The sequence below is a fragment of the Engystomops pustulosus genome, chromosome 4 (genome assembly GCF_040894005.1).
Source record: "Engystomops pustulosus chromosome 4, aEngPut4.maternal, whole genome shotgun sequence".
Taxonomy (NCBI): Eukaryota; Metazoa; Chordata; class Amphibia; order Anura; family Leptodactylidae; genus Engystomops; species Engystomops pustulosus.
In genome coordinates this window covers 165,466,347-165,579,510 of record NC_092414.1, presented here as the reverse complement: position 1 = coordinate 165,579,510, position 113,164 = coordinate 165,466,347, and the positions used below count along the sequence as shown (strand labels likewise).

The window sequence follows — 113,164 nt, the reverse complement described above, 5'->3', positions numbered from 1 at the left end:
TGCCATGTGACACAGGATAGATGGTAAAAGATCGAAATCTAATGTTATTCACCCTCCATTGGTCATAAAGTGCGGAGCGTCTTATAGCCCTACTAAAAGCAATCCCAGAGTTTATAGCCCTACCAAAAGCAATCCCAGAGCTTTGGGACCCTGTTGAGAAGGCATTACCTACTCTAGTCGGTCCATAGCTTCTTATAAAATTATATTAAAATCTCTGGCGAGAAGTGTTGGTGCAGGCAGTAGTCTGGTTAGTCTATTGAGGACTTTTGTGATAAAGCAGACCTGGGAATTATTAGGAGCATAGATGTTGCACAGGGGGAGAGGGCATATATTTTGCCCTGTATGATGATGTAATGGCCATTGTGGTCATCCCACTCAACCACAATAGGAAATGAGACCGAGAGTAAGATCACTACCCCTACTTTTTTACGTTCAGCTAAGGCCCTATAGGAGACTGGGTAAAGATGTCTGGCAAAATTAAAGTTGTTTGTAGCATCTTAATATGTTTCCTGCAGGAATACCACATCTTCCCTACTTTGTTTTAACTCATTGAGCATGAAGTACCTTTTCCAGGCTGAATTAAACCCCTTCACGTTCAGTGTCAAGAGCTGAAGGATGGTAGATTATCTTGTGATGTATGTGGATGTAAACCATATTACCTGTGTGGTCTGTAGAAGGACCTGAGAGGCAAGCGTCTAGCTAGGGAAGACTTTTCATCAAGCGGAATGACAAATCTTGTGTCCAGAGAGGAGGATAGCCAGGTCCCAGATTAATAAACACAAAAGGGAGGGAGAGGGGTGGGATGGGAAATGACACTAACCACCAATGAATAGGAAGAGAAAACACACAGCAAAGAGAAGAAATGGAAAAGGTTTAAAAACCATTTCAATATCCAGAAAAGGCATGAGAGCAAGGAGAGAAAAAGAGAAGACAACTGCCACCAATCTCCCTTTACCAGTGTAGGGTCAGATGGTAGGTTTTCTCCTTATGGAGAAATTACAAATTAAGGCCACCTTAATGGCAGGGGGAGACTTAAAGCCAGGGAGTACTGGGAAGTAGGGAATACTGTGAAGTATGTAAATACATTTCCAAGGTGTTAAATGGAAAACAATGCCTCCTTTTGCTACCTTTATACTTGGCGTTCATACTTTGTGTTAAGGGGCCTGCCTTTCAAGGTAGCAAAAGGAGGCATGGTTTTCCATTTAACACCTTGTAAAACATAATTCCATAGTTCCCAGAATTCCCTAGTGGAGCATCTATGGCTATAAGTCTCCACACACCTTTAAGGTTGCCTTAATTGGCAATCTCTCCATAAGGAGAACACCTACCACCTTATCCTAGTCAATAGCCTCTCACACAGCCTCTCTCTACTGATGTAGGTCATCCCAATGGACCCTGACACATAAAGTAATGTCTGTAACACATCACGTCCAAACTGCTCATAGAGATGGTAACTGAAGCATCCATAAGGGACACTGTGGGTTCCGATTGCTCACTGCGCTCCCGGATAGACTTCGCGTTCACCTCTAGAGGAATCAAGCCGTGCGGGTACTCTATGATCACCTGTTTCTTCTCTGACCACAGGGCCGTCCAGGTTCGGGGCGCTCTGGGCCATGGTTTTCCAACTGGCCCAGGCTCCTGGAAGCTGAACTGTGCCTTGCTGGAACATGAGGGAGTGCAGGAGGAACTTAGGAATTGCGTAGTTTCTTCCAGGACAAAGGCAGGCGGCAGGCGGCCAAAGTGAAAAGGGACTTCAGAGTGCTCCAGCCTCAGCTGAGATCACTGCAAGACCTCCATCACTGCGGCTGGGACGTCAGAGAGGAGCTGGAGGACACCAAGAAGCGTCTCAAAAGTCACTTTGAGGAGGAATCCAAGCGAATCATCTTTCGTGCCAAAATGGACAACCTGGAGAAGGGTGCGAAGTGCAACTCTTTCTTTTTCAGGAAAGTCCACGCCGGCCACACGCCCCTGACTGAACTGCGCGACGAAGCTGGAAACATGCAGCGGGGCAAAGAGGCCATGACGGGAGTCGTCGCCGACTTCTACTTCTAAGTTGTCAATCCTCTGCGTCATATGCTAAATATCATGTCTCACTGCTGAAATTTCAGATTTAAAAGCCTATTTGACTTCAGCAATTAAAGACTTAAAGTCCTCCTGATTGGGGAGATTTTAAAGGTAAACATGCCAATGGAGATCAAACGCCAGAGACCTTAAATCTGTCCTATACGCAATGCCCATTCTGGCTCAAGAAGGTAGGCTTGATCCCTATGTCATCTGGAGGATGCAGTAGGGGGAAAACGGGGGTTGGGGCCAGGTGGAGAGGTCTGTAAGCCCTGTAAGCTGGGCACAATCTGACAGGGGACTCATGTTCACTCATGGTTTGCGCCTGCTGGGTCATCTGCTCCAGTCCCGGTGTGGGAAGTAGCCTGCGATGAGAGCTGGTGGTCCGACGGGGAACCCTGTTGCCACTCATGTGGCTCCTGCATCTGAAGATGGTGGGCGGGTGTAGCGTGAATCATGGCACCAAGTGGGAGTAAGCGACACTCTGTCCAACAGTCAGAGACAAGGCAGTCTCAGCCCTGGGGCCTCCAAACATGTGAGTGTTGCGAAGAAAAAAACTACTAGAACGCCAAATGAGGTGAATTTCTTTATATCTCTAAAAATCATGTGATAGCACACTCACTAGGACGTACGTACACTAGCCGAAAAAATGTTGTAATATATAAGAAGATTTAAGAAAATGAAAATGAATTGATGTAAATACATGTATATATTTGAAAGAAGTAAAACTTGATGAAACAAAAAAATGGTTTCAAATGGTTGATTTATAGGGCACTATTCATAGATGAGTTTATTTGGTGGACCAGGAGATCCCCGAAGCCCTAGACCTAAGATTCACTAAAATACCTCTGTATCTTATTATCAAATACGTCTGTCCAGGCTTGATCCCTATGTCATCTGGAGGATGCAGTAGGGGGAAAACGGGGGTTGGGGCCAGGGGGTCCAGGTGGAGAGGTCTGTAAGCCCTGTAAGCTGGGCACAATCTGACAGGGGACTCATGTTCACTCATGGTTTGCGCCTGCTGGGTCATCTGCTCCAGTCCCGGTGTGGGAAGTAGCCTGCGATGAAAGCTGGTGGTCCGACGGGGAACCCTGTTGCCACTCATGCCACTGAAGATGGTGAGCGGGTGTAGCGTGAATCATGGCACCAAGTGGGAGTAAGCGACGCGGTTTTAACTGGAGGGTTCTACCTATCGACTGCTGCAGTGAGCAACATCACTGCTATCCTGGGGTATAATGATGGGTCTGCCTCTTGAAGGCTGTGCAGAGATTTGCAAGGAGAGAAAACGGGTGATTTTTTTTGAAGAAGTTGTCCAGCCACATGATATGTTTTACACAATGCTTGCAAACTTTGTTATAAAGTAAGAACATACTGAGAAATATTGTGCAACACCCTCGCCGATGCAAGGCGAAGGAGTGCTTGCGAATACGTCCCACAGCATGTCACTACATCACACAGGGGACATTGCAGTGGTAGATCCTGCCTGGCAAGGCAGGAGTTAAGTGTTTTGTCTGATGTAAGATGTGTCAGCCAATCACCTTTGTTATAATTTGTCTATGTAAGCTGAGATGTAATTGGAGGAGCAGCCACCACCTGACCAGGGGAGTTACAAGACCCTGTCAGGAAACTTCCAGAACTAGAGGAGTCTCTCCCAGGAGGGAGAAGAGAGCAGTCAGACTAGGAGTCTGCAGCAAGCAGACTGGAGTAACTCCAGTCTAAACTCTAGACAGCTAGCATACCAGACCAGAGCAGGAAGAGCCTAGCCCCTGCCTGAAGAGTGTAGCTAATAGCTAATAGTTAGTGAGGAAAGGGGTATCATCCTACCTTTAAGGGTGATACCTGAAGCAACCCAGGAGAAAGCTGAAGCATCCTACTAGGACACAGCTACCCCCCCAGCCTGCCATCTGCATCCAGGCTGGCGCTCTACCTCCTGTGGCTCCCTCCAACTTGCATCTCAGCACTCCACCATCTTGTTAAAGGCACGTTGCTGATGTTCCTGTCGGTTCCAATAAAGAACTGTAAGTGTTTCTGTTCAACCTCTGCCTCCGTCTGGTCCCTGCTACTCCGGCTGTCACCATCACGGGCACCCTGTCCACCACACAGACACTCATACTCTAGACACCAAAGGGTTGCCCCAGGGAGAACCGCTATAGCAGCCTCTCCCTCATCATTTCTTGCCAACACCACCCTGCTGGAGACCTGCCAGGCTGTAGGACAGCCCTCCAGTTCCCCATACCAAGCACCGTGACACAAGCGTGCTTAGGCCGCAACCGCCAGCCACTCAGGTACTGCGGGCCCAGGCTGTCTCCAGGCCCCAAGAAAAGGCTAGGCCCCGGTGGGGGATGTTGCAAGTGGCGTCACGAACAGGATTGATACTTCTGTGTCTTATTCCGGCATTAAGGACTATCCTTTATTGAAAAGACTGTGCTGCCTAACCCTGCTACCATTCGGGTATAGGCCCAAGTGATTGTGTGTCTGCATTGAATTGTATTACTGCTGCCACGTGCTGTCGAGCTCCGCTCCAGCACTCAAGAGGTTAACCCCTGCAAAGAACTTTGTCAGCTCTGCTACATCCGGCGCTGCTGCGTCTGAAGCATTTACCTCAGAGAACTGTGGCGCAGCAAGTAATTCCAGCCCGCCAAAACCTTCACTGGCGAGAAACCCAGATGACACACCAAGCTCCACCCACGCGTGAAGGGCGCGAACCCCGCCTCCTGTGGCGCAGGAAAAAAATAGAGCCCGCCACAGCTCTTGGCGGGAAGGTCTTGGACTCCTCCCTCTGGCACAAAGCGGACTTCCTGCCCCGCCTTGAAGAAACGCCAGAACTCGTGAGGATCTTGGACAGTGAGGTCAGCACCATGTGGGGTCCTCGGCCATTTCCTGCGGTGGAGCAACCAGAGTTCTTCGAGGTTCTGGAGACCATGGTTGTGATCTCTGCCCAACCGGTCCGGAGGCCCTTCGCTGGGCACCGGTTGCATCGTGGACTGACCCGAGCCTTCATCACCAGGATGTACTTCCAGACGGTGACGGAGCGGCAAGTACCACCCGGGCGGTTCCTAGTGCCTCTCCCGGCTACCATGCTGGTGCCGCGGGCCCACATGGAAGCGCCACGTGGGGAGGCCCCGACTCCTGTAGAGCCAGCGCCTGGGCCTACTGCTGCCGTGCGACCTGCACCGAGGCCCACTGCTCCTGCCGACCAGCCTGCCAGCCCTGCTGTGGTGGTTCCTGACCCTCCGGCTGCTCCTGCTCCAGTTCCGGCACCTGCCCGACCAGCTGTGAGACCAGAGCCTACACCGGAGCGACCTACCCCAGCACTGGCACCTCCGCAGCCTCGAGGCTGAGGTGAGGCCCTCCGCCGGCAACTCCGAGACGCTGTCTCGGAACAGCGACGCCGGGAGAAGGAGGCCCAGCGCTACATGGCCGGCCGGTCTACAGCGGGAGCCTGGGTGAAGCAAAACCGCACCACCGGCATGGTCCGGTACTTCGACCGGCAGCGTGGCTATGGCTTTGCCACTCAGGACTACACCGGACGGGAGGTATTTATTCCCCGCCAGTCAGTCAAAACGCCTGACTTGCCGGAGAGGCTCCACAATCTGAGACCGGGGGAGTGCATCGAATTTTCCCTGCAGGAGGGACCTCGAGGGCCGTGGGCAGCTGGCGTGATCCGGATCCCAGACTCCGATGAGGATCGCTACCCACCGTACGATGAGCTGTATGAGGACGACGAGTGGCCGGAGTCTCCCAACACATCTTCTTCCTCGGCTGCGAGTCCCCGGGCGGTGACCCATGTGAATGCGCCATCCACGGTGATCGTGAGTACAGGTCCCATTGCCATCCACGGGCCGGGCATGATCCAGGGCACCACCCCCACCGTCTCCCCTGCAGGGAGCGTTGCCAGATCCCGCAGTTCCTCCGTGGGAGAAGATATCCCGGTTGGTGAGCCGTATCCGGAGGCTCCAACCAGACCCTCATCTCCATCTGCCGGTTACCAGTGGGGTGACGACCCGGCCCCAGAAGAATCGGAGCTGGAGGGAGCCGCGGCGCTGCCGCAGGATCCCATTTATTTCTTTCTGGACCCCTCCGTGGTCCCTGGCTCTGTTGAGCCCCCGGCTGGAACAGCCGACACCCCGGGTGACAGTGCCCCTCCGCCTGAATGTCAGGAGGATGCTGCTGCCCTGCAGTTCCTGCAGCTGCCACAGGGTGTCCCCAGCCGGCTCCTACCACCGCTGAGGACACACAGGATTCCCTGCGGGAGCTGGATCCTGTCCCTGCTGAACCCAGCGATGCTTCTGACTAACCCCTGAAGGGCTGTAGCCCTCTCCAGGTACTGTGTCCATTGTAAATATTTATTTCTGTCCCTACCCTATAGAGCCAGAAACTGTCCTGAGACTCTTACCCTTATTTATCTCAGTCAAGAGATTTTCCACTGTCCTGTGCTATGATAGCACCCCTTCCTCTGCCACAGCAGAGATTCCTACAAAGGACTCTGTCCCTCTACACTAGAGGAGACCCTTTGCTCCTTTATTGCACTTTTCCCCACATCAAGGGCTGTACCCAGAAGATGGACTTTGCTATTAAAAGACCTTCTGTGAGACTTTTGCCAACTCCAAGGAATAGTTGCTACTTTATTGACTTCTTATATTGCACTTAATGCCTTCCGTTTTAGGTATGGACATTCTGCATGCACTTTTATGCCTTTTCCTTTTCAGGTAAAGAGACATTTGATCCTGCTACCCTGAGTAGCCTAAGTACCTATGTAATGTTTGTAACGTTTAAGATGTGTACCCATTGAGCTCCTGGCCAATGTGAGTTTACAATATGTTTGCACACTGTCTATATGCCAGTAGTTTGCATTAACCTTTGATAGGCTTTTCAGGTTGTAGTGTGGCTGTGTCGGACCGTCTCTATGTAAAACCCTGACCGCTACCTTATCCCTCAAACCGAGGTTTGCACGTGGGGGTAGTCCGTAAACTGCGGGTCCTTCGGGGACCGGGGGTGTTACAGAGATAGCACCTGGATGCCACTCATACAAGGGTAAGAATGTTAGTCGGCAGGTAATTGTACATTGTACAATGTCTTATTGTGTCACATATGCCAATGTAATGCATATATACACACACTATATATTTGTCGCTAGGGAAGAAGTGTTTATATAACAAATATACAGGCCCTGCTGCAAGGAGTGGATTACAGTACATGACACCACACCTTTCCTACTGTACAGTTCGGTTTAATGGCGTTAGCGACCAACTGTCATACTTAGCATTTACATATCTGTGTCTTAGTCCGACACCAACCCAGGTGCCTGTCTCCAGGACCATGGGCGGTTTGTCCCTACATATCCTATAGCCTACACTTCCCAGAAGTGCCCTTACCTACCTATGCGCCCCAACCATCCGTAGTCGAGCGGGGCGGCTCTTTCAATTGCCCCGGGGATATGCAACACCCTCGCCGATGCAAGGCGAAGGAGTGCTTGCGAATACGTCCCACAGCATGTCACTACATCACACAGGGGACATTGCAGTGGTAGATCCTGCCTGGCAAGACAGGAGTTAAGTGTTTTGTCTGATGTAAGATGTGTCAGCCAATCACCTTTGTTATAATTTGTCTATGTAAGCTGAGATGTAATTGGAGGAGCAGCCACCACCTGACCAGGGGAGTTACAAGACCCTGTCAGGAAACTTCCAGAACTAGAGGAGTCTCTCCCAGGAGGGAGAAGAGAGCAGTCAGACTAGGAGTCTGCAGCAAGCAGACTGGAGTAACTCCAGTCTAAACTCTAGACAGCTAGCATACCAGACCAGAGCAGGAAGAGCCTAGCCCCTGCCTGAAGAGTGTAGCTAATAGCTAAGAGTTAGTGAGGAAAGGGGTATCATCCTACCTTTAAGGGTGATACCTGAAGCAACCCAGGAGAAAGCTGAAGCATCCTACTAGGACACAGCTACCCCCCAGCCTGCCATCTGCATCCAGGCTGGCGCTCTACCTCCTGTGGCTCCCTCCAACTTGCATCTCAGCACTCCACCATCTTGTTAAAGGCACGTTGCTGATGTTCCTGTCGGTTCCAATAAAGAACTGTAAGTGTTTCTGTTCAACCTCTGCCTCCGTCTGGTCCCTGCTACTCCGGCTGTCACCATCACGGGCACCCTGTCCACCACACAGACACTCATACTCTAGACACCAAAGGGTTGCCCCAGGGAGAACCGCTATAGCAGCCTCTCCCTCATCATTTCTTGCCAACACCACCCTGCTGGAGACCTGCCAGGCTGTAGGACAGCCCTCCGGTTCCCCATACCAAGCACCGTGACACAAGCGTGCTTAGGCCGCAACCGCCAGCCACTCAGGTACTGCGGGCCCAGGCTGTCTCCAGGCCCCAAGAAAAGGCTAGGCCCCGGTGGGGGATGTTGCAATTGCATTGTGAAAAAGGAGTTAATAGATAAGAAAGAAGTCACAGGGATACATTTTACTTATATTGCTGACAGATGGTTTCATGTTAACCCTGAGAAGAACATGATGGGATGAAATGAAATTTAAGGAATTAGGTAATTTACTGCACTTTGCACATTGGAATATTTTATGTAACTATCTGGATTGATCTTTATCACTTTTTATTAGCAATATCCGTGCACTGGTTGCTCTCTTCTTGGCCCTTCAGTGCCTTCTTTGCACTCACCTTACACTTTTACCTAACTAAACTAAACTAAATAACTTCCTCACTATAAGATGGTTAATCTTGTGACATTTTATAGCTCAGTTGTTAAATAATTTCAGCTATATATATATATTACCTGCTTTACATGTTGTTTATTATACAAGTCTTATGTAAAAGTGATGATTAAAAGCATTTTGTAAAGGCTTATTAATATTGTAGATAACTTATCAAATAATGCATGAAGCTAAATGACTAGTGTGACATGCAAAGTAATTTAAAATAAATAGGCACATTATGGGACATTTAGCTTAAATTGAATAATGACTCTTTCTGTACCATGTTTTGCTCATTTAATTTCTTATCTAACCGCTGACTGAATTGAATGCACATTCATACAATGGAGGTTGTATAATCACTGTATAAGACATTCACAAGAAAATACTTACCGTACATCCCTTCAAATTTGAACCCTCCTTCCTCTCTCTCCTTCATAAATCACTGTAGGTTTTGTACTTGCATTAATTATTGTCTTACTTTAATGTATGTGAGCCCCTTATTCATTTTACAATACCATAGAATTAATCTTGCTCTATTTAAAGGCAGAAATGCTGTGAACCATGAAAACCCCTGACCCCATGACACCTTTAAAAATGTATATGGTGCACAGCATGTATAGTATGTAAAAAAATGCATTTTTTTCCTCATTTTTATTGACAATATTATAAAAGGAGCAGCAAGAGCAGGTGGAAAGCCTTGTGGGACAAGGGTTTGTTCATATGGTGGAAATTCCAAGAAGTAAGTGCTAATATCCTCAAGTTGTCTGTTGCAGATTTTGGCCCACATGTGTGATGGCCTGCCAAACAAACCTTTATACCTCAGGTATCCTTAAATATGTAGGTGAGGTATGGTGAACTAGATCCTATAATCTAAGTAGTTCTATGAGAAGTTGCCTTTAATGATATATTAATTCCATTTAATTATATATTTATTCATTGGCCATAATACTGGCCATAACTGGTAATGGAGCTGTAATGTTATCTGCTTGGGAAGGGAAGGTTTACTTAGTAACCAAAGATAAGTGTTGTTTTATGCTTTGTCAATCCTACTCTGCCCTAAGGTTACTGATTGGTGGATGGCTGGAAACTACCTCCAGAAGGGAATTAACTTATACAACTCTAGCTGGAAGTTCCAGAAAGTCTAGAAAAGTCTAAGACTCCAAAGAGAAGAGTCTGAGAGAGCTTTGCAGAGAGAGAGTTCTCAGAGGACCTAAGACCTGCAGACACCAGCCTGCTGCTGCTGTCTCCACACAGAGGGAATCTCCCTCCAACAGGTCTGCAGCCCTGCTCACCTATGCAGGGTCTTTCCTAACATTAATACTAAAGCAGCTTCTATAAAATGGTCTGTGAGTGTCCTCTACCAGACTGCATTCAACCAAGCAATTAGGTCAGCCCCAGTAAAAGGACATTGCACATGCCCTATATATAATCTTTTCACCTGCAAGATCTTTTTTGCCTATTATTATTGTCTTCCTTTTATAGTTGCATTGGCAGAGAACTTTCCACAAATTGACATATGTCATATATTATACATGATTATCTGCATTCAGGTGTTGTTCATATTGATCTATGGATGAGCGCTAATTTCAATAATGATATCTGTAATTCTGTATTTGTGCCTTGGATGTCGTATCCACATGTTATAATGTCTGTCCCTATTGGAAACCTAAATTGTATTTTGTAAAGTTGTTTGTTACCTTTTTAATCGTTTCCTCCCTTGTACGTGTTCCCCGGGACGATGCATTTACCTGAGCTGGAATCATGTGTTCTGGCCACAGTATACTCCCCTGTGGATCATGTGACCAGGAGGGCAATTTCGACGAGGAGCGTCGAAAGTAGTTGATACTTTGTAATATTTACTAGTTGCTCAAACATATTGCATAGTTTAAAATGTATCAATTCTAATAAGAAAATCATTTTACTTGCGAGATCTTTTTTGCCTCTTATTATTACTGTTGTCTGTAAATAGTAGATAAAGGGGCACATTTACTTACCCATCCATGCTCGTTTCCCGGGGTGCGTTCGCAAGCAAGAATGCACAGCTGCCGCGTTTCACTAAGATTGTGCGCCCGATTTACTGCATGTGTCACTTCCACGCTCAGGTCCGCTGGAGTTCACTATCTTCTTCCCGGTGTATGTAAGTGCAACATCCCCCACCGGGGCCTAGCCTTTTTCTTAGGGCCTGGAGACAGCCGTGGCCCGGAATACCGGAGTGGCTTGCAGTTGCAGCCTAGGCACGCTAGTGTCACGATGCTTGGTATGGGGACCGGAGGGCTGTCCTACAGCCTGGCAGGTCTCCAGCAGGTGGTGTTGGCAAGAAATGATGAGGGAGAGGCTGTGGTACTGGTTCTCCCTGGGGCAACCCTTTGGGGTCTGGAGTATGAGTCCCTGTGTGATGGATAGGGTGCCCGTTATGGTGACAGCAGTAGAAGCAGGGACCAGACGGAGGCAGACGTTGTACAAAAGTAACTCTCTTACTCTGCTTTGTCTGACTGACTCTTGTGTCTCCTCACTGACTGCCTGCTCTCTCTCACTGCACACTAGAACTTTCCTGACCAGGGTTTTATTACTCCCACTGGTCAGGTGGGCTTGCGACACAATTTTGAAGTTAGATTTCGCGGACCCTTAGTAAATAAGCCCCAATATCTTCCTTGTTTCATGTGAACGGGAGGAAAATTTAAAAGATGGAGAAGTTACTTCGAAACACGTTGATACTTTTTATCTGTTGTTACCTGCACATGCTTATAATCGCATAAAGTGTTTAAATCATTAGACCCCCTGGATTGTGTCACGAGTGCCGGACCTTTTTGTTATATTTTGCAATTTGTTATCCTATGGCTGGGATGTTCTATTTCCCGTGCACCATACCACCTATGGGAGTCCGAACACTGGATATAAGAGAGCTGGCTTTTTTCACCGACGGTGATTATATTTTTTTCATGTCTTTTTGTGGCTGGTGTTACTGCATTACCTGCTGGTGTATCTCTTCTTAATTTGTACTGTACTGTCTGGAGATGCTGGGCTCCATTTAAGGCTGGTTTTGTCATTCAGTATTTGCTTGTTTTGTTTGGCCAGCGTATCTCCCCATTACATTTATAAATATGCATTTACATCTCCCATAAAGTATATAGAATAACTGGCAGGAGATACATGGCTAGAAATGTTGACTACATGATTTAAAGTGGTAATAGTTGTCCTCAGTGGCGTTACAAGAAGCTGATGGGCCCCAGTGCAAAGTCTGTGCCGGGCCCCTGACTATAATGTATAGTTTACACTAATAGTCTTCTCATATGGGAAAGGGATACCATAAGGGCCCCCTAAACCTCTTGGGCCCTGGTGCGACCGCAACCTCTTCACCACCTCAAGTTACGCCCCTGGTTGTCCTATAGTTTACATATCAGCCATGTCTAAAGCGATAACACAGAGCAAATACATGTGGACAAATGGTGACATATATGACATATCATCAATGTCTGCAAAATGGAAGATATCTTGTAGCAGATATATGGTAACCATGTGCATTCCTTATGTAATAAACCTATATATATTGCCTGTATATTGACCGTGGGCACTGATTGTGGCTACATGAATCCCTTTATTAACAATGTTCCTAAATATGATTTATCAGCCACATCTGGAGTTTATGGCATATCTTGTATCAGATACACAAGGAAAACTACTTCTTGATTAAATATTTCTCTTCAATATTTCAGCCACTTGTGTTAAGTATTTGGGAGAAGATACTTGAGTAGACATGGTAACTACATTAAGACCTGTGGTAATATTCTGTTTATGTTTACCTCCTGAGGACAGCAACACGGTTGAAAGATGGAAAATTTTCATCATTTTAGTTTCTTTGCAGTGTCCCTCTGTACACAGAGAATTGTGGGGCCTGCAGGACGTCCTCCAAAGATAATTCGGCCCTGTCTACTCATTCTCCCTCTTCCTACAGTTCCAAGTAGCGAAGTAAGTATCAAAATATTACTGAAAGCAGCATCTTTTAAGTTGCTTGGAACTGGAGGAAAATTCTTTGAGTCCTGTCTGGTGTGCTGGGGTGATGGCCTGGGTGCCCACAGAAAGGCCTCTAAATGCGCCTCTGGCACCAGTGCCATAGGTTCGCCACCACTGCTGTAGTGTGTAACAAATCCATGAGTAACAATTCTCATATAAATTGTATATCAGCCATGTCAGTGGTGTATAGGATTACTGCAAACAGATGAATGAGGGGACTTGGATGCTACCAAAGGGGACTTTGGTAATTGTAATTCCTGTAGTAGAAATTATTTTATTTAAAATGCAATCTGAGAATACACTAGTAAATGATATCTATGGTAAATGTGACCACATTAGTTGTATTAAATTAATTAAAGAGTCACTGTACACATGTAAATTAGAGGAGCTCATTATATCTTATAATTATTTGGGGGGCACTGTATTTATGTAAAGTAATTTTGAATACTATAAAAATGTATGTATGGAGCTTTGTACTGTGCTGTATTGATATACTGAACTCCATTCTAGTGCATCAATGAAGCATGGAGGAAGAGGTGTGATGGTGTGGGGGTGCTTTGCTGGTGACACTGTTGGGGATTTATTCAAAATTGAAGGTATACTGAACCAGCATGGTTACCATAGCATCCTGCAGCGGCATACTATTCCATCTGGTTTGCGTTTAGTTGGACCACCGTTTATTTTTCAATAGGATAATGACCCCAAAAACACCTCAAGGCTGTGTAAGGGCTATTTGACCAAGAAGGAGAGTGGTGGGGTGCTACGCCAAATAACCTGGCCTCCACAATCACCAGACCAATCAAGATGGTTTGGAGTGAGCTGGACCGCAGAGTAAAGGCAAAAGGTCCAACAAGTGCTAAGCATCTCTGGGAACTCCTTCAAGACTGTTGGAAGACCATTTCTGGTGACTACCTCTTGAAGCTCATCAAGAGAATGTCAAGAGTGCAAAGCTTTAAGCAAAGCAAAAGGAGGCTACTTTGAAGAACCTAGAAAATAAGACATATTTTTATTTGTTTTACACTTTTTTGGTAAGTATATAATTCCACATTTGTTAATTCATAGTTTTGATGCCTTCAGTGTGAATCTACAATTTTTATAGTCTGGAAAATACAGAAAACTCTTTGAATGAGAAGGTATGTCCAAACTTTTTGCTATACTGTACATCTATTAAACGATCTGCACCAGTTGATATGTGAATTTATGCCTCCTGTCTTTTACCTCATCAGCGAGACATTCCTGCCCTTAAAATGGCCATAGATGGAGGGTCATGTGATCCAGACAATGCCCAATCTTCCTTCAGGACCTTATGATAGTATTTGTAAGAAAGGTCCTGAAAATAGATTGTTTATGGATGTTTAGCATCATACTGAGCTGCAGGATAGTGAGAAGCCAAGTGGTTCTTCACATTAATGGGGTATTGTCATCTAACCAAGTTTGGTTAAATCAATCCCTAACATAAAAAAAAACATTTTCTTCAATTTATATATTTATTTTAAAAAACCTAACTACATGCTCATAACTGTAAATAGGGATTACCTGCCCTCTAGCAATGGCCCCGTGTTGACATACCCCGTGTTGACATAACATAACGCAGCAGACAAGTGGTGGTGGCTGCCAAGGCGTCTGGAATGAGGCTCCCCTGCTTCCAAACATGCCAGGAAAATGTGAACCCGCATAGTTAGTGAAAGCAGTTCACATATGCCGGCCACCTCACTCGCTAGAACAGGATATCTTCCGGGCGTAGTCAGTAGCACGCCTGCACTGCTAAGTCCTCTTCATATAAAAGCAGCAGTGAAGCTACAGCAACCGTCCTGCTGTAGCAAGCGCGGTCGCTGGCATATGTGAACTGTGAACTGCGCATGCACTAGGTATGCGCATTAACATTTTCTGGTGGGTATGGAGGCTGGAAGTCTCTTTCCATGCCCCTGCGTGGCCACCGCTGCAGATGAGCGGCGTTGGCCGTATCTTATATCTACACAGGGTTGTTGCTAGGGGCCAAGAAAGCCCTATTTACAGTATATTATGGGCATGTAGGTAGGGTTTTTAAAAAACAATAAATTGAAGAAATAGTGGCGTGGGAATACCCCTTTAATATATTGTAAAATATATCCCTTCACAATTGCAGCGCTTGATGCAAATATTTATAGCCAGTAGTGGAACCCAAATGGAAGTTTAATGGTGTTTCTAGGGCAGGTTTTTAGCCAAAAACTAGGAGGTGGATACAAAGCGGCCACTGTATCAATTTTTAATAATATAATTCTGTCCTTTTTTAATTCACTGCAGGCTCCAAACCCTGCATCAAATTTGCCAAATTTGCGTGAATAATTAATAAAATAAATGTAAGAAAGCAAATTCTCAAGAGACAAATTTGACAATTGAGTTTTATTTTTATTTTCCGGAATGATAAACACAAGAAACAGCTGTTTTTTTCTCACATTGCTTTGTTTTAATTTAGGCCTAATGAAAAATCTAACTCTTATTTACACTGATTTTGTAAAGCATAAATACTGGCATGTTGGATTTTCTTATAGGAAAATATACATCTCTTAAGCCTGTAAAATCTTTGGTCTATGTCATCTGTAAGGCAGGGGCTACGTAGGTTGGAATGGTCACGCAGATGGGGAAACAGCTGTCAGCTAACCCACAGGGATGTGCTGAAGCAAAAAAGTGGATTTGATTTAAATAAATCCCATCCACATCATTCTACGTAAAAAGAAAACATAGTGCAAGTTGTTTTCTCTCTGTGGACTTCAAAATGTGAAAGTATTGCTGTGATATTCAACATAAAACCCAGGAAACCCTTCATAAAAGCAAACCCATTTTGGGCAGTTTTTTTCAGCAAAAATGACGTTGTTCCCAACTTTGTGGTATCAGAGTAAACATGATTAGGAATTTGGTACAGTGCAGTGTATGGTAATCATCTTTAAACCCTGAGCAGTAGAATGAAGTTCCCTTATGTCTACGTGGAAACATCTTTGAGTCATATAAACTATGTATAAGGGCACATGCTTTATCAAACATGGGTTTCTCAGTCACATCAAAAAAGGAAATTCATAGAGGAATCATGTCAGTATTTGTCATATTTGTGCAGTATTTCTTTCTATTTTCCAGTACGGAGATCCAAGAACTGCAAATTATTACTAAAGTAGGCACATATGGATTGTAAACTGTTCTTCACATGTAGCTGCAGTGCAGATTTTCATATGTCCTTTAGGGTTTCACTGCAGCTTGATACCATTCCTTTATAATAGGCTTGTTCTTATTTACCCATCTGACATTTGTTTCTGTTCTTTCTATGGCTTGGTCCAAAGCACGGGCTCCTGTGCCAAAACCGACTTCTTTATTGTCTTCTTTAAACTGCTTAAGCTAGTGAGAAAGAATGAGCCATGGATTAGCCTTTCTGAAAGAAACTCTTCAGATCTTTATTTTACATTTTAGTGTGATTTTAAGCTCAAATGACCTTACATGGATCCAATATATGTGAGTAGCTGCACAGACGCTGGGGCAGGTTTTCTAATCTTGCCTGAGACTTGGGTCACATGGCGTGTGGTACAGAATCAGAATGCATACCTCCCAACTTAATCAGTTAAAAGGACAGTCTTGGATTTCAGGTGCTGTCCTTGGCTGGCAGGCAGACCATGGAGCAGAATTGAGGAGTTGTGGGGAGCCTTGAAAAATGAAGTAGAGCTGGAGGGACATTATTAACTGCTGGTGAATATAATAAACTGAGGAAGGCAGCTGGGGGGGGGTGGTAAACTGAGGGGATCAGCTGGTGGCACAGGGGAAACTGGAAGGGACAGCTGCAAAACATCTAAAATCTGTAAAATCTGTCCCATTTCAGGTTAATCTTTCTGACACTTTCTGGAGAACAGATGAATTTTCTTGACTCTAGTGGGTGTAAAAGTGTAAATGTGCTAGATTTATTGTAGTGTCTAACAATATATAATCCATTTGCTGCATCAGGTCTAAAACTAAGCCATGCCCACTTGTAGGATAGCATGTAAAAGTGACTATAGTACATAATATATGTGGTGGGTTGCATGTATTTTTTTATTCATGTCCAAATTGTGTAGAATGAAACTTACTTGGTGCAGTTCAAATTCTGTTGAGAATCTTCTAGTGGTTCCAATGATGAGGTTACCAAAAGAGAATGAAGAATCTCCAAATCTACCAAAGAAAATACAGTTAATAAAGATCCTATCATTTCATTTCAATTTTCTATAACATTTCCTGTCTGAAAAAGTAGGCACTTACTGTAGACGAAGTTTCGGCCAATTGGCTCTGACAAAGTCCCAGGCAAGACTTTGGCCTGCTACATTGCTAGCAACATTGGTAATTGTGGAAACCGTATCTTGCCTTCTGATTTTTGTGGGATCCAAGGAAAACTCCAATAGTCTGTCAATTGAAAAAAAAAAACAGTTGCACAAATCAGATTGTTTCAATGAAGAGTACGTCTTCATTAGACTTGCGATAGATCTTTCTAATATTGTCAGTGGGTTTTTCTATTGCCCCCAGAAGGTGTAAAAATAAGAAATAACTTATACTCGGTCCTTATTTCCCATCCAGTACAGCTCCTATCGTTACCACCGGCCTCTGTTGGTTTACAGAAGCTCAGTGGTCAAGTCACATTGACTGTATACACCTGCTAAAGCCCATGGCTTTTACTAAAATTATTTAGCAGGGTTTTTTATATGCAACATGGTTCTAACAAAATAACATGGTCTTTAGAAGGTCACATTTTGTCTAAGCCGAGGCAGCAGCTCATATGAGGATATTAGAAAGGGTTCTTAGGTGTAGATGTTAAAAGATTGGGATTGTGAATGGCTACAGAGCAAAATATTTTTTTTACAACTTTCAAAATATTCAACTGGGCTTTTCAGTGCTGATTCTCATTAGTAAAGAGCATAAGAAGGCCTTAGTGTTATTCTCAATAACCGTTTATTAGAAGGACAGCTCTAGCAAAACAAAACAAATTTACAAAAAAATGATTTACCTATTAAGGATCCATGGTTCCTTACTACACGACAGCGCGACTCGCAGTTTCTCAGCCTCCTGCACATTCGTTCCTGAACTGCTCTTGTACTGTTCCCATGCAAAATTCCATTCTTCTTCTCCCCCTTGAGCTATGGCATTGCAATAGATGGTGGACCTCAAATTTGCATGAATGCTGTTCATATAGACACAGAAAATATAGGTAACCATAGTGAATGAATGAGTACAGATAAGAAGTTTTTGTAATTTATGTAGGAAAATTAATCAATATTGTACCTTCAATGTAACCGAACTATTATGAATTCTATACCCAAAGATTTCTTTTCAGACAAGTGAAAAAATACACCTTTATATTTCTGATGCTGCTGCTAATGTACCATTATCCTTTTACTTTTCAGAGAACTAGCCACATAGGAGGAAATTAAAAGAAGGTTGTGTAAGTGAGGTATTTTTTTAATACTCTGGGGGATATATCACTATTCTGCCTAGCTTGTTGGCTGTCCTTTTTATACGTACTCCACTGCAAGCCACTGCTGAGCAACCTCTGTTTTCCGGACTATGAGAAATCTCAGAAATCAAAGGTGCGTCTTATAGTCCGGTGCGCCTTAAATATGAACCGTACTTATATACAACAGCTGCCTTGAACTGTGCACAGGTCTGCCACCTGCTTGTCATTCATCCTTATAATCAGGTGAGCCCAGTGATGGCGAACCTTTTAGAGTCTGAGTGCCCAAACTTTAACCAACTACTTATTTATTGCAAAGTGCCAGCACAGCATTTTAAGCAGTAATTTATTTCTCCTTGTTCTTTGACAACTTTCAATCGTTCAGCCTCCTAATGACACCAACCCAATAGAAAGGAGGAGGGCAAATTCATTTATCATTGTAGGAAGATTCTGCAGGAAGATTCTTTGAGTCCTGTCTGGTGAACTTCATTCTGGGGTGATGGCCTGTGTGCCCACAGAGAGGGCTCCGAGTGCCGCCTCTGGCACCCGTGCCATAGGTTTGCCACCACTGGGTGCGCCTATATGAACCTAGACGTTTTATTGATGGTGTGCCTTATAAACCGGTGCGCATTATAGTCCAAAAAACATGCGGTATTAGACGCACTGTACTGTCATTTGTTTTTTTAAACAAGTTGCACCTGTACCTAAAAAGTTGCATGGGAAAGCCTTGCACCTGAAAGGTTGCACATCAGTGGAGTGCTTCTGAAATGGTGTTCCTGTGTCCATTTTTCCACCTGCCTCTATTCCTTATTTCAGCAGACTATGTAAATCAGCTTTTTTCTCTGATAAAGCCTGATAAAGTTTCTAACAACTCTTTATATACAGTCCCTGGATAGCCTAATCTCCTTAGAGAGCTGAATCATCAAGTGAAATATTTTCTAGTTGTCAAAATAGTTAATCATTATTCTCCTTTCCTTGTCACACCGTTGTGCGACAAGAACTGAGAAAGTTTTCAGATACACTGTTCGGGGAAATGAAGGAGAAGAAAGGAAATCTACCATCTCAAGCATGATATAAAAGGGAGAATTACTTATAGATCCGGGCACCGTGACTGTAGTAATCATCTTATGTTTATTATGTATGACATCCTTCCTTCTGAAATCAACGTTTACAATTATGTTAATGAATCTGAAAGGCTCCTCTTGGAGAGCGTTAGGCCTCTGTGCTCTGGCTTCGCAGGTTTCTAGACTTCACTCGCTGCTTCCTCAGCAATTTCCCCTCCCTCTGCCTGATGTTATTTTACTGCAGCAGAGGAAATGTCAGGACATTATAGGAGGGCATAGGTGTTCCTTGCACACTGTAACAGACTGAATCTGCAGCATGGAGGGGCTCTAGTAACACACACGCTCATTAGCATAATTATTGAAATTGAAGGAAGGAAGGAGGACATGGATAAGAAATATATAAATATTTATTCCACAAAGTAAATGCCTTTAAGGAATAAATCTTAAAATATTTATGGGTTGCAAAAAAGATTTTTTAAAAATTAAGTTGACAAAAAGTTGACAAAATTCATATCCTTCTCCAAATAGTATCATTGAAAATTCATTGTTAGAATAAGGTGATACCCAGAAGGTTTATTTTACAGATTTCTTTTGTTTTTATATTGGTTTGTCTTTTTGTTTCCAGTTTCCCAGTAAATGGGTTAAAAAAAAAGTTATGGGTATTGGAAAGTAGAGTGAAATGGAATGCAAAAAGTGGTGTCGAAAGGGTTAAAAGCTTCAGATATTTGTATTAAATATATAAAAAGTATTAAATAAATGCACAAAGCCTGATTATTGCACCATTGTTCTATTGGACATACATACCCATTGATCCCTGTTCTTTTCCAGTTGTTAAAGAGTCCGGTTGCCAGTTCTCGACATTCTTGGATTCCATAGGCACAAGCCATACTCACTGCATTTATCTGACTGTATCTGTAGACAATATCATGCAGTTAATAGAAAGAACTAATCTTTGCAAATCAAGTACTTTATGGATGATCTAATATGCAGTATGGATTGTGCAGTATGCTTAAAGATAGCCGGTCATGTCCAAAGAACTGCAACTGCCCGCATACGTTTTTCAGCCCCCTTTGTAGTGATTCCACTTCTGGTTTCCTTGTGGAGTTCCCTATTCTCCCACAATTGGAGTAGTCAGTATCCTGCACATGATGCTAATGCACTGTCCAGTGGATATACTCTACTGCTCAGTGTCTGTAGCACCTCACTCACAGTGATAACAGAACAGTGGAGATTGCATTAATACAAGATGCTTCTACTAAAGAGAGAACCAGTATGGAGTTTGTGAACATTAGGCAAATCTATGCAGTAAGTAACAGTTCTGACAGGATGATATAGGTTCACTTTAAACGAGGCAATATTAGACAAACAATCCTGCACTCAACACCATTTTTTATAACAATAAAAACTTGTATTCATGATTTATTTGAACATTTCATCAATCCATAAATTCAGGGAAATGTTTCAGCTCGTGTTAACCAATGCATTTCAAACACACTGTACAACCTTAGTCTTTCACCAATTCCACCAATTTCCACTTTTTACTCCACCAATTCCAGAGAAGTTGGAATTCTCTATCCTCCACTGTTGCTGTGAAATCATTGCCACCAGTTTCACCCCTTATATGCTAATTCCGGTTTTCTATGTCAGGTGACTGGACTGAAACTAAAAGCGGTGACTGCTCGGGAACAATGAGACAAGGAAAAACTAAAGCTGAATTGTAAGTTGGGGTTAATGAAGGTTATATAAATGGAATATGGGGAGAAGGCATCATGGCTTGTATGCTTTTATGTTTTCTGGTGCACAAGCCATAAAAGTCACACATCCTGGAACACAGCCATGCATTATAACTTTTTGCTTCTTTAACACCCTCATGCTAAGTGCCTGAGGAGGGGAGTCAAGTGGACCGGTTCAACGACATATAGTATACACTTAAGAGGAATGGCAGCAATAAACCAGCAATAGTGATATGATTTTCTATTTGGGTAAACACCCCTTTAAACTATGGTATATCATTGGAACTTACTGATGTGTTAAAGGCTCAGGTATTTCAGTCCAGTTCTTTGTCTCTCTTTTAAAATGTTCAAACAGTGGAGTAACTTGTTGCTTCATATAAGCCTGTTGGGGAAATTTTGCATTATTTATATAGGGCACACAGATTCTGCAGCGCTGCACAGAGCTTGCCAGATCGATCCCTGTACTCAATTGGGCTCACAATCTAATCAACCTACCAGTATGTTTTGGATATATGATATTATATCACCAGTACATGGTGAGTAAGGCCTACACCACATCACAGGCCACATGGATGCACTACTTGTTGATGATCAGTGCCAAGAGCAAGTAGAACATGTTCTAGTCAAAACTACTAGAACTCTTAGACAATAGTTATGAAGCTCCATGAAAAATGGAGACCCGACGGATAAATATCCACTGTTTAAAATGGAAAGTACGTCATTGGCACATTTGTGTGCAGGAAGCCTAAAAAACTAGAATAAACTAGAATCAAGCAAGTTGATAACCAAATGAAGTTTACATGATCCAGAGGAATTGTATAATGTTATTATAACTACAAGAGGATCCACATATTGCAATCCATCATAGCTGTTCCTTCTTTCCCTCAATATCTGCCAATCCTGAACCACATTTATATTCTTGAATTTATCATTTAATCATAAGTCAAATCAAGAGAAATATAAACTTCTGCCATTTTACCTTCATAGGTCCGTAGACTTCTGTGCGATCGAACATCTGAATGTGGTAACTGAGACTGCTGAGCGCTGCCTGCCAAGGCATGTACTCCACCTCTTTGGAAAGAAATGTAGTGGTGTCAAGTGCTCTTGTAGTGTTTATTATCTCAGCCCTAAAAGTCAAGAAATAACAGTATTAATAACCATATGTAGTGTTGAGAATTCTAGGTTTTAAAATATCAGAAATATTAGAAATTTCACAGCGGTAGTCTATATGCTGCAAAATAAATATGTTACATAAGGCTGTGTTAGTAATGGTATTATAGTTTAGTTATATTAGGTTTCTGATGAAATTAATAATATGAAGCTGTGGCAATAAATGTAATGGAAAACAGGACAACTTTTGTCAATTTAGATCTGCTAGGTCTATAAAACATTTTGACCCTGTGACAAAGATTAAGCTCTAAAATGCCAATGTCTGAATTTATCATTATTTAGGTATTTTTCTACAGTTTTATTGTAGTATTTTGTTTCTTGCAGTGCTTTTGATGAAAAATGGATGACATTCTGAGGCAAATTGTTGTATAAAAAACATATGTTAACCTCTGTTTTTCAATACTGATTTTGCCGACTTTTGTGTACAGGTAGCCTTAACTGTAAAGTTTTTTTTCCACAAATCAATAAAGATTGGGATGTAAAATTTTGTCTAGTATCTTTGTTACCAATATGCAGCAGTTTCTTTGCTATAGCCCTCAGATTACCTCAGTGCTGCAATATCTGATTCCTCTGCCTGTGCTCACAATACACAGGTTGTAGGTTAAACAGTCAAAACTGAAGAGTATCTCTACAAGATGCTAATCCATGACAGCAGTTTAAACAATAAATAAAACCCATATGGGAACAAAGATACAAAGCCAGATTGGAGACTGAGAGTACCATAACAATAAGCAGGACTGCACGCAGTTGACCCCGACATGTGTTTTGCTATCGCTTCATCAGTATTGACTGTTTAACCTACCCCTTTGCCCACAGGCTAATACTTAGGACTCATGCAATTTTTTATTCCATTGTGGTCTATCCATTATTGTTTTTTCTTTGTGTAAGTGTATTTTATATTTTGTTTCAATAAAGCATCTAATTTGTGTTAATTTAGCATTGTTCAAGCATTCGGTGTTTCTGTGCTGACAAAAGTGAAGTGTCGTTTGCGAACGAGCCGTCTCACTTAACTCCGCCCCTAACTGACTCACCATGCCCCCTTTTACCCGATACAATCAGTTAAAAGTGGAGTGGCGTGGGGTGATTGACTGGCTTGCGGCTCCCTATTATATATTTAATAGGGAGCCATTCAGGAGCCAGAAGAGGCTAATCAGCCAGACAGATTTTAGTCTCAATCCACTTCATCTCAGGTGAGAAAGATTTTTGTCAAACACTTTCAGAACAGAAGATGCCATAACTTTGGAAAGAGAGAGCAGCACAATATGGGACTCATTCTGTTTCTTTTTAAAGGGAGAATCACATATAATTTAGTAAAATCATTATAACTTTACAGTTACACTACATCTTAAGGGGGCTTAAGAATAGCTTATTTCTTTTAAGTCACGAAAATTCAAACAGTTCCACTTTTTTAGCATCACTGAGGAAATAAGTGGATTTGTGCCTACATTTTTAAAATTGTAATACATTTGTGTGCTACATCTGGATTCCCATGACAAATCCAGAATATGTTGTCTGAAGGGAAACTTGGAGTTGGTTGGCTCAGTCAAAAATAAAAGTTGGCAGAAGACAGTTACTGCAGTGACACAGCCCTCAGAATGGTTTTCTTGTAAAGTCTGTGAAATACAATTATGCTGAATGTAGATATTGTTTTTAGAGATGTGTAATAGTTTGAATGTGTATGCTCACCTGGCTAAATTAAATGCATCATCTATAATCTGAGCGCGGTTAATAACAGGAATGGCCTGCAAAGTAAAACAAAATGGTTAGGTGTTCAGTAAAATGAAGTAATAAGGATGTTTCTCTTAGACTATTTTGGTTCTGTGATTTAGAAGATTCCAGAATAAATTATGTCAAAAAAGAAACCATGACAAAAAAAGTCCAGCAAGTTCTACTCTTTCTTTTTATTTTCAAATGTTGAACACTGTAACTTAAACCACATATACCCCGTTATATAGCCTTACACAGTTTATTTTATATGTAGGCCTGCACAGCTTTTTTCTTAACACTGCAATCAGAATATAATATTATTTTTTAGGTTTCCTGGAAATGTACTTTTCGGGCCAATTTCAAATTGAGCTTGAAAACTGAATCAAATCCCTAAAAGTTATAAATAATCACAATGGCCGGACAAAACAAGTTATTCACTAGCCATTTACACAAACAGATGTTCTTTTGGACCATCCATCATCACGGTGGTATCAGATTACATAGAAGTTCTATGAAGGAAAGGCATAGGAGTGAGGAGGAGCTGAGTCACAACAGCTAAGCGTCCACTCAGCAATTCAGTAGGAACTGATGATCACACACAGAGCCTACAGTGGGGACAACTGCTAGAAAATGCTGAATAGTTTTATTCTGGAAACAGCTGATATGTAGATTACATAGAAGTTCTATGAAGGAAAGGCATAGGAGTGAGCAAGGGAAGAGTCACAACAGCTAAGCGTCCACTCAGCAATTCAGTAGGAACTGATGATCACACACAGAGCCTACAGCGGGGACATCTGCTGGAAAATGCTGAATAGTTTTATTCTGGAAACAGCTGATATGTAGATTACATAGAAGTTCTATGAAGGAAAGGCATAGGAGTGAGCAAGGGAAGAGTCACAACAGCTAAGCGTCCACTCAGCAATTCAGTAGGAACTGATGATCACACACAGAGCCTACAGCGGGGACATCTGCTGGAAAATGCTGAATAGTTTTATTCTAGGGCGGCACGGTGGCTGAGTGAGTAGCACATCTGCCTTGCAGCACTGTGGTCCTGGGTTCGAATCCCACCCAGGTCAACATCTGCAAAGAGTTTGTATGTTCTCTCCGTGTTTGCGTGGGTTTCCTCCGGGTACTCCGGTTTCCTCCCACACTTCAAAACATACTGTTAGGTTGTTTAGATTGTGAGCCCCATGGGGACAGGGACCAATTTGACATGCCTGTGCAGCGCTGCGTAATCTGTGTGCGCTATATAAATAAAGAATTATTATTATTATTATTCTGGAAACAGCTGATATGTAGATTACATAGAAGTTCTATGAAGGAAAGGCATAGGAGTGAGCAAGGGAAGAGTCACAACAGCTAAGCATCCACTCAGCAATTCAGGGAGAATTGACGATAACACACAGAGCCTACAGCGGGGACATCTGCTGGAAAATGCAGAACAGTTTTTTTCTGGAAACAGCTGATATGTAGATTACATAGAAGTTCTATGAAGGAAAGTTATAGGAATGAGCAGGAGCAGAGTCACAACGCCTAAGTGTTCACCCAGCAATTTAGGGAGAATTTAAAGAGACATCTCTAAAAAAAATTAAACTTTACTAGACAATATTTATTATGTTTTGTAACAACTGGAGTATGGTTATCAAAAACCAGGCTTTATGTTTGGACTGTACAAATTTGATTGACAAGATGCCTATAGAGCTTTATCTTATAAGCTCTTCATAAACTGTACATTGATTTATGATATCCCTTAAATATTTATAACCAATACTCACTGAAACGTCTTTATTCAGCTGCTCCAGAAGTCTGTCCCAGTTTCCATCATCATAGTTAACCCTGTAATATCCAGTCACATTGATGTTTGCGAGCAGCCAGTTACTTCCTTGGCCAGTTAAATTAAATGGCTCATGAATGTCTAAAATACAAAAAAATGTATAAATGATTTCTTTTCAATCCCTGACCATTCCCTAATATCGTGATATTAGGTTCAGCATAGAATAAGTTAATTATGCTTTCTATAATCCGATGGGCAGTCTCAGGCTGACAGTAGAGACCACCCACCTGACAGTAGAGAGCTGAATTAGCATATTGATTGCACAGGAAAAATTGACACTAGAGATAAAATTCTATAAAATAAAATACATTTGCTTGTGCGCTAAACACAAGTTGTTACCTGCAGGTTGGTGAAGCCAGAAATTATTTAGGGCCCCAGAACTGGTGGTGTAAGTGATGGGTACAATCCACAAGTAGCTGAAAAGTTAGAACATAAAATCCATGAGAGACAGTAAATAACTTATGAACTTATTAATAAGCATTACCGTACTACATTGCATAGAAATACGGAGAGATACTTTCCAAAATTAGTCAGGAGCAAAAAATACAAAAAAAGCCCTCTAAACGCAGCAAAGCTTTGTACATGATTTAAAACTTTATACATTTTATTCACAATTGGCAGATATATTACAACCCATCCTGTGACTGTCCCAAGTGTCTACAAAAAAATGCCCCCTGCGGAATCAAGTTGAAATTTAATTTTTTTCGTATGAAATGTCTATGTATTCTATAGAATGCATTACACTTGACAAATAATTTGCAGTCAAAAACTAAACAATTGTCGAGTAATGTGCTCACTTATTTTACAATAAAAGTAATGAGAATATTGAGAATAATGAGAATATATAAGGCAGAAAGAATGACCTTGTTTGATCCTTTGCCCAAAAAGTGCTCACCATCCACTACAATCCATGCATTTTACAAAATATGACTATACCCTGAAGCATCCAGTATTATTTTTGGATGCTTCTTGGATGTTACTCAGCTTTTTACTTTATTGGAATGAGATTGCAAAAGATTGTTATCATTTAACCCTTTAATGACTTGGCCCTTTTTCATTTTTCTGTTTCCATTTTTTACTCCCCACCTAAAATCTATAACATATTTTTTTTCCAGACTCAGAGCTGCTTTCTAGGTAACAAATTGTATTTCATATTGGCAGTATTTAATATTCTATGCTGTCTATTGGGAAGTGGGAAAAAAATACTTATGTTGTAATATTGGTGAAAAAAAATGTATTTGCATCATTTTCTTGTGGGCTCTGTTTTTATGGCTTTCACTGTGCGTTCCAAATGATAAGTTTATTCTTTAGCTTGGATCACAGGGATGTTTATTGTATTTTAATACATTGTAAAAAATGAAAACCTTCTGTATGAAAAAAAAGTGTCTTTGTTTTGCCATCCTCTGACTCTAATGACTTTTTGCGAGATTAGCTGATGTTTTCATTGCTACCATTTTGAGGGTCTGTACCACTTTTAGATTACTGCTTATAAAACTTTTTATGTGTTGCAAAATAGCAAAAAGACTCATTTTCGGACATGTGGGTGCTATTTTCTGTTACATGGTTCATTGGGACTTTTGGGACATGGTGACAACTTACATGTTTATGATTTTATTTGTTTTTATTATCAGTTAAAGAGAAAGGGGGATGATTTGAAATCTAAGTTTTTTAAAATAAAAAAATGATACTTTTTTTTACAATTTTTTAGATCCCCTAGGGCAGTGATGGTGAACCTTTTAGCGGCCCAGTGCCCAAACTGCAACCCAAAACCCTGCTTATTTATCGTGAGGTGCCAACAAAAAATTAAAGCAGTAACTTATTGTTCCCTGTTCAACAACTTTTAATCAGATTGGCCTCCTAAGGACAGCAACACAGTAGAAAGATGGAAATTTTTCATCATTTTAGCTTCTTTCCAGCGTCCCTCTGTACATAGAAAATCGTGGGGCCAGCAGGAGGTCCTCCAAAGATAATTCAGCCCTGTTTACTCATTCTCCCTCTTCCTACAGTCCCAAGTAGCGAAGTAAGTATCAAAATATGACTGAAAGCAGCATCTTTTAAGTTGCTTGGAACTGCAGGAAGATTCTTTGAGTCCTGTCTGGTGCACTGGGGCGATGGCCTGGGTGCCCACAGAAAGGGCTCTGAGTGCCGCCTCTGGCACCCGTGCCATAGGTTCGCCACCACTGCCCTAGGGTACCTTAACTCCAAGCAGTCTGATTATTCCTACCATATACTGCAATACTACTGTATTTCAGTTATAGAAATTTGCTATGGCATGCTGTTACAAATCTGCAGTAATGAGAGGCCCTGGAGTCACAGTCACAGGGAGCAATGATCAAAGGCAATATGGCGGCTCCCACATGCCACCATCGGCTTTGCCAGCAACAGTCAACGGGTTATCATCCACGATCAGTGCCAGCAGCAATTGTGGCTGGTCCCAGTGGGTGTTTGCTGCAATATACAGCTAACACCCAGCTTCATTGGAGAGGGCATGGTTCCATAAATTCCTTCCACTGTACTTATTTTTACTAACTTACTCAAACTCTGAGGGCCGAGTGACAGTTGCATTCGGGTCTAAAAGAAAATGTTGCTGTTCCACCAGTCCACGAGTTGTATCTATTGTCACCACTGGAAAACCCATCTGCAAGACCCATCTATTCATGATATCTTTAATTTCGTATCTGAGCGTAATATTATTTCTATAAACGGCCTAAACAAAAACAAAAGTATAAAAATATATTGATCACGTGTAACGAGTGTTAGTAAGATTTTTTTTTGTTAAGAGATATGAGGTTCAAGTTATAATTTAAAGAAATAATAAACCAGACCTTTCATTAAATATCATAAAGTGGTTTCAATCACAGTACAAAGGTGGCAGTTTTATCAATACAATACAGTATCTGTAAGATATTTGCCTGTAATAATAATTATACATCACAAATTAATGCCATGTGGGTGATAGGTCCAGTGCACATTTTTTTTTCTTCTTTGGGGTTCAGAACACTGACCCAACATGACTATGGAGAGTTTTTTCAATGCCACCTTCTAGCTTTTTACAAAGCTTTTTCACAAATGATTTACTGGAATTCCTTTATTAAAGGGGTGTTTCTATTACATCAAATTAATGTTATCGTTTGTATTATAAAAAGTTATACAACTTTTTAATATACTTTCTGTATCAATTCCTCACGTTTTCCCAGATCGCTGCTTGCTGTCACTTCTATGTTTACTTTAAGTGGACAGAAATCTGTACATGGTCACACAGGTACACGGCTCGTTAGTGTCTTAGATAGTAATCAGAGCTGTGTGATATAACGAGCCGAGCTCCTGTGTGACCATGGACAGATTTCTGTCCAGTGGAAGTAACATAGAAGCTTTCTATAGAATGACAGCAAGCAGAGATCTAGAAAACCTTGAGAAATGGATACAGAAAATATATTGGAAAGTTGTATAACTTTTTATAATACAAACAATAACATTAATTAGCTGAAATAGGAACAACCCTTTAATTCAGGAATCTTACAAGCACCAGTGGCCACCACTAATGGTCTAATTTGCAATTTATCGCTAGTAGGCATCTGTACATAGGAGAAGATGTTTCAATCTGTCTATGCCAGAAAACTGGAGTAATTCATCAAGGGTTTTATACCATTTCTAGGCAGTTTTATGACTCTCCTGAAAAAAGGGTATGTCCTCAGTAACCTGGTGGATGTCACCATACAGAAAATATCCAGTGCATCAGAAAACTTCGGTCTGTGCACCAGAAAATTCAATATTGTGGCGTTGCCAATTAGACCACTTATTAGGAGGAGTAAAGTACAGCTCACCAGATTAATCATCCAGCGTCAGATACAATAAGGGTCATTTATCATTAGTCAGGACATTTGTGCATGTCTTCTTTTGGTTATTCCAGTTTTTAATTTAGAGTTTGATACATCTGGCAGCTGAGTCTGAGTGGAGTTTCTGCAATTTTTTGCCGAAAAGTCACACCAAACTCTCAAACTCTTCTGCAACCTCTTTTAAAGTTTTTCCTATGCTGATTGGGACTGTAGGTTATTTGTGGCTTTTTAACCATGATTTGTGCCAAAATGAAATCAGGAGCTACACAAAAAAATTATTGCACGGCTAACTTTGCTCAGGGATTGGAAAAGGTGTAAATTTGGGCACAAATACAGTACAAACGTGCTAAAAAAGTTGCAAATATAAGAGAAAAGAAAAGAGAATATCCTAAAATGACCCCAATGATTAATCTGGGCACCATTCTGGTCTAAACAGCGACACATTAACAATTCTCCCCCATTATTTCAGGCTGCATGAGATAAATTTACTGTAAATCGTAAATGTTTGAAGCTGCTTGTATGAGCACACTTCCTTTTAATTTTTTATTTCCATATCTCAATATCCTATTTGGCAGGGCTCAGACTTTTTCCTTTATCATCAACATGAGGGGCAGGCAACAAAGTCCAAATGATTATTTTCATTCTATGTAATAATATGTATCTTGATCTGTTTACATGAATTATCTTACTCTTTGTAAATGCCACCATAGATCAGTATATACTGTGTTTTTGTATTGAAATTCTTGAAGATAGCTCTGTCAAAGAAAGAGAGAAAATAGAAGGTTACTAATGATATCTGCATTACTTTTAAGATAAAATTAGCTGTAACATATAAAAAGAATCACATCGAAAAAGAAGTATATCAAGTTATAGAGCAGGAGGAAAATGATACAGGCAGTCCCCTACTTATGGACACCTAAATTATAGGCAACCCCTAGTTAAAGATCCCTCTGCCCACTGTGACCTCTGGTGAAGCTCTCTGGAAGCTTTACTATAGTCCCAGGATGCAATGATCAGCTGTAAGGTGTCTGTAGTGAAGTTTAATTGATCATGCTTGGTCCAATTACAGCAAAAATTTAAGAAAATCCAATTATCACAGGGACAAAAAAATGTTTTGTCTGGAACTACAATTATAAAATATACAGTTCCAACTCACATATAAATTCAACTTAAGTACAAACCACGGGAACCTATCTTGTACATAACCCAGGGACTACTTGTAATTAGTCGTGTGGAAAGATTCTAAATTATTTGTAAATCATTCATTAATGTGTTTCCTTTTCAAGGCTTAGAAGCCATCATATAGCCGTGGGGGTTTCTTAGTGTGCAGTGCACAACTCAAATTTTGAAATTGAAACAATTTAGCATTTAATTATAAATTTCAATTAATTAGAACTTGAGGGCAGCAACACCTCTCAAAAGCTTGGTAGAGAGCCATGTCTACAGCACAGGTTCTGTACAGGACTGGACAGGACTCTTCTTCTATGAAGCCTTGCTGTTGTGATGGTTGATACAGTATGAGGTTAAATACTGTCTTATTGTCTAATAATGCAAGTTATTCCCTGAAAAAGACATTGGTGAAGCCGCTTTGGCCAGACTTTTGGGTAATTTGCGATTCTCTGATTGTTTTGACATGTTTAAAGTCTTAGCAATTTTACGTAAAAGAACAATGTGAAAGGCAGTTTTTCAGATTGGTGAGCTCTTTCGTACCCAGACATATGAATTTGTTAAAAATTGATAATCTAGCTGTTGTTCTTATTAGTTTTATTTTTTTAACAAAATTGTAAAATGTTTAACTTTCAACATCTTCAACAAGATATGTGTTCTGAGATCCAATGTAAAAAATGGATCTGTGAGATTTGCAAATAATTGCATTCTGTTTTTATTTACATTGATTTACATTTTACAGTGTCTCAAATTTGGGGCAATTGGTGTTGTTTGTCACAAAGTATAATAATATCACATGCACCACTCATAAATTAAAAAAATGGCTTTAAGATCTTTATCCCTTAAGGCCCCCTTAACTAAGGGCAAAGGCGAAATTTAGCACCCATAAGCTTTTAGCTAAGGTCTTAGGAACGTAGAACTTACCTGTAGTCCCTCTACAAAAATGTTTTCAGTGAGGAACGAGGAGAGCATCCGAATAACTGCTGCACCCTAAAATAAATAAAATACTGTCATGTCCTGAGTATATTATTTCAGATGTATGCAGAGCTTTGACCAGAAAATTACATGGGTCTATTCAAGAATGCCATTGCAGCGATAGCATCCAGGCCTTTTACCACAATAATGCACTTTGAGGACTAAATAAAAATCTAACTCTGCTGCCTGACACTATGGGGCAGTGTGTATAATACAAATCCTTCTTTTACTCTATGTGCTTTGTGGGACAAGTAAGAGAAGTGTCAGGATATACCGTATATACTCGAGTATAAGCCGACCCAAGTATAAGCCGAGGCCCCTAATTTTACCACAAAAACCTGGTAAAACCTATATATTTTTTACTCGAGTATAAGCCGAGTTTGGGTTTTCAGCACATTTTTTTGTGCTGAAAAACTAGGCTTATACTCGAGTATATAAGGTACATAAAGGATATACAGGCAGTAGATAAATAGAAGGATACCATAACCTTGTGATACAGTAAAAGCATTGTATCTAAGCCTGCCAAGTTATAAAACTTATAGATACGATTTTTCTGCTGAATATTTTTAGGTACTGGTGGTTTATATAGCTGAAAATGCTGGGAGGGCCATGGCCAGTACCCATGATGAAAAATTGTTTAGGGATTCAAGTTGAACCTATGCACATAGGCCCATAAGGCTCCAGTTACATCAATATATTTTATATTACAGTTCATGATTCATGTCTGGCTGCTTTTTCTTGTGCATTATGAGAGTCCTACAGTACTACAATAATAATATTTCACACTAGTGGACAGCAATGGGATTTTGGAGTCTGGCAAGGATATTTACATAATGCAGAATACTTACATACTGAAAGGAAAGTTTAAAAAAAGGATACATTGAGAATATGAGCTGTGTTGATTTTTAAATCTGTGTGGGGGGTTGAGTGTATCAGAAAATTTCAACCACACTACAATGTATTAACCCCTTAACGACCTGGCCCTTTTTAGTTTTTTCACTTCCATTTTTCACTCACCACCTTCAAAAATCTATAACTTTTTTATTTTTCCACATAAGGAGCTCTATGATGATTTATTGTCTGCGTAACAAATTGCACTTTATAGTGATGGTATTTAATATTCCATGTCATGCACTGGGAAGCGGGAAAAAAAATTCCAAATGCAGTGAAAATAGTGAAAAACGCATTTGCGATGTTTTCTTATGGGCTGGATTTTACAGCTTTCACTGTGCACCACAAATGACATCTACTTTATTCTTTGGGTTGGTACGATTATGGGGATACCAAATTTGTATAGCTTTTATAATGTTTTCATACATTTACAAAAATAAAACCTCCTCTACAAAAATGTTTCTTTTGATTTTGCCATCTTCTGGCACCAATAACTTTTACATAATTGGGTGTACAGGCGGTCCCCTACTTAAGAACACCCGACTTACAGACGACCCCTAGTTACAAACGGACTTCTGGTATTTGGTAATTTTCTGTACTTTAGCCGTAGACTACAATAAACAGCTATAACAGTTATCACAGGTGTCTGTAATGAAGCTTTAGTGTTAATCCTGGTTCTGATGACAACCCAACATTTTTAAAATGAAATTGCCACAGAGACCAAAAAAATTTGTCTGGAGTTACAATGACAAAGTATACGGTTCCTACTTACATACAAATTCAACTTAAGAACAAACCTACAGACCCTATCTTGTACGTAACCCGGGGACTGCCTGTATAGAGCTGATGGTGGTGTCATTTTTTGCGACTTTTGATAGCATTTTCATTGCTATAATTTTTAGGACTGTGCAACCTTCGATCACTGTTTATTGATTTTTGATTTTTTTTCAAAATGGCAAAAAAGTTCCATTTTCGACACTATTTTCCGTTACGGGGTTAAACGCAGTGAAAACCGTTATTATATTTTGATGGATCAGGCATTTTTGGATGCGCCGATACTTAATGTGTTTATGATTTTTACTGTTTGATTTGAATGTTTAGGTTTTTTTATTATCATTTTTTTTTAAACTTTTTATTTTTAATTTTACTATTTTTCAGACTCCCTAGGGTACTTTAACCCTAGGTTGTCTGATCAATCCTATCATATGCTGTCATACTACAGTATGGCAGTATATGGGGATTTTCCTCCTCATTCATTACAATGTGCAATTAGCACATTGTAATGAATGGGTTAAAACGAGACAGTATCGGTTCTTCCAGAGGCTGTCATGGCGACGGATTGCCAGGAAAACACTCACGATCAGTACATGCACCAATCGCGTGTGTTATGGGTAAGCCTTTGCTGCAGTATGCAGCAAAGACTTACGGGCTATGGAGAGGGTTCGGCCCTCGAGCCCTCTCCATGCACCGGGACCCGGCACGCTGCATACTAGTATGGCGCGCCTCGGGAAGGGGTTAAAGGAAATATAACATCAAAATAAATGATGATAAACCAGGGACACTTTCTCATAGATCCAGGCAGTGTGACTGTGGTAATCATCTTATATTTGTTATCCATGGCCTCTAAAACCAACTTTAAATGTATGCTAATGAGGGGTTTAGGGTGCGTGTTATCAGAGCACCTCCATGCTGCAGTTTATCAAAACTAGTGCAGTCTGTACTATGTGCAGTTGCCTGTGGGGCGTACAGAGTGCGCTCTTCATTAATCTGGTGCCCCCTGCATTTCTCTGAAAGTGTGCATTATTTTTTTTTATGCACTTTGTTCTTGCTACAAAATTGTGGTGCACATCAGTAATAAATGTGGCGCACGGTCCGACTAAGCAGTAACTCGCCCCTATAAGTGCACATTTTTTCTGTCTTGTTGAACACAGGGCAGTTGCAACACAAAACTGGCGCAGCACTTTACAAATACATGTGCAAGCAGTTTGCATGTTTGGACCAAAATATGATGATAAAGGGGATAATTATTATTTACCCTTACATGTGTGGATTAGGGGGAGGGGTTATATTATGTTCACCAATAAAACACACATACCCTAACATAAATCTTTGTTATAAACAACTAACTGTTACCACAGAGCAAAGTATGCTACACATAAAATCTGCATAGTGGGTTATTTCATCTGTTAAAATATATGCCTCATGTATACTCAAAATTTACCTTACTATATGTGATGGCATCAAATAGGGAACTTATTTCTGCTGGAGTGTTCACGTCTTCTTCTTTGGATGTTAGTGGATGGGAAGAGGTTAAAGCATCAACGGCCATCACTCTGTGTACGTCATAAAGCACTGTCAAGTCTTTCTATAATGGAGATAAAAATCAGTATATTTTTCATATTTCTTGGTTGGATCAGTTACAGTATCCTTATTCACATCCATTTTAGTTATTTTAGTAATGAAACATACAGTAAACCCAATGGAGGACATTTATCTGGTAAAAGTCACATCACGGTTTTGCAACTTTTTAAAGGGAACCTGTCGGGCACATCTAGTCCCCCAAACCAAGAGTTATTCCTCATTTTCTGTAGTGAGTTGCTCTGTGTTGAAATGAGTCAGTAGCTTCTGTAAATAATAAAATGACCCCCCACTCTGTAATCCTGTGAATTGAGTCAGCTGGGGGTTCCTGAGCTGACCTCAGTCAGGCTGCAACACCCCATTTCTCCTCCATCCTCTTGTAATCATGCCTGTGCAGGGGGGTGTGTTTACTAGGGGACAGAGCAACTCACTACACCGAGTAGTGTGCGGGTGTTACTTGTTGTGATTCAGGTCAGGATTTTTTAAATTCCACATTTCCATTCATCGCTAGTCCCAAATGGTTTCAGTTTAGTGTCTCAAAAAGCAAACCTATGTTAGGTATTTTCAATGATATTTCCATTCAACATTATGTTACTTTTCAAGAAAATTTCTTAGAAACCTACTATGTTCCAGGTGGGCTCTGCATGGTCGGCTCCCAAATATTCCACATAGGAGGCAAAACCTTCATTCAACCACAGATCATTCCACCATCGAATTGTAACAAGATTTCCAAACCACTACAAAAAAAAGGAATATTTAAAAGAATAAAGAGTAGACTACCCTTCTGTGTAAATATATCAGTCAAGGTAATAAAATTTAATTTGGACCTAGCTGCATCAGGTTCTTCTATTTTGCAGTAGGTTAGTTTTTCCTGTTTATTGTCTTCTGAACTACAAGTGTACATCATCACCTATAAAATTCCTCCTGGCTGCTCTTAGACTCCTCCTCACTCACCTCTACCTTTTTCTGTGTTGCTCCCCCCCCCCCCTCCCCTGCAAAAATATTATTTCTGTTAGTTGTAAGGTTGGACTGTAGTGTAATAGCATAGGTCTATCCCTATAATGATTGGCAAGACTTCAAACACCTGAAATGGTGGCAAGCTACATAGTGAATAAATCCATTCCTGTCCTATATCTATGGCTTCTCAGCTAGAAAACCAGGTCCCATTAATGTAATGATGCAATTCAATGACATTGAAACAATGCTGTCTACAGTTTTAAGTCATTCCAATTGGAAAAGACATTCTACTTTAAATATTATACCACATCATGTCGCTAAGAGTCTTCAAAGGTGGAAATTGACATAGTGGGAGGTCTGAACTGGCGTAAAATTGTACCATAGTCTGCACCTGTATGGATCGACTGCCTGGCTCTACACTACTCCCTCCCCACTCAACTGGTGAATTGGCTGGAGAAGTCACAATTTTAGGCAATGCGCCGGGAACTGTGAATAATTGTGGCCCATGGTCTTTATTACTCTATACACCTAATAGTTGGCCTGCCAAGGTAATCTGCATACGTAGAAATAATCCCTTCCTGAACTATAACGAGTCACAAGACCAGGAAATGCCCCTTTTCCCCCTCTTACGGCACCTCTGTGGGTAATGCCAGACCACAGTGTGCACTGACAAAGTGGATACACACATCATGGTGAGATTTATCAGAAGCGCCTGAGAGCAAAGCTGACTTAGGTGATTATGGGGACCAATTAGTGCTAAGCTTTCATTTTCCTACAGACAGTTTAAAAAAATTAAATCTCAGCACTGGTTGGTTGTCATGAGCAACAAGAACAGTTTTGCTCATGACAACGATTCTGATAAAGTTCCAACATTATGGATACAAATCAGCCAACATTATTCTTAAAGGAAATCAAACACTGAAAATATCCAAAAAAGGCTACAAATACTTACCTCCACTCGTCTTTATCTTGATCCCGGCGCTGTCCATCTCTAGTCTTGATACTCCAAGATCACCTAAAAAAGAAACTTATAATTAGCAGCACAAAGCATGGGGACAAGATGTCCCCTGCTCCAAGCTGCTAATTATGCAAGCCCTCGCTATTCTGGGAGAGGGAGGTGACATCATTCGTGAGGCATGAATTCATGCCTCTCGCGTAACGTCACCCTCTCTCATGTTCCCAGCATGGGAGATAGAGGTGCGGGGGCCTGCATAATTAGCAGCCCGGAGCACCAGACATCTTTTCCCTGTGCTCCGTGCTGCTAATTATAAGTTTCTTTTTTTCTATTTGTAGCCTTTTTTTTGTTATTTTCAGTGGTTAATTTCCTCAAAATGATAACCTAATACACATTGCACTGTAGGGGAAAAAATTTTGGTTGGCCCTTTAAAGTTTATAGAGATATACTGTAAGAATATCTTTTGCACGGTTCTGCACACAACACATATTTAGAAAGAGCACCCACCATATGTGCAAGCTCATGGGCTATTATTGTGACCACTCTTTCTTTATTCCCGATGGAAGATTCCTTAGTATCATAAAGGAGTGCAGTGTCTCGGTATGTTATCAGTCCCCAGTTCTCCATGGCTCCTGCACTGAAGTCAGGGATGGCTACTTGGTCTATGGGAATGAAAAATGATATTATAAATCTGTATGGTAAATATGTAAACCTGGAATTGATGTACTCTGTACTTTACTGTGATAATATTTGCCTTGGGTAAATAATATGGAGATTGAAAAAGTATCTACTAAAAACATAAAACTATATAACTCAACAGGTTATAAAATCATAAAACTTGTTTTCTCTACAGTATTCTTTACCTGATACCTGTTGTCTTCTTTGCATTATTATTATTTTTGGTCGTATTGTTTACTAAAAATTTTTTTTTTATAATAATAGATACAAGAAAACACAGCAGAAAATAGATGGAATGAAGTCTTAAATTGTGCAAAGTATATCAGAGTGCCTGATGCCGAATGATTCAGTTTAGATTTTTTAGCATGTTTATGTTGTTGTAGTTGCACACACATCTGGACTTAGAAGTAGGCATAGGTTAAAACTGTGAGTGGTTTGTTCAGAATGCTCTCATTTATCTCATTAGCCACTTATAAAACTATCCTTGGTGCTGGATTTCTCTGCCAGTAATTTTGTTTAATTTGGTTTACTATGCTAGCTCGTTTATTCTGTATGACCTGACTTTGTATCCACTGGCTTTTGCTTTCTTTTCTGACTATCCCTTGCCCCTGATTTGCCCTGCGATGTGACCTCAGTTTGTACCTTTTACTTTTCTCTGGTTTGTGATTTTGCTACAATGTATCCTAATCGTTTTGACTAGGTATGCTGACTATGATGATGATTACCTTTTCTCCATGTTAATCACTGTAGAGCACATAGCCCAGTTGGGGGCTGTCATCTAATGATGTTGTCAAGTAGGCAGGGACAGCTGGGGTAATTTCAGAAATCATCTACCATTGCTCCTCCATTGACCTGATGCATTTATTTTGTCAAGGGAGTTTGTATTTGTGTTTGATAGTAATTTTGCCTTAGATGGATACATAAATGTATAGGTTGTCGTATACCAATTGACTTTTATAACATCAAAAAGGTGCTTTTTATTATATATGATTATTCACCTTTACTGCTATAGTAAAAGAAAAGCCTAAAAAACTAGTATTCCACTCACTTAGCAGTTAACACCAGCACTCCAAATAGTGGCTATGGACCACCATTCTAATTATTAGTAGATGAAGCCCATTTATTCAACACCTGTACCTGTACCTGTAGTAAGTATCACAAGCTATCACTGCACACAAGAATAATAGAAACACATACCTGATTTTGGCAGAGGGTAGCTTACGCCATAATATTTCTCAAAAAACACCAGAATTGACCTTGTGACATTTAGTGCATACTCTCCCTGATTATAATCTTCAATTGCTCTTTTACGGCCCCAGATTTTAACCTGTTGGTATATTTAAAAAATATAAAATAGTACATTTCAACAATATATCAAATATTAACAAATATCTCCATCACTGGAAAAAGAGAGGTGAGTACTTACCCTGTCATCACCAATGGATTTAAACTGAGAAACTATAAAGGCCACCAGATATGTTGACATCTTTGGTGTTGTTTCAAACTTAGTTACACGCCATTCTTCTTGCATCCAATTATCAGTGGTCTCACCTGAAACATTAACCAATTTCAGGATTTTTTTTAAAAACCCATAATAAATAAGGAAGCAAACATAGGCCTAACATAGTAGCAATGTATACCTAAGCACCTAAAAAGAAATATTTGCAGCTGCACTTTTCCATTTCATAGAGCAGCAGTATTGTGTCTATACCTCATTGATATACTACCTGTAACACAAAATGTAGGGAACGTTCTGTCTGTTTATGCTAGAACCCATTTATACAACTTTGAATTATGATTATTTCCCAGTTAACATTGGGTAGTTCTAGACTGAACAACAGGTTCTTCTTTGTGTAGACAGATTCTTTGACTACATGTCCATTATCAAGGCCTATACAATGGATCCAGAAGTCTGCCATTTTGAATCCCCATAGACTTTTATAGATCCACATGTATCAACACTGTTTCTACTAGGAAAAACTGAACTTCATGCCAGTTCTCAGCTTTTTATATGTGTGAATGTTAATAAATAACAGTTTCTATGGAGATGTATATTATTAACAGGCTTTTCCTAAGGGTCCATGAGAATGTACATTGTGGACATGTCTTTTATGGCTCCGTGTGTGAGTCTTTTGTACTTTACGCAAATTATGGAGCAGATCTTATTCCTGCCAATGACAAACAGGCTGCAACAAGGTGTGCTGACAGGCTTCTTTTGTCCTCCATGTCGATAAGTTCAGGGGTGCACCATTCCTGAGGCGAGTTGAGTCTCTTACCTCAGGCAGCACCAACTGCAGCAAAATAGGGGGCAGCATCAGGGGCGCAGTCAACTCATGTCTTTCATGGGCATGAGACACAGCATGGCTAGCTACATATTTTAATGACTTACTTGAAATGTTCATGTTTGACAGTGCCACATAATCCGGTTTGTGTCTGAGGGTGATGCTGAAAGTCGCTTTCAGGCCCGGCTCATCAAAACAGGGGAAGGCCTTCCTGGCATCAGGGGCCTGCATTTGTGTAGTGGCTATGATCCTGTCACCGAGTAGATGCAGACATTTTAACAAAAAATCAGAATCTACAACAGTATAAAATATCAAGTTCTTGCAGATGGACAATTATTAATTTTAATTCTATCATATACACATCGGGGGGGGGGGGGGGGGGGGGGGATTTATCAATGTGTCCCAGGTTCCGTCAGTTTAGTGGAGGAAAACCCTAGTCATTTTCTGTGCCAGATTTATCACTGTGTCAATGAATCTGGTGCAGGATAAGACTGTCGGTTTCTAGTTTAGACCTACTTTAAAGTGGTCTAAACTCTGTGCCACAATTTTTGGCGCAAGGAACATTCAAATAGACCACGCCCCTTCTAGACCAAGCCCCTTTCCTGAAGACCACGCCCCCTAAGTCAGACAAGTAGGAAAATGGCTAAAAACATGTCTAAAAAGCCTTGATAAAAATGGTGTAGGGCTTTTCACACTGTGTTTTAGGCGCAAAACCACCAGAATTGTTAATACATCGCCCCATCATCTCCCAAGCACGGGGTTCTCATGAATTCCATTGTCATGGGAAAATAGGATTATATCAGGAACATCCCACATAGAAATAATGATGACAATTGTCCTAGTAAATAGAGTACTTCACTACTGACAAAGGACAATTGTAGAACTAAAACCTTGTACAGGCGGTCCCCTACTTAAGAACACTCGACTTACATATGACCCCTAGTTACAAACGGACCTCTTGATATTGGTAATTTATTGTGCTTTAGTACTAGGCTACAATGATCAGCTCTAACAGTTATCACAGGTATCTGTAATGAAGCTTTATTGTTAATCCTGGTTCTTATGACAACCAAACATTTTTAAAATCCAATTGTCACAGAGACCAAAAAAGTTCTGGCTGGGATTACAATGATAAAATATATAGTTCTGACTTGCATCCAAATTCAACTTAAGAACAAACCTACAGACCCTATCTTGTCTAGGGGACTGCCTGTATATGTTATATTGCTGGTGGCCACACCTGGACATTTTGGTAGAACTGTCTGACAATTTAATATGTATGAGTGTCCTCTGATGATCCCCATAAACAGATGCTCTGGCTGGAGATAAACCCAAAGGTTTCTGGTAACAGGTGTCTCCTGTCTTCTGTGTTCAAAATGCATGCCTGAGCATATCCCATACACTTCACTGTAAATGTATTACACTGAGGATTTACTGCACAAAAATGCTCGGCTGCAAATCCACAGGTAATACGCATGCTGGTACCCTAAAATTTGAGGGCTGGAAAACCCTGTTAAGTGGAGGGGGCCCCTAACACAATTTTGCTATGGGGCCCAGTCTTTCCTAGTTACTCCCCTGCTGGGTTCACAATTTTACAAAATTTATAACCTGACTAAAGAAAATTCCGATGTGGGATGTTTTGAACTGCAGAAGACACTGCAAACAAAGCCACTGGAATAACTGCAGTATGTGGATGAGGTCTGCTGAATTATTATCTACTGTGTTGGTCTTATACAAGCAAAAGTTTAGCCACTAGTGAATTCACATCCTGACATATAGCAATCTGTAGCCATGGAGTAGATGGCGATACCAAGAATTCAAAAAGATGGGAAGATAGACAGATAGATATAAAAGTATTACTATATTGTTACTTACTTGGTCTCACCATCTTCTACATATTCACTTCGGTAAAATCCAGCCAGATCATCTGCCAGTTCTCCCACAAACTTTGTGTGAAGTGTATATTTTTTGTTAGCTTCCAATTGTTGATTAAGCGGCAGCACTAAATAATTTGTCTTCTCTACAAGAAAGTAATTGTTCGCGCTGATAGTATTACCAGCTTCATCTTTGAGGATGGGATTTTCAGTATAATTGAGTTTGTTGCTGTGGATAATGACGTGTTGTGTAGCTATATTACATGTGAAATGGGCTGTGCTCTCCCCATGAAAGACATAAAGCCCTTGAGCGTTTTTTTTTAAAACTGGTCTGAGGTCAATATCGTAGTGATCTGGTATAAGGTTTGCTGGAAGGCGGTATCGATCCCATATTTCATTGGATGCAGGGGTTGTAGTTGAAGGTTTTTCTGATGATGTGGCTGTAGCCGTGGTCCTAGTAGTGGTAGGGGTAGAGGTGGTGGTTGTTAATGTGGTTCCTCCATTTTCTGCCTTATTGTTTGATTTCTCATTCGCGTAAACAACTGCTAGAGCAATTATTGTGGCCACTGCAGCTATGGCAAGGAAAATGCCAACAAAGGCTACAAGCTTACTAACGTAGAAGCCTTTTGCCATTATGCCAGGAGGTGACACAGGAACACAGAATGGAGATGCTCTCCTTTATATACCTCCTCACTATCCCGAGGTAGGAACTTGTACTTCAGTTAATTTGTAAACTTTTAACTAGTTGGCACAAAGGTTGCAGATCAGTCAAATGTATTATGTGTCCAAATCTTCAGCACTTCTCTTCTAATAAATCAATCTCATATCACATAACTCATGTTTACAGTACACCTATAGGAAAAGAGAACATACGTGTCAATATAGAAGTATGGAGGGGGGATTTTGTTTACAATGTAACAGACCATTCAGACTACCTCAGTATTGGTTCAAGTAAGGTTGATTTAAAGTATATACAGGCGGTCCCCTACTTAAGGACACCCGACTTACAGACAACCCATAGTTACAGACAGACCCCTCTGACCTCTGGTGAAGCTCTCTGGATGCTTTACTATAGTCCCAGACTGCAATGATCAGCTGTAAGGTGTCTGTAATGAAGCTTTATTGATAATCCTTGGTCCCATTACAGCAAAAAATGTTTAAACTCCGATTGTCACTGGGGCCAAAATTTTTTTTTACTGGATCTACAATTATAAAATATACAGTTTCGACCTACATACAAATTCAACTTAAGAACAAACCTCCGGACCCTATCTTGTACCTAATCTGGGGACTGCCTGTATGGGGATATAATTGTCAACATGATCATTTCTTCCACAATTGATCATTAGCAGCACATTCCCATTCGCAAAGGGTGATGTAATCTTGCATTTGCTGATTTTTTTAAATTTAGGTTGTGTTTGTTTTTGCATTGCATTTTGCAATGCAACATATTGCAAAGCATCAGGCATATACTTTTTTATCCAAATGCATGTGTTTGTGTTATGATTATTGGGGCAAAAACATGTTTAGAAAATGCATACTACTTTTTGTGTGACATTTATTAAAGTGTCCGTGGTGTCATACCTGCACTTTACCGGCTGCGCCACAAAATTCTGCACTGAATGGGGTCTTCCTGTGCACAGACGGACCATGCAAAACATTTATCATTTAGTGTCTGATGGAAGTGTGTTTGTATACTACAGACCTGGGCTGTCATCAGGCAGAGATAGACATCACTCACTGTTTATATGAATCAAAGCTGTTTCTTTCTTCCTCTGAGCAAATCTTGTCCATCTTGGTCTAATTGTTCTCTACCATGATGACCTGAGCCGTGGCTTATTGCTGCTGTTTTTGCCTTATTGTTGTCCTCAGCCTTTGCACAAGTCTTCACATTGTGTCCCCTGGATAACAACTGTGTCTCACACTGTGCTGCTTGACATATATCAAATAATACACCGTGGCCCTTAAATATAGTAGATACTAAATCCCCTGAAAACATTATTCTAAAGTATTCTCTGAAAAATATATTTTTCTAACAGGCCGATTCGGGCAGCATCTAAGTGCTTTCTGAGGAAGACTGCTACCTCTCCCTCTTTGATTACAGGTAGAACAACATAGTAAAAAAAATTAAATAAGTGTTTCAAAAAATTCACATAACAGGTATGACTGTGTCAGCAATGACACAACCAAATCAATGGTTGTTTTTTGTATGGTGAAAATACACTTAATAAAAAAATCTCAACATTTTCTTCACATTCACTTCCAAAAAACAATTCATAGACCAATTTAAAAAACTCATTCCACAAAAAAACAAGCCCTCTTGTTCTCCATTAACAAAGAAAATCTTGGACGGGAATGTGGTTAAAACAAATTTTCTTTTTTTGTGTAAAGTTATTTTATTCTGCAAAGTAAAAAAATACTTGATATCCCTGTTCTCGTATCCGCTCAGAAAATTACCGTATGTTCTTTATACTGAAAGTTGAACACTGTTAAATTTATGGAAAACCTACAGTATTTCAGTATGTTTCATAAAAATTCATAAGATTGATTACATGTTACATGGAGTGCCATTAAAAAAATTTTTTAAATGCCCACAAAAAACTAGCAGTAATATGTCATGCAACAAGGAAAATGTACAATGTTGGCTTTGTCAATATAGCCCAAAAAAGACATTCACCAAGGCAGTTGTCACAGTCGCACCCGCGATCCTCGGTACGGATCGTGGGTACACCCATGCCCTTCAATGTGGCACGGTAACCCCACCGCCCGGACTCATCCTCCATACCCTGTTTCCCTGGCTGCCACGGTGGAATGACCTGGTGGCACCCCGCCACAGCAAGACCATCCCGCTTTGCGGCGGGCTCTGGTGAAGACCAGGTGCCACTTAAACTCCGGTCCCGGGTGTCGGCTAGTACCATCTCCATCTCCCGTGGTAGTCCAGGGGGTTCACTGGTCCACAGACTACTCCTCCCGGACTCTTCGCACAGAGACTCTAGTCCCATGTCTGTGTACCGTTACAGCTGGTTTCACAGTAGTCTGTGATCATGGACATGAGAAGTGCTGTGCTGATCACTATACTGGGGACTGGACACCGTGAATTATATTGTTATATAATGCACACAGTTCTTGTTTCCCCAATATTCAGCATGGTCAACAGTGAATCCCTATTTAATCAGGTTTTGCCTTCAATTCCAGACCTAGCCCATGGATTAGAATGACAGTTATGTTTTTCCAACCTCATTCAACCATGTGAGGTTATATCTCCAGTTCATAAACTCACATTTCATCTAGTAACACTATACATAGGGATGCTATTATAAGGGAACATTAATCTTTTAATTTATGGCTATGTTCAGATTGTTTTGATCCGTGTCCATTATAAATTAACAGAAGTCTTGCATGTTACAGAAAAATTACAGACACCAATGTTGTTCCAAATATCACATTTTAAGAATGAATCTGTGACAAAGGCTTCAAAACAGATGTGAACTTAACCTAACTTGTCACTAAACATTGCCTGGGGACTCTGACACAGGAAATGATTCAGGAATATTAGGAAAAAAAGATGATGTATAATTCAATTACTTCAATATAATCTATAGCACACCATCAAGATCTTCAGTACTGAGCATATATTTTGGCAAGGACTAAAAGTAACTGGAAATGTAATATTTATAAAGTTTTGTCAGTGCATACATGAGATTAGGCAAAAAACACAAACATTTTTGAATGATGACACCTTTTAATAAAAATTGTAATAAATAAATTGTGCGATCTGTGCATCAAACTGAAGGTTGGGGGATCAAGCTGAATGTTTTAAACCAGGGCCCAGGAGACACCACTCAACAATGTTCTCATAACTCCTAAAGAACTGTCCTTGAAGTATTACTGGGGTCCATGCTGGAGCTTAGAACAGCACTATTAGGCATATTTTGCTTCTAAGTTGCTACAGAACCTCTTCTCAATCTTCACAAACAAATCAAAGAAGAAATCATCAATTTTACAACCCTATACAGCAGCCCATTCCTGGGTTTCTAGGTTCTCAGTTTCTTCCAGACAAGCATGGAGAGCAGGGCTAAAGAAGTTTCTTAAAGGAAATCCCTATGGGGTAGCAAGAACAGTAAGACATCTATTATTATTATTATAGAACATTGCTGGCATACCATGTCCCATTGCAAAGATATGAATATTATAAATCTCTCATTTAGGATCAAATGATTTTGTTTGCTAAAACCAAGGATGGATGGGATTTTGAACTAACTTAAAACCAACTATAAAAATTGCCCAAATGTGGCAGCTGTATAATATCTCTTTTCATTGATGCAATTTTTCAAACGCAAGCAAAGGATCATTATCTAAAGATATTGTTAAACGCTGATTGTTTGATGTCACAGCATTAAACACCAGGAAATAGTGTGTCTTGGATAATCTTATTACCTTATTCTCTCACCATGACATTCCAGAAGGCAAATAATTACTCTGTAATTTGGCAAAGGAGAGAAATTTCATCATCTGCTCATCCACCATTATATAATATGGAAAGATTAAGCTCTTATTCTAACACAAGCCTTCTATTTACTGTCCTGATCTTTGGGAAAGAAATATGACACAGAGATATATTTATAGATAATATACACATCATCTTTGAAGTATTTGTGTGTATATAGTTCAGGTAAATTCTGAAACATAACCTTTCTGTTATCATAAATCCTGCTGTACTAGATCATGGGCAGTTTTTCCAATGGGCAGGTGCTCATGTAATATATAAAAGAAATATACACTCACCAGCCACTTTATTAGGTACACCATGCTAGTAACGGGTTGGACCCCCTTTTGCCTTCAGAACTGCCTCCATTCTTCGTGGCATAGATTCAACAAGGTGCTGGAAGAATTCCTCAGAGATTTTGGTCCATATTGACATGATGGCATCACACAGTTGCCGCAGATTTGTCGGCTGCACATCCATGATGCAAATCTCCCGTTCCACCACATCCCAAAGATGCTCTATTGGATTCAGATCTGGTGACTGTGGAAGCCATTTGAGTACAGTGACCTCATTGTCATGTTCAAGAAACCAGTCTGAGATGATTCCAGCTTTATGACATTGCGCATTATCCTGCTGAAAGTAGCCATCAGATGTTGGGTACATTGTGGTCATAAAGGGATGGACATGGTCAGCAACAATACTCAGGTAGGCTGTGGCGTTGCAACGATGCTCAATTGTTACCAAGGGGCCCAAAGAGTGCCAAGAAAATATTCCCCACACCAAGACACCACCACCACCAGCCTGAACCGTTGATACAAGGCAGGATGGATCCATGCTTTCATGTTGTTGACGCCAAATTCTGACCCTACCATCCGAATGTCGCAGCAGAAATCGAGACTCATCAGACCAGGCAACGTTTTTCCAATCTTCTACTGTCCAATTTTGATGAGCTTGTGCAAATTGTAGCCTCACTGTCCTGTTCTTAGCTGAAAGGAGTGGCACCCGGTGTGGTCTTCTGCTGCTGTAGCCCATCTGCCTCAAAGTTCGACCTACTGTGCGTTCAGAGATGCTCTTCTGCCTACCTTGGTTGTAATGGGTGGCGATTTGAGTCACTGTTGCCTTTCTATCAGCTCAAACCAGTCTGCCAGATCTCCTCTGACCTCTGGCATCAACAAGGCATTTCCGCCCACAGAACTGCCGCTCACTGGATGTTTTTTCTTTTTCGGACCATTCTCTGTAAACCCTAGAGATGGTTGTGCGTGAAAATCCCAGTAGATCAGCAGTTTCTGAAATACTCAGACCTGCCCTTCTGGCACCAACAACCATGCCACGTTCAAAGGCACTCAAATCACCTTTCTTCCCCATACTGATGCTCGGTTTGAACTGCAGGAGATTGTCTTGACCATGTCTACATGCCTAAATGCACTGAGTTGCCGCCATGTGATTGGCTGATTAGAAATTAAGTGTTAACGAGCAGTTGGACAGATGTACCTAATAAAGTGGCCGGTGAGTGTATATACACACATACACCATATACAAACAGCATATACATCTCACAGATACAGCATATATACATCCCATATATGTAATATATATATTATGCTGTATAATGTATAGCAGAATATGTATATAATGGTGCACATTCTGTAGTGTGGCAGGTCGGATGAAGTGGCTCCCTGACACTGCGGTCCCCATAGCGGCTGCTATAGCTGCTACCACTGTCGTAACGTCCCAGGGGGTAGACTTGCAGAAAATTTTTACTGATATAAATTGTCTATTTCTTTTCAAACTAATTATGAACTTTTAATAGAAACTAAAATCATAACTGAAGGTTAGATTCTTAATAATCCCACAAATCTAAGTAAAACTTTGCAGGCAAATCCAATTTGCACTCAGTGTGCACTATGTATGCAGCCCTGACAACAGCTTGACATTTTCCTGTTGAGACAGTGGATGGTGTATTGGGACTTGTCCTCCTTGATCCCACTGATGGAATCACTGAGAAAATGCCATCAGTGGTGAAAAAGACACTAACAAAATTAAAGAAGTATCAGTCAGGAATAGCAAAGATATTTCTACAACATACACATACATTTTCTTATAGGAGTTGTCCAGTTAATGTTTTGTCATTTTAGTTCTCTTTTAGGCCTACAAATCTTTTTCTTGTTGTATTGCTGTCTAAGTCTGCACTTGGAAAAAGCTCTGACTCATGGATAGTCAATTGTGCTTTGTGCACATCTAATGTTTTGCATGGGCTATTGATTTGATCCTAACTGGGAATCTCACAGCATAAAATACTCTGATGTAAGTGGTGCATAAAACCCACACATTAAAGACAATGGGGGAATGCTCATCCTTCTCCACGGGTTGCACCAGCTACAGGATGGCCGGATAATTCTATGCCAGGTCCTGCCTATTGGGCTATAATCTGACACTCAGTCATCCTAGTGGGGGCAGTTTTGCATTTATGTGTTCCTTAAAGAGGCTGAATAAAAGGTAGTAGCTTACATCGCATCAAATCACATGTGAAAATCTCCACAATTCGGATGACACTAGGACTATGGATAGCATTAGGATATAAAAAGGGTTAAAACTGGACTGTAAGAATTTGTATTATGGCTTGAAAAAAAAAGCTAAGTAAAATGAGTGGCTATCATTACTTTAAGAAATGAAGATCAGTCAGTCCGAAAAATTGCGAAAACTTTGAAAGTCTCCCCAAGTGCAGTTGCCAATCGCCAAAAGGAAACTGACTCATATGAGGACCTCTCAAGGAAAGGAAGACCAAGAGTCACTTCTGCTGTGGATGATAAGTTCATCGAAGTCACCAGCCTCAGAAATCGCAGGTTATCAGCAACTCAGATTAGAGACCGGGTCAATGCCACACAGACGTCTAGCAGTAGACAAATCTCTACAACAACTGGTAAGAGGAGACTGTGTGCAGCAGCCTTCATGGTAAAATAGCTGCTAGGAAACCACTTTTAAGACTTGTTTGAGCTAAAGAACACAAGGATGGACATTAGACCAGTGGAAATCTGTGCTTTGGTCTGATGAGTCCAAATTTGGGAATTTTGGTTCCAACCACTGCGTCTTTGTGTGACGCAGAAAAGGTGAACAAATGGACTCTAGATGCCTGGTTCCCACCATGAAGCATGGAGGAGGAGGTATGATGACCAAACTTTCAGTACTGTACTTATACACAATATATGATTATACTGTATAGTGCCTCTGTCATTCAAGCAGAGATAACAGTCTGGAAGTCAAAGCTTCATAGGGAGCGGAAGTAAAATTAGCAAGATATGGACACATATTAGAAGCAGATGGATCACAGAGGGGTCTATTTCCATTAACCCCTGTAGGACGAATTATGGCTTTATTTATTTATTTTTTTGCCCCATAAAGTACACATATATATATATATATATATATATATACCACACTCCAAATTATTATGCAAATAATATTTATATCTGATTGTCTAAATGGTTGATGCAAATGACAGAATAATTAAATGTCAGAATGACAGAATAATAAAAGTCATCACCAGTTAGAGTATAAAGCAAATTTTAATCGAACCTCCCTTTATAGAAGTATATTCTTCAAAATTTGGAAAGTGCACAGTTCCAAATTATTATGCATGGCATTATGCATGTACATTTTATAGTTTGTAAAGAACTGAAAATAGTCATTTGTTGAATTTGCAGTATTAGGAGGTCACATTCACTGAGATCATAAGATATGACCTTCACAATTCTTGCATCCATTGAACTTCTGAGTTTTTGGAGAGTTTCTGCTTCAATTTCTTTGTATGATGTCAGAATAGCCTCCTAGAGTTGCTGTTTTGATATGAACTTCCACCCTCATAGATCTTTTGCTTGATGATACTCCAAAGGTTCTCTATTGGGTTGTGGTCAGGGGAAGATGGTGGCCACACCATGAGATGCTCTCCTTTTTATAGCCATAGAAGCCAATGACACAGAGGTATCTATATACTTTCCAAAGTCATTTTCACACCTTCAGTAACCCTAAAGGGGCCAACAGTTCTCTCCCCATGATTCCGGCCCAAAACATGACTCTGCAACATTCTTGCTGACACCGCATTCCACCTTATCCACTACTCCATCCATCTGGACCATCCAGGGTTGCACGACACTCATCAGTAAACAAGACTGTATGTAAATTAGTGCATGTATGTCTGGGCCCACTAACCCTAACCTTTTCATCAAGAAAAGATCTATGAGGGTGGGAGGCAGTTCACATCAAATCAGCAAATTCTGACATTATGCAAAGAAATTTAAGCAGAAACTCTCCAAAAACTCATAAGTTCAATGGATGAATTGTGAAGGTGATATCAAAGAAGCATCCTATGTTACCATGTAACTTCGCCTGTTAGGAGATTTTGGATCGAGATAGGTTTTGATTTTCATGAATGTGACCTCCTTATGCTGCAAATTTAACAAATGACCATTTTCAGTTCTTTACAACCTTTACAATCTGCCGTGCATAATAATTTGTGCATTTTGATTTTTTTGTTATTTTGAAGAATATACTGTTATCATTGGGAGGTTTGTTCATAAAAAGATTTTTAAAATACTGACTGTCATTTGCACCGACCATTTAGGAAATCAGAGGTAAATATCATGTGCATAATAATTTGGAACACGGTATATACATATATAGATATATAGATATATATATATATACCTTATGGGGTAATGTGTTGACAGGCTAAAACAAAAATAATGTGTTAGGTCTTCAAAGCCATAAGTTACTGTGTCCTACAGGGGTTAATGGAAATAGGCCCCTCTCTGATCCATCTGTTTCTAATATTTGTCCATATCTTGCTAATTGCCACTTCCGCCCCCTATGAAGCTTTGACTTCCAGACTGTTATATCTGCTTGAATGACATCCCGCTGTACAGAGGCACTATACAGTACAATCATATATTGTGTATATGTATAGATTCATGGATAATTGTAAACCAAGCACCTGTCAAATGCTGCTTAGAGTACCTGTATGTAGATCTTTGTATATAAGCTGCATTATTATACATACATTATACATTATTGTTGTTCCCTAATGTAGAAGTCATCAGGTGAGAATGTAATATTCAGGACAAACACAGGGAACTCATCAGACCAGAAGAAGCAATGCCAGGACAAAATCAAAACCAGATCCACATAAGTAAACACGTATTTAGTGCCAGGTCATCCAGGATAGAATAGACATGGGAAACTACTTACACAATAGGCAGACTGTGCACTACAATGATTTGCAATATGTAACTCGGCCAACTTCCTTCACTACTACTTGGGCCAGAGGGGCGCTGGATTTCATTAAGGGGATGAGTTTTGCAAGCAACATGCTCGAAACAATGTAGTACATCCTTATAAAACAATGCAATATCAGTTGCTTGCTCAAGCTTTGCGTGCATGGTCCTTCCTTTAAAGCCAGGGGGAAAAGCACATCTGCTTGACTCCTTACAAACCTCTCGGCAGATGTTGGAGGAACTGTTTGTGCCGCCCTAAGAGAAGATGCTGACAATCAGTTTGTAGGAAGCCAATCACAGTATTCAGTTTTATCTGGCTGCAGGTAGACGTTACCCTACCCTCACTATCAATTACGTAACTTTGTTTTGTGTTTTCAGATAATACAGCGAATTGTGTTATCCAATGAAATATGCCACAGTGTAGGGGACATTTTTGAAGGGCACTCCATCCCATTGAATGACACACTTGGGCACATTTAGGATGGATAGTGCCCGTTCTTTATGAATGTGGCGCCCCCTGAACTGCCCCGATAGAGTACACCCACTTTTTCTTGGTGCGCCTTTAACATAGAGTGTGCAACAAACTTCTGCCTGACTTTCCATGTTAAATGTGGCACACGATCCGACTATGCACCGTAATGCTGCCATCAGTGACGAAAGTTGTGACGCTTGAAGAAAAGTGCAGCTGCGACACAAAAGGGTTGCGTGCGACACATATGTGGCGTGGACCCTACTTAAATACAAGTACAAGCAGTTTACACATGAAAGAATGTGAGAGTCCACCATAAAACTGGCACAAAGAATGTGCCCCACTGTCTATACTTTAGTTTATGAATAGCTATAGGTCAATCATTACAGACTCTCTTCAGTGAAATGGATGGGTAAAAACCCAATAATTTGTTACCTTAGGTCCCTCACATTAATAATAATAATAATATAAATACCTTATATTAAATAGGGAGCTAGCATTTCAGTTCCCTGTATGGTATTAAGAATGTACAATGTAGATTCAGAGGATAATCACAGGCACTCTTAGCTAACATATATGGATTAAATATTGATGTGATGCTGTGCTGAAACATCATGGGATTGATATCAAAACTGAGATTGCAAAAAAAGGAAAATACTATAAATCAAGATTAGGTTTTCAAGTAAATTTGCGAGTTTTTGTACTGATAATAGTAAACTGTACTGATAAAATTATGGGGGATATTTATCATCAAGTTTCTGAGGTAAAACTGTTCTAATTGCCCATGGAAACCAATCAGAGCTCAGCTTTAATTTTATAAACAGCTGTGGAAAATGAAAGCTGAGCTCTGATTGGTTGCCATGGGCAACAAGAACAGTTCTTCTCTAAGAGACTTATGATACATCTCCACCATGGTGTGTTATATATAGCCAAGGGGTAGATACTTTGGGAAGAAATTCCGCTGGAGGTCCAAAGATTGATCATGTGCACCATTTATTAGTATGGGAATGTTTGAAACTGATGAGTACATTGCTTGGGTGTCTTTAGCACTCACATAGACAGTGAATAGGGTGCTGGAGATTACTGAGCAATGTGCTTGCCAATTACCAAAACTTCCATAATAATCAATGGAGCGGCGGGATCCATGCTCAGCATGCTGGATTCCTTTCTGTTCTTATGATCAGTGGGGTCCCAGCTGTTGGACCTTTACCGACCAACTTCTCATTCCCTATCTTGTGGATGGGGATAACATGCGTTAAAAAAAAAAGCACAGTTGCTTTGTAAGAATTTTATGGTGTCTAAATTTAAAAAAGTGAAAATCACCACACATACAGTATATATCAGCTATCGCCATGTCAGTAAAAATCTGTACAATAAAATATAAACATTACTGAACCCATACAGTGCTTACAGTAAAAATATTATACAAAACCACCCAAAAAAATTTGGAGTTTTACGCATCCAAACAAAAAATGTAATGAAAAGTGATCAAAAAGTCTCATTTACACCTCAATGATTAAAATAAAAAGTACAAAACATCACACAATCACTCAATCAACAAAAAAACAAAATGTTACCTCTTTGATGATGCCTCTTTGAAGACAGAGATGCGAATGTGATTTTTCTCTCCAAATAAGTTTTTACTAATGCAAAATAATTCACACATAAAAAACTATGTTTTTTGGGATATCTCTGCAATCGTACTGACCCAGAGAACATAAACATATTGGGGCACATATACTTGTTTACATTATTCCGACGACTATGCACTCTGGCGCAATTCACTGAGATCGTGCACCCGATATCCTGGATGTGTCGCTTCCCTGCTCAGGTCTGCTGGAGTTCACCTTCTTCTTCCTGCTGAATGCAAGTGCAATGCTTGCAACACAATTTAAGACTTAAATTCTGCGCTCAGTCCGAATCAGTCAGATCATCCAACTGGCATGAAAGCCACCGCTGCTGTGTAAAAATCCGGTCGTGTGCGACATAATCCCCTTCTAAATACCTGTCCCAGCGGCGCAAATCCCAGATACCAGGAACAGTCCGACGAAAGTGCAATCCGTGGCCCTTAGTAAATAAGCCCCAGTATCTATGTTATACGATGTATAAAACAAAGAAAGAAAAGTTAACTCCTTGCCATGCACGTCCAAGCCAACGCACTTGGATGTGCATTTTCGTCCTGCATGAACAATGTAACTGTATGGGGAGCCCAGCTGTGTGCGACTGATGCTGGCCTCTGATGTAACAGCTAGGAACGCAATAGTCAAACATGACAGTGGTGTCTATTGGGCTCCCACACCTGCACGATGGGTTCGGGGTTGCCGGTAGTCTCCATGACTGCCCCGGGGGCATAGGCTGAGTACTCTAATAGTCGGGAGTTTCTAAGAAATAGAACTTTTAACACCTCTATAAAATGGTCTATCAAACAATTGCATCCAAAATTATCTTGAAAATCTGCAAAATTGATTTTGTAAGCTAACATCCTAATAAAGTAACATTAAAAAATTATGTCAAGATAAAGCAGACACATGGTTAATGTTAGTTATTAACCTATTTGGGAGGTTAAACCAACTGTATGAAGAACATAGCATTTAGAAATCGGAAAATCACTAACTTTTCAAAAATGTTAAAATTGTGCTCAATTTTTTTTATAAATAAATGCGAGACATTTCAACCAAAATGTATCACTAAGTCACGAAAAACAATCTGAAAATCTGCATGTTTGAAAAATCGGCTAGGTCCTTAAGGTGAAAATGAGCTGGGTCCTCAAATGGTTAAGAAGTGTGCACAATAGCATGAGGTTCACATGTGCATAAACCACAGGGGAATGTAGTCATTGTAGTTATTTGTAATAGTTGTAACTACAGTCTTTTGGACCAAAGGAAAATATGTGGCACAAAAACACTTAGAACAAAACACTAATGAATAATTTTCCATAGTTGCACTAGGAATAATATTGTTGTTAACAAGACATTAACCATCTATTATAAAAGCAATTCAGCTTAGAATGTACCTAATAACAGAATATTTCTATAATAACGTTTCTCAATACTTACAGACCTTTAACATATGTTACATCTGTGTTACATATAAATCAGGAAGCATGTTTATCCGATATTACATCTGTAAGACAGCAGTAGGTATATAGTTATATGCACTGACTCCTTACCTTAATCATGCCCTGAACCTCTGCCAGTATCAGATGTTCTTGGCAGCTGTACTTCCCTGCTTCATTGTTTGCTACACCCATTTTTATAAAAGTAGCTACAGAGATTTACGTATATACATATTTGCATGGAAATTATTATTAGGTTTATGCATATTCCCTTCCAGCTAATGAGAAAAATATTTTATTTGGTGTTAGGTAACAATACTATACTGTAATGTATGTGTGCGTCAGGTGCCTGTTTCGACACCTTACTGTCGCCATGTGAGTAATGGTGCCCATTGACTGAGGTCTCTGTTACTGAAAAGTGAAGTAATAAACTTTTTAACCTTAGAGTGACTAGTCCCTCTAGGGTGCCTAGTGGGATGAGAGTAACTTAATTTAGTCATGTGGTCATCACTAAAAGACACTAAGGGGGTCATTTATCTTTTCTTTTTTCCTTGCCATTGGTGTTTTTGCACCTTTTTGCTGAGAAATGGCTGTTTTGCGCCTATTTCGCACTTTTTTGGAATGTTACGCCTCAGGGGTAGCACGGTGGCTTAGTGGTTAGCATTAAAGCCTTGCAGTGCTGGTTCAAGTCCCAGGGTCAAAATCTGCATAGAGTTTGTATATTCTCTCCATGTTTGCGTGGGTTTCCTCCAAGTCCTCCAGTTTCCTCCCACACTCCAAAACATACTGGTAGGTTGATTAGACTGTGAGCCCTATAGGGGACAGGGACAATCTCTGTGAAGCTCTGCATAATCAGTGTGCACTATATAAATAAAGGAATTATTAAATAATAGAAATGATTGCGCAATTGCACAACAGTTCTGACCATGTTTAGGAAAGGCAAAGGTATAATTTGCGCAACCAATTGCACAGTTTTTTTTTTATTTGTGCCTAACAAGGCGCAAATAAAACCTACCTTTGACAAAGAGCCAAAACCACAAAGACAAATGAGCTGCAAAAAATAGACTCACAACAGGCGCCAAAAGAGCACAGAAACGGGGGGAAATAAGATAAATAAATCACTAAATATTGCTGGTAGATCTGCAGGGCATTAGACTGGCGCCGCACCAGTCACTTATATCTCACAGATGAGGATTTAGCATGATGACATCAAAACTAGTTACAGCTGCTCCCTGCTATCTTGACCAGTTAAATTAAAAGGGTTGTCCACATTACCTGTTACATGTTTTTGTAATGTGTGTGTAGGTGTGGCTCCAATATACACCTATTTAAAGTTCTGTACCCCCCCCCCCTTTCCTATCCACTCCCTTCTCCTGCAGGCCCCCAGTAGAGCCCATATTTCTCACCTTTACAGTGAACTATCATATGCCCACATTAAAAGGATAATTGTCACTGCAAGGGTCTGCTGGGAGAATGAGAAGTGGGATATTGCTATCTATACACCTAAAGTAGACTCCCCATGTCTGGGGGATAGGATGTCACAAATTTATTTGCTTCACCAGGCTTCACGAGTCAGCAAATATTGTCTGGGATTTCCAACATATTCCCTAAGCACACTGTGGTTTCGGGGACTTTCCTTCACTTAATGTTGTGGTGTCCTGTGATTAGGGCATTCTGGGAACAGGCCCATAAATTTCTGTTCGACAGGATGGGTGTGGCAGTCCCTGAGGACCCTAAAATATGCCTTCTCCTAGTTGACCTGGAGGTCTTCCAGTCTACTTCAGAAAGAAACCCTGTATTGTGCCAGAAAGACAGTGGCTTGATTTGGCTGGCTACCTACCCCTCTCTCCTCTGTGACTGGATCAAGTCGGTTAACACTACCCTTCCCCTAAAAAAAAGGGTATTTATTCATAGAGAAAGACAGGAAAAAAGTTTCATAATATTCGGGATTCATGGCTTACCTCTCCATTCACTGCTGCTTCTCCAATTCCTACTTAATTGCTCATTTACATGATGCCCTTCATGACGCAGGGACTGTCGCCCCCTGCTGCTTTGTAGTGTATACCCTGCGCTGGTGATGCGGTGCAGGTGTCTTGTACCTTTTTTTCTTACTTTGTGTTTGTTTTGTTCTGTATTCTTCTGTGCACTATTAATACACTTTGCTTGATCCTCAAACCTATATTCTTGTAAGCCTATCATACTGGCGTCTATACTAGAGATGAGCGAGCACTAAAATGCTCGGGTACTCGTTATTCGAGACGAACTTTTCCCGATGCTCGAGTGCTCGTTTCGAGTAATGAGCCCCATTGAAGTCAATGGGAGACTCGAGCATTTTTCAAGGGGACCAAGGCTCTGCACAGGGAAGCTTGGCCAAACACCTGGGAACCTCAGAAAAGGATGGAAACACCACGGAAATGGACAGGAAACAGCAGGGGCAGCATGCATGGATGACTCTGAGGCTGCTTAATCGCACCATTATGCCAAAATTATGGGCAACAGCATGGCCATGACAGAGTGACCGAATGAGGCTAGATAGCATCTAAAACATCCAATAATTGACCCTGACACTATAGGGGACGGCATGCAGAGGCAGCGGCAGCAGCGGCAGGCTAGAGAGTGGCATGGCAACATACCCTAAATGGACTCAGGCTTCAAACCAATGGGTGGCAGAGAGGAACCAAAGGAGGTGAGCAAGAAGCGCTCAAATAATATCGGTACATGATAAAAGTTTGCCAGTATATTTTGTGGATTACACAGCAGGGTGGCGACAAAGTTAACATGGAAGCCATGAAAACAATCCAAAATTCTGCCTGACACAGCTCGTTTGATAAGGGGACCATGTATGGAGGCAGTGAACTAGTAGTAGATTAAAGGTGCTGCAGTTAAAACTATGTTAGTTGGATCTTGGCATGGAGCTGGCGCTCCGCTGCCAGGCGAGCTTTTGCCAATCCAAGCCCCTGTCTCTAGGCTACTCCCCAAACAGCACTTCTAAGAACCTTTTGTATAAGATCAAGTGTAGTAGCGTTCTTATAAGTTTGGGATATGGCGGGTGAGGGGAATGTAAACATCTGCGCAAGAAGCGCTGAAATAATATCCGTAAATGAAAAAAGTTTTCCAGTATATTTTGTGGCTTACACAGCACGGTGGCGACAAAGTTAACAAGTTTGATGCGGAATGCCCTGTAATAGCTCTTGGGCGGTGTGCCTTTTATCACCTAGGCTCAGCAGTTTGAGCACCGCCTGCTGTCGCTTAGCGACGGCACTGCTGCTGTGCCTAGAGCTACCGACTGATGGTGCCATGCCCACGGATGGTAATTCGGAGGAGGAGGAGGAGGTGGAGGAGGGGTGGGAGGAGGCATAGTAGGCCTGAAACACCTGGACCGAGGTAGGCCCCGCAATCCTCTGCGTCGGCAGTATATGACCAGCCCCAGGGTCAGACTCGGTCCCAGCCTGCACCAAGTTAAGTGTAGTAGCGTTCTTATAAGTTTGGAATATGGCGGGTGAGGGGAATATAAACAGATGCGCAAGAAGCGCTGAAATAATATCCGTAAATGGTAAAAGTTTGCCAGTATATTTTGAGGATTACACAGCAGGGTGGCGACAAAGTTAACAAGTTTGTTGTGGAAGCCATGAAAACAACCCAAAATTCTGCCTGACACAGCACGTTTGATAAGGCGGCCATGTATGCAGGCAGTGAACTAGTAGTAGATTAAAGGTGCTGCAGTTAAAACTATGTTAGTTGGTTCTTGGCATGGGGCTGGCGCTCCGCTGCCAGGCGAGCTTTCGCCAATCCAAGCCCCTGTCTCTAGGCTACTCCCCAAACAGCACTTCTAAGAACCTTTTGTATAAGATCAAGTGTAGTAGCGTTCTTATAAGTTTAGGATATGGCGGGTGAGGGGAATGTAAACAGATGCGCAAGAAGCGCTGAAATAATATCCGTAAATGGTAAAAGTTTGCCAGTATATTTTGAGGATTACACAGCAGGGTGGCGACAAAGTTAACAAGTTTGTTGTGGAAGCCATGAAAACAACCCAAAATTCTGCCTGACACAGCACGTTTGATAAGGCGGCCATGTATGGAGGCAGTGAACTAGTAGTAGATTAAAGGTGCTGCAGTTAAAACTATGTTAGTTGGTTCTTGGCATGGAGCTGGCGCTCCGCTGCCAGACGAGCTTTCGCCAATCCAAGCCCCTGTCTCTAGGCTACTCCCCAAACAGCACTTCTAAGAACCTTTTGTATAAGATCAAGTGTAGTAGCGTTCTTATAAGTTTAGGATATGGCGGGTGAGGGGAATGTAAACAGATGCGCAAGAAGCGCTGAAATAATATCCGTAAATGGTAAAAGTTTGCCAGTGTACTTTGTGGATAACACAGCAGGGTGGCGACAAAGTTAACAACTTTGATGTGGAATCCATGAAAACAACCCAAATTTCGGCCTGACACACCTCGTTTGATAAAGGGACAATGTATGGAGGCAGCTATATGGACGAATTTTGGAGGTAGCAATGGAGACAACGTGTGGAGGCTGCTATGGAGACAATTCAATTTGGATAGTGCCTGTATGTGGCAGTCCAAAAAAGTTTTCAAACCAGAGGAGCAGGTAGGTGGCCCTCCAGAAAAATGGAATAGATTGAGTGCCTGTATGTGGCAGTCCAAAAAAGTTTTCAAACCAGAGGAGCAGGTAGGTGGCCCTCCATAAAAATGGAATAGATTGAGTGCCTGTATGTGGCAGTCCAAAAAAGTTTTCAAACCAGAGGAGCAGGTAGGTGGCCCTCCATAAAAATGGAATAGATTGAGTGCCTGTATGTGGCAGTCCAAAAAAGTTTTCAAACCAGAGGAGCAGGTAGGTGGCCCTCCAGAAAAATTGAATAGATTGAGTGCCTGTATGTGGCACTCCCAAAAATTGTTTAAAACAGAGGACCGGGTCGGTGGCCCTCCATAAATATTAAATGCATAAAGTACTATAGCTAGAGCCAGTGGGCCCTGTAAAAAAATAGCCAGTTTCCTCTGCTTTACTGTACAAAGAGGAGGAGAAGGAGGAAAATGAGGAGGAGGAGGAGTGGATAAATTATTCAGGTTGAGCTTCCTTCACCTGGTGGAGATTGGAAATTAGGAGAAATCCAGGCTTTATTCATCTTGATAAGCGTCAGCCTGTCAGCGCTGTCAGTCGACAGGCGTGTACGCTTATCGGTGATGATGCCACCAGCTGCACTGAAAACCCGCTCGGACAAGACGCTAGCGGCAGGGCAGGCAAGAACCTCCAAGGCGTACAGCGCCAGTTCGTGCCACATGTCCAGCTTTGAAACCCAGTAGTTGTAGGGAGCTGTGTGATCATTTAGGACGATGGTATGGTCAGCTACGTACTCCCTCACCATCTTTCTGTAAAGATCAGCCCTACTCTGCCGAGACTGGGGACAGGTGACAGTGTCTTGCTGGGGTGACATAAAGCTGGCAAAAGCCTTGTAAAGCGTACCCTTGCCAGTGCTGGACAAGCTGCCTGCTCGCCTACTCTCCCTCGCTACTTGTCCCGCAGAACTACGCACTCTGCCGCTAGCGCTGTCAGAAGGGAAATACTGTTTCAGCTTGTGCACCAGGGCCTGCTGGTATTCATGCATTCTCACACTCCTTTCCTCTCCAGGGATGAGAGTGGAAAGATTTTGCTTGTACCGTGGGTCCAGGAGAGTGAACACCCAGTAATCGGTGCTGGAATAAATTCTTTGAACGCGAGGGTCACGGGATAGGCAGCCTAGCATGAAATCTGCCATATGCGCCAGAGTACCAACGCGTAAGAATTCACTCCCCTCACTGGCCTGACTGTCCATTTCCTCCTCCTCCAACTCCTCTTCTTCTGCCCATACACGCTCAACAGTGAAGGACTCAACAATGGTCCCCTCTTGTGTCTCGCCAACATTCTCCTCCTCTTCCTCCTCATCCTCCTCCACCTCCTCCGATATGCGCTGAGAAACAGACCTAAGGGTGCTTTGGCTATCAACAAGGGAATCTTCTTCCCCCGTCTCTTGTGAGGAGCGCAAAGCTTCCGACTTCATGCTGACCAGAGAGTTTTTCAACAGGCCAAGCAGCGGGATGGTGAGGCTGATGATGGCGGCATCGCCACTGACCATCTGTGTTGACTCCTCAAAGTTACTCAGCACCTGACAGATATCAGACATCCACGTCCACTCCTCATTGTAGACTTGAGGAAGCTGACTGACCTGACTACCAGTTCTGGTGGAAGTTGACATCTGGCAGTCTACAATCGCTCGGCGCTGCTGGTAAACTCTGGATAACATGGTCAGTGTTGAATTCCACCTCGTGGGCACGTCGCACAACAGTCGGTGAGCGGGCAGTTGGAGGCGGCGCTGCGCTGCCCTTAGAGTGGCAGCATCTGTGCTGGACTTCCTGAACTGCGCACAGATGCGGCGCACCTTCGTGAGCAAATCAGACAGATTGGGGTATGTCTTGAGGAAACGCTGAACAATCAGATTTAACACATGGGCCAGGCATGGCACATGTGTCAGTCTGCCGAGTTGCAGAGCCGCCACCAGGTTACAGCCGTTGTCACACACAACCATGCCTGGCTTCAGGTTCAGCGGTGCCAGCCACAGATCAGTCTGCGCCGTGATGCCCTGTAATAGTTCTTGGGCGGTGTGCCTTTTATCGCCTAGGCTCAGCAGTTTCAGCACCGCCTGCTGTCGCTTAGCGACGGCACTGCTGCTGTGCCTAGAGCTACCGACTGAAGGCGCCATGCCCACGGATGGTCGTTCGGAGGAGGAGGTGGAGGAGGGGTGGGAGGAGGAGGAGGCATAGTAGGCCTGAAACACCTGGACCGAGGTAGGCCCCGCAATCCTCGGCGTCGGCAGTATATGACCAGCCGCAGGGTCAGACTCGGTCCCAGCCTCCACCAAGTTAACCCAATGTGCCGTCAGCGATATATAGTGGCCCTGCCCGGCAGCACTCGTCCACGTGTCCGTGGTCAGGTGGACCTTGTCAGAAATGGCGTTGGTCAGGGCACGGATTATGTTGTCTGACACGTGCTGGTGCAGGGCTGGGACGGCACATCGGGAAAAGTAGTGGCGGCTGGGGACCGAATACCGAGGGGCGGCCGCCGCCATGAGGCTGCGAAAGGCCTCGGTCTCTACTAGCCTATAGGGCAGCATCTCCAGGCTTAGCAATCTGGAGATGTGCACATTAAGGGCTTGGGCGTGCGGGTGGGTTGCACTATATTTGCGTTTCCGCTCCAGCGTCTGGGGTATGGAGAGCTGAACGCTGGTGGATGCTGTGGAGGATCGTGGAGGCGACGATGGGGTTTTTGTGGCAGGGTCCTGGGCAGGGGGCTGACTATCAGCTGACACAGGGGAAGGAGCAGTGGTGTGCACGGCCGGAGGTGAACACGCTTGTTGCCACTGAGTGGGGTGTTTAGCTAGTAGTGGTGGAACCCCTGCTGATCCTGGTTTGGCAGATGTGGCACACCACAGTCCGTCGGTCATCCGGTGTTTCCTTAAAGAACCTCCAGACTTCTGAAAATCTAGCCCTCGCCGCAGGAGCCCTCGCCACGGGAGCTTCACTAGTTGACACATTTGGCGCTGATGCACCAGTTCTGGCCCTGCCTCTCCGTCTGGCCCCACCACTGCCTCTTCCAACCTGTTCTGGTCGAGGACTCTCCTCCGTCTCAGAAGCACTGTGTTCACCCGGCCTCTCAACCCAGCTTGGGTCTGTCACCTCATCATCCTCCGATCCCTCAGTCTGCTCCCCCCTCGGACTTCCTGCCCTGACAACAACTTCCCCACTGTCTGACAACCGTGTCTCCTCATCGTCGGACAACTCTTTACACACTTCTTCCACTACGTCAACAAGGTCATCATCACCCACAGACTGCGACTGGTGGAAAACCTGGGCATCGGAAAATTGCTCATCAGCAACCGGACAAGTGGTTTGTGACTGTGGGAAGGGTCCAGAAAACAGTTCCTCAGAGTATGCCGGTTCAAATGGCAAATTTTGCTGGGAGGGGGCAGACTGGGGGGGAGGAGGCTGAGGTGCAGGAGCTGGAGGAGTGCCGATTTCGGTGACATGGGTGGACTGCGTGGAAGACTGACTGGTGGACAAATTGCTCGAAGCATTGTCGGCAATCCACGACATCACCTGTTCGCACTGTTCTGGCCTCAACAGTGCTCTACCACAAGTCCCAGTAACTTCAGACATGAACCTAGGGAGTGTAGCTCTGCGGCGTCCCCCTGCTCCCTCATCAGCAGGTGGTGTCTCACCCCGCCCAGGACCACGGCCTCTGACCCCTGCAGTAGTTGGACGCCCACGTCCCCGCCCTCGTCCTCTACCCCTAGCCCTCGGGTTAAACATTTTGAACAATTTTTTTTGTGTTTTTTTTTTTTTGTGTGTTTTTTAGTTTTTAAAACCAAACGATGCTATCCTATTGCTATGGCTATTTTCTAGCCAAGTATGAAAGCACACTGCTATGCCAGATGAGATGACGCTGAGTTATGAAAAAAATAAACGTAAAATAAAAAAGGAAATGGCAGACTGTGCCTAATTGAAATCCAACCCCGGGCCCTAATAAATTTTCCCACTTCGGTCTTTGCGATGGATATGTGCGTCACTAAGCGCAAAACACAGTGGTCGCAAGTCTCACTCCAAATTGCTCACAATTTGCTAGTAGATGCACTGCAACAACTACAGCCACCAGCAGATCAACCAGAAATCAAATATATATAACGCGACTGTAGGCGTAAGTAAGCCGTTTGGATTCTCCTATGGCTATTTTCTAGCCAAGTATTAAAGCACACTACTATGCCAGATGAGATGACGCTGAGTTATGAAAAAAATAAACGTAAAATAAAAAAGGAAATGGCAGACTGTGCCTAATTGAAATCCAACCCCGGGCCCTAATAAATTTTCCCACTTCGGTCTTTGCGATGGATATGTGCGTCACTAAGCGCAAAACACAGTGGTCGCAAGTCTCACTCCAAATTGCTCACAATTTGCTAGTAGATGCACTGCAACAACTACAGCCACCAGCAGATCAACCAGAAATCAAATATATATAACGCTACTGTAGGCGTAAGTAAGCCGTTTGGATTCTCCTATGGCTATTTTCTAGCCAAGTATTAAAGCACACTACTATGCCAGATGAGATGACGCTGAGTTATGAAAAAAATAAACGTAAAATAAAAAAGGAAATGGCAGACTGTGCCTAATTGAAATCCAACCCCGGGCCCTAATAAATTTTCCCACTTCGGTCTTTGCGATGGATATGTGCGTCACTAAGCGCAAAACACAGTGGTCGCAAGTCTCACTCCAAATTGCTCACAATTTGCTAGTAGATGCACTGCAACAACTACAGCCACCAGCAGATCAACCAGAAATCAAATATATATAACGCTACTGTAGGCGTAAGTAAGCCGTTTGGATTCTCCTATGGCTATTTTCTAGCCAAGTATTAAAGCACACTACTATGCCAGATGAGATGACGCTGAGTTATGAAAAAAATAAACGTAAAATAAAAAAGGAAATGGCAGACTGTGCCTAATTGAAATCCAACCCCGGGCCCTAATAAATTTTCCCACTTCGGTCTTTGCGATGGATATGTGCGTCACTAAGCGCAAAACACAGTGGTCGCAAGTCTCACTCCAAATTGCTCACAATTTGCTAGTAGATGCACTGCAACAACTACAGCCACCAGCAGATCAACCAGAAATCAAATATATATAACGCTACTGTAGGCGTAAGTAAGCCGTTTGGATTCTCCTATGGCTATTTTCTAGCCAAGTATTAAAGCACACTACTATGCCAGATGAGATGACGCTGAGTTATGAAAAAAATAAACGTAAAATAAAAAGAAACTGGCAGACTGTGCCTAATTGAAATCAAACCCCTAATAAATTTTCCCACTTTGGTGTTTGAGGTGGATATGTGTGTCACTAAGAGCTAAACACAACGGTAGCAAGTCCCCCTGCTAATTCCTCACAATATGGTACTAGCTGCACTACTAGTGCCAGCAAGCCCAGCCACAAGCAAATAAAAAAAAAAAGGATAACGTTATTGTAGCCCTAAGAAGGGCTGTTGTAGAATCACTCCTGCCTAACAGTAAGCTAATAGAACACCCTAACGCTTTCCCTGACCAGCAGCAGCTCTCTCCCTAGCAGCATCCAGACAGAGAATGATCCGAGCAGCGCGGGCAGCGGCTAGTCTATCCCAGGGTCACCTGATCTGGCCAGCCAACCACTGCTATCGACGTGTAAGGGTACCACGTCATGCTGGGTGGAGTGCAGAGTCTCCTGGCTTGTGATTGGCTCTGTTTCTGGCCGCCAAAAAGCAAAACGGCGGGAGCTGCCATTTTCTCGAGCGGGCGAAATACTCGTCCGAGCAACGAGCAGTTACGAGTACGCTAATACTCGATCGAGCATCAAGCTCGGACGAGTATGTTCGCTCATCTCTAGTCTATACCTATGTTCCGGAAGAGAAAACTCCTTACCCCGTATGGGCTGTATTCATTTATGTACACCTATACGGTTTCCTTTATAGGTCCTGTGTGACCAACGTGAGCGTGGTTAGTATTTTGCACAGCTTGTCTCTCTCAGTTCCTTTCAATAAATATTTAATGTTGATTTTAAAAAAAAGTTCTTCATATGTAACGTGAAGGCTCCTGTTTTCATAAAAAGGCCACAGATGGAGGGTCATGTGATCTTATCTGTCCATGAGCAATTACCCTGCCTCTTTCTGTGGTCATTTTATGGACAGGAATGTCTGGCTCATGAGGTAAAAGACCAGAGGCTTCACTTTACATATCAAGAAAGCAGAGCAGAACATATAATAAATGCCTATTGGTAAATTACCTAATACCCTGCCCCCTACACTTACACACAAATTACACAAACATGAGGTCAAGCGGCAAACCCCTTAACGTTTGCACATGCCAATGTGATATTTTAACAAGCTTATATCTTGACCTTACAGAAAAACTGTGAAGGGGCACAATAGAAAAGGTCATTGCTAGGAAGGAGTGGACCAGTCGAACATCAAACAGATACCATTTGTTGCTGTTACATCATCATTCCCTAATGATATGGATGACGGTCCTCTGCAAAATGGCGCCATGCCCAAGGCATTACTGTATGCCAGCACTGATCATGGGTGTTAAATGGCAGTGGGAGAGGGGTGAGCCAAACCCAAAATTGTAACTAGAGTCTGCGGGTTCAGATCCACTCATCACTAGTCATTACTTGATGATACATGTACAGGATACAGTGACAGACTCACTTTAAAATTATCACTTTAAATCTTTTTAGGGGATTATCAAAAATACAGAAAGACAACCAATATAAAGATACAGTGGTTCTTTGACATACAATATTAATTATTATAGGGATTGAATGTTCAAGCCAGTGAACATTGAAACCATCAAATAAATATGCACAAAAATAATGCAGATAACATCATAACATTGCTCCAGATATTGTAATAAGGTCTTTGGCTGGCAGTCTCTCTGTCAACGGTCTCTCTGATGAGGGTATTGGAAATTTAATGAGAGCACTCTTGCTATATTCTTGGTTCAGAAGGTCTACCATCATTTGCAGTAACATGCAATATCCATACTGTACAGTGGTCATTCACGCAAGAAACAGCAATGCTTTTGGTTGAGGAAGACTTTTACAAAATTGTCTGTTCATTGTCAATATATTCCATCCAATGTGTCTTTGCTACTGCCACCAGTAAAATTGCATCCTGATGCTGTCCATCAACCCAGAGTCCATCATATGTTCAGGCCACATCATTTCAGGTAATTATTGTAAATGAAAGCTATTACCTTTTTAAATTAAGTCCGTGGTCTAATACTGTGGTCGGTCAGTTAACAAAGAATGTCCATTAGCCTAAGGTCTGGCAACTCTTCCTCCTATTAAGTTTTACTCTTTTGCATCTAGCTAACCTAACCTACTGTACAGCGCTGTGTAGCCATCTGTGACAATAGCTTATTTGTATTATTTGACAGCTTTTCCTATAGTCACAACTATGTCAGAGTAGATAGATCAAGAATCAAAGAGAAAGGATTGTGGCAAAGACATTGGGCTTTTCCGTTGGAAAACTTTTTCAACGGACTGTGCATGTTCTTTCACATGCAAACTGCTTGCACATGTATTTAAGAAGTGTCAAAGACACATGTTGCACATGACTCATTTGTGTTGCGGCTGCACAATACCTGATGTGACACAAATTTCTGCACATAAAGGGGCGTTCCGATGCACAGTCGGACCGTGCACCACATTTATCATCCAATATCCAACAGAAGTGTGTCGCTTGCCCCATGTTGAAGCTGCACCAACATTTTGATAAATGTGCCCCGGTAACTTCACAGTGAGTACTCACTGAGCTCTGAACTTGCCGCTTCACAATCAGAGAAGGCAAGTTGTAAAATTGACAGTAGCAATCGAAAAATCAATAAACAGAACACAATTTGAACTTATCCAAATGCCAATTAAGCTTTTCTCGAAGGAATACAACTTATTTTACATTTATAAAAGACCATATACCATGCAAAATGACACTATATTACAAGTAATTTGTAAGTATTCAAAGGTGTATAAATCTTCAGATCCAGTTCACTATGTGACACACTCCATGGAATTATGCATGACTGATACAATGCATGACTGGGACAATGTTACATACTACTTGCCACTCCTTGTCACACTGTAAATGTAGGAGTAAATCTTGGTAAATTAGCCATGCACATGTGGCACTGTGTGCCCCTTTTCCAGTACAAAATACAATTGAGGTGCATGTCACTACATTATTATTCTAAACTGGATTGACTCCCTGTCTGAACTAATTCAGTGGGTTCTTGCTTCAGAGTTCTGAGTTAGTAAACCACACCCAGGACTTCTCTGCTTGAAGCTGTGATTGACACCATACCCTGCAGAGTTAGTTCCCTTGGCTGAGGTGGGTGTGTTGTCTGAAGTAAGCTAGGTGGTTTCATCTTGGAGCTTAGTGTGTATTTCAGGTGTGGTTTGAGTGATAGTTAGCAAAACCAATGAGACACTGGGACTGTGTCTAGCTACTCTACATATACTAACTTCTCAATTCACACTAGTTTCTGCAATTGTTGTATTACTTATCTTATACTACTATATTGCTGTATATTCTGACTCTTTTAAGAGTCGCTAAGTTTTTTGACTACTCTTTGCCTCATGATTCTGTACCTCTCCTCTATCTTCGCCTGGTTGTCCTGAATCGATTGTGTTTGTCTAGCTCAGTGATGGGCAACCTTTTGAGCTTGGTGTGTCAAAATTCGCCAAAAAAACTGAGCATAACTCGGGTGCTTTGTCACCTTTAGAAAAAAAACTAATTTAGTAATAACATGTCCAGCAGCGGCCTCCCCTTATTAATAACATGTCCAGCAGCGGCCTCCCCTTATTAATAACATGTCCAGCAGCGGCCTCCCCTTACTATTAAAATGCCCCTAGCGGCCTTCCTTCCCTAATAAAATACCCCTAGCGGCCTCCCTTTACTACTAAAATGCCCCTAGCGGCCTTCCTTCCCTAATAAAATACCCCTAGCGGCCTCCCTTTACTACTAAAATACCCCTAGCGGCCTCCCTTTACTACTAAAATACCCCTAGCGCCCTCCCTTTACTACTAAAATACCCCTAGCGCCCTCCCTTTACTACTAAAATACCCCTAGTGCCCTCCCTTTACTACTAAAAAACCCCGAGCACCCTCCCTTTAAATATAATATAATAATAAACTTATATACTTACCCAGTGATGTCTTCTTCTCTGTAGCTTTACTGCAGGTCTGACGATAATGGCGGCTCGGCTCCTCCAGGTTGCACCGCGCACCTTGGGTCATGTGAATGACGTAACCTGACGTCAGGTCGCCTCAGTCACTTGACGAGCAGCGTGCATTGCAGCCTGGAGGAGCCGGAGGAGTTGCAGACGGTGGGCGGACCAACGCGGCGCCGGACAGGTAAGCATGGGGCAGAAACACAGGGACGGGGGCGGGACATTAACATAGGGGTAGCAATTACACAGGGGCAGCACATTACACAGGGAGGGGGGCTGATAGCGGGCGCTGGGCGGCCGTGTGTCACCAAAAATGACTATGCGTGTCAGTGCTGACATGCGTGTCATAGGTTCGCCATCACTGGTCTAGCTGTTTGTTTGTCATCTGTTCTGAGCTCATACTCAGAGAAAGGAAAGTTGACCAATCACTACCTGTAGGTTAGCACAGGGTCAGGGTAGTAGGCAGGGAAAAAGGTTGTGGGTAAGCTTAAAGCCTGCACTTTTATTGACACTCCCCAAATACTTTCTTTATAATTAAAATAGCATATTCCTTTGTGGCAGCCACAATATTAACATAAATATAAAGTTTGACACAAATTAAAATAAAAATAATATAATAATAAATATAATAAAATAATCAACCATTATAATAATGATGGCTACTGGAAAGTAATTTTATCCATAAAACATATTTTTTCAGTAAGTTTTATTTGCCTTGCTTTTACAATCTCTATGACATTAAATGTAATATATATTAATATCTAAGTAGGCAAATTACTTTAACATTCATTGCCTTGTGAAATGCATGAGTGAATAAGCTTTGACAGGGTTAGGGAGTAGTCACATTTTGCAATCACTAGATTGGAAAATATTTATATTTAATTAGCATTACAGTATACTTGTCATTTCAGGTGACTTTACAGAATAATTTAGCATTTATGTTTATATGTTTATATCTTGCTATTAAACATTCTTTTGCAGGGCCGCACAAAGCTTGTCAAATTGGTCCCTGTCCCCCATGGGACTTACAATCTAAACCTAACAGTATGTTAGTGTGGGAGGAAACAGGAGTACCCAAAGGAAACCCCGTTACTAAATAAATCTTCCCTGTGCCCATCCAGTGCTGTTAACTACTGATCAGTTTCTTATCTGTCTCATATCTCCAAACTCCTGGAACACCTGGTCTATTCTCGTCTGACCCGTTACCTCTCTGCTAACTCCCTACAATCTGGCTTTCGCACTATGTACCCCACTGCGGTATTATCATAACCCTGAGGCAACAGACGCGCTTTCTCGGTTTAGTGCTGGACTCTGACCTCTCCTTTGCATTGTATAGTCGATCACTTGCTTGCTCTTGCCACATGCATTTCAAAAACACCTCTAGAATCTGTTGATTTCTTACAATTGAAACATGTAAACCGCTACTTTTCACTATGATTCAATCTCACCTAGGCTACGCTAACTACCTACCAATCGGACTTCCACTCACTAAACTCTATCCTATACAATCTATAATTAATGTAGTAGTCAGGCTTGTCTTTCTGACAAAAAAAAAGCTACATGGATGCCTCCATTCTGTGCCAGTCATTGCACTGGTATCCCATTTCCTTCCGAATAAAGTTAAAAACAATCACCCTCATCCACAAAGCTCTGCACAATGCTGCACCTCCCTGCTCCCTACCTCTTTTCTCCAATTTCAGTATATTGGCCAACCCCTGCTCTTCGATCTGCCAGTGATATATTAATCTCTTCTGTAATTCGAAACTTCCACTTCTGTCTCCAGGCCTTCTCCAGGACATTAGGGGCTAATTATCTCAATAAAGAATAAGGTAAAATACTGTAATAACTATTGATAATTTGTCATTGAAATACAGTTGGTAGCAGTGTAAAAATTTGTGATGGCTTGTTCCATATTGATATATATTGTATTTATACACTTGTAGCCTTCCACAATTCCCCTGTAATTAGTTGTGAAATCCACAAACTTGTCTTAAGCTAAATATCAGAATACCACACACAGGAATAGAAAATATGATACAGCTGCAATAACAGTACACTGTGTACACCCTGAGTGACGGCAGGGGATAAAGGTGACTGTCAAGAAAGGGTAGAATGTCTTTTTGAAAAAAAAGTGCAAATATGGCAGAAACAGAGTAGGAAAAGCAAAGTGTATGTACAGAGGGAAACAGGATTACAGGAATTAGATCATTTGTTTAAATACATTACTATATAGTACTGTATGTACAAGCCTCCAAATTTCTAGCATATGCGTGTATGTGATTTTGTTGCCAATGCGACAATTTGCCAACAGGAAACTGGTCTAACTGCAATGATACATTCCCCCTGAAAATGTAAAATGTAGCATTAAATGTTTCTCTGCTTCTTAACTTTAGTCACAGCCACATATTGAATAAATTGACAGATAGGAAAGGATTCTTTGATTTTATACTGCTTTGGTGTAATGATAACTTGATATAAATAGTTCCTATACCAAATAGGGGTCCGTGGAGACAGCGTGTTAGGCAGGGTGTTCTCGGTCACTATTCCAGCTACACTTCTCTCCTGCCTGTGTGGTATTATGGATATAGATAACTTACTGACACTTCAAACTGTGGGGATTCAGCGGTCCTTGTATCAAGTAAGGAAGCTGATAGCTGCACATTGGATTAGGCCACGACCTCCATCTGTGCAGGAATATATAAATTGGATTGATAACGTGCTCATTCTGAAATATGGTTCTTACTTGAAAAGAAACTCCATAGCTAAATTTGAAAACATTTTGGGGAAATGGATGGCTACGTCAGGTCTGCCATCGCTATGGCTGCTACAAATAAGGACAAGTATGCAATACCAGATCTCCCTAGCTTCATAGGCAAGTTAGGCACGTTAATGATATGGTAAGATAGGGAGACGTACCATTCTTGGACATATATGCCCTACCCTTGGGAGCTGACTTTGGGAGGAAGGAAAGAGGTGGTTATTTTTCTTTGTTACTCTATTTTGTTTGCTTAATGATCCATGCTTAGGATGATATTCTTAGGTCTGTTGCACTTCAGAATTGTTGGATAATACAGGCCATGCCTGGCTGACTTTGTACATGCCTCCTTATAACGTACATATGACCGACTGTAATGATATGTTTTTGTATGTAATTGTCTACGCTATAAAATCAATAAACAACAAAATAAACAAGTTTGATTTAAAAAAAGAGAAAAGAGTATAGAGTGGCTTATGTAATAGAAAAGGGGAAAATTAAAAAATGACATAAGTTTAAATATTTCCAATTACAGCACACAATTAATTAAAAAAAAGATAAATCAATTTTGACTACAGAAAATAAGACTAAATTGAATAGGATATTAGCGAGTGAAGGTAGATTAAGAGGTATAAAGCAGGGATGGGATTAAATTATACTAATTGGAAGAGCGTGTATAAGAACAGTAAGTGGGTATCCCCAAGTTTAAATGATAGGCTTACTATATTTTATATTATTCATAAGCTTTACTTTACACAATTTTTTTTGTTTAAAATCGGAATTAGAAGTACTGTAATTCACAAAGCCCTAGGTGCCAGATGGGAGAAGTAAATGATCAGCGCACATTGGGGCTCATTTACTAAGGGTCATGCTGCTCACTTTCGTCAACGGTGCACCATTTTTGGGGAAAACACGGCTTTCACAGGTATTTAAGAAGTGTCTGCGCTGGGGGGCTTGCCATCAGAAGGTCCGACTGATTCGGACTGAGCTCTAGATGCACCACTAAAAAGAAGCGCATTGCATTATCATCGGACAATACACTTTCAATGAACTCTAGCGGAAAAATAAGTAAATGTGCCTGATTATGGGTGTGTAGAGTAATTTCTGGTTACTGGGGGATGGTTTAGTAGAGATACTGTAGCTTAATATAACCCGGTGGCAGCAGTTGGTTCAGAAAATTGATAAATATAAAAAATTTAAGGGAGACATACTTTAAAAAATTGCTTTAAAGGGGTTTTTCCACAAAGATAAGATTCTTTAATATACTCAGTATAGCAAAAGAACGCATTCTTTAATTCACTGTTATTAACAAAAATACATAATTTCAGGCAGGACTCCTGTCTGGCGCTGCATTGGGCCTCTCTCTGCATCGGCCCCCACTCTTAAATTCCAAGACAAGCTCACGCACACACAGTCTTCCTGCCAGCAAACAGCAGCATGAGGAGAGTAAATCTACAAGCTACAGGCAGATAAGGAATTTATCCAGGGGAGGGAGGCACAGTATTGCTGGCAGTGTATGTTATGGCTGAGATAACAGAGATGAGAGTGTCATTGTGTGTTATATGCATCTCATGGATCTCATCGTATCTCATCTCTAATCTGTCTCATCTCACTTTTTCTATGTGGCAAATACTAGTAGAATAAATGAAAGCGTATCTAAACCTGGACCCTGATAATTTAATTACATTTTTGGGACAGGGCATCTCATAGCACAGAGGGATCACAAAGTTTATGCTTAGAGAGACCCTGCCCACACTCTGGAATTTTACACTGACCATCACTGAGCGATAGGAGATAAAACAGCAGTAAAATTGAGTAAAAATGTAAATTAAGGGGTTAAAAATGATCTTTAATGTGTTAACTGAAATTTTAGAATTTTATTTCATGGGCAGAGCACTTTAAGGTTTTATGGATCAAGGGGATATGCCATTAACTTGATGTAGTGCATAGTGGGTGGGAGGTAAAAAAAATACTTTAGTCACAGCCTCTGCTTACAAATGGTCAAATTATTATATGATGCACAGTAGAATATACAAATATCTGTATCTGGGAGGTATTTGTCTATGTTTGGGGTAGCATCCATTCTGTGCGGCAGGATCCTATTAAAAGGATTTTTGGGAACTTGATCACTTATCTTAAATGATACAGTATGAATATCAGATTGGTGGCGATCCGAACCTTGGGACCCTCACTGATCAGCTGTTAGTGGCTAAACTGTACAGTGAGCTAAGTGCAGAAGGTTCCATACACTGTTCTCTGTGTTATGGTATCATTGTTTATATGGTTGAAAAAAGACAAACGTCCATCAAGTTCAACCAAGGAAGGGAAGGAGTTGGATGAGGGTGGGATTTAGGGGAAACAATTCTTTATAACATAACCATCAATATTAATTAGGCATCTAGACCCTTATTGAAGCTCTCTGCTGTCCCTACTGTGACCAATGCCTGAGGCAGGCTATTCCACAATTTGACAGTATTCACAGTAAAAAAGCCCTGTGGCCTCTGGTGATTAAACCTTGTTTTCTCCAGATGGAGACAGTCCCCCTTGTCTTTTTAATTTGATTTAATTTGGAACTACTTTCCACCATATATTTTGTATGTACAGCTATCTGTTTTTAGCTTAATACACTTTATGGTTTAAGTGGTTAGGAAATGATAAGGATATATCATTATCAAGATCAATATCAGAAAATTAGTTTATTATTTGAGTACCTGGATTATTATTTTCCTCCCCTATCACAGTACAAGAGCAGGCTGTCATTGTGATAACCTGTGCCTCAACTGGTCCACTTTTATCAGAAATTGTGCTATGTGCAGTTTGCCTGTGTAGTGTGCAGAGGGCACCAGATTCATGAATTGTGCACGTTCTTCATGAATCTAAGGCAGCTAGCATTAAAAAGAATGTGCAAAGTCAGACAGAAAACTGGCGCAGGGGCTTTAATAAATCTGGGCCATTCTGTTTTTGATTTTCTTTTTAATATACTTGTTTATAGAATACAAAATCAATATGAAAGTAATCCTTACAGTCACTGTGTATCCTAACTGTTTTGGCTTTAGACTATTCCCAAGGTCATTTTCCAAAAGTCCCAGTCAATTTTCATAATTTAAACCTGGACTTCCCTAAGAAGAGAACACAAGGCTGCTTCTTCCTAGTGCCGTCCAAATTTAGTCCAAGCGGGTCAGTATGGCCCAGAAAAAAAGCATATTTGTGACATAGAAATTGGTCAAAAGCAGATCTGGGCCAGGTCAGGCAGCAATCAGACACACTTGATGGTAAGAGCCAATGTCGAGAAAGGGCAGATATGGATCAAGGTCAAGGCAAACAAAGGGATCTATAACTGGATTCAGAATATAGATTTGTTGAGCAGAACATCAAGCCAAGGACTTATGTGGGAAAAATAAAAGTTTTTACATCACTGACTTAAAACAGTACAGTGGCTTCCAATTCCTTTAGAGACCGGTTAATAATAAAAATAATAATAATTCTTTATTTATATAGCGCCTACAGATTACGAAGCGCTGCACAAAGCATGGCAAATTGTTTACTGCACTGATGTATTGTTTATGTTGGATGTCAAATACATAGGCCTCTTCATCAGCTTGATGTGTCTTATACAGTATTATTTTATTTTTATTTCAATGCACTAAATAGTAATGAAGATTTGTTGGCATAATGTAAAGTACCCATATATAAATCGCTATTCTAACCCTCAGAGAAAAAAAGATATGGACCTGACATCCATGTATTATACAATGGTCTATTATTACATACATACAAACTTGAGGTTTTAGGTGCATTTTGATCAATTTGCATAAAGCCACTAGTTTCTTCATGGTGACCATCTCTAAGTGGATCCAATCAAATCACATAATGAGAACCCAAATACTTGTTAAATGTAATGGCAAAAGGAACATCTGGGAGATCTAGCATTGTAGTTCCTCATGAATCCAAAATGTCTTGCTTGCAAAGTATTTGTGGTCCTTCTAAGGGGTTTGATTTTTTCACGTAGTTTAGTAGTCACATGGATTCTATACATAATCTATCTATTGCAAAATGTACACAGATAATTTACCTAAAACTAGAAGCAAGAGCCCGAAACTCAACATATAAACCCTGTGTGCCTATAGAGGTAGAGAAGGGTCCATCAGCTTTGCTCTTACAATGTAGGTAACTTTTTTGCATTGTATAATACACTCTTGGTATGGATTCCACAAAATGTATCTAACAAGGTATGACAGTAAAGGTTTCCTACCTAATTAGTGAGTATTAATTAGCCTATAAAAGACAAAAGACATAAAATAAACACAAAACACATTTCAAGTGTTGACCTCGTGACACGCAGCAGGACACAGATTCCATAATGAGACACAAGCGCTTCTGCTATGCCGGTTTATGGTAATAATACAGAATTTTATTTGGTTGACTGCTGCAAACTGTGGCAACCTGCAGCTTCCCATCTGTTACTGATGAATTCTGACTGGGACGTGCAGTTCTCCAACAGTCACAGTTTGTCTAACAACATGTGTGTTGATATTGGCAAATTAATAATAAATTGACAAGTTATTAAATTCAATAAGAAAACTAATTGCATTTGCTAATTCCCACATATTTTGTTGTACCATAAAGGGCTCTTTTACACAAATGATTTTTCTCTTATTATAAATGGAGCCAATCACATGTCAACATTGTTTTGTACCTTCTCCATACACGTGCCGCTGAACAAGTTAGCAACCTATGGGGGAACATGTATCATAGTTTTTTGCTGCCAATTTTTCAAGTTTCCTGAAGTTGGCCTACTTAATCATTGCAATGTATCTTACGTTTTTTCCCTTTGTGATACGTGTGTTGAGTTGCCTGTTGAGTCTCACTTTTGAGACTTTTTGTGGTGTGCGACTCTTTAGTCCCAAATAGTAGCTTCCAAAAGTAAGTCTGTGTCTAGCATGCTCTGTGTTTGGACTCATTTGGCTCAAGAATGAGACATTTCCAAGCCCAAAAGTCGCACAAGTTGAACAAACATCAGGGCTACAAAGATAAATACAACAACTGCATTAAATACTGGGAGCAGCTAACTTTGGTTCTGCACCTAAAAAGTCTTAAACTGCGAATAGTCTTGTTAAATTATCAAAATCGTAAGCAACTTTAATCTTTTTTGGCAATTTTAGGGGTTTTTGCTTTTACTTGTATCAGAGAATTGCCTGTGTAAAAAAATTGCAAAAATGCTGAAATTGTGCAGATCTTAAACATACATGCAGTCTATTCATACACAGCTGATACTCTCCTTGGAAGCTATTTAACGCTCCACATACAACGGACTATGAATCACACTGTCACAAACCCGCCAGTCTAACACATAGACATCTGCGCAAGCCACTGCCTAAAGATAAATCTCCCCCATAGTGTTTGAGATCCACTCACATACTGATAATAGAAAAAGACTGCCTAAGGGTGGTTTCACTGCCTAAGGGTGGCTTATGGACACATAGGGGCAGATTTATCAAGCAGTCTGAAAGTCAGAATATTTCCAGTTGCCCATGGCAACCAATCACAGCTCAGCTTTCATTTCACCAGTGCTCATGAATATTTTAAAGGGGAGCTGTGATTGGTTGCCATGGGCAATTGGAAATATTCTGACTTTCAGACTGCTTGATAAATCTGCCCCATACAGATTGGTTTTCTCTTCCTGGTTTCAGTGATTTGTCACTGATGCCTTACTGACCCATTCCTTTCAGTGGGCTTTTTCACACTTCGGTTTTTTCCACTGATCAAATGTTATCAGTGAACACAAAAAGAACAGGTTCTAAACTGTCCACTGATCAGTGAAAAAAAAAGTGTGGAAAAGCCCTTTGAAAAGAATGGTTCAGTATAATCAGTGAAAAATTACTGAAGCCAGGAAGAGAAAACCAATCTGTATGTGTCCATAAGACAAAATGGGTTCAGTGAAAAAAAACGCCAATGTGAAACCACACTAAGACAATGGCTGAACCATTATATAGGTTCTAATACCTCTTGTGTCACCCCCTTCTTCCTCACTCCTATTGTTTCATATGTGTGACTGTGTTATAACTCTCTAATTTCATGTAATATTTTATTTGTACATGTTTCCCATAATCTGTAAAGCAATATGGAATTCGATGACGCTATAGAAATTAAGATTATTAATATTATTTTATAACTAGCTTTCACTCCCAGTGTAGCCCAGGATAGTAAATATTTGCTTTTAGCTAAAACAAAATAGAATGGGTTAAAAAATATTTTTTATGTATCTATAGACTGTCTCAGACTTTCTCTGACCGTCTCCATCACTGACCGTCTCTGTCACTAACCATCCGTTTTTATAAACTTTTTTTACCGTCTCCATCTCTGGCAGTCCCTTTCAGTGACTGTCTGTCTCTGGCAGTCTCTTTCAGTGACTGTCTGTCTCTGGCAGTCTCTTTCGGTGACTGTCTGTCTCCAGCCGTCTCTTTCGGTGACTTTCTGTCTCTGGCCATCTCTTTCGGTGACTGTCTGTTTCTGGCAGTCTCTTTCAGTGACTGTCTGTCCCTGCAAGTCTCTTTCAATGACTGTCTGTCTCTGTTTGTCTCTTTCAGTGACTTTCTGTCTCTGGCAGTCTCTTTCAGTGACTGTATGTCTCTGGCAGTTTCTTTTCAGTGAATGTCTGTATCTGGCAGTCTCTTTTCCAGTAATTGTCTCTGGCAATCTCATTCCAGTGTTTGTCTGTCTCTGCTAGTCTCATTCCAGTGACTGTCTCCGACACTCTAATTCCAGTGACTTTCTATGACACTCTCATTCCAGTGACTGTCTCTGACACTCTCATTCCAGTGACTGTCTCTCATAAATCTTGTAAATCATAAAATCAAACTATGTAAGCTCCATTTTGTGACTAATGACATTGAGTATTGTTGTATTCATTTGTTCAAATCATCATGGGTTTTTGTGTCAGACGATCATATTCCCGGAATACCCCTTTAAAGGGGCTCTATCTACCGTGAACAATTTATTAGAGGCTCTGCAGTAGATATTTCATTAAATGAGGGCTCTGCATTGGATATTTCATTAAATGGGGGCTCTGCAGTGGACATTTTGTTAAAACAGGGCTCTACAGTGGACATTTCATTAAAGGAGGCTTTGCTGTAGACATATCGTTAAAGGGGGGCCCTGCTGTAGACATTTCGTTAAAGGAGGCTCTGCAGTGGACATTTTATTTAATGGTGGCTCTGCAGTGGACATCACATTAAAGGGGGGCTCTGCAGTGGACATTTCATTAAAGGGGGCTATGCATTGGACATTTCATTAACCGGTTAAGGACCGGGCCCTTTCCCGTTTTTACATGTCCATTTTTCACTCCCCACCTTCAAAAATCGATAACGTTTTTATTTTTACACGTAAAGAGCTGTGTGATGGCTCGTTTTCTGCGTAACAAATTGCACTTCATAATGATGGTATTAAATATTCCATGCCATGTACTCGGAAGCGGGAAAAAAATTCCAAATGCAATGAAAATGGTGGAAAAACGCATTTGCGTCATTTTCTTGTGGGCTTGGATATTACGTCTTTCACTGAGCGCCCCAAATGACATGTCTACTTTATTCTTTGGGTCGGTACGATTAAGAGGATACCAAATTTGTATAGGTTTTATAATGTTTTCACACATTTACAAAAATTAAAACCTGTACAAAAAAATTTTTTTTGATTTTGCCAACTTCTGGCGCTAATAACTTTTTTATACTTTGGTGTACGGAGCAGTGGGTGGTGTCATTTTTTGCAAAATTTGATAATATTTTCAATGATATCATTTTTAGGACTGTACGACCTTTTGATCACTTTTTATAGATTTTTTTAGATTTTTCAAAATGGCAAAAAAGTGCCATTTTCGACTTTGGGTGCTATTTTCCGTTACGGGGTTAAACGCATTGAAAAACAGTTATCATATTTTGATAGATCGGGCATTTTCGGACGCGTCGATACCTGATGTGTTTATGATTTTTACTGTTTATTTATATTTATGTCAGTTCTAGGGAAAGGGGGGTGATTTGAAATTTTAGTTTTTTTTATTATAATTTTTTTTTTTTAACTTTTTTTTATTTTTATTTATACTATTTTTCAGACTCCCTAGGGTACTTTAACCCTAGGTTGTCTGATCGATCCTATCATATACTGCCATACTACAGTATGGCAGTATATGGGGATTTTCCTCCTCATTCATTACAATGTGCTATCAGACGGATCGCCGCCCCCTGATGACGTCACGGGGAGCGGCGATCCCAGGTAAGATGGCGGCGCCCATGCGCCGCTATCTGTTTGAGGCTGCCGGCAGCTTTGCCGGCAGCCCACGCTGTAAAAGCATCCGCGATCGGTGCTAGCACCGATCGCGGATGTTACCGGTAAGCCTTTGCTGCAATATGCAGCAAAGACTTACCGGCTATGGAGAGGGCTCAGCCCGTGAGCCCTCTCCATGCAGCGCGATGCGACCGCCGCCGTGAATACACGGCGGGCGGTCGCGAACCGGTTAAAGGAGGGTTCTGAAGTGGACATTTCATTAAAGGGGGCTCTGCTGTGGACAATATTTTTTGGAGGGTGGATTAAAATGGATTTATCGAAGCTTCATAATATGATTGATTTATCTGTAAACGCAGCAAAGATTTCCGCCACCTTATGATTTGTGTAGAATAGCAGGGCTCAGCATTTAGAGAACTTTTTGTATTAAAACAAAAACTATATACCCTATATCCTATTCCTATTCAGTTTTATCTATTTTGGAGCTGTGTGGTTTATGTTTATGAGCTGTGTGTTTATTAAAAGTGTTGAAATGATAGATGAACAATTTTATCCCTTCATTGTCCCTCTACATGCCTGTAAACCTAAGCAATGAGGTCCTAAAGCTGTATGCAAATGACCTGTGAAATGTCCAATGAGTAATTAGCATATTCAAACTGTCCACCTTATTCATGAGTGGGAGGTACAGCCACACCCCCAGTGCTTGACTGACAGCCTCTACAATGATGTGATGTATAATGATGTGAGGTATAATGGTGTAATGTTTCCATGTGCTTGCTGCTGGCCACACCCCCTGCAGCCTGTGTGTGTATAGGAGAGATACAACAGCTCCAGGCTGCAGCCATGTTATAGCAGAACATGTCAGGTACTTGTGTAGCTGATGTCTGTGTATTAGGAGGATGCAGCATGTCAGCAGATACACTAACTATTCTTTACTATACATTACACACAGACATGAGCAGGGGGAGGAGAGGGGAGGGGAGGGGTAACAGGGGTGACATCACTGCCTCTGACCATGTGACCAGCCTCATTTACATAATAAAGAAAAGATGATTTTGCAATGATTAATGTATGAATTGACTAGATAAAGACTGGGATGGGATCCTTGTGAGCTGCTCCAACAGGTAGAAGTGACAGGACTAGTGACATAGACCTGATGACAGGTGTCCTTTAAAAATTGTTTTGGCTCCAAAATCTGCTGTATGTCTAATCCTGATGTTATAGGACAGTGGTGGTGAACCTATGGCACAGGTGCCAGAGGTGGCTCTCAGAGCCCTTTCTGTGGGCACCCAGGCCATCACCAAAGAGGACTCCAGGTATCTACTTGCACTCCCAGGCAGCCCCGGACTTGTCACGCTCAATGTTATTATAAAGCAACAGCTCTGCCTGTGTCTACAGAAGGAGTGGGAAGGCGTGGACAGATCGGAATTATCATTGTAGTTCTTGTACAGGCAAAAAAAATTCTTCCTGTTCTGGGGACCTTGAATTAGTCCTCCTTCTATCTACTGTATTAGTGTCCTCAGAACACTAATACAACTGAAAACAGAGCATGAAGCAATAAGTTAGGGAATAAATTGCCATGTTGGCACTTTGTGATGAATAGATGGGTATGGGTTGTAGTTTTGGCACTTGGTCTCCAAAAAGTTCGCCATCACTGTTATAGGATATGAGTATGTACTTAGGTACACGTTGAATGAATACCTGTTAGCATAATCTCGGTATAACTTTTTAACAAATTTTTGAGCTTGACATCATTTCTTATACTGATACTATTAAAAGTTACATTTTAACTTCCAAATTATTGTAAGGCACAAAGTCTAAATTTTGGTGTTAATCTAAGCTCCCACTTTTTTGTTTGTGTCAACTAAAGACATGCCAAGAATTGTCCCGTTTCTATATATTCTGTCTGATGCTGGATACAGCATTAAATTAAAGTTTTATTCTACTCTTCTCTGTTAGCTCCCTCGGTACACCTGCCTATTCCCCTTCACACCATAACTGTCCCTCAGTCCGCTGGGGACAATCATTCACTTTGGAAACTTTAATGGTGGACCAATACTATGATGGTTGTGTCCCTATATCTATGAATAGTAGTGAGAATCTGAACACGAACATTGTCTCCACAAGTCCTATGGATAACAGGTTGTATTCAGCTGTCTGACAGTAGACATTGGACCTAAGTTTATGTGTTATATTATGGCACAGGTCTATGGCATAAGACTGCTAAAACCATTGACTGTATACATTATATGCTTCCATTACTGCTTTGGACCATTTAACAAACTGGGTTCTGCTAGTGGGGGATGCAGTGGATTCAATGGTTGATTTTATTTTTGTTATTTTATCACAGTCTCTCTTCTTTTTGCTAAATTCTTAAGATAGAAAAATAGATAGAAGTTTGGTATGAAAGGATGCATATAAAGTGACTATGTGTAAATTAAGTCATAGAATTAGGTCTACATTAGGTCTACAACCAGGGAGGTACATGAGATGTCTGAAGGGGTTACTCACACTCACCTCATGCTGAGCTTTAAACGTGCAGCACAGTGCATGATATGCTCTTGGAAGTACTTTGATGTAAGTTATTTGAGCAAGCGGTACTTTTCTTATGAAACAGGACTATAGTATAGAACTACAGAAAATAATATGACATTGTGTCATACACATAAATCTGGTTATAGAGATGTCAGTGTATGTCCAATATTTAACTTTTTCATATGCTTCTCATGAATATTTTGTGAACTCAGCGTTTTGCTTTATACTGCACATTCTGCAGAGTATAAAGCTCATTAACACTTAATATTCTGCACTTCATGCACTCACAGTGTGGGAATAAAGAGATAAAATTCAAAGGAACCTGTGACTTCTGTGCCTGAAAAGAATCCTTCATTATATTCTGCAGAACTGGAAACATAAAACCACAAGAGCTCTCACTCACCTTTGTCTATTCATTGCGGAGATTCACAAACTTAGGAGTCTCCCTGTGTCCCATCAGAAGTCACAATGTCCAAAAAAAGTTTCTCTTCTGTCTGTGAAAAGTTCTTTTTTTTTCTTTTAGGACCAGAGTGGCATTTGTGATTGTCCTAACTTCTGCTACGCCGTAGTCCTCCCACACAGACACCAACACACACTCACCAAAGTGTGAGGATGACTGTTCTGTTACACCAAATAAGTTCTTCCTCTCGCTCACTCTCTCAAAATTAGAAACAGGGTAGGCAGAATTTCTCTCAACATAAATGCAAGTAACCTGACCTACTGCCTGAACAGCAAATATTCTGAGTTAACCTCTTCTGTGCACCACATCATTATTGTCCAATAGCTTGGACTTCAGTTTGAATGGGAGGATGAAACATAAAATGTCCTCATTTAATAGTTAATACCTGGTTAGATATGTGTGTTGAATACAAGATATTTCTTGTTAACTCTGACACCCTCACCATTACAGCCCATAATTCAATTTACATGAAAATGTAATGTGTATTTATAGAAAAAGCTACTTTCATCAGATATGAACTACCAAAAAAGCAATGGAAAGGACAATATTATCCTATTGAAGTGAATTGGGTAGTTTCATGCAAGTTCCCATGGTTTGCTCCTAGAGTTTTACTTTACAGCTGTGAATTTAAAATCAAGGACCAATTCACAGTTATTTCTTCAGATTTTTACATCAGTTTTTGTTAACCTTACAAACTATACCTTAGCTCTGAGTAGTCTTCACATCTGTGTTGCAAACTACATTTTAAAGAGGACCTGTCACCCATAAAAAATGCACTAGGAGCTGCCTATTAAAGGAAGCAGCTCCTTGCGCTACCTCATTTTTAGCAGTGATAAACTTTTAGCTTTACTGGAACCATCTGATAAAGCTTGCAGACACTGCTGCGCAGTACAATAGGGACGCCGGATTGCGCTCAAAGCGGTCCAGCGTATTCATAAGGGGGCAGGACTAGGAATGGGAGGGGTGGTTTGGGGAAGGTTGGAAGTCGGAGGGTTCCAATGAAGCTAGCAGTTTAGCACTGCTAAAAATGGGGTAGCGCTAGGAGCTGCTTGCTTTTAGTAAGCACTCCAAAAAATTGAAAGAAAAACAAAATATTCTACATACCTTGTATGTACCTTATTAATTTGATCTACCATTTTGTCAAAAATCTTTCAAATCTTTATTTCTCATTTTCCCTTATTATGACTCTCCAAATGCAGTCTGAATTTCCTATGGAGGGTCATAGAGTCTTAGCAACTTGTTTATATTAAATCTATTCAGGGGAGATTCCTAACTCTGCAACAACCATTGAATGGTCTTACCTACTATATCACTTTACTCCAGGTATATTAGATCAAAATTACTTTTAGCAGCTTTTTATTTATGGATAGATTAATAAATTAATAAAATTATTAAAATAATCATGGAGGAGGAGGAGCCCCTTACACATTTGCGAGTGTGATGCATCCAACTCGCATCACACTGCAGCATGTGCTGGCTGGTACATCTGGAACTGAACTGACAACAACTTGTCATTTATTATATTATATTTCTTCTTTCCCTATCTTGTGACTGAAAGTACTCCTCTAAAAGGTATATGGATAGGACAGAATCCAAAGAACCCAAAATGTGGGTAATCTTACATGTAGGTGGGGCCTTGCCTTTTAAAGATCCCAGTAGCCATGAAAGTACTCCTCTACTAATCACTGTTTGAACCTCCTTGACTTTTCAAGAACATAAAATATGCCTGTAAATGTTGAAAAGACAGAACATATGAACTACATCATCATCATCAATATTCTCAAGTATGATGATTATTTAAATAAATTAAAAATGGGTTTCATAAAGCAGTAAATATCTGCCCAGATTTGCAATACACTTGTATTTTCCACTACATGTACCTCTGAAAAAATCCAATATTTTTGCATTAGTCACAAAAATAATAGTTGTGCACATAATTTTCACATGATAATTGGGGGTCAAATGGCAAGAACTGTCATTTGCTACATGATACCCCTCGGAAGCAGGGATGCTGAGGAAACTAATTTCATAATCTGGCAATAAATTGAGCATGCTACAAAAGTACAATACGGGCAGTACATTATGGACCCTTGTATTTCTAAGTGTTATGTTTTAATGATCCCTATTCCGGATCCAGGTTCCTCCATGAGCATTAGAAAAATTAGGAATATTTGGAAATTGAACAATAATAAGGACAAAATATTGAATTCAGACTGTAAGAAATCATCCACCCTTCTTACTGCGTCTGATTCAAAGGTTGGGAGCAGTAAATGAAGCACATTTTGTATTTTGTTTTACAGTCCATTTTAGATTTGTATATGAAAACAAGTAATTACAATACATCACAAATATTACCATCATATATAGTCCATTAGTTATATTCTCCTACAGGCATCTCACCATCTTCCAAACTTCTCAGGTCTTCAGCTTTTTTTTCCAGGTGTTCCTTCAGCCATAACTTTTTTTTCAGTCTCCGCTTGTTTCTTTTATTCCCTCTGCTCTGTACCCCTTGAGACATACTGTCTGATTTGAAGCTAGATACCTTTTTATCTAAAATGTAGATGTAGATGTAGAAGTATGGAGGTGCCACTTCACTAACAGTAGTGTTGAGTGGACCCAAACCAAAAAAAATGGGTTTGTACTGAACTTTGTGGGTTTGGGTCCCTCTGACCCAACCCTAAACTTCATTGGAAGTTTGGGCCTGAAGCAAGGTTTGGCTCAACTTCCCCCTGCAGTTAATGCTTGCGGCATTAAAATGGTTGGGTGCTGCCATTTTGCAGAGGGTTGTTGCTTTCAATTATGTCTTCGGGGAGCAACAACCCTTTCAGAAAAATGTTGGAGTGGAGCTTGCACATTGTTCTTTAAATGGGGCTGATGACCTTACCACCCGATTGCCGCTGTTACTGGTTTAGGGCTGGGTCCGGTAACCTAGAAGTTAGGGGTCAGCATCACTTTTGGCTCAACTTAACCCTGGGGTTAATGCCAGTGGCATTTAAATAGCCATGGCCAGCCGTCAGCACTAATCTGCTTGGCGCCGGCATTTTGGGGAAGGTCGTTCTTCCCTGATGATGCGCGTGCAGTTGTTTAAATGCCACTGGTGGCGTTACCAGCAGAATTTAAAAAGTTAACTGCTTGGCATCTGGATTTTGTACCTGAACCCATACCAGGTCGGCTCATTACTACCCATTAGCCAAAGTTTGTCCCTTCGTTAGCGCATTAGGTGGAATTAATGTTCGTACTACTCGTTAGCATCTGTTAATAATAACTGAGACACATGATATTATGATCAGTGGACATGACAGGCATGGGCTTGCTGATTGGATTAACTTTATCCAGATGTGCAGCCATACCCATGGCCCTCCATCTATAGGTCCCATGAATGAAGCGCCCTATATTATATAAAATACAATAGAGCAGGTTTTCAAATATAGAGATTAAGAACACCTGACTTACAGAGGTCCCCTAGTTACACACAAATCCTAAGCTGTTAGTGACTTACTGAAATTTAGCCCCAAGCTACAGTGGTCAACCATAAGTGTTATCATAGTTGTCTGTAAATAAATGCTGAAAATAAATCACTGGGACGGAATAATTTTTTGCATACAAATGCATGCCGTCCTCATGTACACACTCAGGGCTTGATTTGCCCTCTTATGACTTGGTAACTTTCATTGCAGGTACTTAATAGTGATGTAGTGCTTTACTGGAAAATTACACATTTATATTTAGGAAGAATATTGATGTAAGTATGAATTGTATGGAATTTGATGCCACTATATAAATAAAGATCATTATTATTTTTTCCATGACAAATAGATACATTTATAAAAAAAATACAGTTCAGCACTGCTTTTTAGGTAGGGTACAATGGACTCATTACATCATATAGTAATATGATACTTGGAGTCCTGTTCCCGGCATTGTGGTAAGTCAATGAAATTTGGCCACTTCTGGTCTGTGATTCACCGACCGACCAGGGTGGTCTGAAACATCCCTTTCAAATTATCTGAAAATGGGACCTGAAAAACACAGTAACTAAAAAAATTTGCCGTAAAATGTACTGTATAAAGAGTGGTGTAGATAGCCGAGCTCTATGCTCAGTAATGTTTGACACTGCTATACAATTGAATGCGATTAATTCGTGAAAACAGGTCACCCATTTTCTGGAATTCCTGGGGTCCCATTCTTGTGATTGGTGGGGGCTCTAGAATTTGGACCCTTACCAACCAACTTGTTATCCCCTATCCTGTAATAGCTGTTACAATCACTTTAATACTTTGCTGACTAATACTATACAACAGTAGAATAGAAGCTATGATAAAAAGATCTCAATCAACATTTAGGTTGGATGCTTGTTAAATGAAATGAATACCTCATATGTAATTCGGGATGTAAAAATCTCTGCACTAACTCCGTCCTCTGTCCAAAGCGAGTTACCCCTGCTGCACGCTCGGGGCAGCGGGCATCCAGGACGCGTGCGCTTTAGGGAAGTTAATGCTGTCTGTCTTCTGAATCAGACAGAATTCTTTTCATTTAGCCTTAGCATATTTGGTAACCATTGTGATTATTGTGTTGTTTTTTTTATCATTTTAGCTTCAAATGTTTCAGTTTGGTAGGAAGCAAAGAAATAGCCATGGATTGTAACTCATGTAACTCTATATAAGCCACTTTCTGATTCCTTTGGCCACTAAACAAAGACAATTGTTGCATGAAGTTCACTGTTCTTTTCATTATCCCTGTCTTTTAAAGTTTAAACTGCAGAAAAAGAGCAATTGTCTAAGGAAATAGTATTCTGAAAGTTTTATATTCTGTCATTTTACAGTTCTTCCTTCACACCCAGTAGATTAATTGTATGAATTATAAGTCAAACCTTTTTATATGTCCCTTTAGAGGAAATGGTAGTAATTAAGGATTATGTGTAACCTTCTATATTCTCCCTATAAAGAACACAGGTTGGCTATTTATCATTCAGTCCTTTATTTGGCATCCCTGTAAGCATTGAGCAGGACAAACAATTGCCATAGCTGCTGATAAAATATTAACTAGCCTCTGGATTCACTATTTACATCCATGATCTATTCAGCTGAGCATTACATACAAGATAGGTTCCATAGGTTTGTTCTTAAGTTGAATTTGTATGTAAGTCAAAACTGCATATTCTATAATTATAGCTCCAGACAAATTGTTTTTGCTCAAGTGACAATTAGAGTTTCAAAATTTTTTGCTGTAATGGGACCAAGGATTATCAATTAAGCTTTTATTACAGTCTGGGACTATAGTAAAGCATCCAGAGAGCTTAAACAGAGGTCACAGTGGGGAGAGGGGCCGTCTTTAACTAGGGGTCGTCTTTAAGTCGGGTGTCCTTAAGTAGGGGACTACCTATATTGTTTTTTCAATGATAGCAAAAAGGATGCCTGTTAAATTCCAAAATATCCTACCCTTCCATCCCGTGACATCTGCCATCAGTAGTGAATTCAAAGATGCTCATACAGATAGATGGAAAGCCGGCATGTTTTAGGTATTTTTAAGGTGTTTTTTTACATTCTGCTATACTGCACATAAAGAAAATTCTTTATAAAAATCCCAGAAAAAATGTTGATGCAAGTCTTACAAAGTATAGATGTAATGGTACTTATAACTTGTATTAACATAGAAACTTATTATTTATATTTTAGTTTTTATACTTATTTCTATGCAGTTTTCTTTTATCCTGCTATTTATTACTTTAAATGAAAAAAAAGCAGTTGCTTATTCTAAAATATCAATAAAGCAATATATCTGATGGGAAACATAAAGCATTTTTTTAGAAGGACATTTCATATATTTCATTTGTTCTGAGCTTTTTGCTTAAATCAGATAACACAGATGTCTGTAAGAGAGTAGTGGATATATTCCCAACCCACAACAGAGAGAACACTGAATATATGGCCGTCAACAACTTCTGAGTCAAGAACCAGCAACACTTGCCAAAGAAGAGGCCCTGTGTTTCATACAAGAGAGGTAATACCGAAATGTAACAATTAGTTTATTAAAGATTTTAAGATAGGATGATTTGGATAAATATTTATTTCCATTTCAAAGTTATTGCTGAGTTCTCTTCAAATACAATATTGTCTTTTTGATTTGTTACTTTAGGAAACAAAATTGTAATGTGCAAACTAAAGGTTACACAGTTAGTATATTCTTTGGCTTAAGTTGCAAAGTTAAGCTGTGTCCAAAACTTACGCTAAGTTCCTAAAGAACCAAGCAAATCCCAGCCAAATTTTTGAGCACATTTATATTTTAAATACCTCATGTGTAAAATGTAACAGGAGATAATATGTTATGGAGATTTTCACTTCTTGTCTTTCAGAGCATTTTACTGTAGTCACAATTTGTAGTAATTTTCATGTTCAAAAGCCCTCCTGAGTTTTAATACTTCAGTGTTTTCCATATGGACCCAAAGCAAACCCCATAAGCCAAGTAGTAGTAGATGTCAAGTAGTGTTTTCTTAAGTGGTTTCTTTATATTACTTAATATTACTGACATTTAAACGGGGTTACTGTAGCATTTTAGACTATGCTAGTATATAATTCTTTGAGGTGTCTTGCTAGACAGAAGGGGCTGGATGGAAAATGTTAACTTAGGGGAATGTACACAAAATTGGCTTATGAGTCGCAGATTGTCTATAACCTCTGTGACAGCTGGTAGCAGGGTCTATACATAAATACAGCACCAGAACAATGAATGTGCCATAAAAACAATACAGGAGCAAAGCTCATAAAATATAAGAGCAGAACCAAGCTCAGTACATAAATACATAACCAGAACCAAGCTCAGTACATAAATATGGCACCAAAATCAAATTCAGTGCATAAACACAGCACTAGGAACATGTTCTGTACATAAATACAGCACCAAAAACCAAGCTTAGAACACAAATACAGCATCGGAACAAAGCTTTGTGCACACATATATATTATTATCTATACAGTGTTGGAACCAATTACATGCATAAATGCAACACAAAAAAACAAGCTCATAACATAAATATGACACAAGAACCAACCTTATGACATAAACACAGCTCCAAAACAAAGTTAATAACATAAACACAGGACCAGAACCAATCATAGTATATAAACGCAGAACGTAATTAAAGATCATAGCATAAAAAAAACACCAGAAGCATCAGGCTTATAATATAAAAGCAGCACGACCCCTAAGCTCTGTACATAATCACAACACAAGAATATAAATAAAAACAATAAATACTAGAACCAAGCTTCATATATAAATACTGCCCCAGAATAAAGTTCATAACATAAATGCAGGACCAAAACCAAGCTTATAACGTAAATATAGCACCAGAACTAAACTTAGTACTTTCATTTCCCTTCTCAGAAAAGAAGGCAGGAACGATTTCTGTGATTGCACGCAGCACCATTTAGACCAAACTTTCACAATGATTTGTTTTAGTCCACTGTCTATTCCCCTGCCCAATGTATTTAAGAGAGTCAGTATAATATAGTCATCAGGAACATTTGCTATAAGATATAACTAAGGCACGTGCACATTCACATTATTGAACTTATGAATCCAAATTGGTACAGTGAGTTTGCCATTAACGATATAGGGGGTTATTTATCATTAGGCAGCTCCTTGGGACAGCTCCATTCTATTTTTGGAACTCCGCTGCCCATCAGATTCATTAAAGTAGCATTAGCCTTTTAAAAGATGATCTTATCTTATCTTTTTTTTCAAAAAGCCCCCAAAAAAGTCTCAAAATGCATAAAAAGTCCCAGCACATAGACCAGCAAGAAACTGGAGCAAGAGTGAGACTTTTTATGGGACTTTTTGCAAAAGTTTCAAGTCATGAAATTGGCTTTGCACAGAGTTGCACTAGCAGTAGTTCTATGTCTCCACCAGATTAATGAAGAGGTGTGAGATTTTTTAGCAGTGAAAAGTCCCAAAAACTTTTTTTTTTACGCAAAAAAAGCCTAGGAAAACTAATGTTAAATAACCTCCATTGTCTCATCATGACAAATAAAATTCTGTACTTGGCTAAATAGGACAAAGGTTACTATTACAGCCGAGAAAAAGTAGTATAATAAACTGCTCATAAATATGCTTGATTTTACCCTAATAGGTAATAGGAATGATGCTACTTCTGTGGCTATGTTGCAAGCTATTTTATTTTTATCATTTTTTTTTTAGTCTACTTAAGATATTTAGACAGTTACTACATTTCCCCATAATATGACAAATCACTTTTTTGAACATTCTTTTCTTTTTTTTATCATTCAGGCAGTATTTCTTAATCCCTATTTTACATTTTGTCCTTATGTGACCCAAATTTTGTAGTTTACACAGACAGTCCAAGGATAAAATAACCTATGTCTAAACACCATAAAATCCTATTTTATGTTTGGGCTCTTCTAAGAGTGAGATTTTCCCTTTATATTGAATCCCCCAATTACATCTTATTTGCTTTTTCTGTTTCAGTAGTTTTAATTGATTTTAACAAATAAAAGCATGAAATCCAGTACACTTAGTAAGTATATAGGATTATAGTTTGTACACATCTTAAATCACAAGGTTAAATATCTCTAAAAGTTGCTTGTCCTTATAAAATTATATACAGGCAGTCCCCTACTTAAGAACACTTACATACGACCCCTAGTTACAAACGGACCTCTGGATATTGGTAATTTATTGTACTTTAGTCCTAGGCTACAATGATCAGCTCTTACAGTTATTACAGGTGTCTACTATGAAGCTTTAGTGTTAATCCTGATTCTTATGACAACCCAACATTTTTAAAATCCAATTGTCACAGAGACCAAAAAAGTTCTGGCTGGGATTACAATGATAAAATATACAGTTCCGACTTACATACAAATTCAACTTAAGAACAAACCTACAGACCCTATCTTGTATGTAACCCGGGGACTGCCTGTATTCAAACGAAATCAGAAACAAATAATAACAAAAATAAAAAGAAAGAGAAACAAGAAACACTTGCAGGGAATTACTCTTCCAGATTGGGTCCGGAAAAAGGAAATTCTTACAGACAGTAAGGGGGGTCTAGTTATTATTTGTTTTTTCAATACTTGCTAGTTATTATTCCTTCAAGTGTTAAGACATTTCTATTCCATATGACAGAGGTCTTTGTGTATTGTTTATTACATAAAAATCTAAACTTTGTTTCACTTCCTGGTTATTTTGTTATTGTATGAATACAATCTGTGATAGTTTCCAAGGTTCTACAACAATAGGATTCATTTATCTGTAGTGAGCTGTAATCACTGCCAATCTTTCTTTGGAATATTTTTAAGACTTAAAAAATACCATTGTGAGTAGAATGAAACAAACAAATAAATGAACAAATCTTTGACAACAAAAATGGAGGTAAAAGGGTCCAATAGAGGAGCACTCTTTACAGTATCTTATTACACTTTTGACAAAACTAATTTGGCACACACCACTGAATGTAATATATATGGCATAGGAGAAAGACTGTATGGCAGCCAATGTGGGGTTACACAACAATAGCAAACCATACAGAACCATACAAGCCCAACGTACATGATTCCCCTTGGTTTTCATTGTTGATATGTGGAGATTCAGGTGAACACTGCCTTAGTTGTAGAAACGATAACATAGAATAAGGCTTCATGTACATGACCATATATATAGGTCTATTTTTCATGGACATGGTGCTGTGAGGCTGCTGTGTCTCGCCATATCGTGGAGCCATATCGTGGGCCGGAAAATATAAAACAAGGCCTATTCCAGCCCATGTTGCAGCCGCCTGGTGCCTATGGCTGAAATGGGGCTGCAGACTTTCTCCTCTTTGTGGACTGTTTCGGCACACAGTCATGTGCACATAGCCGGTAAGAGGACACACATGGGAAGAGGCCAGAATTGAAAGTTTTATTGTAGCAACCACTCCATGGGCAACATTGTATTTCATTACAAGATACTAATAAAAGGACATCTGTAGATATATGGAGGACATATACCCACCATGAATGAATGAATGAATGAATGAATGAATGAATGAATGAATGAACGAATGAATGAATGAATGAAATAAAAAATACCACATACAGTGTTTTCTTTATGTAAAAATCTACTTAAACAGAATGTTAAAAGTCTTAGACCGTAGTTCAGTCCCAATGTGGACATACAGAGTAGTAAACAACAAGGGGCTGAGGAGATTTCTGGGGAATAATAACTCTTTCAATCTGCTGATCGGTGGTGAGAGTCAGAAACCGTATATCCTAATTATTTGCTAAAGATAATCATAATCAATTACTTTAGAACACACCAGCTGCTGTCAGAATACATGAGTTTACATTTATCAAATTTGTTCCTGGCACAATTTTTTTATTTCTTGCGAAATACTCTGTATGCGGACTGATACTAAACAGATCTTGGAATAGGTACCCTTTGTTCACAATGAATGTCCTATAGGTAGTATTAGTACTGTCCAGTGTTGTTTTTGCAGATTGTGGAGAGATACAAGATGAAACAGCACATTATCAGCATGTGCCAATGTTTACTAGATGGAAAGGGTAATAGCTACATATTACAAACTAGACTAATGACAAATCGACTTACACCGCAGAGGATGTGGTTAAATACAACCCAAACAATAATAGGCTCTATTCTGTTTTTAGCAGTTATTGTTTTTAGGACTGTAGTGACCTTTTGCATCAAGAAATAGAAATTAGAGGAAAGATTTGTTTTGGGTTGTTTTAAAGCAACAACTGCCAACAGATTTTTGATCAATTGCTTACAATTTGATTACAATTATTCCAAAACTAGGTATTTTTAAGTTCAATTTATAACCCAAGGCAGATGTTATTTTTTTGAATGCTTTAAAACATGTATCAGTTTAAAAGGATTCTTTATAACATAGTAATCCATAGTAATAGGTCAGTCAGTGAGACAGGGTCTACAGACCTCATTCTTGTCATTAAATGCCATATACCTCTCAAGGTATAGTTAATCATTATCCTCCTTATCTTTAATATACACTGCTCACAGAAGGAGAAAGAAGCAGAAAAAAAACACAGGGAAGCTATACTTATATAATTTATTTTACAATCTATCCCCTGCTCTATTCATTTCTGAAATAAAAAATAGTTTCAAATGTTTAATTGCCTATTAACCAATTAATTTGTTGCACAACTTACTGAGCAATACAACCAACTTAACCAACTTAAAGTCCCCGTGTCGTGCAATGAGATAGACAAAAACTGGCCAATAGCACAAACCAGACAAGTATGAAATGTAAATAGTGGATTATGACAGTGGTCACTGAGCCAGAAAAATACCTATACAGTGGTCGAGGAGTAAGATAGCCCTTAAAATAACACGGGTGATTAAGATAACCACACCTATCAGTCTGGAGGCCAATCAGAAAAGCAGTCTAGGTCAGCCAGTCAGACGAACAAGTATCATCAAGTTTAGAAAGGGTTTAATGAAAAGGGTTAATAACATACCTGTGTGTCTAGCAGGGATTCCCAACCACCAAGATGCCCGCCAAAGCCGCGTGCTCAACCGGGAAAATGGACAGAAGTAAATATTGACTGTTTTTCTACTGAAACCGAGGATATAGAACACACAGGGTAAAGGGAGAGGTAGTGGGAGGAACATTTAGGCTGGAAGTGCAGGTTCTGTCAAAAGTTTTTTAGAACAGAGTTACCAGGTGAAGACACAAAGCACACATCTAGACAGCCTCCTCTTCTCCCAAACCACTCCACGTCCCAAATAGTGAAATTATCACAAAGATCCCTTTCATCTGCAGAAAGGTGTGTTTTGAGCAAGGGTCTTTTGTTTGTACCTACAGAAAATGCCAATAGATTCGAACTGGTTAAAAACTTAAATTTATTTACAAGCATGTTGAAATGGCATAAAGTTCATAAAAATGAGGATCTTAAAACTAGTTGTGAAGTGGTATCCTGTTGGATCTATTAGCTGATGATGTTATTGCTATTTAGTCTTGAGCATCTGATGTACCTGTGACAGTTAAGGTCCCTTTACCAATTTCAAAGTCAAAAATAAGAATATGCCACCAATAGGTGATACTTCTTCCATTGGTGTCTTTTTAATGTTTTGACATTGTTGAGGAACTCAGAACCATGGTTATGCCCACAGTACCCCATAATTTATCACTGTGTGAGAGAGAGGCTCTCAAAAGTCTTGAGTCATATACATCCATAACGATAAAGCCCTCTGATAAAGGGGGCAATATTGTTGTTATGGAGCTGCCTATCAATGTCAGTGTGAGGACCTAATCCCACAACTACCTTTTTTGTCTGAGCTTAAAGTGATTGTTCAAGATGCTTTGGATGTGGCACTTATTTTTAAAGCAGAATATGATTTTTTTAAACCTAAGACACCCACGACTGCGACCTTCTACTCACTCCCAAGGATTCACAAGGGCACTAACCCATTTCTTTATATTTACCACACATGAGTTAGGCGTTTAACCCCATAACAGAAATGCCACTTTTTAGCCATTTTGCAACATGTAATAAAAAGTGATAAAAAGTCTGTAAAGTCCTCAAAATGGTAGCATTGAAAATATCAGGTTATCTCAGAAAAAATATCAGCGCCAGAAATGGCAAAATTAAATTTTTTTGTATAGGTGGTTTAATTTTTGTAAATGTATGAAATGATAAAACCTATATAAATTTAGTATCATACTGACCCAAAGAATAAAGTAAATGTGTCATTTGATACAGTGACAGTGATAGCTGTAAAAATCCGAGCCCACGAGAAAATGGCACAAAAGCATTTTTTCACCAATTTCCCAGCATTATGCAGAAAACAGACCCTCCCACAGCTCTTTACATGGAAAAATAAAAGTTAGATTTTTGATGGTGGGGAGTGAAAATGGAAAGGTAAAAAGTTCCCCAGCCCCTTCCTCTACTCAGAACTGCTGTCATTGTATGGGGGTAATATTAATCAGTATATGACGGTTATACAGTATTCATCACTATATTTGCTTCTAGTATAGTGTTATTATTGGTAATGTTGGCCTTTCTATAGTGGTCTTTATAACCAGAATTCTGCTATTTTTGTGGTTGTAATGGTGGCGTCATGATGTCAAAGTGTTATTTGTCTCTTGTATAGTGGTATTATGGCACTAATGGGCTAAATTGGCTTGTTGGCACCTTGTAATAGAAATGTCGGCTTTGGTTTGCAGTTTGGGCACTCGGTCTCTTGAAGGTTCGCCATCACTGCCCTATAGTCTCGGGGCAACCCTTGATCTCCTTCAAAGACTGGAAGGTATATCGATGTAATCACACTGGCTTTTAGCCAGTATTGATATTGAAGCTCTATATTCTTCAATACATCACGAGTATGGTATAACACCGGGATCCCACTTTCTCAAGTCGAGGGGATGACATGACCATAGCAATTTCCTCCTCTGTCTTCTCAGGTTCTCCCTTATTCGCAAATTCTTTTTATTTGATCTATCACCAGCTCAGGGGCACTGCAATGAGTTGGTCTTGAACTTCAACGTATGCCAACGATTTTGCCATTTTTATCCCGTAGTAGTGGAAACACTTGGATGATTTCTTCTGTGTTTAGTTATGAAAAAACAGAAATTTGGAAAACATTTCTAAAAATTCTTCATTTTCAAAGTTCTAAATTGTCTGCTTTTCAAGCAGATAATTGTAGCAACCAAACAACTTAATAACACTGACAAATATTACTTTACTTTCCATTGATAAAAAATAATTGAGTTCTAAAAATAATTGAGTTCTAAAGTTCAGACTATTACACCTCATGCTAAACTACACTAATTTATGTCTATTGTAATTCCTTTTAGCTCAGCATAAAGTATCTCTGACATGTTTCATTTACAATATTCCTTCTAGAACATTATGTTCCAAAATCAGATTTAAGGAGAACACATGAGAATTGCTCATCACTTCTGCACTAAATAACAAAATGATTGTGATGACTGCAACTTTGTTATTTAAGATCAGACTTTAATGATACAATTATATCAGATCTGCATAGTGCACAAATACTCACGAACAGTACACGCATCTAAAGACTGCAAAATTAGTGATCTGATATCAAGGAACACACAGATAAAGTTGACAAAAAATTAAAGACCAAAAAGTTCAAATCATCCTCTTTCCCTAAAACTGATATAAAAATAAACAATAAAAATCATAAATATGTTAGGTATTGCCACATCCAATACAAAAGTTTTAATTTGTTAAAAGCTACTTAAAGCTAATAAAACCAATCTAAATTTGGTATACCTATAATCGCTCTGACCCAAAGAATAAACAGGAGGTATCATTATGAGTGCACAGTGAAAGCCGTGCAAGCCCACAAAAAATTTTTGTGCAAGTTCACAACATTTGGAATTTTTTTCCTGATTCTCAGTACTTAGCATGGAAAATGAAAACTTGAGTGAAGTTGGCCCCCCCCCACCTTATTCAAATCAAACAAAATTGATGTCAAACGTTTGTGCTACATTTGTGCTGGTTTGTGCAGCAGAAATTTTTGTTTGTGCCGCCATCGTTTTCGAGATTTTAATGAAAGTTTCCAGAGGTCATCAGAGGTCAACCAGCCCCCCCACATTGCCCAAATTAAACAAAACTGGTGCCGAACAATTCTGCTACTTTTGTGCTGGTTTATGCTGCGCAAATTTTTGTTTGTGCTGCTTTTGTTTTGAATATATGAACAAAAAATTAAAGTTCAAAAGTTCAAGCAGCCCCCCCACATTAACCGAATCAAACTGGTGTCAAACGTTAGTGCTACGTTTGTGCTGGTTTGTGCAGCAAAAATTTTCGTTTGTGCCGCTATCATTTTTAATATATTCATACTTTTTTGCAGAGGTCATCAGAGTTCATTTCTTCCAAAGTACAATGTGTTTGCTAGCTACCCCTGGTGATCAAACCAGGGAAGTGTCACTAGGTTTGTTTTTTACCAGTTCATCCTAAACACCTCAAATACCTGAACATACCTTAACCCCTTGACTTAGCGCTCAGTGGCGGATATATCCGCCACGGCGCCTATGCCGCGTCTCCGATCGCGGGTGCTTAACCCGTTAAATGCCGCGGTCAGCGCGACCAGGGCATCTAACCTGCATCTGGGGGGTCTTTCCCCCACGATCGGCCCCCCCGAACCGTTTTCGGGGGGCGCCGATCGTTGCTATAGCAACTCTGGGGTCCGATCTGGACCCCAGAGTTACTTGCAAGAATTGCCGGTAAGATGGCGTCTGTGACGTCATCTTACTGGCACAGTGCCAGCCTATGCAAGTGTATAGACTGACACTGATAATACTCTGCAATACATCAGTATTGCAGAATATTATCATGAAGAAGCAATCAGAAGATTGCTTGTTCATGTCCCATGGTATAAAAGTGAAAAAGTAAAAAAAAAAAGTTATTCAATAAAAAAATAAAGTCATAAATCACTAAAAATGCCCCAAACTCCCAAAACATATAAAGAGACATATAACTCAAAAAAAGTCTAAATCATAACACAAACCCCACATATATAGTATCACCGCATCCGTAACAACCCGTAGAATAAAAGTAAATCATTATTGAACCCCCACGATAAACGCCGTAAAAAAAAACTGTTATAAACCCTCCAAAAATTATGATTTTTACCTTTTCAATCCCACAAAAAATGCTATAAAATGCGATCAAAAAACCATATGTACTCAGACATGATACTGGTGCAAAGTACAACATGTCCCGCAAAAAACAAGCCATCAACCAGCTCCGTAGCCAAAAAAGTAACAATGTTATGCCACTTGGAAGACGGCAATACATAAATGATAGATTTTTCCCCACATTAGGGTTTTGTTTGACAAATTTAGTAAAACGTAAGAAAATATATTCATGTCTGGTATCCCCGTAATCGTATCGACCCATAGAATAAAGATAACATGATTATTAGTCTATACAGTGAACACCAAAAAAAAAAAAGTAAAAAATCCAGTACAGAATTGATGCTTTTCTACTCCTGCCCTCAAAAAAAGTTCCTAAATTTTCAACAATAGGTGATACCAACCCCAAAATGGTAACACTGGAAAAAGCATCTCATCGTGCAAAAAAAATGCCGTCACATGGCCCCAATAACGAAAAAGCGAAAATTTTATAGCCTTCAAAAGGGGCCAATGAGGAAACTAAAATCCTGGCAGCTGCAGCGCCCTCCTTCCCTTCTGCACCTCACTGTGCCCCCATAAAACAAGTAACGGCCACATGTGGGGGGTCTTTGTACTCAGGAGAAATTGCAGAACAAATTGTATGGTGGGTTTTCTCTTTTTATATTTTGGAAATGTGTAAATTTTAGCGCTAAATGAACGTATAAGGGAACAATATGACCATTCTAAATTTCACCTCCATTTTGATTCAATTACTATGAAGATCTCAAGGGGTTAACAATCTTCGTAAAAGCTGTTTCTGATAGCTTGAGGGGTGCAGATTTGAAAATGGGTTGGTTATATAGGGGGTTTTGATGCTAAATATGTAAAATTTCATTCAAAACTGTATTTATCCCCAAAATAGTCAATTCTGAAAATCCGGAAAAGCGATATTCTATTTGTAAGCCGCGTGACATCAAAATAAATTATCCAGACATTTCAGAAATTATGAAAATGTAAAGTAGACAAATGGGAAATGTTATTCAGCAACTTATTTAGGTGGTAAATCTATCTGCCTGAAAACGCAATGATTTAGAATTTTCGAAAATGGCAAATTTTTCAAAAAATTTATCATATTTTCTTTTTTTTGTAAATAAACGCAAAACTTATCTGCCAAAATTTACCACTAAAATGAAGTACAACATGTGGGGAAAAAACAATCTCAGAATCGTTTTGATAAGTAACAGTGTTCAAAAGTTATAACCATATAAAGCGAAGCAAGTCCGAATCCAAAAAATCGGGCTGAGCCTTAAGCTACAAAATGGCTGCGTCCTTAAGGGGTTAAAAATAATAGCGGCACAAACAAAAAATTTTGCTGCACAAACGGAGCACTAACGTTTGACACCAGTTTTGTTTGATTCGGTTAATGTGGGGGGGCTGCTTAAACTTTTGAACTTTTAATTTTTTGTTCATATATTCAAAACAAAAGCAGCACAAACAAAAATTTGCGCAGCACAAACCAGCACAAACGTAGCAGAATTGTTCGGCACCAGTTTTGTTTGATTTGGGCAATGTGGGGGGGGGGCTGGTTGACCTCTGATGACCTCTGGAAACTTTCATTAAAATCTCGAAAACAATGGCGGCACAAACAAAAATTTTTGCTGCACAAACCAGCACAAACGTAGCACAAACGTTTGACACCAATTTTGTTTGATTTGATCAAGGTGGGGGGGCCAACTTCACTCAGGTAAAATGAAATACCACCAATAGGAGGTACAATTTGTTACACAGAAAACAAGCCCTTATAAAGTTTAGTACACAGAAAAATAAAAAAAAATTATGGATTTTTAGAAAAGTGGAGCAAAATTAAGGAAGCGCAAAAATAAAAAATGGCATTTACAGGCAGTGGTTAAACCATACAGTTTAACCCCTTCAGGACTAAGCCATTTCAGGGCTTTAGGACCAAGCCTGATGTTTTAAATCTGCCCTGTGTTATTATAAGAGGTTATCACTTTGCAATGCTTTAACATATTCATTTCGAGATTGTTTTCTCGTCACACATTGTACTTTAAATTACCGTATATACTTGAGTATTAGCCGACCCGAATATAAGCCAAGGCACCTAATTTTATCACAGAAAACTGGGAAAACCTATTGACTCAAGTATAAGCCTAGGTGGGGAAATGCATTGGTCATCCACTGGTATTTAGCTAACCAGCCTCCTGCCCCCCACTATATAGCTATTCAGCCACCTGCCCCCAGTATATCGCTAGTGAGCCCCCTGATTTCCAGTATATAGCCAGCCAGTCCTCAGTATACAGCAAGTGCCTGCTCAAGTACATAACCAGCCAGCACATGCCTCCCAGTATATAGCCAACCCACCCCCACTATATAGTCAGTCAGCCCCTAGTATATATCCATACAGCCTGCCCCAGTATATAGCCATACAGCCTGCCCCAGTATATAGCCATCCAGCCCGCCCCAGTATATAGCCATCCAGCCAGACCCCAGTATATAGCCAGCCTGCCCCAGTATATAGCCAGCTCCTGTCCCAATATACAGCCAGCCTGCCCTAGTATATTGCCAGCCAGCCTGCCGTCTAGCTTACCCCCAGCACATAGCCAGGCAGCCTGCGTCCGGTATATTGCCATCCTCCAGTATATAGCCAGCCACCCCCCAGCCTGCCCCCAGTATATATCCATCCAGCAGACCCCAGGTATATGTCCAGCCAGCCCCTGTATACAGGCAGTGAGTCTCCAGTATATAGTAAGCCAGCCATTGCCCCTGTATATTAAAAAGTATGTGTGCGCTGGCAGTGTACACACTAAGACGTAAGTCGTTTGCCAACAAAAAATTCCCACACTGGCCTCGCACATGTGGCGGCTGCCATCATTGTGTGCGCTCGGCTCGCGCACATGGACCATCCGCTGCTGGAAGAAAGAAGAGGACCTGTGGGGGCATCGTAAACGTGAGTACAGATTTTTCAGCACATCTATTTGCTGTAAAATTGGAGTTATATTCAAGTTTGTATGGTAGGTGAAAAATCTGGATGATTTTTTTAAAGTTCTAAACTTTCTGCATTTCAGGCAGATAGTCTTAGCACCCAAAATGCTTCATAACTAACATTTCCCAAATATCTTCCTCATATTGGCATGACTTCTTATACATCCTCTCCTTTTTCTAGGTTGTTAGTAGGTTCAACATTTTGGTGCAATTTTTCTAATTTTTATGAAAATCGCCCAAAACCCTTATTTAGCTTTAAGTGACTTTTAGAGGCCTAAATAACAGTGAGACCATGTAAATTATGCCAGACATAATAGTACGGTAGGCCTGTACTAAATGTAGATAGTACTGTTTTTATGTTGTTATATCTTGTCAGTACAATGTAAGGAATTATTTTGAATAGTTGAAAGGCCAGCGGCATAGGTTAGGAAGGAAATCATTCACCTCCTTACAAATAATGTAACCCAAATCATGTATAACTTTTAGATACTAATTTATTCACACTTTTGATCTCTTGTTCTGCCAATCACTGGGAATCTCTGTGGATAAAGGGTACATTACGAGTGGTGAGCCTTACATAACAACATCATTGTTTTAATGTCTTTCTTAGATTTTTATAGACTGCAAACTTCCAAATACCCCAATAAAGCACCTTATTTAGCCTCTAAATCAGATGTGAACACAGCCTTACTGTTTTCTTTAATTCATGGCACTTTTAGTCTCACGTTGCCTTGCCTTTGGAGCACGTACAAGCATGATGTAGACTGTTTATCAAAATCCCTACAACACTTTACATTTACTTTTATAGATGTGGTTAATGTGGATTTCATGAAAAGCTCTGTTATTATAACAGTGAAGTATTACAATGCAGTCCACTTTACAAGTTACCGTGATCTGTGTTCCCGCACAATTAAACTTGGATTCACTGCAAAACATTGATGTAAAAAAAACAGCTTGAAAAGGTGAAAAGGATACAGATGGCAACAGAATGGACTGATTTTCATCTCTCAGTCCTTATGATAGTCTGCATAAGATTGTTTATACGGTACATAAATCTTCATGTAGAAATCGACATCCACTCCTGTAGTTTGAAGGATTTACTCATGGGTTAAGGACAGATTTAAAGGGGTTGTCCACTGATAAGAAACTTTACCAGCATCATACTTTATCACCCATATCATGCTTACTATGGTTTTTAAAGACTCCTGTGATGGCATAAAAACTTCCTGTGAAGTTCCGTGTCCTGCTTGGCATTTGGTGTATGAAGAGGGTAGTCTAGTCATCATTGTATGCATACCCCCTCTGTGGGTCCTGCAGGCTACAGAGAGACTTTATCAGGGTAAGGCTGCTTTCACACAAATTAATGCTATGCACATGGTGGGACCCAGCCATACGTAGCATATGTTTGGAAGGAGAGGTGGAGGAGTGAGCGCTCCTCACTCCTCCCCTGTCCATAGCTAGACGTGCCATCAGGCTGCACATACGGCAAAAGATAGAGCTTGCACATGAAACATGTGTCATGTGCCATGCACAATGCACTTCTTGGTCAGCTGTATGCTAGCTGCCGTTCGTACGGCTATCATACTAGCGCCATATGTGTGTGTATGAAAGGGGCACAAGTATAATAGGGGTGACTTTCTTAGGGCCTTGTCATTTCTCTGGTAAAGTTTCTTATTAGTGACCAAGCTGTTTAATTCAAATTTAAAATGTACCCAAGCTGATAATCTAGCCATGTAGAGGACCCCAGTAGCAGCATTTCTGGGTGTCCCCCTTCAATTAAAACAATGAGAAGCATCTCATCAGTTTAGGATTATACCAGGGTTTGGATTCAAGTCCAAAACTCCACTCTCTCTCATTCTCAATCCCCACTTGTTGCTGCAACTGTAGTCTTAGTCCATGCACACTAACATATGGGGGACGTATATATGATCGCAAATACGTCCCCTGTAGTTGTCTATGGTGCCCGGGCTTGTCTATGGCGCCCAGGCATGGCTTAGGCTTAAAAAACCTTGACTATGTGACTTACAACTGGCTCGTGGATGTTAATGATGCAACCATGTCTGAGGACAATCATGACTGAGGACTTATTTGGGAGGACTGGCTGAGTTGTTATGGATGTGGGCTCACCTATAGTGCACCTGTGAGTTTATTAGCAAAAACTAATAACATAATTGGGCATTGAAGAGGGACTATACCCTTAGGTTGGTGATAGCAGCTCAACTGTTGTCATTATATAGACGCCTCCTGTGTTCAGCAGGACCAAACCAAAATATATTCAGTAACTCTGGGGCAATAGGTGCTTCTGTTTATAGGTGCAACCTTCTATTTTAGCAAAATACTCTATCTTTTTATGTTTGTGCTTTCTTCTTTTCCTGACATCCAGGATGTCTATCTTCAGCCTATATTTATCTGTTCCTGGAGTTAGCAATTTTCTAATTACTGGGTTCAGCATTTTCTGTCTCATTATTCCCCTTGCTTCTGAATTTGTTTTCTATTTTAGAAAACGTTTTTCACATTTTTGTTAAAGTTTGTGCAAGATGTATACAAATCAGAATTTACTGATCTATGGGATAGTACTCATTCTTCATATTTGCTTGTTGTTTTAGTGTTTGCAAGTGTCCGTCGACATTCATAGTAGAAAGTCATAAGTAGAAATGTAAACACTGCTGTAATAAGAACTTTTTTCCCTATAGTCTGGCTTTGGTGGCCCATGTGGTTACGTTCTCATGAACATGATTTAATTAAAACATATAGCGGAAGATTGTGTCTGAGATGTGTCTGAGAGCAAAACTGTGCTTGTTGCCCATGGCAACCAATCAGAGCTCAGCTTTCATTTTATATACTACTGTGGGAAAATGAAAGCTGAACTCTGATTGGTTGTCATGAGCAACTAGCATAATTGTGACACTTCTGATTAATATCTCCCATTGCGATTTTTTGTCTATCCTACCTTGTATTGTAGAAGCAATCGTATACCCTTTACCAGAAATTAATATGTGAATTATTTCATACTACATGTGTCACTTCCCGCGCTGAGGTCCTCCGGAGTTCACCATCTTCTTCCTGGTGCATTTAAGTGCTGATCATGTGCGCCAAAAACCTGGGGCAATTCAGGGCAAAACAGAAAAGAATCGCGAAACCCGACGAAAATGAAGCATTCAGGCCCTTAGTAAATGTGCCCCACAGAGTTGATTTTCAGTGAGGTGCAGCAGAGCTTTTTAGCTCTGAGTGTGCCCTCTTTATGATGCTGGTGACATGATGATGTCATCACGCTGTCTGTGTCTTTGTGTAGGAAGCCAGGCAAAAGAGTCCAGGGAAGAGGCAGCTGAGGAAATAGAGAAAGGTAAGTGACTATTTTAAATAGGAGGGATATGTATTTTTTTCTAATTTGAAATAGACGCATGATGGAGTGGTTTCCTGAGGATGGGGGGGTGGGGATGGAACCGCTTCTCGCTGGCCACTCCCATGGGACACGGGGCACTGCTCTGCAGAGAGAAAAGTAAACTTTTATCTAACTTTTCTTTTTATTGGAAAAAGCCAGTTTTATTATTAAAAAAAAACACTTTGGCAATGTGCAACTTTTCTCAATGGGGATATGAGGGAGCCAGAAAAAGGACTCCTGATGACAGGTTCCCTTGAAGTCCTGCCTTTTCAGGAGAGTGTTCTTCAGTAACTGCAGCATTAAAATTCTACTTACCTGGATTGCCAGAAAAGTAATTCTAAGAGCCCTCGGGGTTTATTATGATCATACACAACACACTTGACAAATTTGTCCTGGGAATTACTCTTAAGCTTGTTTATGATGTCTAAAGTGCTAAATCTTTGATGAACCAATATATTTTATAGTTCTTCAAGCCAGCAATACATTTGGAGCATGTACAGATAACATGATAACAACTAATGACGTTTGATTTAAGGCAAATACCTACAACAACCATTTAAAGTTCAAGTGTAAAGTTTTTTTTTCTTTTCACAAATCAATAGCTCTTGGGATGTAAAATAACTTTGCCTATTATCTTTGTTAACTATATCCAGTAGTTTCTTTGCTAGACCCCTCAGATTATCTCAGTGCTGCAGTAGCTGCTTCCTCTGCCTGTGCTGACAAGCCCTGTGAATCCGTACTTTGTTTATCTGTTGGACTCCTGGGAAGGGAGGGATCATGTGACAGAGCTCTTTCTGTGTTTGTAGCAGAGCTGGATATGTTCAGAGCTGTGGATGCACAGAATAGTGAGGTACAAGAGCTCCTTGTTCCCTATCAGTCCCTCCAACCCAGTTTGTGACTCTTCACCTCATGCTGCAGCCCTTCCCCCAGCTTGCAGTCAGCACTTTGTGCACTGTACAGATAAGCTATTAACCCTTAGTGCTCACTCAGAACAGGCTATATACTGCATGTAACTGGTTTACTTATGATTTCTTCCACATATTACATGTTCCAGGCTCCTCCATATGTGATGGAAGCTGCCAGGCTAGTCATCAAATACATCCTGTATGTGCACTGTGCAGTGTTCAGTGGATTAACTTGTGAGAAACTAAATGGATTTAATGCTAAATTACTTTGAGAGCAAACACAAGGCATCATTGGATCTTTGGGCAAGCTAAATGGCCTCCGTTTGAGGGCATAGACTGACAGATAATAGTTCTCGCCCACTCCACCTCTGGTGAGAAAGATTTTTGTCAAACATTTCCAGCAGCACAAAGCAGGCATTGTTCTGTTTGTTTTTAAAGGGGGAATCACATATAATAATTTGGTAAAATCGCTATAACTTTACAGTTACACTTTATTACAAGAATAAAATACTTATTGGCCTTTTAGCTAAGATCAAGTGTAGTAAAATAAAGAATAATATCACTTTTATATACAAATGTCTTTGTTAAGCCTACAGTGTCTATACACTCACCGGCCACTTTATTAGGTACACCTGTCCAACTGCTCGTTAACACTTAATTTCTAATCAGCCAATCACATGGCGGCAACTCAGTGCATTTAGGCATGTAGACATGGTCAAGACAATCTCCTGCAGTTCAAACCGAGCATCAGTATGGGGAAGAAAGGTGATTTGAGTGCCTTTGAACGTGGCATGTTTGTTGGTGCCAGAAGGCCTGGTCTGAGTATTTCAGAAACTGCTGATCTACTGGGATTTTCACACACAACCATCTCTAGGGTTTACAGAGAATGGTCAGAAAAAGAAAAAACATCCAGTGAGCTGCAGTTCTGTGGGCGGAAATGCCTTGTTGATGCTAGTGGTCAGAGGAGACTGGGCAGACTGGTTCGAGCTGATAGAAAGGCAACAGTGACTCAAATCGCCACCCGTTAAAACCAATGTAGGCAGAAGAGCATCTCTGAACACACAGTACGTCGAACTTTGAGGCAGATGGGCTACAGCAGCAGAAGACCACACCGGGTACCACTCCTTTCAGCTAAGAACAGGAAACTGATTCTACAATTTCCACAAGCTCATCGAAATTGGACTGTAGAAGATTGGAAAAACGTTGCCTGGTCTGATGAGTCTCGATTTCTGCTGCGACATTCGGATGGTAGGGTCAGAATTTGGCGTCAACAACATGAAAGCATGGATCCATCCTGCCTTGTATCAACGGTTCAGGCTGGTGGTGGTGGTGTCATGGTGTGGGGAATATTTTCTTGGCTCTCTTTGGGCCCCTTGGTACCAATTGAGCATCGTTGCAACGCCACAGCCTACCTGAGTATTGTTGCTGACCATGTCCATCCCTTTATGACCACAATGTACCCAACATCTGATGGCTACTTTTAGCAGGATAATGCGCCATGTCATAAAGCTGGAATCATCTCAGACTGGTTTCTTGAACATGACAATGAGTTCACTGTACTCAAATGGCTTCCATAGTCACCAGATCTCAATCCAATAGAGCATCTTTGGGATGTGGTGGAACGGGAGATTCGCATCATGGATGTGCAGCCGACAAATCTGCGGCAACTGTGTGATGCCATCATGTCAATATGGACCAAAATCTCTGAGGAATGCTTCCAGCACCTTGTTGAATCTATGCCACGAAGAATTGAGGCAGTTCTGAAGGCAAAAGGGGGTCCAACCCGTTACTAGCATGGTGTACCTAATAAAGTGGCCGGTGAGTGTAGTTCCCTAGACATTTTCTTTATTTCTTGCTGAGAAACAAAATTTTTCAAGTTACAGTTCTCAGCATTACATGTACATAACTGAATTAAAAAGATAAAGGACTTAAAAATGCAATGCTAAGATATGTATTTATGTACAAAGTGCGCCAGGAAATCTGGGCCACTGTAACTGTAATGGCAAGTGCACCCCTTGCTATTCTTTCTTGGGCCAATCCCAACTAGTCCCTAATTATATAAGGCACCTTCACACAAGGTATGCCTTAGCATAAAGCTTTCTTGCTATCTACATCATGGCAAAGTATATACTCTGCATTTATGTGCTTCCACTTGTTGACTATTGAACGTTTTCTGGGACTCTAAATCTGTACTTGTTATTTTCCTGCCATACGCTCCAGATAACTTCAGCTAGTCCTAACCAGAGACAAGCGGACCCAAACTTTAAGTTTGTGTCCGGGGTCCAGTTGCATGACCCGGAAATATTGCCAATTCAGCAAAGTGACGGCCTAGCTGCTAGCCATAGCTGTGATTGGTCAGTGGGCACATTTAACCAAGGATAGGAAATAATTAGAAGTTGAGGGCAGGCACAGTGTTAGTGTGGTCATGTGTCAGGCCATTGGCCAGGCCAGAATTGGGCAGAACACATTTGTAGTTTGGGGTCCAGGGTTCGGGTGTGTCCCACGTGATCCCGGACATATTACTGGATTGGTGGCCATACAGCCAATCCTGCATAAGTCAGTTTGCTACCTAATATTTGTATCCTCAGTTTATCAGAATTGTATGGGAGAAGATTGTGTTTTGAATGGCTTTTGTGTATCTCCTCTCATTTATTTCTATTCTAATTTACAAGATATTTTTGACTTGTGTATATACATTTATGTTGTGTAAGTTAATGACATTTATGTTGTGTAAGTTAATGAGGGGGCCCTTCATAGAAAGGGGTGCTGTATATATAATAATAAAGGCGGTATCAATATAAATAAGGGGGAAACTATCTAAATTTATAAATTCAAAGTAACAACATTCTTTAGCTAAGATTTGGGGGGCCACACTAATATCTGCAATGGGGACCATTGCTTTCTACGTACACCCCTGCTCATAATGTTATACATGCTTACAATTTAATATTTCTTTTCAGTTTTCAATTTCCCACTGTAAATAACAGTAACTGGTTTATCAGATTAAAGGTTGAAAAAGTGAACTTTTTAGCATGTTCAGTTTGTTCAAAATCCCTGCATGAAGCATAAAAATCGCAACTAGCAAATTGTACCCAATAAAGCAATTTGAAGTTAATGACATGATATATATGGGGCCATATACAGTAAGTAATATAAGGCATTTCAGAGTAAGCAAAGCTGTTCAGGTATTTAGGTAGAGGTTGCAGTGGTGTGATACAGTTCAGCTTGTGGTTATTTACATAAGTTAAAATGTATTACACTGTTTTATACAATTATTATTGTTGCAGATCAAGGATTGTAAACCAAACATACAGACATACTGGTGTGTGCCCCCTCTGGCAGGATCTGCTGTTATTTTAGCTTCTTATGCTCTTGCTTTTAAGAAAAAGGGGCTTTAACCCTTTCAGGACCTGGCCCTTTTTTGTTTTTTCATTTTCATTTTTTACTCCCCATGATCAAAAATCCATAACTTTTTTATTTTTCCATGTACAGAGCTGTGTGACGGCTTATTTTCTGCGTAACAAATTGCACTTCACAGAGATGGTATTGAATATTCCATGCCGTGTACTAGGAAGCGGGAAAAAAATTCCAAATGCAGTGAAATTGGTAAAAAAACGCATTTGTGCCGCCTTCTTGTGAGCTTGGATGTTACGGATTTCACTGTGCGCCCCAAATGACATGTCTACTTTATTCTTTGGGTCGGTACGATTACGGGGATACCAAATTTGTATAGGTTTTATAATGTTTTCATACATTTAAAAAAATTAAAACCTCCTGTACAAAAAATTTTTTGGGGATTTTGCCATCTTCTGGCGCTAATAACTTTTTTATACTTTGGTGTACTGAGCTGTGAGTGGTGTCGTTTTTTGCGGATTTTGATGATGTTTACAATGTTATCAATTTTAGGACTGTACGACCTTGTGATCACTTTTTATAGAATTTTTTAATTTTTTTAAATGACAAAAAAAGTGCCATTTTCGAATTTGGGCGCGATTTTCCGTTACGGGATTAAACACAGTGAAAAACCGTTATCATATTTTGATAGATCGGGCATTTTCGGACGCGGCGATACCTAATGTGTTTATGATTTTTACTGTTTATTTATATTTATATCAGTTCTAGGGAAAGGGGGGTGATTTGAGTTTTTAGGGTTTTTTATTATAATTTTTTTTCTTTTAACTTTTTTTTATTTTTATTTTTAGTACTTTTCAGACTCCCTAGGGTACTTTAACCCTAGGGGGTCTGCACGATCCTATCATATACTGCCATACTACAGTATGGCAGTATATGGGGATTTTACTCCTCATACATTACAATGTGCTGATAGCACATTGTAATGCATGGGTTAACCAGAAGTAGCCTCGGGTCTTCGCGAGACCCGAGGTTACCATGGCGACGGATCGCCGCTCCCCGATGACGTCACGGGGAGCGGCGATCCTCGAAAAGATGGCGCCGCCCACGCGCCGCCATGCTTTTGAAGCCGCCGGCAGCATTGCCGGCGGCGATCGAGGTGAAAACACCCGCGATCGGTGCAAGCACCGATCGCGGGTGTTACCGGTAAGCCTTTGCTGCAATATGCAGCAAAGACTTACCGGCTATGGAGAGGGCTCAGCGCGTGAGCCCTCTCCATGCACCCGCGGCCGACCCGTGACGTGCTATTACGTCACGGGTCGTGAAAGGGTTAAGCGCCTCAGGTTCATTTGCATAATTATAAAAGCCTTTTTGTTCGGAAAAAAAAGGGCAAAAGAAGCTAAAAGAAGAGCAGATCCTACCAGAGGGGTTGCACACCAGTATGTCAGTGTGCTTGGTCTATTGATAGATGTCCTTTAAATTTAGCCAATCGCCTTGTGTCCAGCATATTAATATATACACATCTTAACAGACAGTTCTAAAACCACACGATACAATCTATGACAGAGTATCCTTAGATAGCTTAAATAACCTCTGGGAGGCCATCAATGCCCTGGGCCTTATCCGATGCTAGGGAACTCAGGTCCTCCTTCAGCTCCTCCAAAGATAAAGGGGCATCCAACACCTCCTTGGCTTCTCAGGTCAGTACTGGAAGGGAAACTATCTAATCTGACATATCCCTGCCCTCAGCTGGAAGTCTAGAGGAGTATAAGGCTTCATAATAGTCTTTCAGTATACACCGAATACTACGACCATCAGTATGTATCTCCCCTTCAGGATCTGTAGGAGCTTTGATATATGATGGACCAGATTCAGACTGGTCCCCCAGAACTTATCCATGGATCCCTTTATCTTATATTCATAATTGTGAAATACTTTTAACTTTTTTTTATCTAACTACTACAGAGAGTAAATGACCCACACTTTTGTTTCATACAAGACTGTTTATGATCTGCTACAGCAAGGAGATGTGTATTTAATATTTTTTGAGCTTCCTCACAATCTTGCTTCGAGTCTACTGAAGGGTTAATAATATAATTTGCCTCTGGAGTAGATACTATGCTACACAGTGCCTCAGTAAGTTCCTTACTTTTAAATTTATGCCGATTAATCTTCTGTTTTCATGACTCTCTAATGAACCTCTTGAGAGCTTCCCTTACAAATACCAGAAATGCTGAACCCTCATTCAACCTATAAAATTCCTCAATTGCTGGAGCTAAATCCCTTGCACCATACACCAGTTCTATCCATAAAGGATTAAAGGAAACCTACCATCTCAGATCTACCTATTAAGGTAGATCGGGTGGCAGGTTCAATTAATGAATGACATGGGAGTCTTTTTAGGGCTAATACTTGAGTGACCTGTAACCTTATAAATCTTTATCACCTAATATGCAGATATCTGAAAGAGGCTAGTGGAGCATGGAGTAGCCGGAGCTGAAGCTACATGGCGTGCCCACTCCACGTTGCCCTAGTAGCCTCTTTGAATCCTCATACTACTATCCAGATCTTTAGCATGCAGACTCTCTATGCAGAGCCGGTGGCTGCGCCTACTCGGCTGCAAAGCCAAAGCTACTGTGCATGCTTAATAGCTCCGGCTTAGGAGCCAAGTACAGTCTATGCAGAGCACGGACAAGTGCATGCAGCTACCAAGAGCTTTGGAGGATCCAAAGAGGCTACTAGGACGTGGAGTAGCTGCCCCGTGTAGCTTCAGCTCCGGCTACTCCACGCCCCACTAGCCTCTTTCAGATATTTGCATATTAGGTGATAAAAGATTTATAAAGTTACAGGCCACTCAAGGATTAGCCCTAAAAAGGGCTCATTCATTAGTTGAACCTGCCACCAGATCTACCTTAATAGGTAGAACCGAGATGGTAGGTTTCCTTTAAGATTCCAGAAGGAGCCAGTTCTAGGCTCTGGGCCAAGGGGATCAGTGTCAGGAACCAGGAATACAAGGTGCACCACCACCTTATGCGCCCGCAGCTCTGTCGTGGCACAATCTTGTTTTGCCTGTGTGGATCGGCCTCTCATCTTTCCTTCCCCCATCGTTCTTAGAGCTATCCGGAAGGTGCGTGGGACCATATGCTAACGGCGGCTCGTGTTCCGGTGGGGATGCGGTGCAAGGTGCAGGATAGAAGAGCATGTTCTTCTACCACAGACTCTGCCAGCTAAGCCATGACCTACCCCCTCCCCCCCCCAAGCCGCTCCCATTCTAGTGGATTTGCACTGTCTTTGTCTTACATGGGTAGTAATCCATCTAAACACATACCATAAAAGTTCCCCAGCATTGGGGTCTCATAAGACTACTCCTTGGAGATGTTATTATCATCTCATTAGAAGATTTGGGTGAGACAAACATGGATGCTTCTTCCGGAAACAACACCACTCTATTTTGTCAATAGTCTTGTGTCTTGGACCCCCATCAATCTGCAGAGTATGAGTATCTCAAAGCAGCAATGGAATGAATTAATACCCATGTCTCCATAGTGTTAGATGATGGGTGATTAAATCCAGAGAAAGTGGGAGTCATTGACAGCTACCATTTTACACAGCCAGGCTCCTACTGCACTGAGACATTGGGAAGATCAGAACACACTATAATAAAGGAGTGCCAAGTACAAGACCTTTACTGACCTTGACCATGTTTGTTCCCAAGAACAACTGAAGCAAAAAAAGATTCTGCACTGGTGCAGTTGGCAACTATGTATTAGATGTAAATCTTTTTGAGATTCCCATAGAGTTCAATGCAGGGGAGAACAAACAAGTTCCCTTAAACTCTATGAAATGTTGAGCCATATCACGCTTATTCTCCTTTATGAATATGCCATAAATGGTTACGTTTACAATACTAGTTACCTAAAATGCACATTTGTGCTTGAACATTTGATTTAAAGCTGGAACTTGAAATAATGGTTAGTTAATGGAAAACATATTAAAATACAGACTGATCTGGAATAGTATAGCAGCTTAAGGCGACACTGTTAATCTGTGGCTTTGGTTGAAATCTAAGAAGGGCAATGTTTGTTTGGAGATTTTTCTAAATGTCTATTAGATTTGAAACCTAGTTCGCAT

At 40.5% G+C, this 113,164-nt stretch overlaps 1 protein-coding gene and 1 long non-coding RNA gene across 4 annotated transcripts; one reads left to right on the top strand and one right to left on the bottom strand.

Annotated features, from left to right (window-relative positions):
• Positions 1 to 15,141: 15,141 nt before the first annotated feature.
• On the bottom strand, positions 15,142 to 87,169 carry LOC140127593 (aminopeptidase Ey-like). 3 transcript variants are annotated; one of them, XM_072148458.1, is made up of 21 exons: positions 87,149 to 87,169; positions 41,694 to 42,544; positions 39,926 to 40,068; positions 38,963 to 39,087; positions 38,734 to 38,863; positions 37,366 to 37,520; positions 35,570 to 35,683; positions 34,810 to 34,953; positions 31,647 to 31,712; positions 30,245 to 30,310; positions 28,254 to 28,426; positions 26,059 to 26,135; positions 25,661 to 25,800; positions 23,865 to 23,920; positions 21,988 to 22,135; positions 21,299 to 21,390; positions 20,080 to 20,187; positions 17,768 to 17,941; positions 17,029 to 17,169; positions 16,860 to 16,941; positions 15,142 to 16,140 (listed from the first exon to the last, which is right to left on the bottom strand). In XM_072148458.1, the coding sequence occupies exons 2-21, from the start codon at positions 42,323 to 42,325 to the stop codon at positions 15,985 to 15,987; spliced, it is 2,922 nt and encodes a 973-aa protein (XP_072004559.1). In that variant the 5' UTR covers positions 42,326 to 42,544; positions 87,149 to 87,169; the 3' UTR covers positions 15,142 to 15,984. The 3 variants fall into 3 exon arrangements, with proteins under 3 accessions (XP_072004559.1, XP_072004557.1, XP_072004558.1); XM_072148456.1 differs by lacking the exon at positions 87,149 to 87,169 and adding an exon at positions 82,720 to 83,031; XM_072148457.1 differs by lacking the exon at positions 87,149 to 87,169 and adding an exon at positions 54,975 to 54,995.
• LOC140127594 (uncharacterized) lies at positions 17,440 to 21,462 on the top strand. Its single transcript, XR_011855027.1, has 3 exons — positions 17,440 to 18,202; positions 20,923 to 20,992; positions 21,422 to 21,462. It is a non-coding gene; the product is annotated as an uncharacterized lncRNA (long non-coding RNA).
• Positions 87,170 to 113,164: the final 25,995 nt, after the last annotated feature.

What these genes read in the sequence shown, in the direction of transcription:
- LOC140127593 (XM_072148458.1), bottom strand. Translation starts at nt 42,325, where the DNA reads ATGGCAAAAGGCTTCTACGTTAGTAAGCTTGTAGCCTTTGTTGGCATT. An exon ending in CCCATGAGCTTGCACATATG is followed by an intron (nt 35,684 to 37,365) that starts GTGGGTGCTCTT and finishes TTTTTTTTGTAG; the next exon opens with TGGTTTGGAAATCTTGTTAC. An exon ending in AAAAGAACAGGGATCAATGG is followed by an intron (nt 17,942 to 20,079) that starts GTATGTATGTCC and finishes CTATATGAACAG; the next exon opens with CATTCATGCAAATTTGAGGT.